Raw genomic sequence first — 144,179 nt, 5'->3', positions numbered from 1 at the left:
ATGTTAGTTGAATTTGTGAAAGTTACGGAAGAAATCAACAAATGGATTGAAGTAAAAGTCAAAGATATACAAGTTGTTAATGATTCAATTGAAAATAATGTTAATCACAATTTCGATACCATAGCCAACTAAGTGTGGGGAGAATCAAGGGGTTTATGTATTTCTGTTAGAGTTAGATTGTCTGTTTTCGTGTAGTTCTCGAAAATGGAACCCAAATGGTCTTTCCCTAGCAGACCCTAAAGAACTAGTCTTCTCCCCCCATTCTGAATTTTTATTTTTTTTTTAGGTTTTTAGGAAATGAAGACTGCCTGTGAATTAAACCATGGTCTAATGCTACACACTTTGATCACTAAACGTAATAATGACATACTACCGAGTGAATTAGTATCAGTAATCAGAGAAAGAATGGACGGAGTTAGAAAAGAATCCAGATGCGAAGATAATAAGTTACAATTTGGTAAAGGAAAATCAAAATCCGCAGCGAAAAGAAGAGCACGACACCTAGAAAGATGTCACAAATGCGGAAAATGGTCACATGGAGGTAAATGTTCAAATAATCAAACCTATTCAAACACCGAATTTGTTACTTTATGCAGAGACGGACCGTTCATATGTTTAGAAGAAAAGACACTGAATGCTCGAGGTTACGCCTATGTAGCTATGGAAAACCAATTAAACCGACTATCTTATGAATGGGATAGATCATATAACTAAGAAATCTATTTCACAGGTATGTTTGTACAGTTTTTATTTTATTTTTTTTATTTTTAACCTTTTGATAATAAACGCTAATTTGTTCGCTAAAAAGTATTAAATTGGTATTGAATAAAATTAGGTTTGGCGACCGAAATTATTGATATCATTCAAAAATTTATTACATCACTGCGAAATTTAACGTTTATTCTTAAGGTATAAATATCTTTAAACAATCAACCCAAAATATTTCAAAAATTCGTCATGAGTTAATTTAGGTCTTGGAACCGAAATTACTTTACCGAAAAGAGGGGCGCATATTTTTTATAATATTTGATTGATTAAAGTGGGATAAAAAGACCAAAAGATTTTTAATTTTATTTTTACCATGTTTTTAAAATTAATATTTAAATCTTAAATTAATATTGTAAACTTTGTAAAAACAATATTTTTAAAATTATAAATATTTGAAAAATTAATATAAGTTTGGTGTGAATTTATAATATGAATTTTTAAATTAAGTTTGGTGTGAATTTTTAATTTTTAAAATATGAAATTTTAATTTTATGCATTTCAAATTTTAAGTTTGGTGTGAATTTTTAATATTAATTTTGAATTTTATATTTAAGTTGTGTGAATTTAAAAACAAAAATTTACTTTATCTCATTAAGTTAAAAATATGATTTTTAAAATTCGTCGTAAGTTGAAGACTAGGTCTTTGAACCGAAATTGCTTTACCCGAGGGAGGGACGAGAACTTTTATTATCATTATTTTTAATCTTATTGAATTAAAGTATGCCAAAAATATTAAAAAACCCAAAAATCTTAGCTTTTAAAACAATCGCTACAAAAAGACAAATTTTAAAATTTTGTCGAGGGACGGACTAGGACATCGATCCGAAACGACCTCGTCCTAAATAACAAGGGAAAAAAATTTTAAAAATTAAGTACTTAATTGTTTTATAAGTTAATGATTATAAAAAAAAAAAAAATTTAGCAAACTCCGCGACCCGCGGAGTTTGAAGGGTTAAATGCCGCGAGTCGCGGAGGGACCAAAACCCAGAAAAAAAAATAAAACGTAAAAAAACAGATCAGTTCACTCCCCACAAAAACATACTGCGAAGAACAGCTGCGAAAACCCACGAAAAAACCCGAGAAAAAACCCCCAAAATCACAATTTTTAACCGTTAATCACCAAATCTTTTACTAAAATCATGTTGAGAAGGATGCTATCTAGGAATTACTCAAGAAAAACGGTAAATTTCTACACCTAAACACCATTTAATCCGAAATTTGGTGTTCTTGAGCCATTTTTTTCCCAATTTGATTTTGATGCTTTTTAGTGTAATTAGGCTTAAATTGTTTATGTATTATGCTTGTATAACCTAGATTGATGCTGTTTAACATGATTAGAAGCCTTAAACTTCAAATTTTGAGTAATCTAGGGTTTGTGTTCTTGAGCAAATTTGGGGCTTTTTGATATAAACAGGTTATGGCCTATTTTTGTCATGAATTGTTGCTAAATTAAGTAGTGTAACATGTCTAGGTAGTTAAATGATCCAAACTTTGAGCCTAAACATGATTTTGAGAATTAAAGTGGACTTTTTCAAAGTCTAAAATTCATGAACTTGATTTTTGAGAGATAATGCCATTTGAAACTTGTTTAATTGCTAGTACTGATTATTTTGACATGTTATTTGAGTTGAATGATTATGAACTTGGCGAACATTTTCGTATATGCTTATTTGAAAAAGTGTAGATTTGATAAAAATGTGAAAATGAGCTTAAGTTTGATATAAATAGATCATGTCATTGTAATTATTTTGATTGATGATTTTGCTGACACTAATGCATATTTGGATGCACAAAAATTGTGTTTGATGTGTTTTGCAGACTGAAAGGGGTGAATCTTCATCCCAAGCCCGTAATGCTCCTGCTGAGATTGCGGAACAACAGGAGGTGGATAACTACTACAAGCAAGATATACCTCATCCAGTCATGACCTTTTCCGATATGCACTTGGAAGAGTTGCACCCGAACCTGAGATTTGACAGACTTTGGATAGATTATCCAAAATATCAAAGGGGTTTGCATACTCTTCATTCTAAGGTTGTTGAGGTACCGAGGGTCATAGAATGGGGACCCTTAGAAGCTGTAGAATTGGCCGGGCCAATTAGGGAATTACTTGTACAGAGGTATGGTAATTCTACTTTTAATGACTGGGTACGTTTATTCACCATGCGTAGACCTGTATATAAAGTATGGTGTGAAGAATTGTTATGTAGTATAGAGTTGAATGATCGGGTAGCTAGTTTAACCGATCGTACTTTTATTAGATTTTTGTTAGGCGGTTCGATGCGCCACATGTCTTTACTGGACATGGCTTAGGCTTTACGTATATATACGCCTGAGGAGTTAGCATCTGCCGATTGTAGAGGGTTGATACTAAACGGTAGAAAGATAGATGAAAATTTTGATACACACGGTGTGTGGAGTCAAATGACAAGCCATCACCGTTTCAAAGGGGGAAATTACTCTTATTTGGATATAGATAGAGCCGAATTAAGAGTGATTCATAGGTTTTTAGCTAATTCGATTACACAAAGGGGTAAGAACAAGGAAAAAGTAAATGAACAGGATTTGTTTTACCATATGTGTATTCGAGACCCACAAAGCGCTGTAAGTATACCGTATTGTGTGGGTTATTATTTATCAGCTATGGTTTGGGGGATGCGACCGCATAGCATAATAGGAGGTGGTATTTTTATTACTTTGATTGGTGAATATCTCGGTGTGGATATAAGTCGGGGGGGATTATTAGTAGAAGAACCAGAACCCCGTGATACTATAGGTTTAAATGTATACCATGGTGCGAAAGTTTTGAAAAGGCGAAATAACGCCGCAGTACCATACCATGGTAGACATCCACAGGTTGAGAGAAACCAACAGCAAGGTAATGTAGGAGGGGGGAATGAGATGCAAGAAATGCAAAGGTTTATAGCTTCCCAGGAGTACGAAAATGCTAGACAGAGAGCATTTGAAGATTGGCAAGTTCATCAGAACCAAATCATAGCTCATTGCCAACATATAGGTAGAAACTATATTCCTACACCGAAACCCATCTTCCCTCCCTGGTCTATAGAGATGCAGCCACCATATCCTACGTATAACCCTGCCGAAGCATTCTATAGCACCTATGGTTATGCCTGGAACCCCTATTGGTATCAATATCATCCTTAGTCTACTTATTATATTTTTTTTTTTTTGTAATTTGTAATGATTTATACGTTTAATACTTTTGTTAATATTGTAATCATTTTTATAATTGTCTAAATTTTTTTTTTCTTAGATTTTAATAATTTTTGAAAGTGGGGTAATATACCAAACTTCAAAAATATGTATATATGTTTGCAGTTTATCTTATGTACACAACAGGTAAAACAACGCATTTTCAAAGACTGGCATTAAGTTCAGCAAAAGCAACTAATTTTGACGACAAGATGCAAAATATATGTGAAATAACAACAAGACGGAATGAACAAATGATGTGCACCATTTATCATTCAGCAAACAAACGCCAATATATTTGGAAACTTTGGTAAAAATTTAATCATTTTCACACAAATCACCCTCAATAATTTAAATTGTTACTGATTTCTTGCAAATGAGGGCATTGCAAGATCTTAAGTGTGGGAAGAGGTTAAATTCTTTCGGATTTTAAAATTTTTATCTTAAACACTTGGTTACCATTAAAAATACTAGTAAAGCAGTAGTTGTATTAGAATCTAGTGCTCTCTGATAAAAAAAGAACAGCCCTAGTCTTATATACTAACTACCCAATTCTAGTAAAATTTTTCAAAATTTTCAATTAAATGAACTCAAAATCATGTTTATACATATTTATGAACAATAAAACTAGGTTTTAACACCGAAATTATTGTTACCTCGGAAAGGACATAAATTGAGAAACAAACTAAAATGTTAAAATTCATTTAAAATGGAATAGAGGACGATAAAAAGGAAAATAAAAGCCAAGTGTGGAAAAATTTACCAAGTTATCTTAAACATATGTCACATATTTCTGTAACAAATAACTGAAAATACTTTTGCTTTGGACTAAACTAAACTGTTTTACCCGATGAAAGAAAGGAAAAGATGGATCAACACGATGAATCAATTCCATCATTAAAAGGAAGTAAAGTCTTCCGAAATAGACACGCGCTTCTTGATTTAGGTCATGAAGTTGTCGTCCAGACCAGCTGTAGGTTGACGAAAAATCTAGAAAAGTCATCACTAAAATCAGCAGGAAATCCACGGACCTCAGCATTAAACAGGGTCGCCAAGTGGTCAGATTTATCCTAACCATGAGAAGGATTTATCTTGTACAATGGGGGGCACCATGCAAATTAGCTGGATAAGACTAATGAATCAGATCCCCAGAAAGGATAATCTCCTTAAAAGATTAAAAATCAGCTTTTACGCCTGATATTACTCAATCCTAGAGATTGACCTTAAAGATTGAGAATTCAAACTCATGGAATTCAATGATATCTAAACTCGAGCTTGAACGAGAAAATATTTTGATAAAAATTACAAACCGATTTGTTTTCTGAAAACCCTATTTTCAATGCGTTCATTACCATTGAACGTAAAATCCTAGGAATTCACCTGGAATTCATTAGGTCACCTGAACTAAATCGGGTGTCAACCGTAAGAACGGTGGTTGCATAGTGGTCAAAGACAGGACCTTGTGCCATACCGAAAAATCATAAGGGTGAGCTTTACTATTGCTCCTACCAAGGATAGTAATTGCGTCCGACACGTTATAGACCATAATTAAAAGCATGTCAGGGGACATTGCCTTAACAGTTGCTTGTTCAACGCTTTCCTTTACAACCGGACGGTAGTTTACCGAAAGGTAATATACGGGACAAGTGAACTGAACGTGTTGCTTTCCAAATACAAGGTTAGCAAGTGGGTGACACAAAACCATAAGTTTTGAGCTAAAATTTTCAAATCTGAAACCCACCAACCCCACAAAAATATTTTGCAAACACCGGTAAAGGGTTATTCTAGAAAACTTATCTAGGGTAAAAACTAGATTTAATTTTCAAAAGATCAAATGTTTTCATAAAAGATCCAATTTCCTTAATGGATCTAAATTTTTATAGTCATGTGGGACTGTAAACCATATCGTTACTACCATTGTTTATACCGCCGTATAGAAATCACTGATGTACAAAGTGTGAAGAATAAAGAAGTGATTCTAGTATTTCAAGACGATATTGCTTGAGGACAAGCAACGCTCAAGTGTGGGAATATTTGATAATGCTAAAAACGAACATATATTTCATAGCATTATTCCTCAAGAAAGACAAGCTTTTAGTTGCAATTGTTCTATTTACAAGTAATATTCGTTTAAATAATGAACGGTGAAGACAAAAGACAGATTCGACGAATTGAAGACGCAAACGACCAAAAAGCTCAAAAGTACAAAAGATAATCAAAGAGGTTCCAATTATTGATAAGAAACGTCTCGAAATTACAAGAGTACAAGATTCAAAACGCAAAGTACAAAATATAAAATTGACAAAATATAAAATTGTAATCAAGGACGTTCGAAAATCCGGAACCGGGACCAGAGTCAACTCTCAACGCTCGACGCAACGGACTAAAAATTACAAGTCAACTATGCACATAAATATAATATAATATTTAAATAATTCTTATAATTATTTATATATTATAATAAATAATAAAAACCGTCGACAAGAAAGACTCCAAACCAGAGTGAGCTGTAATTGCAAACTCCGCGACTCGCGGAGTTTGAAGGCAAAAATGCCGCGAGTCGCGGAGCCCCAAATTCAGAAACCCCCTATAAAGCTCGCGCATTCTGATCGTAAAATATGATCTTTTTCTTCTTCTCTTATAATACTACGTAAAAATTTATATTTATAATTTTAATTTTAATTTTAATTATAATTCTAATAATAAGGGTATGTTAGCGAATGTTGTAAGGGTGTAAGTCGAAATTCTGTCCGTGTAACGCTACGCTATTTTTAATCATTGTAAGTTATGTTCAACTTTTTTATATTAATGTCTCGTAGCTAAGTTATTATTATGCTTATTTAATCCGAAGTAATCATGATGTTGGGCTAATTACTAAAATTGGGTAATTGGGCTTTGTACCATAATTGGGGTTTGGACAAAAGAACGACACTTGTAGAAATTAGACTATGAGCTATTAATGGGTTTTATATTAACTAAACAATACCTTGTTAATTTAATATACAAACTTATAATTCGACGTATTTATATATAACCACATACGCTTGACTGGGTACGGTGGGCGGGATATCTATAAATACCAATAATTATTCATTTTACCGGATACGGAACTGGATTAATAGTTAATAAACTTGTTGAAACAGGGGTGAATTACATTCAAGGGTAATTGGTGTAATTGTTAACAAAGTTGTAAAACCTTGGTTTACACGCAGTCGATAACCTGGTGTATTCATTAAACAAAGTATTAAAACCTTGTTACAATTCGAATCCCCAATTAGTTGGAATATTTGACTTCGGGAATAAGAATAATTTGACGAAGGCTTTCGCTCTTTATATTTATGACTGATGGACTATTATGGACAAATCCGTATGGACATATTAAATAATCCAGGACAAAGGACAATTGACCCATGGGCATAAAACTAAAATCAACACGTCAAACATCATGATTACTGAAGTTTAAATAAGCATAATTCTTTTATTTCATATTTAATTTCCTTTATTTTATATTTAATTGCACTTCTAATTATCGCATTTTTATTTATTGTTATTATATTTAATTGCACTTTTAATTATCGTACTTTTTAATTATCGCAAGTTTATTTTATCGCACTTTTATTATTCGCAATTTCATTATCGTTATTTACTTTATGCTTTAATTTAAGTCTTGTATTTATTTTTAATATTTTACATTTGGTTTTAACTGTGACTAAAGTTTTAAAATCGATAAACCAGTCATTAAACGGTAAAAATCCCCCTTTATAATAATAATATTACTTATATATATATATTTGTATTTTTATAAAAGTAAACTAATATAGCGTTAAGCTTTGTTTAAAAAGATTCCCTGTGGAACGAACCGGACTTACTAAAAACTACACTACTGTACGATTAGGTACACTGCCTATAAGTGTTGTAGCAAGGTTTAAGTATATCCATTCTCTAAATAAATAAATATCTTGTGTAAAAATGTATCGTATTTAATAGTATTTCCTGCTAAAATTAATAACTATTTTATATACCCCTCGCGAAACATCAAGTATTTTTGGCGCCGCTGCCGGGGACAGTCTTAAAAGCCGGAAGCGCAACGCTATATATATAAAAAAAAAAAGATTTTTAGTTTACTTTTATTAAAATTCGTTTTTATAAAAGTATTTTTTTAAATATTCGAAAATATAAAAAGAAAAAAAACGCGTAAATTTTAAACTGTTTCAGAGTTGAATTTCTGAACCCCGCGACTCGCGGGGTTTGCAGCTTAGAGAACCGCGACTCACGGAGTTTCTCTGACACCAACAGAAACCCTAAACTGCATTTATTACGGATTATTATTAATTATAATTATTATTTAACCCTAATTATTATTATTATTATAATTAGTTTTAATTTAAGTTTTATTTAATTTATATTTTAGTTAAATTAGTTTAATTAAATTGTAAAATTAGTAGTTTTATTAAATAAATAATATTTTTATAAAAATTGTACTTTTTATAACTTTTTGTATATTTTTATATTTTGTCCCTTTTTAATTGTTTTAGCGTAATATTTGTATTTTTAGCTCATATTTAGTTTTAAACTTAGTTTTTGCCATAGTTATTTTTACTTCTAGATTTTTAGGCTTTGCCGTAGAATTCCTTAAGTGCTTTTTCTTTAGACTAAAATTTAGGTGCTTTAGAATTTTGCGACGCCTTTTTAAGTTTTAGTTCCTTTTTAAGTTATTTTCATTTGGGATTTAGTTTTCCTGTAAGCTTTAATATTTTTAGACACCTTTTACTATGTACCAATTATCATTCCAATTAGTAATCTCAATTTGCGATTATAATTTTAAGTTAGTTGTAGTAATAAGGTTAGGTTAATCAAGTATTTTTAAGTCTTATAAGTTTCTTTTATTTTTCCGTCACCTTTTATTTTTCAACCATTTTTCTTTTTCGACCTTTTCCGACGAACTCTTTTTCTTTCTTATTTCTCGCTATTCTAGTTTTAGGACATAGATTTTTATTCTACTTCTTATCTAAATTTCTTAAAATTACGAAAATTTATTTTAAGTGGTTAAATTAATAGACATCAAAATTTTCTGGTTCGTAGTAATAGTTGGATTTGTACGTGGACCGGGTTATTGGAGCCAAACAGTCCTCAATTATATTGAGACCAAACGAATCCTGCCCCTCTGCTGCATCTTTTGGCTATTCGAAACGTGGGTAAAATCAGAAAAGTCTATTGATTGGATAACTTATTATAATTTTTCTTTCCTTTTAAAAACTAATAGGATATTCAGTGAATGCACCGAGCAAGACGATCACCACCTTTTGTACGTTCACCACCTGTAACTAGATCAAGACATTTAGCAAATATTACTGCCGTTGATTTTTCTTTAGAATCGTCATCCAGTCGACCAAGTACTTCAGTTCAAATTTCCGATAATCCATTTTTTGAATCCGACCTCACAATTGAGAATCCGGAGAATATTCAGGAACGGTTCGTAGATCCTGAACCACTAAACTTTCCTCCGGAGCCACCAATCATTCAAACAGAGATTATTGAGGAACGAACCATTAAATCAGAATCATCTAGTGATACCGATTCAACAAATTCAATTATGGAGAATCTGGAACCTTTAAGTATGGAAGACCGAATGAGAGCTAAACGCACTGGCCAAGGTCACGCAATTACTCATCCAGACATTAATGCGCCAGATTATGAAATCAAAGGACAAATTCTACACATGGTGACTAATCAATGCCAATTTAGTGGTGCGCTGAAGGAAGATCCAAATGAACATCTACGTACCTTTAATAGGATCTGCACACTATTTAAAATCCGAGAAGTGGAGGATGAACAGATATATCTCATGTTATTTCCCTGGACTTTAAAGGGAGAAGCCAAAGATTGGTTGGAATCGTTACCTGAAGGGGCGATTGATACATGGGATGTTTTAGTTGACAAATTTCTTAAACAATTCTTTCCTGCATCTAAAGCCGTAAGACTTCAAGCAGAAATTGTTACGTTTACACAGAAACCAAATGAAACTCTATATGAGGCATGGACAAGATATGGAAAGTTGTTAAGAGGATGTCCGCAACATGGTTTAGACACCTGTCAAATAGTACAAATATTCTACCAAGGATGTGACATCACTACAAGAAAAGACATAGATATAGCAGCTGGTGGTTCTATTATGAAGAAAACCGAAACTGATGCTTACAAAATTATTGATAACACTGCTTCCCACTCACATGAGTGGCACCAAGAAAAAGATATCGTTAGATCATCTAAAGCAGCTAGAGCCGATTCTAGCCATGACTTAGATTCCATTTCAGCAAAGATAGATGCTGTGGAGAGACGAATGGAAAAGATGACTAAAGATATTCACTCAATACGAATTAGTTGTGAGCAGTGTGGAGGACCACATTTGACAAAAGATTGTCTCAGTATTGAATTAACAATGGAACAAAGAGAGAATATTTCATACATAAACCAAAGGCCTGGAAATAATTATCAGAATAATTATCAACCGCCAAGACCGATTTACAATGAAAACCAGAATTATAACCGAAATATTCCATACAACAACCAACAAGGTCCTAGCAATCAACAAGTATCCAATAATACTTACAATCAGCAAAGACCTAATTTTCAAAACAAGCCACCACAACAAACCGATGATAAAAAGCCGAATTTAGAAGATATGATGACGAAGCTAGTTGAAACTCAAACGCAGTTTTTCACATCTCAGAAACAAACAAATGAACAAAATGCTCAAGCATTTAGAAATCAACAAGCTTCTATTCAAAATCTAGAACAAGAAGTGAGTAACCTAGCAAGGTTAATAGGTGAAAGAAAACCGGGAAGTCTACCTAGTGATACAAATGCTAACCCCCGGAATGAAACAGCTAAAGCTATTACCACATGAAGTGGTACAACACTTAAACCACCGGAAATACCTGTAACTTCTGATGAAACTATTCCTACTCCACAAGAACCACAACCTGATCAAGATAAGGAAAAAGAACCGGTAGTTGAAAAGGTTAATGAAGATAACACAGTTAAGGCTAAACCTTATGTTAAACCATACCAACCACCACTTCCTTACCCGAGTAAAATGAAGAAAGAGAAACTTGAAGCCGAGTAATCCAAATTCTTGGATATGTTTAAACAGATAAATGTAAATCTACCTTTCATTGATGTGATTTCAGGAATGCCTAGATATGCTAAATTCTTGAAAGATCTAATCTCAAATAGAAAGAAAATGGAAGAACTCTCGACTGTTACCATGAACGCTAATTGTTCGGCAGTGCTGTTGAATAAGATACCAGAAAAATTATCTGATCCAGGAAGTTTCACAGTTCCATGTTTTCTGGGTAGTCTTAGTTCAATAGAAGCATTGGCAGACTTAGGTGCTAGTATAAATTTAATGCCATATTCACTATACACTAAACTAGACCTTGGAGAATTGAAACCAACCAGAATAAGCATACAACTAGCCGATAGATCAATAAAATATCCTAGAGGGATAATGGAGAACATGCTAGTTAAAGTTGGTACTTTAGTATTTCCAGTAGATTTTGTTGTTCTGGACATGGAAGAAGATTCTCAAGTTCCTCTCATATTAGGAAGACCATTCTTAAACACGGCTAAAGCAATGATAGACGTGTTCGGTAAGAAATTGACCCTAAGTATAGAGGATGAGAGTGTTACCTTTTCAGTTGATAGAGCAATGCAACAACCACAATCTGCAGATGATACATGTTATTATATTCAAACTATAGATGCACATGCAGAATTATTAGAAGAATTTCCAGAATTACAAGGAACAGGAGAATGTTCTTTAGGAGAAGGTAATGAACCAATTGATGAAGCTGAAATGTTAGCTACACTTATAGCTAATGGATATGAACCAACAACAGAAGAAATTCAAATGCTAAAAGAAGAAGACAGATATCGATACAAATCATCGATAGAAGAACCTCCGAAATTAGAGTTAAAGCCACTTCCAAACCATTTGGAATACGCTTATTTACATGGTGAATCTGAATTACCTGTAATAATATCGTCTTCTCTTACTGAAAATGAGAAATCACAACTCATTTCTGTGTTGAAAGCTCATAAACCAGCCATTGCATGGAAGATTCATGATATTAAAGGAATAAGTCCTTCGTATTGCACACATAAAATCCTTATGGAAGAAGGTCATAAAACGTATGTGCAACGCCAACGAAGACTAAATCCTAATATGCAAGATGTAGTTAAGAAAGAGATTATCAAACTGCTAGACGCAGGTCTAATTTATCCAATCTCTGATAGTCCATGGGTAAGCCCAGTTCAATGCGTGCCTAAGAAGGGTGGCATGACTGTCATTACAAATGAGAAAAATGAGCTTATTCCTACTAGGACTGTAACAGGATGGCGTGTGTGTATTGATTATAGAAAATTAAATGACGCCACCAGAAAAGATCACTTTCCCTTACCTTTCATAGATCAAATGTTGGAAAGATTAGCCGGAAATAGTTACTATTGTTTCCTAGATGGATTTTCCGGATATTTTCAAATTCCAATAGCACCCGAGGACCAAGAGAAAACCACATTCACGTGCCCTTATGGTACTTTTACTTACAAACGCATGCCATTTGGACTTTGCAACGCCCCTGCAACCTTTCAAAGGTGTATGATGGCGATTTTTCATGACATGATAGAAGAATGCATGGAAGTATTCATGGATGACTTTTCAGTCTTCGGTGATACATTTGAATCATGTCTAGTTAATCTTGAACGAATGCTTATTAGATGCGAACAATCAAATCTAGTACTTAATTGGGAGAAATGCCATTTCATGGTTAAAGAAGGCATCGTTCTTGGACATAAAATTTCAAAAGAAGGAATTGAAGTGGATAGAGCTAAAGTAGATGTAATTGCTAAACTTCCACATCCCACCAATGTTAGAGGAGTTAGGAGTTTTCTAGGGCATGCCGGTTTTTACCGACGTTTCATAAAAGATTTTTCTAAAATTGCCACTCCTATGAATAAACTCCTAGAAAAAGATGCTCCATTCATCTTTTCAGATGAGTGTATCAAATCTTTTAATATTCTTAAAGAGAAACTCACTAATGCACCGATCATGATAACACCAAATTGGAATCTACCATTTGAACTAATGTGCGATGCAAGTGATTTTGCAATGGGAGCCGTTTTAGGACAAAGGATTGAAAAACGATTTCAACCTATATATTATGCTAGTAAGATGTTACAAGGAGCACAAACGAACTATACAACTACTGAAAAAGAACTCCTTGCTATTGTCTTTGCTTTTGACAAATTTCGATCATATCTCGTTCTAGCAAAAACGGTGGTCTATACCGACCATTCTGCTCTTAGATACCTATTTTCAAAACAAGATGCTAAACCAAGATTAATCCGTTGGATCTTACTCTTACAAGAGTTTGATATTGAAATCCGAGATAAAAGAGGAGCAGAAAATCTCGCCGCTGATCATCTTTCTCGTCTTGAAAATCCTGAGTTAGAAGTTCTAAATGAATCGGCCATACAAGACAAGTCTAAGACACGTCTTGCTGCATTGATTGCAAGAATAGTGTATAGACAAAAATTCATATCTTACCATATCTGCTAAATCATATCTTATCGTATCTGTTACTTTAAACTTTGCCTGACATATCCCGCAAAGTCCTCCGTAATCTACGAAATCTTTTGATATATATATATATATATATATATATATATATATATATATATATATATATATATATATATATATATATATATATATATTCTATGTAATTAGAATACCATCCGTTAGCCAAAATCATTTCATATCGAAAAAAAAATCCTTTATCCAATCGTACGAAATGGAATTTGTCATCAGTTCAAGTCACTCAGATTCCGAAATGGAATCCCATTCAAGCTCCGAAAGCAGTGTGACCGGAATAGATCAACCAATCAGTCATCACCTATTCTGGATGAATTGGGGATGGGTTCGTAGCCTCCTCAATCATTGGAGACAAGAAGAAGGTGATCCCTTCCATCCACCACATTGCCCTCTTGACAAAGAACCTGAAGCACTTACCGGCGAACCTGTCCGAAACACCATTTTCTCGCTCATTTCCAGAGTATCTCGTCACGATTATATATTACATCAAATTTTAGATTTTATTTATCCGCTATTCCGAACCGACAATCACCCCGGTGTAATAGAAGAAGTCAACGAGCTTCGCGCTCGGGTAGTGGCTTTGGAGAATATGGTGCAGAGATTACAAACACCAGCAGCAGCATCAGCAGCATAACCAGTACCACCATCATCAACGCCAACAGTACCACTACCACCTCCAACCACAACCGCGTCGTAAACCTCAACTTCACAATCTGTCCTACGAGCATCAACGTCATACGCACCATAGATACCAAGGAGTACCAACAACAATAACTGATGAAGTATTAATTCATAACTTCATTGGAGAAACATTCTGCGGCGATTATGTAATCTCTAAAGTCTTAGTGATTATCTAATCTAGACCTAACCATAAATCAGTTAAGCGAACCAAAATGATAGAAGGAAGAGTAGAAACCCTGACAAAAATGGTGTGTGATTAACAAGCTAAACTTTCTTTACCAACAGCATCAACAGTACCGTCAGCGTTACCAGCATCGTCAGTACAGTCAACATCCGAATCAACAACACAGATAACATCACAAACTCCGTCAGTTCAAGAATCACTGTGGACATCATTACGAATCAATAACGTGTATATTGTATCAACGAGTTATGAAGAATTAACTCATTCCATCTGAAGAAATTATATGTATATTATATATATATATATATATATATATATATATATATATATATTGAAATAAATCTTTCCGTGCTAAGCTATTGTGTGTGAATCTTAACTACTCGGTTAATTCATATTACAAATATGCAATAATGTACGTCCTTCGACCGCAACTTAACCAGCGTTAACTACAATCTCTGTCTCAATTCAACAAATTCCAATTCATAATAAATCAAGTATATATTTGATTTTACACTTTCATCATCGATGTACCCGAAACTTTTCAGATAACATCATTCGTACTTTGCGAAATTCACAAGAATTCCACGAACCGAACATCATACATCAACAAATAACGAAGTATTGATTCATAATTTCAATGTCATTAAAGAAATACAGCGTAAAAGTTATGTACTTTTTAAAGCCTTTAGGGATTATTCAATTCTAGTTTCAACTGTAAATCAAATGAGTTTAATTTAACATTAACTCATTAAATCTATGTTACATCTGAAGAAAATATACATATATATATTTTCATAAAGACTGTAATAAAATTCTTTTGTACAAAATATTAATTGTGAAATTTTTTTAACGGGTAGGTAATACCCGAGAGATATATAAATTCACAATTAATATGTTACATTCTTCGAATCTGATTCAGCAAATCATCCATTATACTCCCTACTTTCACAACAATATACATTCTTTTATAGAAATCAAAACAACCATACTCATTCAAAATTTAATTACATATTCCGATTTTGAAATCTCAAAATTCAACTTGAGATATGACCAAAATCATCAATCTTAGATCCTTACATCTTTCACAAGCTATATTTTGACTTCAAAACTGTGTTAGAACATCAAATGTATGTTAACGATTACAATCTGTGTTCAAACCCTTCGAAAATTTCTGAAGACACTTCGAATGATGAGCAATCGAGATGATGATCCAACCACATGTTACCCACAGTTATGTACCCGAAAAACTCTTGAAACCAAAGTAAAATTTTAAACAACGTATCCGCGTCAGATTCTTTGGCATTTATTAGCAAAAATAACTTTGCGACTCCTATTCAAAGTAGCCAGTTTTGTCACAGCTCCAGCAAGTCAACTTCGACTTTTCAGTCAGACTAACCTTATTATAACCTTGAGATATACACCATCGTTACCAGGGAACCTTTTACATTCCACCACATTATTAGCAGATATACCAACAACTTCATTACCCTTTGACTTTAGCCTCTCCAAAAAGTCATTATAATTATTCATTGAAACCTCATCATTTACTCATTCGCATCTTGTAATGAGAATTGCCATACGAATCATTGGGAATTAGCAATCAGTATTTTGAAATCTCGCAGGATGTCTACGCCAACAGTTATATGTGTATATATAACGTCTATCTTCTGGACTTAATTTGAATGTGAAGTTTCTGAAAAACACTCCGAACTACGAATTGGTTCTCCGAAAATGGAAAAAAAAAATGTTGATGAAGCAGCAAAAACTATAAACGAATTTAAACGGTAAAAACTGGATGATAATGATGAAGTGTGCTGGCAAAGCCCAGAAAAAGAGAAGTTTTGGAACTGAAAAATGGATTGAGCAAAGTAGGAAGGAGGCTGTGGACAAATTACAAAGACTGAACCTGACTTCAAAGGATCCAAATGATTCAGTACCTGCTGAAGTCATTAACGAATACCTTGCTCCTGACTCTAAACCCCTGCGGACAATATTCTTCATCATCCTCTGATATTATAAATTCTAAAATATCATCATATCTTTCATTATAAATATCCTCCATATTTCTGTAGATATTTTCTTAATTTTTTTTATTTGAAATCATTTACCTCTTCGCGCTATCTGTATTACATCATAAAAGAAACTATTTTAGTTTCTAAATTCTGAAACATTCAAGTTTAAAATAGAAATATTTTGAAGTAGTGTTGGGAACTGAAGCATGAATTAGTATAATATAATGACACTTGATCAATGTGATTATATTACAGTAAGTCATGCTGAGTTTCTAAATGGAACGTGATGATTCACAGATCATAACATCATCATGTGCCATGTTATACGACTCTTGTATTCTATTTAACCTCTAAAAATATCAAGAAAATATTTCTTGATGATTCGGCCTTTTCCAAGGTATTCTAGTAATTTGACAAGTCAATATCGTGCCATCACAATTTCCTTCCTAGAACATTAACAATGTTCATTCCGAAATTCATATCTGTGAATTCTGGACCATTACAAGCGGTGCTTAATCGCAAGAAGAAGAAACGAAAGGACAAAACTCCGAAATAGAAATTGGGGTATAAATTGCAGCAAATAAAAGAGAGCATTAACTGTGAATGATAATGATTATAGAAGACAGAAGCAGAGACTTTGAAATATAAGGGAACATATAAATCCCAACGACAAACTAGAAATTATAAACCATATATATCGATGCATATAGCAATATAAAGACACGGGAGAACTAGAAACACCATAAACCCAAGAGTATAGTAGAAGTAAATAGATTCTTCCAGCGGTAGATGAAAAAGAAGAATGACCGATATGAAAGTTAGAAGTATATCGAGAATCAGAACTGGATGGAGCATATTGATGAATACTTTAAAATATGAGTTGAGGGGAAAAGAATAGAAGGTGATGAAACATGACTAGGAACTTAGAAATCAACAGGTTTAACTCACACAATGGCGGAATAAGTGAATCAAACCCTCTAGTGAATAAGTTAAGTTTTTTTTTTGATTAATTTAGTCAAACCACAACTAAATCAAGTGTGATTAGATCAACACCTAGAGCTATTATTCACCACCTGGGTGATTTGGACTGAGAGATAATCGGAGGAGCTCACTAGATCTGAGTGTGTGTAACAAATGAGAGGCTTAACCTAAAATGAAGAACATAAGACTTTATATACCCCTGCTATTGACTCACCCATACGATTCATTCATCACACGTACGAGTTGGCTTCATCAGCTGTACGGGTGATCACTCACTCGTGTCTTCTCATTTAGGTTGTAATTGTGACTTAGCTCAGCATCAACCGTACGTATGAGCCTGTCAGCCGTACTAGTGAGGCTTCACTCGTACGTCTGACTAAGTCTAACATAGTCAAACATCTAAATCTCGTTCCTGCAGTTCCTGTAACCACATACAAACACGGATAGGATAATAACGAGCAATCATGGTGTCCTGTAAATTGTTGTACCTGCAATGGACATGGGTAGATATCTAGGGACTTGTATAAAATGCATCAACAGAAGGTGTGAGTTGTAAAGAAATGAAGGAGGTGAATTTATAAGAAAATCTCCGACAGAACAATTAAAATGGACGATCGCATTTAAAGTGGATCCTAATTCCCTTGATTACCGGAGAGTTAAATCTTATTAAGAAGATTTTCTTCAAATCCCTTGAAATCTGGGAATCAATCATATCTACGTCAAATGATAAGATGAATCTACACTTACTCATTTCACTCTTCTATGTTAGCTTCATTCGTACTCTTCATATAAATGGATTGTTTATCCAAATTATTCGCTGATGATAAAACTCTAATTTTCAGCCCGTATGCATCATGAAAACATACTTATTATCATTCACGACCTTTCCACTCAAATTTCGGGACGAAATTTCTTTAACGGGTAGGTACTGTGACAACCCGGAAATTTCCAACCAAATTTAAACTTTAATCTTTATATGTTTCCGACACGATAAGCAATAGTTGTTAAGTTAAATTGCAAGAATTTTAAACTATGTTCATACATTCATTCAACCTCGACCAAGTTCCAACGATTCACGAACCATTGAACGAATATGATTATATATGTATATGTGTATATATATTATAACTTGAAACGTAAACAAAATATTAGATTAAATACTTTATATGATTGTATCTGTTTTAAAATGTTTATCAATGGAATTAGAAGATAAGATCAAATGATTGAATTATCAGATATATTGAATTATGATTACAAGTCTCTGTTGAAAGGCCCACGTTGATTTGAGAAATCTTTCCATTTTAACAATATTTGGAAAATGGTAAAGTGATTTATAAATAAGAACAAATTGTCAATCATTGAGAACTAGACAAAGGATAGTGGAAGACTGAATCTCATAAAGACTCGATTGATCTATTTAGTTTCAAACGTAAAAAAAACGTTTTCAGTTTAAAAAGAACTTTATTATTAAAACGTATATAACTTTTATAAATATCTAGAACCACTTTTGACAACTCATTACTTAACTAGTATGATAAAGATAACGATATTTATATTTTATTTTATTAAATACATATAACGATTTAAATTAATATTATATATATTTATACGCGTATTATACGTACATAGTTTTATACTTTTACTATACTTAAACTTTACCTTTACTTTATTTTTACTTTAATAATTCACTTTAATAATTCACTTTAATAATTCATACTTTAATAATCCACTTTAATAATTCATACTTTAATAATTCACTTTAATAATTCATACTTTAATAATTCACTTTAATAATTCATACTTTAATAATTCACTTTAATAATTCATACTTTAATAATTCACTTTAATAATTCAAAAATCTATTATAAATAGAATTTAATAGGTTTCATTATTTCATAGAAACTTGAAAATATTTTTCTCTAAACTCTCTCAATCGATTTATATATATATATTTACTCCGTATTATTTCAAGATATTATTAGTATACATAAAATATTACGACGGAGTGCTGTCCGAGTGATTTCGAAATTGTTTTTCGAGTAGGATAGGATTAAGGAAATTATGGGTTATAGCTATGGAGGTGATTGAGTATGGTTCATGGGTATGCTCGTGAGGTCAATATAGTGTTTATCATTTCCTTTGCGTCTACGTACCTTTCCTGCAATATTGAATCTCAATATTGATACGTGAGTACTCATAATTTAACTTTTACATACTAATAGTGTATCCCTGACTAGTGCTCGAGTATTTAGGATTATGCATGCTTGTACTTTTGATATTGCCCTTAGACAGGTTAAGTTGAATCTTGAATTAGTTACACTTGCCGTTGAGATAAGGTATAAGATATGCATGTCCTTGGAAAGCTAGCGAAAAATTAAGAACTTTTCCTTTAGATATCGAATGGTTTCGATGAACGGATTAGAAGTTATAATCAATTGAATTTTCGATATTTTTATTAAAAATGATTATTATTATCGTCGTTTTTATCGTCGTTCTAGTTTTATCTTATTATTATGATTATTATTATCTTTATCAATAAAAGGGATTTATCATTAAAAATTGTTATTTTTTTTATTATTACTATCGTTATTATCGTTAAAGTTTTAATTAGTATTATTATTATTATCCAATTATTATTATTATTATTATTATTATTATTATTATTATTATTATTATTATTATTATTATTATTATTATTATTATTATTAGTATTATTATTATTATTATCATTATTAATATATATATATCATTATTTAAAAATGGTTATTGTTATTGTTATTATTATTATTACACTATTATCATTAAGATAATTATTAGTATTATCGTTAATAATGTTATAGTAACTATCATTATTAATATTAGTGTAATTAAAACAAATATTTGTAACACCTAATTATTTTGATTACTATTATTATCATTATTATGAACACGATATAAAAGACGATTAAAAGCTATTAAACAAAACGATTAGGAAATAATGAGTAAGAGTATCATGATGAAATTAAAATATTATAAGATATTGATTTAGATAAAATTATCGTTCTTATTATTTTTATCATTACTATTATTATTAAAAGTATCGTTAGTATTAAAACTATCATTTAAATAAAAATTATCATTTTAATAGAAATGTCATTGTTACTATAAAATATCATTATTATTATTATTTTAAATAGAATTATTATTTTAAAGATAATATTAAAAATTATCGTAAATATTAAAGTTATCATAATTAGAATTATCGTTTTATAATAATGGCATCTTAGTAATTATAAATATTGATATTTTTATAATAATAATTATTATTACAAAATAATACAACTTTTACTTACTATCATTATAGATATTATTTTATCAAATAAATATGTGATACAAACATATTTTACTACGTGTAATAACTTACTTTAATAATACCTATCATATTATCTTTATGATATTAAATGAACCCTATTAATTTTATTACTTAATATATATAAAAGTATATTTTATTATATAAATTTAATATAAAATTTTATTTATTAATAAATAAATTATATTATTTACTCTAATAAATCTTTTAAAAATATTTAAAAATATAAAACGACGATATTTAAACTATATATTAATCATGTATAGATTTTTGGAAATTATTTTGAGTCAAATTTACTTTTGTTGACTTTTGCATATTAGTCTCGAGCATTAGGATTGTGGTACACTATGACTTAACCTAATTTGTTAGACAAATATTGACCAACACATAAATATATATAATTAATTTAGGTTCGTGAATCCGAGGCCAACCTTGCACTTGTTCAATGACGTTATATGTATTTTTACTACGAAATACAGTATGGTGAGTTTCATTTGCTCCCTTTTTACTCATTACATTTTTGGGCTGAGAATACATGCAATGTTTTAATAACTGTTTTACAATATTTATATGCGTGAGTTCCATTTGCTCCCTTTTTAAATGCTTTTGCAATATATATTTTTGGGACTGAGAATACATGCGCTGTTTTTATAACTGCTTTACGAAATAGACACAAGTAATCAAAACTACATTATATGGTTGAATTATCGAAATTGAATATGCCCCTTTTTATTAAGTCTGGTAATCTAAGAATTAGGGAACAGACACCCTAATTGACGCGAACTCTAAAGATAGATCTATCGGGCCCAACAAGCCCCATCCAAAGTACCGGATGCTTTAGTACTTTGAAATTTATATCATGTCCGAAGGAGGATCCCGGAATGATAGGGGATATTCTTATATGTATCTAGTTAATGTCGGTTACCAGGTGTTCACCATATGAATGATTATTTTTGTCTCTATGCATGGGACGTATATTTATGAGAACTGGAAATGAAATTCTTGTAGTATATTAAAATGATGAAAATAAATGATTATGATAAACTAATGAACTCACCAACCTTTTGGTTGACACTTTAAAGCATGTTTATTCTCAGGTGTTAAAGAAATCTTTCGCTGTGCATTTGCTCATTTTAAAGATATTACTTGGAGTCTTTCATAGCATATTTCGAAGAACGTTGCATTCGAGTCATTGAGTTCATCAAAGATTATTATTAAATCAATTTGTAGTTGGATTGTGGATATTATGAAATTGTATGCATGCCTGTCAATTTTCGATGTAAAGAAAGTTTGTCTTTTAAAAACGAATGCAATATTTGTAAAATGTATCATATAGAGGTCAAATACCTCGCAATGTAATCAACTATTGTGAATCGTTTATAATGTATATGAACGGGTCCTTTCAATCATCATATTTGTTTGCTTCACTTGATTCTTTAGGATTCATCTCCTCACTCCATGCTGGTCTCATTTCTAGAATAATACTTTGTAGGCTTCTTGAAATTTCCCTAATCTCCACGCTATTCGAAAATTTGATAAAAGCTTCTTTAAGCTTTAAAATATATTTTTCAACAGGTAGATATCCCCTCTCCAATTCCCTTTTTAATTCCTGCAATTTTTTTTTAAATTTTTTGATGTATTTTAGTTAAGTTTTATTAACATAGATTTCATTTTTTATATGATACAACTGATATATGTTACATATACTTGAAAAAAATCAAACTAAATATCATATGTTTATTCAAAGTACATGAAATGTATGTTATTATTTTTAATTTCTTTATAATGGTAAGAAAGTATTTTTTTTTTTTTTTACCTCTTCTGCTGCATGCTCCTTTTCTTCCCCATCAATATTGTATTCAATCATCAAAATCTATACATATTTGTAGATATTAGAAACAATTTTTATATTAATTACTTTTAAAATATATATTATTATTCTTCATTTCTTACCTTAGCTGGTTCCTTTTTTTCTAATCCATCGTTGTTTTCACTTCTCTCTGGAATCATAATGACATTACCAAATTCAAGCTTTTTTCCTTGTCTTCTCTTTGTTTCAACATAGCTGATGTCCACTTGCTTATTGTCAAACCTTTATCAGGTACATACATTGTTTCAATTCTTGTTGATTGTACATAATGCATCTGTGATAAAAACATGTCACAACTGTAGGTGTATGAGTATATTATTATAGTATTTATTTTTCAAACTTACAATTAATGCTGATATGCTTCCAACAAACATTGTTTTTTCCTTGTAGTTCTTCACTCCTTCTCTCAATTTCTCTAAAATATATTCACACCAATTAAGCTCCTTGATTTGATTTTCATTTTGAATGTTGGACAGAAATGTTTGGTTGACATTTGTGTTTTGCTTTCCTTCAACCATTGTTGTTGTGAACAATACTAAGAAATTTAATATAAACTTCCATCCAGCTTCATTTGAGTCCTTAATCATTTCTGCTACACTCGTTGTGGTAATTTTTCCGTCTTTGTATTTATCTCTAAATATCTTAGTCATCTTCTCTCTTTTCCTTACCCTTATGGTTGTTTCTATTTTTTTTCTTCCCATGGGTACCCCAAACAGCTTGTGTAGACTATCCTCTGTTATACTTATATTTCCATTTGGCAACTCAATCTTGCTTGTTTCATAGTTAAATTTTTTTAAACAGAAATATGCTAACTTCGATGGAAATTCACAAAAATCCATTTCTAGCATTTGTCCAAAACCAATTCTTGTAACTGCTTGTCTTTGATCCTCATTCAGCACTTTTATAGTTTAGTAGAAAGATTTTGGAGATATTCTTGTTTTTAGTGTTTCTTCATTTTTAGTCTGTTTGCTTTCTTCCTTGTATGTTTCATCTCCTAATTCATCGTTATCTTCTTCTTCTTCTTCTTCTTCTTCTTCTTCTTCTTCTTCTTCTTCTTCTTCTTCTTCTTCTTCTTCTTCTTCTTCTTCTTCTTCTTATTCTTCTTCCTCCTCCTCAATCTCAATAGAATGCTCTTCTTGATTCTTCAAGCCCTTTTTGTTTGTTATTTGTTTTTCTGCAATTGTTATTTTTTTTTTAATATTTTTTCTTTGCCATATTTCAATAATATAAAAGAAATGAAAAATTCTTAATAACATACATTAAATGTATGTGTTATATAATTGAACAATGCTAAATCTATAAATAATTTAACAATTCTAAATTTTTAATTACCTTTATACTGTTTTGATCTCTTTAAATCTCTCAGTCTTGTACTCGATCTTGTTGGTAGTCTTTTCCTTGTACCTCTCTTCTCCGAGATAATCATAATATCATCTGAATCAGATACATTTTCTTATTCTTCTACATTTACATTTGTTTCTGTCATTATAAATGAATAATGAATCATTAACATACACTAAATGAGGAATTCTTAATAACATACATTAAATCTATATTTAATATAATTGAACAATTCTAAATCTATACATTTTGTGTTTATCAAAAAGATTCATATAATTTTAACAAAAATATTTTTGTATATCTAACCTTGTTCATTCACTTCTTTTGTTAGTTTCTCAGTCGTTCGTAACTGTTCTTCTTCATTTGTTTCATCCATTTGTGTCTTTTCTGCAGCTTTTTTTCTTATTCCAGATATTGCATACTTTCTTTTGCTTGATCCGGTACCTGTTTCACCAGATTTTGTATGATGTGTCCATTGTAGGGTGTTCATCTTTAATATTCATTAACGTATAATCAATACTAGTTTTTCAGTCTAATTTCATTTTTGATTCTTATAGCAGTGAATTTGATTTGTACGTTTGTTTGTATAATCTATTTGAGGTATCTTTATATATACATACATTTAATGCATCTTATATAAAATACATTTGATGTTTGATTAATTTTTGAACTTAAAGAAATTTGTATCTGTCATTTTAATTTTTGTATATGAATTGACTATCTATATTTTTGCAGAGTATAAGAAAATAAAAAACAATGAATCAAGGGAATTTTGTATTTTATACCTTCAATTTTGCTTCCGTTGTTGTTACTCGACATTGTTCTTCTTCTTTTCCAGGAGTTTGTCTGAAGTTGTTTTTTTTAGGGTTTTCTTAACTTTGAAATATTTTTCAAAGTGTTGAAATTTTGGGGAGTTTTTGGGGGTTTTTTGATTGGTTATACGGTAGTGGTTCTTCTTGCGTGAGTTTGATTTTTTTGGTGTTTTTGGGTGTTTTTTGGCTGGTTATACCGTACTTTAGTGGTGCTTGTTGTGATTTATTTTTTTACAGTTTTTTTTAAATACTATACCTTTTTTACAGCCTTTTAAACTTTTTTACCCTTTTTTAAAAAAATTTATAATTCATTTTTTTAAAACATTCGATGTACGTTAATGTTCTTTCTATAAATCTCTTTTAATTTGATTATGAATTATGAATTCAATTATGAAACTTTTAACAAACATTTGATGTATTATAATGGTTATGCTTTTTTGTACGATTATTATAATCATTCAGTTGATGTATCAAAACATTTTCTACATAGAAATATATAAAAAATACATCAAGATAGTATAGATTCATAACATAAACCAACATCAGAATTAACATAACTAAAACATCTTTCAAAGTAAGGATGCTTTGAAATACAACTTATTAAGGATGCTTTGAAATACAACTTATTCAACAACATATATTAAACTTAAAACATCCTTCAAAATACCATACACTTCAACATTAAACTTGTTTTTTTAACCATCATCTTAGTTATCAGGTCCAAAACAATCACTGACACTAGTTTCCACAATTTCTTTCAAATGGATTATATCGATTTCTTTTTCTTTGATCTCTTTCCAAAGTGCTTGCATCTTTGCAATGTTTGTGTTCACCTTCTGAAGATGTTCTTTAATGAAAACTCTGTCTTTTTCTGTTTTCCCAGGGAATGTTGCTGGATGGATGAAGTTTGGTGGTGGTATGATGCCTGAATCCATTTTGTGTTGTGTTTGACTTGTTTGTAAAATAAGGTAGGGTTTTTTTTTTAGTTGGTTTTTTTTTTTATGTAGTCTATTGAGTGAGTTTTTATGTGTGTTTTATTGTAACGACCCTGGATTTTCCAACGTTTATTTATTAATAATTGTTATTATCAATACTTGTGATTTAACGAATGTATGTTATTACATTTACTTGCTACCATGATTGATCCTACCTGACTTTAAATGCCCGAAACGTCTTTGTGACATACGTACATTACACGAATAATATTTTCAGATATTATTTACATTCATGATTAAGTTTTATTAATCATTTTGATTAACTAAGGTTATTAGTTAATTACTTAGGCTTTAATTGGATTAACTTGAGAATTACTTGAACTTGGGCCTTTATTAGTGCTAATGGACTTATGAGCCCACCCTACACCCTTAAATGGACTAGTTAGCCCATTACTCCATGTAAGTATCATTTAGGGACTTAACTAGTTAGTTTAGTTGTATGGAATCTTGTTACTAGTTAGTTACATCTACTTCCCATGCAAATGCCATCCATTAACCAACTTTAAAGACTTTTACATGCAAGTGACTAGTGTGTAATCTCCTTCCCCCCTTCCCATCCAAAACCGTCGGCATTCATCATCTAGGAGGGACCATTTTTCTTTTGATACAGATACTCTTGCATTTCAATTCCTTCTCACACACATACATACAACACATCTTTTCTCTCAATATTTTTCTCTCAAGCTAGTAAGTAACAAGCTTACTTCTCTTTCTTTTTCTTTAATAAAACCGAAGCAAACACACTCTCATCATCATCATTTGTTTGTTGTTACTTGTCTTTGATTAGTGTTTACTTACTTGTAGTTGTTACTTACTTACATGTTACAAGAATCAAACTCTCTAGTTTGATTCTTCATATTAACTTATTCTTACAAGACATACAAGAACATAAACTTTCTAGTTTATGTTCTACACCTATTGTTGTAAAGATTAAAGTTCATGAGTTAAAACCATACTTGAAGTTCATGAAGTAAACTTAAAGTTTACTTTCTAAAGATCAAGACTTAGGCTTGAATCTTTAAAAGTATGAAACCCATGAACTTATTAACTTGTTTATTTAAGTTTATTACTTCATATTATGCACTTTAATTTCATGTTTATTGGTTTAAATGGTCAAGTATTACAAGTTAGTCTTGATCTCATACTTCTTGGAACTAAAAGTTAACTTGAAAGTTCAAGAACATGGAAGTATAACTCTTTAGTTATAACTTCATACACTTGTGTTAGATTTAACTTAATAACTTTAGATCTAGACTTTTGGGTCTTGGATCTTCAAGATCTAACTAAGAACTATATCTTAAGATCTTGATTAGTTAGTTTACATTCAAGGTTGTAGTTCAATATTACTTTTATATTTCATGTATGTGTTGAATCTAAGACTTTGATGTAACTTTGGTTCATCAAAACACTTGCAACACTTAATTGAGTTGTGCTACTTATATTACACTTACACTTGGGTTATGATGGTCAAAACTTGGTAAAGATGATGTAAACACATCAACGAGTTGTACACTTGAAGCTATAAGCATCAAGGATGAGAACCGTGATAAGCATCGAGTACCAAGAAACCCCAGAACCTACTGTTTACTATTACTGGGTCTGATCAGTACGACCTGGGCTACTGTAAAGATAATTTTCCGTTATCTCTATTCGAGTAGATAACTTTTCATTTAGGACTCGTCTTAATCCGAGTTACGGTTTAGAATTTATGGCCCTCCGAGTGTCACTATGTCTTTTAACGTTGTGCTGAAAATTCTGACCTACTCGCACTTAGACCGTCGCCACGGTCAAACGAAGACGAGTTTGCTTCTGGAATTTTTACCACAACTAAAGGACTCATAAACGGAGCCATGGACACTGGTCTCACCTTATTTCAGTAGGTATAGAGGTCGTGGCAACTGACCGAAGTCAGCCTTTGTTTTAAACTTCTTTCATAAACGAAACTTACTTTACACCTTTTATTTGATGATGATTGATGATGACCTTTAAGACCTAATTTACATACATTTAAACCTTTTGTAATGATTTACTAACTTAGTACTATTTGACTTAGGTTGAGGACTTTCCGGACCTACGTACTTGCTTATTTCCCGAGTCATACTTTACCGCTATTTTATCGCTGTGAGTTATAGCATCCCTTTTTACATTAACTATTTTGGGAACTGAGAATACATGCACATTTTACATTTTACATACTAGGCACGAGTACTTAAACTTATATATGTGTGGGTTATACAACGGCATAAACATTCCCTTTAGCTCGGTAACGTTTAGTCATTGGTTTTTGAACCGGTGAACGCGAATCTTAGATATGGATCCATAGGGTTTGACATCCCCACTTGGGCTAGTAGCGCTAGCATTTAATGAGTGTTTAATACTTCGTATACATACGCACTTGCCAAGTGTACTTTCAGGGGGTATAAACGTTAAGTTAGTTACCAAGTGCCCACGGTTAAGCATATACTTTATCATACTATTTTGAAACGCTCTTTGTAGCACTGAAATCTCGTGGCCTACCTTGCATACTGTTATACTTAAACTATAGCTCACCAACCTTTGTGTTGACGTTTCTAAGCATGTTTTTCTCAGGTGCTTAAGGTTAGCTGCTTCCGCTGTGTACTAGTCTTGCCATAGACACCCGCTGCTCTAGAGTTATCACCGCATGAACTGTTTATCTTGCATTCATAACTTTACTACTTTTGAACTATGATTTGTAACGACCTAAGGGTCACGTACTATTATTACTTGCTTCCGTTCATAGAAGCATACTTTTGGATGTAAAACATTTGACGTTGTTTATGACGTCACCTTTTATCATGAATGCAACTTGTTTTGAAAACGCATATAGTATTTGACCTTGTAATGATCCTGTTGTTGATGATTCGTACACGATGGTTTTGTACGGGGCATCTCATTTATTTTGTTATGTATATGTATATGTATATGTATATGTATATGTATATGTATATGTATATGTATATGTATATGTATATGTATATGTATATGTATATGTATATGTATATATAAGCAAATGTGGTTGTTAAAAAAGACAAAAAAAATAAATATATAAAAAAAAATTGGAAATTTGTTTCGTTTTTTATTTATTTTAAAAATTAACATACATTAAATGTTTTTTATGACGTGTTGTTCGATAGTACAAGCATGCTATGAAAATATTCGCAGTCTACAGCAACTCTATCAAGCCTTTTCAGTCATATATGTAATGATAACACGTCACATTTCAAATATTTCACAAGTAAAGTTAATTAAATTAGGTAACATACATTCAATGTATATGTATATTATTTATTAACAACTTAATTATATTTAATCTTTAACAAACATTTGATGTTTTTTACATTTTATAATGCTATTAAATATTTACTTTATTTTTTTTATTACCAATATAGTACTATTTTTTTATGTAACAAAATAACAATTTTTACTACTATAATACTGAATATAACAAAAGATAACATATATTCATTCATATTTTTGTTTTTTTACAATGAACATATGTAAAATTTTGAATCCATAGATTCAATTAGCAAAAGATAATATAGAATTATGCTAAACCATATCAAAAGATAAAACCCTACAATAAAAGATCAAATACAAGCACAATCATCCAAATTTCTCGATGTATTTCTTGTAATCAACAAGGAATCGGAGTATGTGCTCGTTTTCTTCCTCGAGTTTTTTGTACTTTTGATAAAGTTTGTTGTAGGCATGCTTCTCCCTGTTCAATTTACCAACATAGTATGTGAGTCTGTCTCTCTCCGAATCTTGATCTATGTAAATCGGAAGTCGTGGGATGACAACGTAAGGTGATGGCGGGCGTGGCAGTAGCGATTCTGGTTGTGGACGTGGTGCTTGTTGCTGTGGTGGTGGCCTTGGTGATACTGATGGTTGTGGTGGTTTATATTCTGACGGTGCTGCTGTTGATGATGAGGCTCCGTTTCTCTTTCTTTTTTGTTGTTCTGAATCGTCGGATGATGTCCAGTTTACACTCATATTTTTGGGTTTTTAGGTTCTAGGGTTTTCTTTTTTGATAGAGAGAGATTGGTAAAGATAGTAATGTGTGAGTTTTAACCTTTAATCTCCTCTTTAAATAGAACTTGTTTTGGTATATTTTTTGGGATTAGTTAAAAAAATATTATAATATATATAATGCATTTCTAAATTCTATTTCTAATTCTAACCTTTTTCTTTTTTATTATTTAAATATGTTACTAGTATGTTTTTTGATATTCGTTGTTTTTAAGATAAATTGGATGTATCTTAATGTTTTGTTTAGTTATTTTAATGATATTTTTTTATAATTTTAAATAAAAAATAAAAAACGTTACACATAATTCATTACATTTAACATTAAGTTAAACAAGATTCATAACATACTAGCTTTTAATAATAAAATATGCATACATTTATTCATTGTTAAACATGTTTTTTAAGATATATTTTAAGATAGTCCAGCCCATTTACAAAGACTCAAAGGTTAAATGTTAATTTAAAATCATAAGTTTAATATTAAACAATATATGATACATTTGATGTATCATATATTCTTTTTTAAATGATCATTTTTTTTGTTTTGTTTTATTCTTAACCAAAAAGATATTATTCATACTAACCAAAAGATTAAAAACATAATATTCATAACATTGACAAATCAAGGAGTTACGAGAGTATCAGTAAAACTGCAGAAGATGTTACATCTGATGTATCATACTTTTTGCTAATAGTATTTTTTGTTTTGGAAGTAGGTATAACTCTCCGTTCTTGCGCGTTCACGAAGCAGTTCTTTTTTTTCTTCGGTGTTATGAAGATTAAAGCTCTGAATGTCTTTGAATACTTCTTCTTTAAGCAGATTTTTGTCACTAAGAATTATCTTCGTTGCATATTTCTTTCTTAGTTTTTCAACTTGAGCATCCAGTTGCAATTCATCATACATTAAATCACAATCATAATTTTCTTCCCCCATGTAGCTTTCAATAATCCTCATCATTAATACTGAATATCCCAAGTTATCTGATCTTATTCCCCATTTCATCATCTTTCGTTTCGGTTCAGAATATTTGATCAATTCAGCTTTGACATGTCCAAACTCTTTTAGATACGTTGAAAACAAAAATATCTGCACTTTGATTTTTTTCTTAGTTAATTTTCTATGATTTTTTTCCCTGCAAACAGTTTGTTTATATCAACTTAAATATTAATATAATTTCTTACCAAAACCTTTGGAGAACAGCCATATTTAAATTGAATTGAGTGTACAGCTCTGCAATGGTCTAAGATCTCAATCTTTGATGTCATCAAATTGAAACACATTATGAAATTCATTGCATTTTTCACAACGGGGATGATCACCTAGAATAATTTCAATTTTTCCAAAATGTCAGCTGTATGCGTATGTTCTCACCGTTCTTATTATTCATTAATAATAAATAATCTATATTTTAATTTTCTATATTTTATATACTGTAAAATTTGTATAAAGTTTTACCAGTTCTGTATCAGCAAATGACAAATCTTTGCCCTCCAATGTTAATTGTCGAATAACATTTTCCCTGAATTTAATATAGGTTTCATGTTTGTACCCATTCTCATTCAGCATATCTCCAGTCATCATTCAATGTATTATTTAAAAAATATATTAGAACAGCATTCATTTGATGTATGTATAAAAATAAATAACATTATATGTATCTTACCAAGATTGAAGCCTCCATCAGATGTCTTGTATGTTTTCTCGTTTTGTTCATTTTTTCTTCATGGTTTATTATCAATGTCCAGCAATCGATAATAGAGACTGAGATTCTTGTTGGGTGTAGCAAACTTCTAATCTGAATTCTGTTCAACACCTTACCTTTTTCAGATTTGAATACTTGTTTGCTGTTATTCATATCAAATTTAGTCATTTTTAAATATATAATTATAATGCATTTATATTAAACATATTGATACTATTATAATATATACTTACGTTGGTAGATCAACAAAACAGTACATGAATGTTGACAAATCATTCTCTATTATAGTTACTTCACGTTGTGCATCAACTATTTCCCATGTTTGTTCTTGCTGTGGGCTATCAACCAAATTGAAGTCGATTCCAAGGTCAAAAGATGGTATGCATGAATCTTCAATCATTTTTTATTTTCCTTTAGATTCCAAATTTGTATTGTTATCAGCATACATAAGCGTATACAAATCTGTCTTCGTAATTCCTGTAAATGGGTCAACTTCATTTTCATCTTGAATTTTAATTCCTGTAATCTTTGTTTTCCATTCAGCAATCTCTTTACTCTTTCCATACATATTATTTGCAGTTTCAAAAAACTTCTTTATTACTTCAATTTCTTCCATAATATGTTTGTATCTGAGATCCAAACATGTGATGTATTGCTGTATATTTTTTAAATTCATATTAATAATGTTATTATTGATATTCATCAACTAAATAATAAAACTATATTTTTACCTGTTCAGAATCTGGTGTTAGTAGGCATTCATAATTCAAGTTGCCCAAATCTTGCTTACAATCTTCATTCAACTTATTTTCACTCACATCATTATCATCATCGTCATCATCTATTAAACCTTCACCAAATTTGTGATGACCCGGAAATTTCTGACCAAATTTAAACTTAATCTTTGTATGATTAACATTTCCGACACGATAAGCAAAGTCTGTAAAACTGAATCTCAAAATTTTTGAACTACTTTTATATATTTAAATACCCTTCGGTTGTTTTCGACGATTCGCGAACAATTATATGTAAATAGATACATATATACTATAACTTGAAAAGGTAACAATGTATTAATTATTTGATACCGTACATTAAACTTATTGGTTTAAATATCTATTTGAATATATATGATAAGTTAAAATATTTATTATTAAAATTTATTTATAAATAACTTCCAATGTGTATTTAAAAATTGATTTATGTATATTAAAAAGATATATACATATATATAATTTCAAGTTATTTGGTAAACGATAGTAACATTCGTTTATTGATTCGATTGATATTTAGATAAGTTAACTAAAGCGTTTAAGATGAACCAGTAAAACACTAATTTACTACAGTATTTTCAAATTGCTACAGTACCCAAAATGCTACAGTGTTTTCGAAAATCACTATTTGCTACAATGAAATTGCTACAGTAAAAATTGACTTTGCTACAGTGAATTGCTACAGTAAAAATTGTCTTTGCTACAGTAACTTTGCTACAGTGGTATAGTTTATGGGTGATTTAAGACTATATTTTGACAAAGGTAAGAGTCACGAAACGAAAGAACTAGTTTTCTCAGCGTGAGAAAGGGCGTTCGAAAAACCGGAACCGGGACATAAGTCGAGTGACGACGTACGAATTTTCGGGACAAAAATTACAAATCAACTATGCACATGAATTTAATATAATATATAATTAATTATATAAATTATATACATTATATTAATATTAAAATATGTCGAAAAGCAAGAAAACAAAAGGATTGTGTGCTGGACAGCCGGCCCATGCGATCGCATGGGATATAGTCTTCCCAGCCATGCGATCGCATGGCCACCAGGGACAGGCCACAACTATAAATACCCGATCATTTCTGTTTCTGATCTCATTTTTAATTACACCGTAGATATTTATTATTATTATTATTATTATTATTATTATTATTATTATTATTATTATTATTATTATTATTATTATTATTATTATTATTATTATTAATATTAAGATTAATATTATTATTATTAATCTTATTATAATATTATTATTAGTAGTATATATACATAAAATACTACGACGAGGTTATGAGCGTGTCACCTTCAAAATAGTTTTATGAGCGGGATAAAGCTAAGTAAATTATGGGTTATTGCCAAGGAGGTTATGGGTAATATTCATGGGTATTATTTGCAAGTCAAACCTAGTGTTATCATCTCCGATACGTCTACGTACTTTTCTACAATATTGAATCTCAATATTGATATGTTGAGATTTACGGTTATTTGGTAATCCGTGTTTCGATCACATTTTGGTGAACGGCTTTATATGCTGCTAAGGTGAGTTTCATATGATCCCTTTTACCCTTTACATTTTTGGGCTGAGAATACATGCAAATGATTTATTAACTGATTTACAATATTTATATGCGTGAGTTTCATTGCTCCCTTTTTAATTGCTTTTGCAATATATATTTTTGGGCTGAGAATACATGCAATTTATTTTAAACGCAATGGATACAAGTACATACTTAATTCTACACTGAGTTTGAACTGAAAATCCCTTAGCTTTGGTAACTAGTAACTGCCGGTTATAAGAACTGGTGGGCGCGAGTAGTAGTATATGGATCCATAGGGCTTGATATCCCCGTCCGAGCTAGAGCACTAGCCTTTTAACGGACGTATGCTATTTGAGAAGCGTACACGTTGGTTTGCGTGTATTTTTAAGATGATTATACAAAGGGTACAAATTATATATACGTTAAGTTTAGTTACCAGGGTGCTCAATTTCGTAGAATATTTTGATAAACGTTTCTGGATGAAACAACTGAAATCTTGTGATCCACCTTTATATACAGATTATGCGCAACATTAAAACTATGAACTCACCAACTTTTGTGTTGACACTTGTTAGCATGTTTATTCTCAGGTTTCCTAGAAGTCTTCCGCTGTTTGCTTAGATGTTAGACAAGCTATGTGCATGGAGTCTTACATGACATATTTTTCAAGGAAACGTTGCATTCACCAAATCATCACTATGTATCTTATTTTGACTGCATTGTCAACGGAAATACTGTTGTAAACTATTATTTATGGTGATTGTCTATATGTAGAAATCATCAGATGTCGAAAACCTTTGATTTAAATATTCATTTATGGTGTGCCTTTTCAAAAGAATGCAATGTTAACTAAAGCGTATCATATAGAGGTCAAATACCTCGCAATGAAATCAATGAATGACGTGTTCGTCCATATGGATTTGGAGCGATCGTCACAGTTGGTATCAGAGCGTTGGTCCTAGCGAACCAGGTCTTGCATAAGTGTGTCTAACTAATAGTTGTTAAGATGCATTAGTAAGTCTGGACTTCGACCGTGTTTGCATGTTAAAAGTTTTGCTTATCATTTCTTGTCGGAAATTACATGTTTATCATTCTTAAGTCTAGACACGTTTTCCTGAATTTATTGCATAAATAGTATATAGACAAAAATTCATATCTTAGCGTATCTGTTACTGTAAACTTTTCCTGACATCTTCCAAAAATTCCTCCGTGATTTATGGAATTTTGGTATTATATATACATATGTAAATTATGTATTGAAGAGTACCAATCTAAATTCTATAATCTATTTCATATCAAAAATCATCTCTCTAATTATACAAGATGGATCCAGTATCTAGTTCAAATTCCTTAAACTCTGACAGCTATTCCGATATGGATATTCACCTGAATTCAGAAGACAGTGTAACTGGAATGGATCAACCAATTAGCCATCATCTATTCTGGATGAATTGGGGATGGGTTCGTAGCCTACTTAATTATTGGAGACAAGAAGAAGGCGATCCCTTCCATCCACCACATTGCCCTCTTGGCGAAGAACCTGAAGCACTTACCGGCGAACCAGTTCGTAATACCGTTTTCTCTCTCATCTCCAGAATATCTCGTCATGATCATATACTCTCTCAAATTCTGGATCTTATTCATCCGCTCATCCGAACCGCCAATCATCCCGGTGTAGTAGAAGAAGTCAACGAGCTTCGCGCTCGGGTAATGGCTTTAGAGAATATGGTGCAAAGGTTACAAGCACCAGCAGAATCATCGGCATCAACAGTACCACCGACAACAACACCAACAGTACCATTACCACCACCAACAACATCCGCACCGCAAGCCTCAACATCACAATATGTACCTTGAACATTAACGTCATACGCATCGTAGTTACCAAGAAATACCAGCAACAATAACCGATGAAGTATTAACTTATTTCCCCTGAAGAAATTTTATGTATATTTAATATATATGAATTTTGAAATCAAAATAAATCTTTTCGTACCAAGTTATTACGTGTGAATCTTAACTGGTAGGTACTACTCGGTTAATTCATATTACTAATATGCTATGATGTACATCCTTCGTTAATGACTTAACCATCGTTAACTACAATCTCTGTTTCCAACTCAATGAATTCCAGTTCATAATAAACTAAGTATATTATTCAATTATATGGTTGATTTTATACTTTCATCTTCGATGTATTCGAAACTTTCTAGAAAACATCATTCGTACCTTGCGAAGTTAGCAAGAGTTCCATGAGCACCAACATGATTCACTGAGAAAATATCAATAAAACCGAGTATTGATTACATTAGTGAAATACTCCGTAAAGATTATTAAATCTTTAATGTTTTAGAGATTATTCATTTCTAATTCAAGTCAAAAATCAAATGAGCTTAATATGATATTAACTCATCAAATCTGTATTACATCTGAAGAAAATATACATACATATATTTTTATAAAGACGGTAATAAAAATTCTTTTGTACAAAATATTACTTGTGAAATCTTTAACGGGTAGGTAATTCCCGGGAAATATATAAGTTCACAATTAATATGTTATACTGTACATTCTTCAACTTTGATTCAAAAATTATTAACTATGCTCACAGCGATATACAATCGTATCCATACAAATTCAATTACATATTCTGATATTGACGGATCAGAATCCAAGTCAAGATTTAACGGGTGACATCATTCTTAGATCTCTACATCTTTCAAAGCTATACTTTGACCTCAAAAATGTGAAAGATCCTTTAGCATTGCTATTACTGAAAATAACCTTGCAATTTCTTTTCAAAGTATCCAGTATTATCAACCGTTTAACCAGTCAACGGCGACCTTTCAGACTTGTAACTTTGGCATATATTTTTTTGTTATCGGGGAATCTTTCATGTTCCACCACATTAGCAGTAAATTTACCAACAACTTCATTGATCTTTGACCTTCCGAAAAATCCTTATACTCATTGAAACCGTATCATGTACTCATCCACATCTTGTAACAGCAATTGCCATACCAACTATCGGGAATTAGAAAGCAGTATTTTGAAATCTTGCAGCACGTATAGGCCAACAGTTATATGTGTTCATATAACATCTACCTCCTGGACTTACATACTTCGAATGTGAAATTTCCGAAAAACACCCCAAACTACGAAACTAGTTCTCCGAATTTCAGAAAAATGTTGATGAAGCAGAAAAAAAAAACTGTAAACGACCTTAACAGTCAAAAGTTTGATGATAAAGAATAGTATGGTGGTAAAGCTGAGAAAAATAGAAGGTTTAGAACTAGAAAACGGATTGAGAAAAGTATGAAGGAGGCTGTGGATAAATCACAAAGAATAAACCTGCCTTCAAAGAATCCAAATGATTCAATATCTGCTAAAGCCATTAACGAATACCTTGCTTCCGAATCTAAACCCTTGCGGATAATATTCTTCATCATCCTCTGATATTAGAAATTAGAAATTCTAAGATATCATCGTATCTTTCATTATAAATATCCTCGATATTTCTGAAGATATCTTCATACCTATTCTTATCTGAAATCATTCATCTCTTCACACTATCTGTGTTACATCATAAAAGAAACTATTTTAGTTTCTAAAATCTGGAAAAAAAATGGATGTTTTGAAGTAATATTGGGAACTGAAGCATGAGTTAGTATAATATAATGACACTTGATCAACGTGATTATATTACAGTAAATCATGCTGAGTTTCTAATGGAACGTGATAAAGGTTCATAGATCATACCCTCATCATAAACCATGTTACATAACTCTTTCATTCTATATAATCTCTAAATATATCAAGAAAATATATTTCTTGATGATTCGGTCTTTTTCAGATATTCTGGTAATTTGACAAATCAAGATCGTGCCATTACAATTTATTTCTTAGAACATTAATTATGTTCATCCGAAATTCATACCTACAAATTCTGAACCATTATCCGCTTGACTTAAGGTCGGGAAGAGAAATCGAAACCATGTAGCTCCGAAATATAAAGGAGAATATAGGCCCGATAACAACCCCGAAATTTACAAACCATGTATATCAATACGTACAGCAATGTAAAGATACGGGAGAATGAAAAACACTATAACCTCAAGGTAATGGTAGAAGAAAAAAACTTCCTCTGGTGGTAGATGAAAAAGAAGAATGACAGATATGAAAGTTAGGAGTATATCAAGAATCAGAACTGGATGAAGCATTTTTACAATCTTTTGAAAGTATGAAATAAGGAAGAAGTTTATAGGAGTGGTGAAAACAAATGAAACGAAAGAGGTCAATTTATAGCGAAATATCAGACATAGCAATCGAGGCAGATTACGCATTTAATCAAAGGAAATTGTAATTTCCTTAATTCCTGAAGAATCAAATTCTATTTAAATTATGAAGATCTTCTATTCCTTAAATTTCGAAAATCAATCTTTACTACGTCAAGAGATAAAGACGCATCTCTATTTTGTATTTCACTTTATTACGATAACTTCCCTCATACGCTTCGAGTAATTGGATTGTTTTATCCATATTATTTAACGGTGATAAAACTCTATTATCAACTCATATTCGTCATTAAAACATTTTTATTGTTAGCCATAACGATCTCACTCAAATTTCGGGACGAAATTTCTTTAACGGGTAGGTACTGTGATGACCCGGAAATTTCTGACCAAATTTAAACTTAATCTTTGTATGATTAACATTTCCGACACGATAAGCAAAGTCTGTAAAACTGAATCTCAAAATTTTTGAACTACTTTTATATATTTAAATACCCTTCGGTTGTTTTCGACGATTCGCGAACAATTATATGTAAATAGATACATATATACTATAAATTGAAAAGGTAACAATGTATTAATTATTTGATACCGTACATTAAACTTATTGGTTTAAATATCTATTTGAATATATATGATAAGTTGAAATATTTATTATTAAAATTTATTTATAAATAACTTCCAATGTGTATTTAAAAATTGATTTATGTATATTAAAAAGATATATACATATATATAATTTCAAGTTATTTGGTAAACGATAGTAACATTCGTTTATTGATTCGATTGATATTTAGATAAGTTAACTAAAGCGTTTAAGATGAACCAGTAAAACACTAATTTACTACAGTATTTTCAAATTGCTACAGTACCCAAAATGCTACAGTGTTTTCGAAAATCACTATTTGCTACAATGAAATTGCTACAGTAAAAATTGACTTGCTACAGTGAATTGCTACAGTAAAAATTGTCTTTGCTACAGTGGTATAGTTTATGGATGATTTAAGACTATATTTTGACAAAGGTAAGAGTCACGAAACGAAAAGAACTAGTTTTCTCAGCGTGAGAAAGGGCGTTCGAAAAACCGGAACCGGGACATAAGTCGAGTGACGACGTACGACTTTTCGGGACAAAAATTACAAATCAACTATGCACATGAATTTAATATAATATATAATTAATTATATAAATTATATATATTATATTAATATTAAAATATGTCGACAAGCAAGAAAACAAAAGGATTGTGTGCTGGACAGCCGGCCCATGCGATCACATGGGATATAGCCTTCCCAGCCATGTGATCGCATGGCCACCAGGGACAGGCCACAACTATAAATACCCGATCATTTCTGTTTCTGATCTCATTTTTAATTACTCCGTAGATATTTATTATTATTATTATTATTATTATTATTATTATTATTATTAATATTAAGATTAATATTATTATTATTAATCTTATTATAATATTATTATTAGTAGTATATATACATAAAATACTACGACGAGGTTATGAGCGTGTCACCTTCAAAATAGTTTTATGAGCGGGATAAAGCTAAGTAAATTATGGGTTATTGCCAAGGAGGTTATGGGTAATATTCATGGGTATTATTTGCAAGTCAAACCTAGTGTTATCATCTCCGATACGTCTACGTACTTTTCTACAATATTGAATCTCAATATTGATATGTTGAGATTTACGGTTATTTGGTAATCCGTGTTTCGATCACATTTTGGTGAACGACTTTATATGCTGCTAAGGTGAGTTTCATATGATCCCTTTTACCCTTTACATTTTTGGGCTGAGAATACATGCAAATGCTTTATTAACTGATTTACAATATTTATATGCGCGAGTTTCATTGCTCCCTTTTTAATTGCTTTTGCAATATATATTTTTGGGCTGAGAATACATGCAATTTATTTTAAACGCAATGGATACAAGTACATACTTAATTCTACACTGAGTTTAAACCGAAAATCCCTTAGCTTTGGTAACTAGTAACTGCCGGTTATAAGAACTGGTGGGCGCGAGTAGTAGTATATGGATCCATAGGGCTTGATATCCCCGTCCGAGCTAGAGCACTAGCCTTTTAACGTACGTATGCTATTTGAGAAGCGTACACGTTGGTTTGCGTGTATTTTTAAGATAATTATACAAAGGGTACAAATTATATATACGTTAAGTTTAGTTACCAGGGTGCTCAATTTCGTAGAATATTTTGATAAACGTTTCTGGATGAAACAACTGAAATCTTGTGATCCACCTTTATATACAGATTATGCGCAACATTAAAACTATGAACTCACCAACTTTTGTGTTGACACTTGTTAGCATGTTTATTCTCAGGTTTCCTAGAAGTCTTCCACTGTTTGCTTAGATGTTAGACAAGCTATGTGCATGGAGTCTTACATGACATATTTTTCAAGGAAACGTTGCATTCACCAAATCATCACCATGTATCTTATTTTGACTGAATTGTCAACGGAAATACTGTTGTAAACTATTATTTATGGTGATTGTCTATATGTAGAAATCATCAGATGTCGAAAACCTTTGATTTGAATATTCATTTATGGTGTGCCTTTTCAAAAGAATGCAATGTTAACTAAAGCGTATCATATAGAGGTCAAATACCTCGCAATGAAATCAATGAATGACATGTTCGTCCATATGGATTTGGAGCGATCGTCACAAAATTCACCATTTTCCATCTCCATTTCAAGTCTTTTTTTTATGTCTTCAGATGACCATCTTTCAATCACTGCCACCTTACGTTTATATTCAAATCCTGTACATTTGACTCTGTCCAAATATAGCATCTGTCATCCAAAAACTAATTTGTCAGTTTCACATTTTTATGTATCATATAATTACACAATCATATTCAACAATTTTTTATGAATATTTACTTACAATAAGAAACGTTAATGGCCCGTTATAAAACTGTTCTCTGCCCCATCCATCCTTGCTCTGAAGTAGAGATTGGTAGATATATTCACACCAATCTAGTTTTGATACATCTGTTTCACTTTTGATACATGGTAAGAATTTTGTGTTGCATATTCCAAGCTGCGTCCCTTCAGCCATTGTAGTTACAAAAACAACAAGAAAATTTAACCCAAACATTCTGTCAGCTTCTGCGTGTTCTTTCATATATTCAACCACTTCTCCTGATCGGATCCCTTGTTTCTTTTTTGTAAACTGATTTTTCCAGGAAATTGTTATTGGATCGTCTGGTCACTTCGATCCAATCTTTGAATCTTTGATCCACCAATCGGAACACCAAGCACAACATGAATTGTTTTCTTTAAAATTTTTATTGATCCGTTTTTCAGGTTCAGTGTTGATGACTTTTCATCAAACTTATCTACAAGATAGTAACCAAGCTTCAACTTATTTTCAGAAAACTTCAACGCTAAGATCCACCCAAATCCAATTTCTTTCACTTTTCTCTTTTGTTCATCATTCATCTGTTGTATTGCTGTGTATACACACTTTGGTGATGATCTTGAGGTTATGCTATCTTTATATCTAAATTTGTTATCATTTTGTTAGTTGAAGCACTTTTTTACAAACTAATAACTGTTAAAGATGAATCTTACCGGTTTCTTTTTTGTTTTTTACTTGAGGTTGTTTTGAGTCTTCACTTGAACTTGCTTTCTTTTTCTCTTCATCTTCCTTCTTCTCATTACTTGCACGTTTGTCTGTCTTATCAACTTTCTTTTGATAAGTCATCACTTGAACTTTCTTTTGTTCACTTCTACGTATTTCAGTAATTTTTATATACATTCTGTAATTTAAGTTATCAAATTAAGAGATAAAAACAGTAACATGTGTTCATTTCAAAGTCATCATTATCAAATAATTAATACCTTGTTCCACTATTTTCTTCATATGTGGTCTTTCAAAGTCATCATCTGAATCAACCTTGCTTTCTTCTTCCTTTTCCTTCTTATTATTTTCACCCTCAACTTCTTTATCTTTTTTTTTCTTTCTATAATTTCTTTTTTTCTTCTTTGTTCCACTAGTTCCTTCTCCAAAATTATTATTATTCATAATAGATTGTGGATTTTTATTTGGTATTATGTTGAATTTCTTTTTAAGTATTTCAAACATTATTTTCTCCAGTATCTTAATGTCTTCTTTAGTAAAAGTAGTTAGTTTTTGTCTCTTACTTACTAAAAGTTGTTTCAAACCTGCAACAATTTAGAAGAAAACATAGTTCATTAAAGTTCATAACAGTTTTTAAATCATATATTCATACATTATATTACAAATTCTTAATAACATACATTAAATGCATTAAATGTATGTTAGTACGATTCAAAAAAATTTATTCTATACATACTGTTTTATTAACATACATCATTTGTATATTATGAAAATACTAATTTTCATATCCCAAACTGAATGTTTTTATATCTGGATCTATCACTTAATTAACTTACATATGATGTATGTTATCCTTTTTTTCTTTTTAACATACATATAACGTATGATTATTAACATACGTCAACTGTATGTTATATAATCAATACATTCATATAGTCCAATTTAATGATCTTATATATGAATCTATCAGCTACTTTAACATATATCTAACGTATGTTATTATTTTTTATTTTTCGAGTTTCAATACATTTTTCATAAAAAAAGTACGATGTATTCAGATCAATACAAATATACAATTCAATATGAATACACAGTTTTATGATTTTTATTAACACACATCGATTGTATGTTAGATAATAAATACATTAGTAGGTCCAGCTGAATGTTTTTATATCTGAATCTATCACCTACTTAACAAAAATTCACAGTGTGATGCATTCAATTTAATATGAATATACAATTCAATATGAATATCAAAACATATTCGTACCTATTTTTTGAATTATTTTTGCGTTACCTTTCCCTTTATCTGCTGGTTTTTTTCCATTTCTATCTTCTTCGCCAGTCATCTGCAGTTTTTTTTCATATGTATTTTTTTATAAGATGAATCAATATGAATTAATATGAATCTTAAATGTTTCACATATTCAGAATATATTTCTTAGCGATGCTGAATATACCTTGTCGCGATTCAATTTACGTTCAATGTTATTTTTCGATTTTTATGACTTGAATTTCTCAATTCGTATCGCGATCGATGTTTCTGATGTTGAATGTAACAATGAATGAATACTTTGATCTGCAGAGAAAACCCTAATTTCATGTTTTTTGTTATTTTTTATTTTATTTTAATAATAATTAATATTTTGTGTTTGGACGAAAATGCCCTTCTGTGATGACCCGGAAATTTCTGACCAAATTTAAACTTAATCTTTGTATGATTAACATTTCCGACACGATAAGCAAAGTCTATGAAGATGAATCTCAAAATTTTAAACTATTCAAATACTCTTCGATTGTTCTCAACGATTCGCGAACCATTATATGTAAATAGATACATATATATACTATAACTTGAAAACGTAACAAAGTTTTAATTGCATGATACCGTACATTAAACTTATTGGTTTATATATCTATTTGAATATATATGATTTCAAGTTATTTAGTAAACGATAGTAACATTCGTTTATTGATTCGATTGATATTTAGATAAGTTAACTAAAGCGTTTAAGATGAACCAGTAAAACACTAATTTGCTACAGTGTTTTCAATTTGCCACATTACTCAAAATGCTACAGTGTTTTCGAAAATCACTATTTGCTACAGTGAAATTGACTTTGCTACAGTGAATTGCTACAGTAAAAATTGACTTTGCTATAGTAACTTTGCTACAGTAAAACACTATTTTAAAATGTATTTTAACAAATAGTGAGACGATGATTTATAAAAGCAAATGACCACGATACTTAAATGTATAAGTTATATTTCATAGAATATAATTTAGTGAAGAATAAGCCTAATTATTGACAAAGGTATAGGCGGTAAAACGTAAAATGGTAGTTTTCTCAGTGTACGAAACCACGTTCGAAAAACCGGAACCGGGACATAAGTCGAGTGACGACATACGACTTATCGGAACAAAAATTACAAGTTAACTATGCACGTGAATTTAATATAATATATAATTAATTATATAAATTAAATATATTATATTATTATATATAATATAAAATTATGTCGACAAACAAGAAGTTAAAAATTTGTGAGCTGTCCCAGGGTGCCATGCGATCGCATGGCCTTGAAGCACAAATCCCATGCGATCGCATGGGGTGCTTTTTCAGAAAAAGTTCTATAAATTGATCGAGTTTCTGGCTATATTTTCACTCACACATATACAAATATAGATATACTCCGTAATATTATTTATTATTATTATTATTATTATTATTATTATTATTATTATTATTATTATTATTATTATTATTATTATTATTATTAAGATTATTATTAATCTTATTATTTTTATTATTAGTGTTATTATTTTTGCGATACAAAAATAATAATGTACATAAAATATTACGACGGAGTGCTGTCCAAATAATTTTCAAAACAAGTTTTCGAGCAAGCTAGAGCTAAGGAAATTATGGGTTATTGCCAAGAAGGTTATGGGTAATTTTCGGGGGTATTTTTGGGAATCAAACCTCGTGTTTATCATCTCCGATGCATCTACATGCTTTCCTGCAATATTGTATATCAATATTAAAAGTGAGTTATAGATCCCTTTTTAAATACTTTAAATATTTTTGGGCTGAGAATATATGCAATTTATTTTAAACGCGATAAGACACAAGTACATACTAAATTCTACACTGAGTTAAACCGAAAATCCCTTAGCTTTGGTAACTAGTAGCTGCCAGTACATAGGATATGGACTGGTGGGCGCGAATAATTGTATATGGATCCATAGGGCTTGACATCCCCGTCTGTTCCAGGTATAGAAAGAAACTCTAGCCTGAACTATAAAACAGACGTATGCTATTTGAAGTTAGTACACGTTGGATTGCGTGTATTGTACATGTTGGTTGCATGTTAAACGAGGGGTACTTATTATAAACGTTAAGGCTTGGTTACCAGGGTGCTCAACTTTGTAGAACTGATTGATAAACGTTTCTGGATGAAACAACTGAAATCTTGTGGTCCACCTTTTATGTAAAACCTATTAATAAACATTTCGGATGAAACAACTGGAACATTATGGTTTACTTTTATATACAGATGATGTGAAACATTAACTCACAAACCTGATAAACGTTTTGGATAAAACAACTGAACTTTTGTAATCCACATTGATATACGGATTATGTTTAATATTAAAACTATGAACTCACCAACCTTTGTGTTGACACTTGAAGCATGTTTATTCTCAGGTTTCTAGAAGTCTTCCGCTGTTTACTCATACGTGATATAAGTTATGTGCTTGGAGTCATACATGCTATATACAAGAAACTTGCATTCATCAAACCATTACCATGTATCTTATTTTGACTGTATTGTCAACAGATGTATTATTGTAAACCATTTAAATGGTGATTGTCTATACGTAGGAATCATCAGATGTAAAAAAACCTGGAATTTATATATTCATTTATGAAATACCTTTTCAAACGAATGCAATGTTACAAAACGTATCACATAGAGGTCAAATACCTCGCAATGAAATCAATGAATGACGTGTTCGTCCATATGGATTTGGAGCGATCGTCACAGTTGGTATCAGAGCGTTGGTCTTAGCGAACCAGAATTTGCATTAGTGTGTCTAACCGGTTATTGTTAGGATACATTAGTGAGTCTGGACTTCGACCATGTCTGCATGATAAAAGTTGTTGCTTATAATTTTTTTGTTAGAAATTACCTGCTTATCATTCCTTGTGTGGAAAATTACCTGCTTATCATTTGTAGTCTAGACACACCTTATTGCATGGATTGCATGACTAGTGTATAGACAAAATGAATATCTTAGCGTATATGTTACTGTTACCTTTACTTGACAGTTTCCGAAAGTTTCTCCATAATTTACGGATCCTTTGTACTATATAAAGGTATTCTATGTAATTAAAATATCATCCGATATCCGAAAATCATTTCACATCGAAAATTATTTATCTAACCGTGTAAGATGAATTCTGCAAGTAATTCGAGTTCTTCGGATTCCGATATGAATTTCCACCTGAGTTCCGAAAGCAGTGTAACCGGAATGAATCAACCAATCAGTCATCACCAATTCTGGATGAATTGGGGATGGGTTCGTAATCAACTTAATCAATGGAGACAAGAGGAAGGCGATCCTTTCCACCAACCGAATTCACCTCTTGGTGAGGAACCTGAGGCACTTACCGGCGAACCCGTTCGAAACACTATCTTTACCCTAATTTCCAGGATATTTCGCAACGATTATATGATAACTAGAATTTTAAACTTTATTCATCCTCTCGTACCAACCGCCAATCATCCCGGAATAATAGAAGAAGTTAACGAGCTTCGCGCTCGAGTTGTGGCTTTGGAGAATATGATGCACAATTTGCAGGCATCACAGGCAGCACCGGTAGCACCACCAGAACCAGCAGCACAACCAATAATAGTACCAGCACCACCAACAACAACATCTGCACCGTAAACCTTAACCTCACAATCTGTCCCACGAGTATCAACCTCATACGCACCGTAGGCACCGAAGAATACTAATAACCATAAACGATGAAGTATTAATTCATAACTTCATTGGAGAAATATCCTGCGACGATTATGTAATCTTTAATATAGAAGAGATTATTCGTTTCTAGTTCCAACCGAAAATCAAATAAGTTTAATAACTCATTAAATCTATATTACATCTGAAGGAAATATACATACATATATTTTCATAAAGATTGTAATTGAAAATCCTTTTGTACAAACTGTTAATGATGAGAATATTTTAATGGGTAGGTAATACCCTAGAAATATATAAATTCCACATTAATATGTTACACTATACATTCTTCAATTCTGATTCAGCAATCATTAACTATACTGCTCAAACATATAGATATACGTATCTGTTCATCGCAGAATAACCATTTTCATTCAATTTCATATTCTAATTTCGATAGATCAGAATCCAAGTCAAGATTAAACGAAAAACATCACTCTTAGATTCCTACATCTTTCAAAACCATGCTTCGAAACCCATGCTTTGAATTTAGAACAGTACTAGAACATCATATGATTATATTTTGCGTTCAAACCCATCGAAATTCTTGGAAACACTTCAACTAATGAACAAACGAGAAGACAAACCAACTACACGATATATACGAGAAGAAAGATTTGTACTTATAATCATATATCTGGAAAGCTCTCGAAACCTAAGTAAAACTTTAACACGTATCTGTGATAAATCATTCGGCATTATTATTACTGAAAGTAACCTTGCAATTCCTTTTTAAAAGTATCCAGTATTATCACCCATTCAACTAGTCAACGATGACCTTTCAGACTTATAACTTTGGCATATACGTTTTTGTTACTGGGGAACCTTTTATGTTCCACCATATTAGCAGTAAATGTACCAGCGACTCCGTCACTCTGCTATTTGAAACTCTCCAGAAATCACTATATATACATTGAAACCCTATCATGTACTCATCCACATCTTGTAACAATAGTTTCCATTCCAACTATCGAGAATTTGCAATCAGTATTTTGAAATCTTGCAGCACGTCTACGCCAACAGTTATATGTGTACATATAACGTCTACCTCCTCGAATTACATACTTCGAATGTGAAGTTTTTGAAAAACACCCCAAACTATGAAACTAGTTCTCTGAAATTGGAACAATGCTGATGAAGCAGCAAAAACTGTAAACGACCTTAACAGACAAAAGTTTGATGATAAAGAATAATATGGTGGTAAAGCTGAGAAAAAGAGAAGGTTTGAAACTGGAAAACGGATTGAGCAAAGTATGAAGGAGGGTTGTGGATAAATCACAAAGACTAAACCTGCCTTCAAAGAATACAAATGATTCAGTATCTGCTGAAGTCATTAACGAATACCTTGCTCCTGATACTAAACCCCTACGGACAATATTCTTCATCATCCTTCGATATTAGAAATTCTAAGATATTATCATATCTTTCATTATAAATATCTTCGATATTTCTGAAGATATCTTCATAACTATTATCATCCGAAATTATTTATCTCTTCACGCTATATGTGTTACATCATAAAAGAAACTATTTTAGTTTCTAATTTCTGAAAATTTTGAAAAATGGATGTTTTTGAAGTAGTGTTGGGAATTGAAGCATGAGTTAGTATAATATAATGACACTTGATCAACGTGATTATATTACAGTAAGTCATGCTGAGTTTCTAATGGAACGTGATAAAGGTTCACAGATCCCACCCTCATAATGAACCATGTTACATAACTCTTTTACTCTATTTAACCTCTAAACATATCAAGAAAATATTTTCTTGATGATTCGGTCTTTTCCGGATATTCTGGTAATTTGACAAATCAAGATCGTACCATTACGATTACCTTCTTAGAACATTAACTATGTTCATTCTGAAATGTATAGCTACGAATTCTGGACCAGTATCCGCTTGACTTAAGGTCGGGAAAAGAAAACGAAAGCATGAAGCTCCGAAATATAATGAAAAATAAAAGCCAGATAAAAACACATAAATTTACAAACCGTGTATATCAATGCGTATAGCAATATAAAGACACGGGAGAATGATAAATACAACTATCCCTAGAGCATAATAGAAATAAACAGATTCTTCTGGTGGGAGCTGGAAAAGAAGGATGATTGTGGCAAACGTTAATATTAGGTCAAGAACTAGAACTGGATTGAGCATTTTCACAATCTTTTGAATGTATTAATTGGGGAAGAAAGTAGGGATGGTGAAAATAATGAGACGGAAGAGGTCAATTTATAGCGAAATATCAGACATAGCAATCGAGGCAGATTACACATTTAATCATAGAAAATCCTAATTTCCGCAAATTCCGAAGAATCAAATCTTATTTAGAATATGAAGATTTTCTATTCCTTAAATTCCGAAAATCAAACGTTACTACGTCAAGAGATAAGACGAATCTCTATTCTCCATTTCACTCTATTACGATAACTTCTCTTACTCTTCGAGTAATTGGATTGTTTTATCCATATTATTCAACGCTAATAAAATTCTATTTATCAACACATATTCGTCATGAAAACATTTTTATTGTTAGCCATGACGACCTCACTCAAATTTTTGGACGAAATTTCTTTAACGGGTAGGTACTGTGATGACCCGGAAATTTCTGACCAAATTTAAACTTAATCTTTGTATGATTAACATTTCCGACACGATAAGCAAAGTCTATGAAGTTGAATCTCAAAATTTTAAACTATTCAAATACTCTTCGATTGTTCTCAACGATTCGCGAACCATTATATGTAAATAGATACATATATATACTATAACTTGAAAACGTAACAAAGTTTTAATTGCATGATACCGTACATTAAACTTATTGGTTTATATATCTATTTGAATATATATGATTTCAAGTTATTTAGTAAACGATAGTAACATTCGTTTATTGATTCGATTGATATTTAGATAAGTTAACTAAAGCGTTTAAGATGAACCAGTAAAACACTAATTTGCTACAGTGTTTTCAATTTGCCACATTACTCAAAATGCTACAGTGTTTTCGAAAATCACTATTTGCTACAGTGAAATTGACTTTGCTACAGTGAATTGCTACAGTAAAAATTGACTTTGCTATAGTAACTTTGCTACAGTAAAACACTATTTTAAAATGTATTTTAACAAATAGTGAGACGATGATTTATAAAAGCAAATGACCACGATACTTAAATGTATAAGTTATATTTCATAGAATATAATTTAGTGAAGAATAAGCCTAATTATTGACAAAGGTATAGGCGGTAAAACGTAAAATGCTAGTTTTCTCAGTGTACGAAACCACGTTCGAAAAACCGGAACCGGGACAGAAGTCGAGTGACGACATACGACTTATCGGAACAAAAATTACAAGTTAACTATGCACGTGAATTTAATATAATATATAATTAATTATATAAATTAAATATATTATATTATTATATATAATATAAAATTATGTCGACAAACAAGAAGTTAAAAATTTGTGAGCTGTCCCAGGGTGCCATGCGATCGCATGGCCTTGAAGCACAAATCCCATGCGATCGCATGGGGTGCTTTTTCAGAAAAAGTTCTATAAATTGATCGAGTTTCTGGCTATATTTTCACTCACACATATACAAATATAGATATACTCCGTAATATTATTTATTATTATTATTATTATTATTATTATTATTATTATTATTATTATTATTATTATTATTATTATTATTATTATTATTATTATTAAGATTATTATTAATCTTATTATTTTTATTATTAGTGTTATTATTTTTGCGATACAAAAATAATAATGTACATAAAATATTACGACGGAGTGCTGTCCAAATAATTTTCAAAACAAGTTTTCGAGCAAGCTAGAGCTAAGGAAATTATGGGTTATTGCCAAGAAGGTTATGGGTAATTTTCGGGGGTATTTTTGGGAATCAAACCTCGTGTTTATCATCTCCGATGCATCTACATGCTTTCCTGCAATATTGTATATCAATATTAAACAGTGAGTTATAGATCCCTTTTTAAATACTTTAAATATTTTTGGGCTGAGAATATATGCAATTTATTTTAAACGCGATAAGACACAAGTACATACTAAATTCTACACTGAGTTAAACCAAAAATCCCTTAGCTTTGGTAACTAGTAGCTGCCAGTACATAGGATATGGACTGGTGGGCGCGAATAATTGTATATGGATCCATAGGGCTTGACATCCCCGTCTGTTCCAGGTATAGAAAGAAACTCTAGCCTGAACTATAAAACAGACGTATGCTATTTGAAGTTAGTACACGTTGGATTGCGTGTATTGTACATGTTGGTTGCATGTTAAACGAGGGGTACTTATTATAAACGTTAAGGCTTGGTTACCAGGGTGCTCAACTTTGTAGAACTGATTGATAAACGTTTCTGGATGAAACAACTGAAATCTTGTGGTCCACCTTTTATGTAAAACCTATTAATAAACATTTCGGATGAAACAACTGGAACATTATGGTTTACTTTTATATACAGATGATGTGAAACATTAACTCACAAACCTGATAAACGTTTTGGATAAAACAACTGAACTTTTGTAATCCACATTGATATACGGATTATGTTTAATATTAAAACTATGAACTCACCAACCTTTGTGTTGACACTTGAAGCATGTTTATTCTCAGGTTTCTAGAAGTCTTCCGCTGTTTACTCATACGTGATACAAGTTATGTGCTTGGAGTCATACATGCTATATACAAGAAACTTGCATTCATCAAACCATTACCATGTATCTTATTTTGACTGTATTGTCAACAGATGTATTATTGTAAACCATTTAAATGGTGATTGTCTATACGTAGGAATCATCAGATGTAAAAAAACCTGGAATTTATATATTCATTTATGAAATACCTTTTCAAACGAATGCAATGTTACAAAACGTATCACATAGAGGTCAAATACCTCGCAATGAAATCAATGAATGACGTGTTCGTCCATATGGATTTGGAGCGATCGTCACACCTTCCACGTTATTTTTTAGTCAGATTAGATCTGCGGCCAGGATTCACTTATCCCCTTATCCCCAATTTGGTGCTTATCCCTTGATCTCCCCCTATATATATATATATATATATATATATATATATATATATATATATATATATATATATATATATATATATAGGGGCATGATCAATGGGGAAGTAACCAATCGGGGGGAAGCGGTGGGAAGCAAAAAATTTTTTTTGTTTTTTTTTTTGGGTTTTTTTTTCCGGCATCAAGATCACACGAAAATATGAACATTTAGAAAAGACACTTCGTGATGAATGTTATTATTTAGGCGGGAAAACGATCGACAAAAATAACATTCAAGATAATATTGTTCGTGAAGAATATGAACGCTTTTTTTCTTCATGTTTTGTGAAGTAAAATTTAGCCCGATTTAGAGTTTAGGGTTTAGGGTTTGGTGTTTTGGGTTTATTCCATAAACCCAAAACACCAAACTCTAAACCCTAAACCCTAAACTCTAAACCGTTCGTGTTAAAAACTCAATCTAAATCCTAAATCTAAACCCTAAACCCTAAATTTCTAAACTCTAATATCTAAACCCTATAAACCCTAATATCTAAACCCTAATAGCTAAAACCTCAACATACGCTCGAAAAACACGATAATTGTTATATATTACTTCTTCGAGCGTTTTCCCGCCAAAATAAAAACATTTATCACAAAGTGTCTTTATCAAATGTTCATATTTTCATCCCATTTATAATGTTCGTGAACAAAGTTTTTTCAAAAAATGAAAAAAAAATTTTTTGCTTCCCCCGCTTCCCCCCGATTGGTTACTTCCCTCTTATATATATATTATATATATAAGAGGGAAGTAACCAATCGGGGGGAAGCGGGGGAAGCGGGGGAAGCAATTTTTTTTTTTTTTCGTTTTTTGAAAAAACTTTGTTCACGAACATTATAGATGGGTATATACACCAATACATAATTATTACAAGTTATGATGTTCGTGAATCGTCGGACAAACTGGGTGGTCAAACGTTTGTATAAAACCCTTTTCAATTACTCAAGACTTAACAAGTTTGATTGCTTAACATGTTGAAAACATTTATTTATGTAAATATGAATCTCATATATATCTAGGAAAAATCCGGGTCGTCACATAAGATGACCAAGAATGTGGATAAAGTGTCAAAGTTGTGGATATATGTTGGAGTAAGGTTTAGGTGTCATTAGTGCCTGTATGGTTTTGTTATTTTATATTTGTATATTCCCTATCTTGTTTTGTTTTGGTTTATTAATATATCTTTTTTCTCCATTAAAAAAAAGATAATAACATAATAAGTCGCCGGTGTTATTATTCACAATTGCCACCATCGCTTACACTGCAACCTCCTACAAAGGTTTTACGGCGAATGCGTCTTCTCTATTCTCACAAGTATATATCTTCTTATTTAAAAATGACAGGTAATTGTTTGTTTTCATTCGAGGTTTAACTTCTCGAGTTTTTTCTCGGCAGAAAGGAGTGGAAAATAAAGGAGATGATAGTGTTTTACTATCCTTCCTAATCCGTCCAAATATGGGCGGAGAGTGCTGTTAACAAAATATAACTATACTATCCTTTCCAATCCTCTCATTTCTTCTCCTTTCCTCTTAAAATTAAAACTCGAGAATCACTAATAATTTTTAATCTTTCTGTTTCCTTTCCTTTCTGTTATAAAAAAAACTCGAGAATGCATTAGAGTTCTAGAAAAACACTAGCTATACAAAATAAAAACAAACAATTTAATATCCACCGATTGAAAAGCCCAAGTTACTTGAACGACAGCCCATGGACCATGGCCCAAATGAACACCGTCTAAGCCCACACACCTTAGCGCCTTTTCCACTCTATAACCTCTTCTGCAACCGACCGGCTCTTGTCCTGGCCACCGCCGACGCTCGCCTGAACGACGCCGTCTTTGCGTCTACACCTCTTTCAGTAAGCATATTTTGTTCTATACCTATTCGTTTGACCACACCTTAAACCCTAAGTTACAACTATGTACTGTTTTATGCTGTACACACATTTATATCCATTTCAATTAGAATCAAATTAGTATTCATTCATGTATTTACAAGTAATTATATACTCCGTATTATATATTCATAACATGATATCTGACGAAATAATTTTGTTTTTTTCTCCGTATTTCAAGTATGTAATTTTTATTGTTAGTGTTCTCTTTTTTTTTTTTGTCGATAATATGCATATGCATTATCCTTTCAAAGTTTGAGAATTTAAAAAACTATTCTCATACTGTTAATTCAATATAACATGTAGCTATATATTTTGATTAATTGAATTTTATTTACAGATAAATCAGCATTCTTGATTTATGACTCTGCAACAGCAATGGTGAGTCCTCAGTCATTAGCTTTTTTCTTTTATTTTAAAAGAATCTGTTTCGAGAAGCGAATGAAGAGGATAGTGAAAATCTATGCAAAAAAGTTAGGTCTTTTAGTGAACTATAATTGCAGTTTACATTATGAGTTGTGTTGTGAACAAGTTTATCTTCATTTTCATTAAGATTTTGTTGATACGGAGTTAAGTTTTGGTTCGTGATACATGTTGTCAAATGATTTAACCAAAATTTTCTTAAAGTTTCAGAAACGTTTGTTCACCTACAATTAAAAAAAACCACTTTCACCTCTTTAGGCTGTTAATATTGCTTTAACAATTCTTTTACCACTTCATCTTTTAAGGTGATCATGGTGATTTTTCTGTTTTCTTTTTCTGTCATGTGCTGCTGCATTTGTTTATTAGTTTGTTTTAATATCTGCAAGAAGAGAATGTATACGGGTAAGTATATACGGTATACCTACCCGTATAATGGGTATTCACTAAAAATATGGACATTATGCATGCTATTGATATGACAAATAAATAATAATTAGATTCCTGTTACCCCAACTCTTAGCAACTGCGCTTTTAGTACTACGTATTATGTTATTTTGGGAATTTATATGTCATTTCATTATACCTAATTTGTCACATATTTCGATGTTTAGAGCAGGGCATTGCATAGTTTCTCAGGCACTTGTACATTTGAGAGACTATTTGAAGGTGATCTGAGAAGGGTTACAGTATCTTGCATTTTCAACAGCAGCCGAATTAAAGCTTCTTGCTTGAAGCCTCAAAAAAGATTTTTACATATTAGAAATCACATTAATCGCTCTTATTCTCCATTCCCCTATCAACCGTTATTAAGAAGTGATTCCCCAAATTGCACTCAACCGATGAATGCTATCAATCATGGTCTAATAAATGGGAGCTTTGGATTCTGTGCGCCAAATAAAGTTGCTTTTTTTACGAGGCATTTTTCTCAGGCTTCGAGAGCAGTAGTACCCAAGAACGTTGGATCATCTGGTTTAGAAAAAAGAAAGAAAAGTGCATCCTTTCTTTCTTTTAACAAACATCGGAAACAATCTAACAAATTGACTCACAAAAAGCCTTTAGAAGTTGAAGGGAGAACGTGTGCTAAATCAAGTATAAAGGATGATGTAGTTGCATTGAATGATTCGCCTGTTGAAGATGGCAAGAAAGAAGCGAATATTTTAGTCAACAAAAGTCAATTGCCGAACACTAAAGCGAGAAGAAAGCCGAAACCTAAAGTAGAAAAAGTCAACGAGAAGGCCGCTGCCACTTCTGAGGAACCGGTCCCACAAAAAAGTTCCAAAAAAGCTTCTAAACCGAAGAAGTCCAAACAATTCAATAGTGTGTTGCCGACTCCTGCTTTAGAGGTTGGCGGAGCATATTTGACCCGTTTGACATATTTGACCCGTTTTCTTTTGATGCTATTTTGTCAGTTTACGTGTTTGACCCCTTTAAGATAAAATATATCTTGAATTGACTTTCTCATAGAGTCAAAATTTCAACCCTTAGTTACAAGTTGTTATACAATGATGCTAACGAACGCCAACTTTTTTCAGGTCTGCTCAAATGGAAAACCTCCTATTGATGTGACTGTACAAGTGGAACAAGCTAAAGTGACGATCAATACCAAACGTAGGAGAAAACCTAAAACACAGGTCAAACCATCAGTGCAATCTGATGTGGCACTCGAAAAGTCAAATGTCAGTGAGTTGCCTTCAAAGTCAAAGTTGCAGACAAGTGTGAGTAAAAAGACAATAAGGCCCTTATATCCTCCCTCTGGTAAATCTGTTGTGGTGGTTGAGTCTGTTACAAAGGCTAAAGTAATTCAGGGGTATCTTGGGGATATGTTTGAAGTTCTTCCTAGTTATGGTCATGTAAGGGACTTGGCTGCACGGTCAGGTTCGGTGCGGCCCGAGGATGACTTCAGCATGGTTTGGGAGGTTCCTTCTGCTGCATGGACCCATCTTAAAAGCATCAAAGTCGCATTAACTGAGTATGACATATTAACCTTTTACTAATTTTTGAATTTATTGTTTGCATACATTATAGATCAATTTTGACTCATTAACATATGAATGGTTTGGTTTGTGTTAGATTCTAGTGATGATGTATATTATTCAATTCTTATGTTTTGGTGCCATGATGAAAACATAAGGGAAAAAAGAGAAAAAGAAAGAAAAAAAATGTTGACTTTTTTATGACTCATCTTTTTCTCTGAACCATAGATTCTAGTGATGTATATTGACTCATTTTTTTATGTTTTTGTTCAATACTTCAGTTTACATTTTGTCTTTGGTTTATTTTTTTTATTACAGTTGTAACTATGGATTATTCAATAGTGTCATGCATTGTCACCGAACTCGTCCATCAAGCCACTTTTACTATTTGCTAAATTTGCTATCTCTGAAATCTTTTCATGACATTAATTTTTCGGTTGTTTCTTTTGTGTTTAACTTTTTTGTCACCTGTCTTTTTTATTTCTTCCAATTTATTATATATTGTCTTTCAGGACCGAAAATCTCATTCTTGCATCAGATCCCGATCGAGAGGGGGAGGCTATTGCATGGCACATAATTGAGATGCTACAACAACAAAACGCTTTACCTGAGAATATCAACGTAGCTCGAGTTGTATTTAATGAAATAACTGAAGCCTCTATTAAAGAAGCCTTACAAGCTCCAAGGGACATTGATTATAACTTGGTCCATGCTTATCTTGCACGGCGTGCACTAGATTATTTAATCGGATTCAACATTTCTCCATTGTTATGGAGAAAATTACCCGGTTGCCAGTCCGCGGGTCGGGTCCAATCCGTTGCTTTAGCTCTTATATGTGATCGCGAAACAGAAATTGATCAATTTAAACCACAAGAGTATTGGACAATCAAAGGTGAATTTATACAAGAAAAGGGTTTGAAAAAATTTTCTTGCTTGTCACACTTAACACATTATGATTCCAAAAAGTTAACCCAAATGTCGATTTCTTCACATTTGGAGGCTAAAGATATCGAGAACATGGTCAAATCTTTAGAGTTTAAAATTATTGGGTCGAGTAAAAAGAAGTACAAGAAAACGTCATTACCTCCATATATAACATCTACCCTTCAACAAGATTCTGCAAGTAAACTACAATTTCCGTCATCATACACCATGAAACTTGCACAAAAGCTATACGAGGGGGTTAAATTGCCAGATGGTAATTCAGCTGGGTTGATTACGTACATGAGAACTGATGGGTTACATATGTCTGATGCAGCTGTTGAGGAAATTAGGTCATTCGTTACGAATAGATACGGGCAAAATTACATCCCGAATAACGCTCGCAAATTTTTTAAAAAAGTGAAAAACGCTCAAGAGGCACATGAAGCTATTCGGCCTACAGATATAAGAAGGCTTCCTTCGATGCTTTCTGGAATTCTTGATGAAGATAGCTTGAAGTTGTATACTTTAATATGGGCCCGTGCAATTTCATGTCAAATGGAACCTTCTGTTACCGAACAGATACAAGTTGATATAGGAAACGGTAACGGGTCGGTTATTTTTCGATCCACGGGTTCACGAAAGGATTTTCTTGGTTTCCAGGCTGTATACAAGGATGTTGAGAGTAAGATAATTCGAAACGATGAAGACAATGAAGACGAGCATAATGTGTCTTTTGAGGCTCTTAATGATTTAAAACTCGGGGACTTAATGAGTCTCGGGAACTTAGATTTAAAAGAACATCATACGCAACATCCGCCACGTTATTCAGAGGGTTCGTTGGTAAAGAAAATGGAAGAGTTAGGGATTGGTAGACCATCTACATATGCAACCACAATTAAAGTGTTGAAAGATAGAAATTATGTGACGGTAAAAAGTCGAACACTTTATCCCGAGTTCCGTGGGCGAATGGTTTCGGCTTTTCTGTTTCATCATTTTTCAGAGGTTACTGATTATAGTTTTACAGCTGATATGGAGACTGAACTTGATAATGTTTCGGGTGGTTTGACTGAATGGAAAGGTTTGCTTAGAGATTATTGGACAAGATTTAGTAAGTATTGTGAAAAGGCGGGTAATGTTCATATTCATCAAGTCGAAAAGATGTTGGAGAAAACTTTTGGCGATTTTTTGTTTGCTTCTCTTCCTGACCAAAGTAGAACGTGCCCGAGTTGTAAGGAGGGTACTTTGAACTTTAAAGTTAGTCGATTCGGTCAAGGTTATTTCATTGGTTGTGATAAGCATCCTCAGTGCAAGTAAGTCTTCAGTTCTATAAATAATATCGCAGTGTTTAATTATATTAAAGTAATCTTTTTTCAATGATTGTGTGAAAAAAATTACAATTTTTTTTTTTTCTGTACCTAATTTTAAAAGTTACTGAAGTTATGCTGGTAGATAACCTTGAGAATCAAGAACCTATTCTACTCTCAATAAAAGGTGGTTAAATGGACGACTTGGGATAGGTTGGTTAATGGGTCAAATGGGTGATTTTTTAAGGTCGACTTTGAACACTTGTCCTCTTAAAGTAATTTTTCTTTTACACCGTTAGTGTGTCAAATATAGCAATAGAAATAATTTTGTACTACCTTTCTTTAGATGCGATGAGTAAACGCTTTGACCCTTTTGATCCATATTCTTTTAAGCTTTTCTTTTATTTTTTAATTTTTTTAATTTCGGTGATTAGAGATGAAATGTAACCTAAATCGAGTGATTCATCAAATAGTGGAATTTTCCACCTTTACTTTCGATCTTGATTGTTAACATTTTTACATTTTTTGTTTTAAAGGTATATCGCTAAAACCCTATATGGTGATGATGATGATGATTCAAGCACAGATAGCAGCCGGGCTGTAGAGGAGCCAATTGTTCTTGGTCTGAATCCGGGCTCGAACGAAAAGGTTCATATGTCCCCTCATAAACTAGTCTTTTGACAGTATATTTATCTTTATATATATATATATATATATATATATATATATATATATATATATATATATATATATATATTTACTAAATGGTTATGTTACATATATTTTTTTAAATACTTCTGACCCTTCAATGTTGGTTTGTCTTATATCTCTACAGATTTTATTGAAGGATGGTCCATATGGTCACTATGTGCAACTTGGTGAAGACAAGAAGGGACATTTGCCTAAGCGAGCTTCTGTTTCCCAGGTATTACTAATTAATTTATTTTCAAGAAAATATTGTATTTTTTTTAAATGCAATAAATATATTGTATTGAGTCTTGTTTAACTGTAATGTGTACACAGATTTCAGATATTAGCTCGATTACCTTGGAAGATGCTCTTCAGTTACTGCGTTATCCTATTACTCTGGTACGTTCTTATCTATATATGGTTGTTTTAGATCCACATTTTCTTATTCAAGTTCATATTGCTATTTCTGACTCGAAGTGGCAATTTCAACTCATTATATGGTTGAGATGGGTGGTAAAAATGACAATCCCCTAAAATAGGAAATAAGTTAAATGGGTCAAAAAGCCCTTTTTCTTGAGTGTCTACAATATTAAGTCGTTTTAATAGGCAAAATAGATTACTATTTAGATTATATGGCTTTTGTAATATACAACACAAGTCACTAAAACAGCACAAATGTGCTGTAAAAAAGTGTTCTGCTTGTAACAAAGTGACCCATACCAAAGTGACCCATTTTGACCCGAACCTGATACAATCCACTACCTATACTCTTGATATTTACTTTCTATTTTGAACCTATATTAAGGGAAAACATCCGGATGATGGTCAACCCGTGGTGCTGAAACTCGCAAGACATGGATTGTCGGTAAAACATAGACGTACACAGGCGCCAGTACCAAAGGTATATCTGCTCATTAAAGTTCTCATATAACTATTGTTTTGTGAATTCACTCAATATAGAATACTTCCTTATTTGTGTCCGCAGTATAATACAATTTTCACAATCATGCAACTTGTTACATAAGGCCACACGACACCAAGATTTTTAACATTCCACAATATGTGACATTGCCCAAATTCCCAAAATGTATTTTCAAACCCGAAAATCTACTTAATTTCACCATTAAAAAATTGGAAAAATTATTGTGAAATATATAGTTATTATATAAACAATGTTTGCATGTCAATCTTGCTCTTTTAAACCTGGATCCATTACCCAACTTAAGTGAATGATTTATATTGCCACCTTTATTCTCAAATGATGAGTAATTTGATAAATTTCACAAAAGACACGTAAACAGGCAACTTCGATCAGGTGATCTGTTTTACTTGTATGTTACTCTAATTGATGGCGTTAACATGTTGTAATAGGATACTCTGAAATTTTATTTCTTTAAATTTGAATGTTAATGCAGAACACGAATCCAAATGACATAACCCTCGAGAAAGCTTTAAAGTTTTTGATGGGTAAAGATGCAAAGCAAACTGGGCGGCCGAAGAAGAACAAAGATAAAGAAGCAGTTGAGGTTTTGTAGTTTTTTTAGTTATATAAATTAATAATGGTTACTAAAACAAAGGTTTTTGTTCTGTTAGTTATAATTCATTTATACGTTGTATTCATTACATCTTGTCTTTTGACACATGAAGAACTTAAAGCAATTAGGAGGCGTCTAGGGATATAAATTTTATTTTTTAGCGACTAATTTCACATTGCATTAGGTCAGTTTATTGTTTGCTAGTACGCGAACTCAAGTGTACCTTTCTAAAGTTATATAAGGTGACAGAATGCTATTTACATGATTTTGGTTAAGAGTGGTAATTTACATGTTTCCTGTAGGCTGTAAGCTGTAAGCTTAGGTGCCATCAGTTGGTATATTTGGTATATTAAGGTTTAATTATTTTCTAATAAACAGGAAAATATAGTAAAACTAAGATAATAAAGAAGAAATAAACAAGAAAATGAAATAAAATTTATCCTCTAAAGAGACATGATTGCCATTTAAGCATATAAAGTCCATTATAAATTTTTGAGGATGACAAGTATTTGATAAGAGATTAAAACATTAATAACATATCTTTTATACAAGTAAATAACTTGTAGTTTAACATGCCTCCGGGGATTGAACTCTAGTTTATTTTAAATCTAAATGATCGAACTTCAAACTTGAGACCTCCCATAATTTTGGTGGGAAAGCCTGTAACGCTTCGTGGTAAATACGATGCATTGGGATATCATAAGTATAATTTATTTGTGTATTACTTATTAATTTTTTCAAGATGCTTTCATTAAGAGTAATATAGCCTTTTCTTATTAAAGATTCTTGATTTCTGGAGTAGGAAAATCACATCTGAAATGTATGGTGTTGTAATGAGGTACCCTTGCAAAACTCAGGAAAATTTAAAAATAATCACAAATAGGCAGTAAACTTCAAAACTACTGAAAACTGACGAATATTATAACTCCGACGACATACCAAAACTAAGGTATAACAGTCATAACAGGCATGGATACAATAAATTCAAGTTTTCTACACTAAAAACTCTGTTTTCAGTACCTAATTCCTTTAGCAACCTCAAAAAAATGGGCAACATTTTCCTCTGGTGTACCTACAACAATGCCATGACCAAGATTCAGAATATGCAATATGCGTACTTTTCCCCGCTTTATTCACGGTATCATTTATCCTATTAGTGATAAATTCTTTTGACCCGAACAGTACACCGGGGTCCACATTCCCCTGGACTGCTATATCAGTCCCTAATTGTTTCCCGCCTTCAGCCACATCCACAGTCCAATCCAAACTCATCACATCAACCCCAGTCAATGGTAGTCTCTCGAGCAACCCACCTGACCCGCGTGCATAAAGTATCAAAGGGAGATTTGGGTGGTTTGTTTTACCTTGTCCACAATTTGCTTTAAGTAAGGGAAGACTGAATTCTTCGAAGTCAGCTGGGCTAAGCTCAGTTGCCCATGAGTCGAAGATTTGGACAGCGTGTGCACCATTGTCGGCTTGGTATTGAATGTACTTGGCCATTGAGGTTGTGAACTTTTGAAGCAATGCATGAAGAACCTGCAGCGAGATTATAAACTGATTTAGGACGTTTTAAGCATTTTGAACACATTAGGTGACTTTCAACATGATTGGCCTGGTTAATTGTTTCCATTTGACCTATTAGAGAGAAATTGTAACCCAAATCTACTTGTTTATCAATAAATGTGTCAATTTCCACGTATATACAGCTTTCTAAACAAAGTTTGCAAACACGTTTCATACTTACGAAGGATCTGCAGTGTGATTCTAAACTCATGCATGGCACAAAATATGCTACATGCGCAATGAAATTCTGAACTAATAGACAATGTTAGTATAAATTTACCTTAGGCTGTGAAAAAGCTAGCCTCTTTATTTTGGAGAAGTGCTTCGATGATCCACCTTCAACCACATAAGATGCCAGAGTAAAAGGCGCTCCAACAAAACCAAGAACCGCAGCTTCATTATTTACCTGATTACAAGACATGAATAATATCACCCAGTGTCTATATTATTATATGAAACGAAAAAATGGGCAAAAGTTTACCCGAACCACCTTTTTGCCCAAACATACAGAACCTCGGCATAGTCGAAACGGGAGATGATCGCAACAGGTGGTTTAGTCCCCTCGGGTGATCCCAATCGCTGTTAATAAAAAAAATAAACTAACTGTCAGGATTGAATAACGACAGGTGAGAAATACCTCTTTTCTTAAAATTGTCAAAGCTTTCCCAACATATGGGACCCACTCTTCAGGAGTAAATTCCCTCACTTTATCCACATCAGCAGCAGAGGTTATTGGATCGAATATGATGGGACCTTTTCCTTAAACAATGTCAAAAGCTATGTTCATTCCGGGTAGAGGTGTAAGTATGTCTGAAAATAAGATAACCTGTAAAACATAGTCAACCAAACATATTTTACAAAAACTGTTGTCTTTATATTAAACATAAAACATGATTAACAGTAGACTACAGCATGAATCTTACCCCGTCGGGCTTGAATACTTTCCATGGCTGTAGAGAAATCTCCACCACAAGATCAACATTCTCTGATCTTTCACGAAAAGATGGATGCTTCTCACATAGGATCGGATTTGATAACTCTGCAACATGAAACCATTAAAAGACGCTAAGTACAACTTAAAATAGTATGTATGAAAGCCTTCTAATATTACAAAATAACCATACCGTGAGAAGCTACGGGGCGTTTGAGATTGCACGGTTTAGAGTGATTGTCTTGCTTATTTGATTATCAGATATCAACTTACATATTTAAAAGTGTTTATTTCTTCTAAATTAAGTAGATAATCAATTTTCAACAGTGCTTGGATCAGTGTTGTAAAATTCGGAATTACTCGGGGATTACTTAATTATTGGAGAGGTCCGAACCGACTAATCAAAATCAGCCAACGGGATTAATCGGTTAGTCAAACTTAGTCAACATCCGATTATGCCAATTACTCCCTCCAAGGTCCTGACCGATTACTCTAAATCAGTGTTTATTGCAACGTTGGTTTGTATATGATAGTTGATATAATTGATAGTTGATATAATTCTGTGTGTTTCATTCATCATGTACGATTACATTAAATAGAGCAAAAGGTTGGCCTTTGATGAAAATATCCGCAACTTGGTAAGTAGAAGGCACGTGGAAGATACGAACGTGACCACGAGCAACTTGTTCTCTAACAAAGTGAATATCAAGTTCGACGTGTTTGGTCCGTTGATGTTGTATAGGATTACTTGATAAGTAGATTGCACTCACATTATCACAGTACACGATTGTATCCTTGTGAATCGGGTGATGTAACTCGAGAAGAAGATTGCGTAACCAGCAGGATTCGAAAACAACATTGACAACACCCCGATACTCGGCTTCGGCACTTGAACGGGACAACGTAGGTTGTCATTTGGACGACCAAGAAATCAAATTACTTCCCAAATATACACAATAACCGGATGTAGATCGTCGAGTGTCGGGACACCCGGCCCAATCGGCGTCGGTGTAAGAAATTAAATTGTTGCTGGATGATTTATTTAAATGAAGACCATGATCTATCGTCCCTTTGATATATCGTAAAATTCGTTTCAAAGCACCTACGTGTCCCTCATGTGGAGAATGCATGTGTAAGCATATTTGTTGAACAACATAGGAAATATCGGGACGCGTAAAAGTAAGATATTGCAAAGCACCGGCCATGCTTCTAAAATAAGATGGATCGTGATATATTTTTCCAGCATGTGCACCGAGTTTGGAGTTCGTATCTACTGGTGTTCTAGCAGGTTTACAATGTAACATGTCAGCCCGAGATAAAATATCTGTTGCATAGCTAGTTTGGTTGGGGAATAGACCATGAGATGTATGAGTGACAGCAACACCGAGAAATGAGCTAAGCTTGCGAAGATCAGTCATAGAAAATTCCAAGTCGAGAAGCCGCATGATTGAATCTTTAAGTTTAGTAGACGAAGCGTTTAAGATAATATCATCGACATAGAGAAGAAGATAAGCAATATCTTTACCATTCTTGTAGATAAATAAAGAGTGGTCACATTTACTATGACAAAAACCAAGTCGGGACACATACGCGGCAAGACGTTGATACCAAGCCCGTGGTGCCTTTTTAAGTTCGTATAAAAATTTCTTTAGGTGACATACGTGAGTAGGAGAAGTGACATCTCGAAAACCTGCCGGTTGATGCATGTAGACCGTTTCACTAAGTTTTCCGTGTAAAAATGCATTTTTAACATCCAGTTGGTGAATCGGCCATGAGTGTTGTAAAGCGAGACATAAGACAAAGCGAATCGTTGCCGGTTTCACCACCGGACTGAAAGTTTCCGTGCAATCGATACCAACCTGCTGAGACCTGCCATCACTAACCAAACGAGCTTTATATCGCTCAAAAGAACCGTTAGCACGAAATTTATGTTTAAATACCCACATAGAACTAATAATATGCATGTTAGGTGTTCGAGGGACTAGTTCCCAAGTCCCATTTTTAATATGAAGCATTAAACTAATCTGTCATGGCACGCTTCCAGTGAGGATCATTTAGAGCCTCTGCCGGATTTCGAGGTATATGATAAGGTGGAGAGATAGCGGAAAGGTTAAAGGGAATTTTTGGCCTGTGAATACCGGACATAGCACGAGTTTGGATGGTACGAGTGGGTTGATTTGGGTCGATAGTGGAAGTAGAATTAAGATGTGAATGGTTATTGTCTGGTTGAGAGGAATGTGAGTCAATAGAAGGTTGTGCATTATGAGTAGACGAAATAGGTGGTGGTATAAGTTAGTATTAACAGGTGATAATGGGGGTGATTGTAATGGGCTTGTGGATGTGGAGGATGGGTTCGGAATTGGTAGTGGACCGGTAGGCGTGTGAGGTGGACTATTATTGGTGGGCTGTGAGATATCAGAGACTGGGCCGCTAGAAATAGGTGAGGGTGGTGGGCTGTGAGGTGTAGTAGTAGTGGGCTGTTCATTGGTGTACGAGAAAGCAGAATGGTGTAAGGAGTGAATATTTTGATGTAAGAAATGGTAAGAGTCTGAGTGTTGCGAGTAATTAGACGAGAAGGGAAAAATGTTTTCATCAAACAAAACATGTCGGGAGAGAAGAATACGTCAAGTTGAAGGGTCGTAACATTTATAACCACGATGAGAGGTGGGATAACTGTAACGACCCGGATTTTTCCGACCGTTTTATACATACGAGATTAATATCTACATAAATTAAATATTACCAACATGATAAGCAATCCAAATTGTTGAGTCTTGTGTTTTTGAAAAGAGTTTTACACAACGTTTGATCGTCCAATTTGACCGATGATATCACGAACTATATAACATACGATAATTATACGATTGTGTACATATACGTATTTATACATATTTAACATGATCTAAGGAAGGTTTAACATATCATTGTGTACTAATAACAATGAGTTATAAATATACTTTGAGACTACTAACTTAAGTTTTCAAAACGATAACTATATGTAACGTTCTTTGACATATATACCTATAACTTATAATGCTTATACAAGTATCGTATAAATATGTATTTAATCACTTTTAAAGGGCTTATATACATAAAACAATATAAGTATATTTACAAAAGATAGCTATATTTGAATTCTCGTTCCGTTTCCTCAAGATTTCTACACGTATACCTAGGGTATATGTAACCGTATTGTACGCAACTTCTAGATGTATATACTATTGGTATATACACATAAATTATCATCCTTAGCAGCCTTAAATGATTAAGGAACATATGGAACCAACCATTTGTCAAGTAGCATGAATTATTTAGCAAGAAAATAAAATTAGGAATCTTTTCTTTCTTTATAAACTAAAAACGTTTTTATGCATGAACACCATTTCTTCATTCCATTTTCTCATACTTACACTCCCATTTCTCTCTCAAAACACTCCTAACTTCATACTTGATCATCTCCGAGCATTTTCCCCATCATTTAGCTTCAATTACAAGCTTTAATCATCATAAAAACAACCTAGAATCAAGAAGTTGCAATATTACTTCCAATCTTTCAATCCAACTTCACCACTCTTTAGGATCAAGAGTTATACTTCCTTTCCAGTAGCTTTATCCAAGTAACTTGAGATAGTAACCTTATTCATAATCTTATTTGATTCATATTCATATAGCTATCTTATTTTGGGTTACAAATTATAACAACAAGAACATAGTTTGAATGATTTCAAACTTGTTCGCAAACTAAATAGATCCTTCTAACTTGACTTTTAAAACACTTCAAGACCTGTAATATATCATAATGATATGCTAACTTAACAAGATACAACTTGATTTTACAAAGAATACCTTAAAACTGAATTTACGTCGTCGGAGTGCAACCGGGGGCTGTTTTGGGTTGGATAACTAAAAACCATCTTAAACTTTGAATTGGAAGTTTATATTCTGGAAAAATGATATTTCTTATGAATATGTTAATATATAAAAATCTCATGGTGTAACTCAAAGTGTAAGTATTTTTGTAAAAATGATCATCTAGATGTTGTTTTTACGACGGAAATGATCACTTTCATAAGATTCACCAAAGTTTGACCTATAACCTGTGATTTCGAATACAAACTAAGGTATTTACTATTCATATTCATAAATAATGGCTCGATCCAAGGAAGTGGCAAGTTGAACCAACAAAAACGGAGTTGTATTGAAGAAACTACGGCTAAAACAAAATTGGGTATCCGAAGCTAGTTTAGCTACGAAATTAATTGGAGTAAAACTAAATTAATCATATCTTTGCTAATTAATATGATATTTTATATATATTTACTTATGATTTGATTTTATATATTTCAGTACCACCCGTAAACAACACGAGAGGATTAATTATAAGACCTCATGATTGTACGCAACACGTCATTTGACAACACGGTACTTTATGTACGCAACACGTCATTTGACAACACGGTACCATGTGTCGAGATTAATTCCGATCAATACGAATATGATGTGGTCTTTATTTATTTTATTGAACAACTAATTGTGGACTACTAACATCGGACTGCTAACTACGGACTATTAGATATTAAAAGTATTATAAGTATACATGTAACGATTATTTGAAAAGAAAATATGTTGATATATTATATATGGTTAGGTTCGTGATATCTATCGGAGACCAGGTCGTGTTATATATCTTCAAGGCAAAAGTGAGTATATAGTCCCACTTTTAAACTCTAAATATTTCAGGATGAGAATACATGCATTTTATGATTTACGTTATGGACACAAGTGATTAAAAATATATATTCTACGTTGAGTTGTACCACTGGCGTACTTCCCTGTAACTTGGTAACTACTATTTACATGAGGTATTGTAAACGCGAATCCTGTTGATAGATCTATCGGGCCTGACAACCCCAACCGGACTGGACGACCAGTATTCAACGGTTGCACAGTACTTTGTTTCGGTGACTACACTTGGTACGGTGTAGTGAGATTTCATAATAAAGGGAATATGCGACGTTGATTAAATGTTAAGTATGGTTATCAAGTGCTCAACCACTTAGAATATTTTTATTAAAACGTTTATGCATATTAAATCTTGTGGTCTATATTTATAACGCTGCTAGCATTAAACCTATATCTCACCAACTTTATATTGACGTTTTAAGCATGTTTATTCTCAGGTGATAATTAAAAGCTTCCGCTGCATTATGCCGAATTTAAGCAGGATTTGGAGTATGCATATTTGTGTCAAAAATAAAACTGCATATCGGAAGATTTGTAATGTGAAATATGTTGGAAATCGTATTGTTATTATCAAATGTAAAGTTTGTAAAACTAAGATTATCGATAAACGATAATCATTATTATGCTGTTTGAACCTTTGATTATAATAAAGGTTATGGTTTGTATTATAAAAACGTATACAGATTTTGAAAAATGTCACATTTAGAGGTCAATACCTCGCAATGACACCAATGAGTACGTGACATTTATATTCGATATGAACGGGACGCTTCAGGTGGTATCAGAGCATTGGTCTTAGAGAACCAGAAAATTTGCATTAGTGTGTCGTATCGAGTTTCTTAGGATGCATTAGTGAGTCTGGACTTTGACCGTGTTTGATTTTGAAAACTATTTCTTATCCTTGTTGGTTAAAAATTAATATGTAAATATTATGTGGTACTAACGTACTAGTTGTTGTGTGATAGATGTCTGGTTCAAAATTTGTTATCACGTTCAGCGACTCCGAACCAGAATCCTCAGATAATGTTCCAGTCATTAACCTATCCGATGATGAAAACGACACCTTTGGGGAAGACTCACAATTTCCGGATGAATCAATTGAAGAGGAACCGGAAAGTGATCCTGAGGAGGAAGAAATACAGGAAATTACGAAAGACAAGTTTGAACGAGGAAAGAAACGTAAGGCTACTGAATTGGAAAATCCAAATCCCGAGTTTAGTGAGGATGTTGTGGCACCAACTCCACCAGACACTACCACCCCTATTCTCGTTATTCCTATTAGTTCTATCCCGACATCCAGTTCTTTGGCCCCTCAGCCAAAACGCAGGGAGACAGTCAGGATAAGCGTTAAGCGATTTTTTTGAACACAAACGTTTTGGGTTAAATGATGCGCTGTTGTTTTAAACCATGGGATCATATAACGTGTTGTATAATATTACTAGTGTGGTTTGCTTAATGTTTGATGTAAGATAAGCATATGTAAAAATTAGTGAAGTGTGAAATGCAATAATTTTCCATGGTGGAGTATTATTTGGATGGTAGTAATTAATTTCTGTACTAAGCTATTAAGTATGAACTTTAACGGGTAGGTACTACCCTAGTGATAAGGCTAAAAAGGAACATATATTTCATAGCAATATCCCTCCTAAATAATAGGTTTTCATATGTAATTGTATTATATTTTCATTGTAATTGTTTAAATAAATAAGTGCGAAGACAAAAGGCGAAAATGAAGATTTGAAGACAAAAACGTCCAAAAAGCTCAAATGTACAAGATACAATCCAAGTGGTTCAATTTATTGATGAGAAACGTCTCAAAATGACAAGAGTACAAGTTACAAAACGCAAAGTACATGATATTAAATTGTACACAAGGACGTTCGAAAATCCGGAACCGGGACATGAGTCAACTATCAACGCCCGATGCAACGGACCAAAAATTACAAGTCAACTATGCACATAAATAAAATATAATATATAAATAATTCTTAAAAATTATATATATATTATATTATTATTTAATAACGTCGACAAGCAAGGTTCCAAAATTGTGTGAGCTGGATTTTCAAACTCCACGACTCGCGGAGTTTGCAGGCTTAAAACTCCACGACTCGCGGAGCTGCAAAAATCAGAAATGCCTATAAAAGGCCATGCATTCTGCCGAGTTTAAAAATATAATAAATAATAATAATACTCTGTAATAAATAATAAATATATATATATAGTATAGGTTAGTTTTATATTAGATTAGTTTGGGTTAATGTAAAGGTTATTTTACTGGTTTTAAAGTTGGAGCTCTATCCGTGTAACACTACGCGATAAATAATCAATGTAAGCTATGTTCTCCTTTTTAAATTAATGTCTCGTACTTAAGTTATTATTATGCTTATTTAAGCCAAAGTAATCATGATGTTGGACTAAATATTAAAGACGGGGTAATTGGGCTTTGTACCATAATTGGGGTTTGGACAAAAGAACGACACTTGTGTAAATTAGACTATGGGCTATTAATGAGCTTTATATTTGTTTAACTAAATGATAGTTTGTTAATTTTAATATAAAGATTTACAATTGAACGTACCTATAAATAATCATATACACTCGATCGGACAAGATGGGCGGGATATTTATATGTACGAATAATCGTTCATTTAACCGGACACGGGAATGGATTAATAGTCTATGGAATTATTAAAACAGGGGTGAAATTATGTACAAGGACACTTGGCATAATTGATAACAAAGTATTAAAACCTTGGGTTACACGCAGTCGATATCCTGGTGTAATTATTAAACAAAGTATTAAAACCTTGTTACAGTTTAAGTCCCCAATTAGTTGGAATATTTGACTTGGGTATAAGAATAATTTGACGAGGACACTCGCACTTTAAATTTATGACCGATGGACTGTTATGGACAAAAACCAGACGGACATATTAAATAATCCAGGACAAAGGACAATTAACCCATGGGCATAAAACTAAAATCAACACGTCAAACATCATGATTACGGAAGTTTAATTAAGCATAATATATTTTATTTCATATTTCCTCGTACTTTTATTTATTGTCATTTTAATTATTGTTATTTATTTTATATTGTTGGTTAAATATCGTCATTTACTTTACGCTTCGCTTAAAATATAAAATCGACAAACCGGTCATTAAACGGTAAAACCCCCTTTTATATATTATTATATATATATTTATATATTTTTTGTACAAATGTAATTATATAAAAATATAGTGTAACAGTCTCCCTGTGGAATGAACCGGACTTACTAAAAACTATACTACTCTACGATTAGGTACACTGCCTATAGTGTTGTAGCAAGGTTTAGGTATATCAATTCTATAAATAAATAAATATCTTGTGTAAAATTGTATCGTATTTAATAGTATTTCCTAGTAAAATATAAACTATTTCGTACCCCCACGCTACGACATCAAGTTTTTGGCGCCGCTGCCGGGGAAATCGGCGAAACGCTATATTTTTAATTTATTTTTGTATAAATATATTTATATATTATTTTAGAAAAATAATATAAAATTAAAAAAAAAACGTTTTTCAACCTTCGTGACTTGCGGAGTTTTGATGGTACGTGGAACCGCGACTCGCGGAGCCGCCCTGACCAGCCTGACCAGAAACCCTATTTCGCATTAATTACGGAATATTATTAATTATTATTATTTATAAACCCTATTTAAATTATTATTATTAATATTTAGTTTTAGTTTTTAAATTAATTTGTATTTTGTATTTTAATTAGTTTTATTATAAATAAAAAATTAATAATTTTATAAAATAATAAAGATAAAAATAATATTTTTATAAAAATTGTACTTTTTACAACTTTAAGTTTATTTTTATTTTTTTGTTTATTTTTATTTGTTTTTAGCATAATATTTGTATTTTTATTGTTCGTAGCTAGTTTTAAGTTTTAGTTTTTGCCGTAGCTTATTTTTTTTTCTAGATTTTTAGGCTTTGCCATAAAATCCCTTAAGTGCTTTTTCTTTAGATTAAGATTTAGGCGCTTTAGAATTTTACGACGCCGTTTTAAATTTTAGTGCCTTTTAAGTTATTGCCGTTTTGGATATAGAATTCCTTTAAGATTTAATACCTTTAGGCGTAACTTTTTAGATTTAATTTTTAGACTTTTAAGTTTCGACGTTTTTCTTTCTTATTTTTATTTTTCGACGTTTTTCGAAGCGCATTTTTTTTCTTTCTTATTTCTCGACACGCTAGTTTTTAGGACTTAGAAATTTTCTCTACTTCTTCTCTAATAATTCCAAATGAAAAATTATTTTAAGCGGTTAAATTGATAGACATCCAAATTTTCTGCTTTGTAGTAATAGTTGAATTTGTTAGTGGCTGAGTTGTGAGCTTCCGATTTAAAGGGTTCTGGCTCCCTGCTGCATCTATTGGCTATTCGAAACGTGGGCAAAAGCAGAAAAGTCTATTAATTTGATAACTTATATAATTTTTATATTTATAACTAATAGGATATTTAAAATTTGGTAATAAGCGCATTATGAAAAGTCTCGAAGATATTTTGGAAACTTTTTACGACATACGAAATCAATACTCACAACCGAGTGTTGATGACAATTCGTTCGGTCAATCTTGGATCACGAATGACGAAACAATAACTGGTTGTAAAATATGTGGAGATTATCACTCGACATGGGAATGTTATTATTACATTCCTATAGAAAATTATGCACCCATGGAACCTGAATGGAATGATTATGAAGAATACAATTCAAATTGGGATTATTCCCAAGAATATTTCCAAACTCAACAACCAGTAGACGAGGAAAATTACGTGTCTGAAAATTTTTTAGACAATATGAAAATCAAACTCGAAGAACTCAATGCTCAAAATGAACAAATGAGAGAGTTTGTAAACCGGCAAGCTGAAACTCTATCAGACTACACACCTGTTGATCTGAGGAGTATTGTGCAAGAAAATCTCATATCATCGAATTTTGATGAATTCGAGAGCTCCGAAATCACCAACTATCCCGATGATACTTTTTATTTAGTTTTACCAATTTCACAACATATCGACACATTAGCCTCTACCGACGAAATCATCAATCCATCAATGGATGATGAAGAAGAAGTAAGGGTGACAAATTGGTACTCTTGGGAAAACGATAACGTTGAAAATTTTACCCCCGAGGCCAAACCGAACTTCACCATTACACAACCTTCCAACCCAATATTCTCAATAGACGAGTCATCTACCGAAGATGAACTACGAGCTATAATAGATAATGACACCTCGGATTTCACCCAATCGGGTAATAGAGGTGAAAACTTTGATCACGAGAATAAAAGGAAGGAAATATTAGGAATTGTCCACCCTATAGAAATAAGTATGTCGGTGTATATCGATCCATTTGACCAAGAACCAGAAAAGAGACATATCCATTTACTAAAAGCTACACTTAAAAAAGAATTAAGTAGTGATATTCGGGTGGGTCTAAACTTTAAACCCATTGATATATTTTATACCACCCAAGATGTAAATAAGTGGCTCACTATTTTAATTCGTGGAACTTATTCTACCGACTTCACATGTCGTAAGCTAAGTGTGGGGAAGTCTAACCCCACTTAACGTTAAATTTGGGGTTCGGGTTAGTGCATAACTCGTTAAATAAACATGCATAATAAGTAAGGGTAAAAGACGCATTTTCAAATATTAGCAAACAGTTCAGAAAAGCAACCGTTTTTGAAGAAAAACATGTGTGATAAAACAAGAAGGAATGAACGATGAGGCGCGCCATCTATCATTCGACGAGCTTTGTAATTACAAACTGGGTATTTTCAATCACTTTTCTACACTAATCACCCTCATGAATTTATAATTAGAGTCTGATTTCATGCAAATGAGGGCATTGCATGATCTCAAGTGTGGCGAAGGGTTATAAATTCTCTCGGGTTTATACTTGGTTTATTTGCCAAATTTTATGAAAATTTGAAAAAATTTCAACTAAATGAATTTAAAATCATGTTTATATATATTTATGAACGGTGAAAACTAGGTGTTAATACCGAAATTATCGTTACCTCGGAAAGGACATAAATTGAGAAACACCCTAAAACGCTCGAATTCATTTAAAATGGAATAAAGGAGAATAAAAAGGCAAAGAAAGAAACTAAGTGTAGGGAGAATGTACCTAGTTATTCAATTAAAAACTATCTAGCACATGTTTCTGTAAAGTTTATTGCAGGTGCTTTTGTTTTGGACTAAATTAACTATTTTACCCGATGAAAGAAAAGAAAAGATGGATCTACACGATGAATCAATTCCATCATTAAAAGGAAGTAAAGTCTTTCGAAAAAGACACGCGCTTCTTGATTTAGATCGGGAAGTTGTCGTCCAGACCAGCTGTAGGTTGACGAAAAATCTTTAAAAGTCATCTCTAAAATCAGCAGGAAATCCACGGACCTCAGCATCAAACAGGGTCGCCAAGTGGTCAGACTTATCCTAACCATGAGAGGATCTGTCTCGTAAAATGGGGAGGGCACCGTGCAAATTAGCTTGATAAGACTAATGAATCAGACCTCCAGAAAGGATAATCTCCTTAAAGATTAAAAATCAGCTTCTAAGACTGATATTACTCAATCCTTGAGATTGACCTTAAAGATTGAGAATTCAAACTCATGGAATTCAATGATATCTAAACTCGAGCTTGAACGAGAAAATATTTTGATCAAATTACAAACCGATTTGTTTTCTGAAAACCTATTTTCAATGCGTTCATTACCATTGAACATAAAATCCTAGGAATTCACCTGGAATTCACTAGGTCACCTGAACCAAATCGGGTGTCAACTGTAAGAACGGTAGTTGCATAGCATGGTCGAAGACAGGACCTTGTGCCAGACCGAAAAAATTATAGGATGATCTTTACTATTGCTCCTACAAAGGATAGTACTAGCATCCGACACGTTTGTGGACCATAATCAAATGCATGTCATTAGACATTGCCTTAACAGTTTCTTGTTCATCGCTTTCCTTTACAACCGGACGGTAGTTTACCGAAAGGTAATATACGGAGCAAGTATACTGGACGTGTTGCTTTCCTAATACAAGGTTAGCAAGTGGGTGACACAAAACCATAAGTTTTGAGCTAAAATTTTCAAATCTGAAACCCACAAAACCCACAAAAATATTTTGCAACACCGGTGAAGGGTTATTCCGGAAAACTTATCTAGGGTAAAAGCTAGATTGAATTTTCAAAGATCAAATGTTTTCATAAAGATCCAATTTCCTTAAGGATCTACATTTTCATAGTCATGTGGGACTGTAAACCGCCTTTCAAATGTGCACTTTGCTTTGGAAACCGTAAGTAAATCGGCTATTTGATTGCAAGTGTCGTTGAACTAAACCCGAGGCAACTGTGGATGACACACCCACCTTTAACCATGGTTCTATCATTACTATCATTGTTTATACCACCATATCAAAATCACTAATGTACAAAGTGTGATGAATAAAAAAGTGATTCATGTATGTTTTTATTTCAACTTCTGTATTGCTTGAGGACAAGCAACGCTCAAGTGTGGGGATATTTGATAAGGCTAAAAAGGAACATATATTTCATAGCAATATCCCTCCTAAATAATAGGTTTTCATATGTAATTATATTATATTTTCATTGTAATTGTTTAAATAAATAAGTGCGAAGACAAAAGGCGAAAACGAAGATTTGAAGACAAAAACGTCCAAAAAGCTCAAATGTACAAGATACAATCCAAGTGGTTCAATTTATTGATGAGAAACGTCTCAAAATGACAAGAGTACAAGTTACAAAATGCAAAGTACATGATATTAAATTGTACGCAAGGACGTTCGAAAATCCGGAACCGGGACATGAGTCAACTATCAACGCCCGACGCAACGGACCAAAAATTACAAGTCAACTATGCACATAAATAAAATATAATATATAAACAATTCTTAAAAATTATATATATATATTATATTATTATTTAATAACGTCGACAAGCAAGGTTCCAAAATTGTGTGAGCTGGATTTTCAAACTCCACGACTCGCGGAGTTTGCAGGCTTAAAACTCCACGACTCGCGGAGCTGCAAAAATCAGAAATGCCTATAAAAGGCCATGCATTTTGCCGAGTTTAAAAATATAATAAATAATAATAATACTCTGTAATAAATAATAAATATATATATATATATATATATATATATATATATATATATATATATATATATATATATATATATATATATATATATATATATATATAGTATAGGTTAGTTTTATATTAGATTAGTTTGGGTTAATGTAAAGGTTATTTTACGGGTTTTAAAGTTGGAGCTCTGTCCGTGTAATACTACGCGATAAATAATCAATGTAAGCTATGTTCTCCTTTTTAAATTAATGTCTCGTACTTAAGTTATTATTATGCTTATTTGAGCCAAAGTAATCATGATGTTGGACTAAATATTAAAGACGGGGTAATTGGGCTTTGTACCATAATTGGGGTTTGGACAAAAGAACGACACTTGTGGAAATTAGACTATGGGCTACTAATGGGCTTTATATTTGTTTAACTAAATGATAGTTTGTTAATTTTAATATAAAGATTTACAATTGAACGTACCTATAAATAACCATATACACTCGATCGGACACGATGGGCGGGATATTTATATGTACGAATAATCGTTCATTTAACCGGACACGTGAATGGATTAATAGTCTATGGAATTATTAAAACAAGGGTGAAATTATGTACAAGGACACTTGGCATAATTGATAACAAAATATTAAAACCTTGGGTTACACGCAGTCGATATCCTGGTGTAATTATTAAACAAAGTATTAAAACCTTGTTACAGTTTAAGTCCCCAATTAGTTGGAATATTTGACTTCGGGTATAAGAATAATTTGACGAGGACACTCGCACTTTAAATTTATGACCGATGGACTGTTATGGACAAAAACCAGACGGACATATTAAATAATCCAGGACAAAGGACAATTAACCCATGGGCATAAAACTAAAATCAACACGTCAAACATCATGATTACGGAAGTTTAAATAAGCATAATATATTTTATTTCATATTTCCTCGTACTTTTATTTATTGTCATTTAATTATTGTTATTTATTTTATATTGTTAGTTAAATATCGTCATTTACTTTACGCTTCGCTTAAAATATAAAATCGACAAACCGGTCATTAAACGGTAAAACCCCCTTTTATATATTATTATATATATATTTATATATTTTTGTACAAATGTAATTATATAAAAATATAGTGTAACAGTCTCCCTGTGGAACGAACCGGACTTACTAAAAACTATACTACTCTACGATTAGGTACACTGCCTATAGTGTTGTAGCAAGGTTTAGGTATATCCATTCTATAAATAAATAAATATCTTGTGTAAAATTGTATCGTATTTAATAGTATTTCCTAGTAAAATATAAACTATTTCGTACCCCCACGCTACGACATCACCTAGATATAATTATAAAACGCTAATAAGAAGAAATGGCTTTTATAATAATAACTGGTTCATATTATTAATAAGCTACGATGTACTGTAAATACACACTACATCTATAATATTCCATGTGAATAATTATTTTTTTTTCATTCTTATTGAAGAATATGGCGCGATTGAACCGAATGACGGAACAAGAAATCGAGGAACTCATCAATCAGCGAGTGAACGACAGAATGTTATGGGTCGAGGCTGCAAGAGGTGCTGCAGTTAACCCAAATACTCGTGTGGGATGCACCTACAAAACTTTTCAAGGTTGCAAGCCCTCATCATTCAGTGGAACAGAAGGACCGGTTGGTTTAACCCGGTGGATCGAAAAGATTGAGTCTGTGTTTAAAATCAGTGGTTGTATTGAGAAGGACATGACCAAGTATGCATCGTGCACCTTACAAGATAGTGCACTCACGTGGTGGAAAAACTATGTGAAGGCCGTAGGAGGGGATGTAGCTTATGATACTCCATGGGAAGAATTCAAAACAATGCTAATCAACGAGTATTGTCCAAGGAACGAGGTTAGGAAGTTGGAAGCTGAATTACGAAGCCTGAAAGTTGTTGGTACTGAACTCACCAACTACAATTAGCGATTCATGGAATTAGCTTTGCTATGTTCCGAATTGGTACCAACCGAAGAACGGAAGATAGAACTGTACAAAGATGGTTTGCCTAAAAATGTCAAGGCAAATGTTACAGCATCGAAACCCAAGACTATTCATGAAGCCATCACCATGGCAAACGAGTTGATGGACCAGATTATTCTGGATAAGAACACCGATGTCAAGACATCAGAAAACAAAAGAAAGTGGGATGGTAATCATCAACAATCCAACAAGAAACAAGAAACCACGCAAGGTGCGGGTAGTGGTTCAAGCTCAGGTTACAAAGGACGAAATCCTTTATGTAACAGATGCCACAAACATCACTCTGGTTATTGTAACGTGGTGTGCAATAATTGTAATCGAAGGGGTCATCTTGCTGAAGATTGTAAGATTCCCTTTACAAATATAAATGGCACCAAGACTCCTGCCACCAATGCAAATAGAACTGCCTTGGCCACTGTTACTTGTTATAGGTGTGGGAAACAGGGTCATTATAAGAGCCAGTGCCCGAATCCAGAGAAGAATAACGGATCTGCACGTGGAAGAGCATTTATTATTAATGCTAGAGAGGCATGTGAAGACCCGAAGCTTGTTACGGGTACGTTTACCATTAATAACTTATCAGCATCTATTATATTTGATACTGGTGCCGATAGAAGTTATATGTGTAGAGACTTTTACGCTAAATTGAATTGTTCATCATTACCTCTAGATGCTAAGTACATGATTGAGTTAGCTAATGGTAAACTAATTAAAGCCGATAAAATCTGCCGTGATTGTAAAATAAATCTAGCCGGAGAAACGTTTAAAATTGATTTGATACCCGTAGAATTAGGAAGTTTTGATGTAATAGTCGGCATGGACTGGATGTCCAAAATAGGAGCTGAAGTTGTGTGTGCCAAGAAGGCCATTCGCATTTCTCGTAAGGATAAAATGCCAGTAATGATTTATGGAGAGAAGGGTAACTCAAAGCTAAAACTCATTAGCTGTTTGAAAGTCCAAAAGTGCTTGAAGAAAGGGTGCTATGCTATCCTAGTACATGTTAATAAAGTCGAAACGAAAGAAAAAGATAAGTGCATCAATGACGTGCCTGTGGCAAGAGATTTTCCTGAAATCTTTCCGGAAGAGTTGCCGGGATTACCTCCATTTAGATCTGTAGAATTTCAAATAGATCTAGTACCAGGAGCTGCACCAGTGGCTCGTGCTCCATACAGACTTGCACCATCTGAGATGAAAGAGTTACAAAGCCAGTTACAAGAATTACTGGACCGTGGTTTCATTCGACCGAGCACTTCACCTTGGGGAGCTCCGATTTTATTTGTCAAGAAGAAAGATGGATCTTTCCGAATGTGTATAGATTACCGTGAATTAAATAAGTTAACTATCAAGAATCGGTATCCACTATCGAGAATTAATGACTTATTTGATCAACTGCAAGGATCATGTGTTTATTCGAAAATTGACCTAAGATCGGGCTATCATCAACTACGCGTCAAAGAAGAAGATATTTCGAAAACTGCTTTCCGAACACGCTATGGTCATTACGAATTTTTGGTCATGCCGTTTGGATTGACGAATGCGCCAGCTGTATTCATGGACCTTATGAATCGAGTTTGTAGTCCGTATCTAGATAAGTTTGTTATCGTTTTCATTGACGATATTCTTATCTATTCCAAAAATGAGCAAGAGCATGAGCAGCATTTAAGGTTGGTATTAGAATTGTTAAGAAAAGAACAGTTATACGCCAAATTTTCTAAGTGTGCATTTTGGTTGAAAGAAGTGCAATTTCTTGGCCACGTTGTTAGTAGCAAAGGAATTCAGGTTGATCCAACTAAAATTGAGGCCATTGAAAAATGGGAGACTCCTAAGACACCAACACAAATACGTCAAATTTTGGGCTTAGCCGGTTATTATAGAAGGTTTATTCAAGATTTTTCCCGAATAGCTAAACCATTAACAGCGTTAACGCAAAAAGGGAAGAAGTACGAATGGACTTCTGAGCAGGAGAGTGCATTTTAATTACTAAAGAAGAAGTTGACTACGACGCCTATTTTATCGTTACCTGAAGGGAACGATGATTTTGAGATATATTGTGACGCTTCGCGACAAGGTTTTGGTTGCATCCTTATGCAACGAAAGAAAGTTATTGCGTACGCATCCGACAATTGAAGATTCACGAGCGAAATTATACGACACATGATCTAGAACTGGGAGCAGTAGTGTTTGCATTGAAGATATGGAGACACTACTTATATGGGGTTAAATGCACTGTGTTTACCGATCATAAAAGCCTTCAACATATTTTCGATCAAAAACAGCTGAACATGAGGCAACGTAGGTGGGTCGAGCTGATAAAAGACTATGATTGTGAGATTCGCTATCATCCCGGGAAAGCGAATGTAGTGGCTGACGCTCTAAGCAGAAAGGAACGAGAGCCAATTCAAGTACGAGCGATGAACATAAAAATTCGCATGAATCTCAACTCACAAATCAAATAGGCTCAACGAGAAGCTCTTACTAAGGAAAACATAGGAAATGAAACAATGAAGAAGTATGAGAAGCAACTCATTATACGGGGAGATGGAATTCGATATTTTGCAAAACGTATATAGGTACTAAAGTTGGGTGGATTAAGGAAGTTGATATTGAACGAGGCACATAAGACAAGATACTCGATACATCCTGGAGTTGGAAAGATGTATCAAGATCTTAAGACGCATTATTGGTGGCCTAATTTAAAGACAGATGTTGCAACATATGTCGGGGAATGTTTAACTTGTTCCAAAGTCAAAGCAGAACACCAGAAGCCGTCAGGGTTACTTCAACAACCAGAAATCCCATAATGGAAGTGGGACGGTATTACCATGGATTTAATCACAAAGTTACCCAAGACTGCATGGGGTTATGACACCATTTGGGTAATAGTTGATCGTCTCACCAAATCTGCACATTTCTTGCTTATTAAGGAAACGGATAGAATGGAGAAACTATTACGATTATACATAAAGGATTCATATCTTATGTTATATTAGTTTATTTGGTATATGTATATAAAAATAATTATTATCAATACATTTCGTTATATTACTATATCTATATCTATCTATGTATTTAGTATTAGATTTAAAGTTTACTAATTTGATATATATAAGTATTCATATAAAAATGTTATTATGTTTGATATATGATTATAAAGCTAGGATCTATATATATAATAAGTATATTCTATGTACATTATTTATCGATTAAAATGATAGTTATGATTATATTAATAATAATACATGTGATAATATTAATGGACAATGTTAATAATAATACCTATGTTATTAATTATAATAATAATAATAATACCAATAATATTTATCGATATTTCCTATTAATAACTAAAATAATAATAATAATAATAATAATAGTCTTATTATAAATTTTTTTTTACATAATAATAACCACAATTACTAATAACAATAATAGTAATAATAATAATAATAACGATAATGATAATAGTTTGTCTAACTGATCTACCTTTAGGATTCGCGTGAATTAGGGGTCATTTTCCTAATTCTTAGGTTACCAAGTTAAGGGGCAATATTCGGTATAGTAATCCAACCATAGAATGTAGTTTCAATTTACTTGTGTTTATTTCGTAAAATAGTTATAAAAGCAGCGCATGTATTCTCAGTCCCAAAAATATATATTGTAAAAGCATTTAAAAAGAGGGCAAATGAAAACTCACGATACAATATTTTTAGTAAAAATATTCATATGACGGAACTGAAAAATGCAGGGTTGGCCTTGAATTCACGAACCTATATCATTCATATATATATATTAAAACATATACTCGTAATCGATCAATTTCATATATTATAACTTTATATATTATATATTTAATTTATATATATATATATATATATATATATATATATATATATATATATATTGTTATTAATAATATACTTATTATACTATATGTTATTTAGATGAATTTAATATGTTTAATTCATATGTTTTGTATAACTATTATTTATCATAAATGATAAAACTGTATTTTAAAGTTTAATATATAACTATATATTAGTTGATATCTTTTACATATAGCTTAATTAATATCTTTTTAATATTAAAAATATAGTGTAGTGTATATTAATATATCTTAATATGATATATATACATTTAAATGTCGTTACAACGATAATCATTACATATATGTCTCGTTTCGAAATCCTTAAGTTAGTAGTCTTGTTTTTACATATGTAGTTCATTGTTAATATACTTAATGATATGTTTACTTATCATTTATCATGTTTATATATAGTGTATCAATATCTTAAAATGATTCATATGTAATTAGTAAGACATTGTTATAACGATAATCGTTATATATACCTTTAATAATATTATTATTAATGATAATGATAATAATAGCTATAATATTTATAACAATCATATTATTAATAATAATAATATTCATTATAATAATACTAATATTACTAATGATAATAATAATATTAGTAATAATAATACTATAACAATTTGTATATATCAAACTTCATATCTATCTTAATATTAACAATACTGATTTTTAATATTAGTATTAATATGGATAATAACAATAAAAGTAATAATAATATTCTTAGTATAACAAGTATATTTTAATTTTGTAATTACATTTAATATATTAATATTATAATTTATTAATTATATTATTATAATATATATATATATATATATATATATATATATATATATATATATATATATATATATATATATATATATATATATATATATACCATCCGTTAGCCAAAATCATTTCATATCAAAAAAAAAAAAAATCCTTTATCCAATCGTACGAAATGGAATTCGTCATCAGTTCAAGTCACTCAGATTCCGAAATGGAATCCCATTCAAGCTCCGAAAGCAGTGTGACCAGAATAGATCAACCAATCAGTCATCACCTATTCTGGATGAATTATTAAATATATATATTAGTAATTATATTAATGATAATGATAATTATTAATAATAATAATTATAATACTGATAATAATCTTAATGATTATACATACTTCGACTGACTTTAACCACCTTTGACCGACTTTTTCCGACATTGACAGACATTAAAATTAACTAATGCATCCTATCGACTTATCAGTTAGACACACTAATGCAGACCTGGTTCGCTAAGACCACCGCTCTGATACCAGCTGAAATGACCCGTTTATATACATTATAAACGATTCACAATAGTTGATTACATTGCTAGGTATTTGACCTATATATGATACATTTTACAAACATTGAATTCGTTTTTAAAAGACAAACTTTCTTTACATCGAAAATTGACAAGCATGCATACCATTTCATAATATCCACTATCCAACTATAAATTGATTTAATAATAATCTTTGATGAACTCAATGACTCGAATGCAACGTTCTTCGAAATATGCTATGAAAGACTCCAAGTAATATCTTTAAAATGAGCAAATGCACAGCGGAAGATTTTTTTAATACCTGAGAATAAACATGATTTAAAGTGTCAACTAAAAGGTTGGTGAGTTCATTAGTTTATCATAATCATTTATTTCCATCATTTGATCTTCTCACCAAATCTGCACATTTCTTGCCTATTAAGGAAACGGATAGAATGGAGAAACTATTACGATTATACATAAAGGAAATTGTTTCAAGGCATGGAATACCTATTTCCATTATATCCGATCGTGATAGTAGATTTACATCAAAGTTCTGGCAATCACTACAGGAGGCCCTGGGAACTCGTTTGGATATGAGCACCGCATATCATCCGCAAACTGATGGGCAGAGCGAAAGAACAATTCAGACTCTTGAAGACATGCTCAGGGCATGTGTGATCGATTTTGGAAATGGATGGGATAAATATCTACCATTAGCAAAATTCTTGTATAATAATAGTTATCATGCGAGCATTAAAGCTGCACCATTCGAAGCACTGTATGGAAGAAAGTGTAGATACCCTATCTGTTGGAATGAAGTAGGAGATCGACGTTTAACTGGTCCCGAGATCATACACGAAACTACTGAGAAGATAGTACAAATCAAGGAGAGATTGAAAACAGCCCGTAGTCGCCAAAAGAGCTACGCCGATGTCCGAAGGAAACCATTAGAGTTTCAGATCGGTGACATGGTTATACTAAAGGTGTCACCTTGGAAAGGTGTAATACATTTCGGCAAAAGGGGTAAACTGAACCCAAGGTATGTAGGCCCGTTCAAGATCATCGAACGCATTTTATCGACTCGAGTTACCACAACAACTCGCCGGATTACATAATACATTTCACGTTTCAAACCTTAAGAAGTGTCTTGCAAAGGAAGACCTCACCATTTCCCTTGAAGAAATCCAAGTCGACGAGAAACTACAATTCATAGAAGAACCAGTCGAAATCATGGACCGTGAAGTTAAACAGCTCAAGCAGAGCAACATACCAATCGTTAAGGTTCGTTGGAATGCTCGAAGGGGTCCCGAGTTTACTTGGGAACGAGAGGATTAGATGAAACAAAAGTAACCACATTTGTTTCCTGAGAACGCAAAATAGGTACAACTTTAAAATTTCGGGACGAAATTTATTTAACGGGTAGGTACTGTAACGACCCGGATTTTTCCGACCTTTTTATACATACGAGATTAATATCTACATAAATTAAATATTACCAACATGATAAGCAATCTAAATTGTTGAGTCTTGTGTTTTGAAAAGAGTTTTACACAACGTTTGACCGTCCAATTTGACCGATGATATCACGAACTATATAACATACGATAATTATACGATTGTGTACATATACATATTTATACATATTTAACATGATCTAAGGATGGTTTAACATATCATTGTGTACTAATAACAATGAGTTATAAATATACTTTGAGACTACTAACTTAAGTTTTCAAAACGATAACTATATGTAACGTTCTTTGACATATATACCTATAACTTATAATGCTTATACAAGTATCGTATAAATATGTATTTAATCACTTTTAAAGGGCTTATATACATAAAACAATATAAGTATATTTACATAAAACAATATAAGGAACATGTGGAACCAACCATTTGTCAAGTAGCATGAATTATTTAGCAAGAAAATAAAATTAGGAATCTTTTCTTTCTTTATAAACTAAAAACATTTTTATGCATGAACACCATTTCTTCATTCCATTTTCTCATACTTACACTCCCATTTCTCTCTCAAAACACTCCTAACTTCATACTTGATCATCTCCGAGCATTTTCCCCATCATTTAGCTTCAATTACAAGCTTTAATCATCATAAAAACAACCTAGAATCAAGAAGTTGCAATATTACTTCCAATCTTTCAATCCAACTTCACCACTCTTTAGGATCAAGAGTTATACTTCCTTTCCAGTAGCTTTATCCAAGTAACTTGAGATAGTAATCTTATTCATAATCTTATTCGATTCATATTCATAGAGCTATCTTATTTTGGGTTACAAATTATAACAACAAGAACATAGTTTGAATGATTTCAAACTTGTTCGCAAACTAAATAGATCCTTCTAACTTGACTTTTAAAACACTTCAAGACCTGTAATATATCATAATGATATGCTAACTTAACAAGATACAACTTGATTTTACAAAGAACACCTTAAAACTGAATTTACGTCGTCGGAGTGCAACCGGGGGCTGTTTTGGGTTGGATAATTAAAAACCATCTTAAACTTTGAATTGGAAGTTTATATTCTGGAAAAATGATATTTCTTATGAATATGTTAATATATAAAAATCTCATGGTGTAACTCAAAGTGTAAGTATTTTTGTAAAAATGATCATCTAGATGTTGTTTTTACGACGAAAATGATCACTTTCATAAGATTCACCAAAGTTTGACCTATAACCTGTGATTTCAAATACAAACTAAGGTATTTACTGTTAATATTCATAAATGATGGCTCGATCCAAGGAAGTGGCAAGTTGAACCAACAAAAACGGAGTTGTATTGAAGAAACTACGGCTAAAACAAAATTGGGTATCCGAAGCTAGTTTAGCTACGAAATTAATTGGAGTAAAACTAAATTAATCATATCTTTGCTAATTAATATGATATTTTATATATATTTACTTATGATTTGATTTTATATATTTCAGGACCACCCGTAAACAACACGAGAGGATTAATTATAAGACCTCATGATTGTACGCAACACGTCATTTGACAACAAGGTACTTTATGTACGCAACACGTTATTTGACAACACGGTACCATGGGTCGAGATTAATTCCGATCAATACGAATATGATGGGGTCTTTATTTATTTTATTGAACAACTAATTGTGGACTACTAACATCGGACTGCTAACTACGGACTATTAGATATTAAAAGTATTATAAGTATACATGTAACGATTATTTGAAAAGAAAATATGTTGATATACTATATATGGTTAGGTTCGTGATATCTATCGGAGACCAGGTCGTGTTATATATCTTCAAGGAAAAAGATAGTATATAGTCCCACTTTTAAACTCTAAATATTTTGGGATGCGAATACATGCATTTTATGATTTACGTTATGGACACAAGTGATTAAAAATATATATTCTACGTTGAGTTGTACCACTGGCGTACTTCCCTGTAACTTGGTAACTACTATTTACATGAGGTATTGTAAATGCGAATCCTGTTGATAGATCTATCGGGCCTGACAACCCCAACCAGACTGAACGACCAGTATTCAACAGTTGCACATTACTTCATTTCGGTGACTACACTTGGTACGGTGTAGTGAGATTTCATAATAAAGGGAATATGCAACGTTGATTAAATGTTAAGTATGGTTATCAAGTGCTCAACCACTTAGAATATTTTTATTAAAACGTTTATGTATATTAAATCTTGTGGTCTATATTTATAACGGTGCTAGCATTAAACCTATATCTCACCAACTTTATGTTGACGTTTTAAGCATGTTTATTCTCAGATGATAATTAAAAGCTTCCGCTGCATTATGCCGAATTTAAGCAGGATTTGGAGTATGCATATTTGTGTCAAAAATAAAACTGCATATCGGAAGATTTGTAATGTGAAATATGTTGGAAATCGTATTGTTATTATCAAATGTAAAGTTTGTAAAACTAAGATTATCGCTAAACGATAATCATTATTATGCTGTTTAAACCTTTGATTATAATAAAGGTTATGGTTTGTGTTATAAAAACGTATGCAGATTTTGAAAAATGTCACATTTAGAGGTCAATACCTCGCAATGACACCAATGAGTACGTGACGTTTATATTCGATATGAATGGGACGATTCAATAACCGAGAAAGATGCATGGTGAAAGGACCCATCCTAATCCATCCGGACGAAGTTCATATCGATTATAAACGATTCAAAACAGTTGATTACATCGCGAGGTACTTGACCTCTATATGATACATTTTACAAACATTGCATTCGTTTTGAAAAGACAATCTTTCATTACATCAAAAGTTGACAGCATGCATACCATTTCGTAATATATCTTACTATAATTGACTTAATAATAATAATCTTGATGAACTCAACGACTCGAATGCAACGTCTTTTGAAATATGTCATGAATGACTCCAATTAATATCTCTAAAATGAGCAAATGCACAGCGGAAGATTTCTTTCATACCTGAGAATACACATGCTTTAAAGTGTCAACCAAAAGGTTGGTGAGTTCATTAGTTTAACATAAATAATCATTTCATAATTTTAATAGACCACAAGATTTCATATTTCCATTTCTCATAAACATACGTCCCATGCATAGAGACAAAAATATCATTCATATGGATTGAACACCTGGTAACCGACATTCACAATATGCATATAAGAATATCCCCATCATTCCGGGATCCTCCTTCGGACATGATATAAATTTCGAAGTACTAAAGCATCCGGTACTTTGGATGGGGCTTGTTGGGCCCGATAGATCTATCTTTAGAGTTCGCGTCAATTAGGGTGTCTGTTCCCTAATTCTTAGATTACCAGACTTAATAAAAAGGGGCATATTCGATTTCGATAATTCAACCATATAATGTAATTTCGATTACTTGTGTCTATTTAGTAAAACAGTTATAAAAGTTGCGCATGTATTCTTAGTCCATAAATATAAAGGGTAAAAAGGCAAATGAAACTCACGCATATAAATATTGTAAAACAGTTAATAAAGCATTTGCATGTATTCTCAGCCCAAAAACGTAAAGAGTAAAAAAGGGCAAATGAAACTCACCTAATGTATTTTGTAGTAAAAATACATATGACGATATTGAACAACTGAACAATGCAGGGTTGGCCTCGGATTCACGAACTTATATCATTTGTATATATATATTAAATATATATATAATCGTAATCGAACAAGTTTATATATATACTTTGTAAATATATTTTAGATTAATATTTATATAAAGTTTAATTAATACTTATAATATATTATATTACTTATTTGATATATATAAATCAATTAAAGTTATATCAACATAAATGATATTATATTAGTTATACACAATATTAAGTAATATTAGTATACTTATGTAATAATTATATTTTTGTACAAATTTCTTTTGTTTGCAATTTAATAGTTTCTAAAATAAAAATAATAATAATTGTTATAATACTAATATTAATGATGATGGTAATAATAATATCTTTAATAAAAATGATAATAATGATAAGACAAAAATGAAATTTTTTATTGAATACTATCTTTGACAATAACGATAATTTTAATAATAATAATAGTTTTTAATAGTAATTTTAGTAATCATACTAATACCTATTTTAATGTTTAATTGATAATTCTAATGATGGTACTTTGTAATATTAGTAGTGATAATGATAATACCTATTTTAAATTAAAAAAATGACAGATTTCATATATTGATATCTTTAATACAGGTATTACTAACTATACAAATAACACTAATAATAGTAATTATAATTCTTGTGATAATAATAATAACTAACAATGACAATCATACCAATAATTCTAAGGTTCACCATACTTAATAATAATACTAGCAAGTATTAATTATAATACCGATAATAACAATAATAATAATAGTAATAAAAATAAATTTTAAAATGAAGAACTACCTCTTAAAAGCTTAAAAAGAAATAACTCATCCAAGCCGGGACTCGAACCCACGACCTCCCGTATACTCACAAACACCCAACACCACCTGACCAGTTCATATTTTTTGTAATGATACCCAAACCACATATATTTAACCGTTGAATATCTTTGTTCTATCTTCTCCTTCATCTTCAAAAGTTCAGTCGATCCAACCAACATAAAAAAATAAATTAATCAAATTTAAAGGGTTGTTTGTGACTGTTAAATGACCATAAATTGTAAAGTTGAGTTATAAAAAAAAATATATCGAAGAAGGGAACCCATACCTGCTGTCGCGAAACAAATAAAAAAATAAATATTGATTCAAGTTTTGAAAACGTTTTAGACATAAATTATTACATGAATTTAGTTTTAAATCACTCCTAGAATCTTTTGTAATCATCAATTGAACTGGAAATCCAAACACGAACTCGAATTTTCACGAAGAACACGGGTTTTGACTTTTTGAAATTAAGGTTTGACTTGAAAATTTGAATTCGTTTAAAGGAATTGGAACCTGAGAATTTGAGGAAACACTCATGACGTGATTTACAACACTTCTGCATTTTTAGAATGTTAAAATGGATTCGATTTCGAGTTTTGATCAAAAAGTGGAACGTACAGGGCAGCTCCTCCATTCTATTGGGTTTTTAAATCCAGTTTGCTGTAATAATAATAATTAGCAGTATGTAATAATGATATAGGTGATGGAAAATCGATTAGTTGATTGCAGGAGACAAGATATTATCATTTTATGTTTGCTAGTGAGATATTGGAAGACAGGAAATCACAAGTATACCTAATATCAGAGAAAAAGTAAAAAAAAAAAATGAAACAGATAAGAATATTGATGCTTCATATATCTGTATCTATATGCAACCTATACGAATTAATTCATATTAATTTATAATTATAATACTATTAACAATTAATAATAATAATAATAATAATAATAATAATAATAATAATAATAATAATAATAATAACACTAATACTAATAATAATATTAGTAAGAGTAATAACAATAATAATATTGATAATGTTATTAATAAATAAAATAGGATTAATATTTATATTCATAATATCAAAATAATACTTAATAATATTATGTATAGAGATGAGTATAATAAAGATAATAATAATAATAATATTAAGATTTATAATGCTAATATTGATAACAGTAATAATATAACAAATTAAATGTATCAAATTTATATTTATATGTTATTTAGTAATATTAATTAATACTGATATTAATATTAATATTAATATTTATTTTTAATCATAAGGAAAGTAATAATAGTAATATCAATAACTATATTTTAGCTTGTAATTTCTTTTCATATATTAGTGTTACAATTTATTACTTATGTAATGTAACTACATAATGTATATTATATAACTAGTGTTTAATACTAAATTTATACATTTTAACATATATATATATATATATATATATATATATATATATATATATATATATATATATATATATATATATATATATATATATATATATATATATATATATATATATATATAATAATTATAGAATTCATATATATATGTATACGTTCATTTTAATTATTTTATATCTAAATTCACAAATTAAATTTTAAAGTTTAAATTACATTTTATTATTTCCAATTATTATTATATATACTTACATTTATTTATATAACTATATTTATTTAAAACATTTGTTCGTGAATCGTTGGGCATAGTCAAAGGTTAATGCATTCATGTAAACTGTTTCAAAATTTTTGAGACTCAACATACAGACTTTGCTTATCTTGTCGAAATCATATAAGGTTTAAGTTTAAATTTGGTCGGAAATTCCCGGGTCATCACAGTACCTACCCGTTAAAGAAATTTCGTCCCGAAATTTGAGTGAGGTGGTCATGGTTAACAATAAAAATGGTTTCATGACGAATATGAGTTGATAAATAGAGTTCTATCATCATTGAATAATATCGATAAAATGATTCAATTAATCGAAGCGTATGAATGAAGCTATCACAAAAGATCGAGATGAAGAAATGGAGATTTTTCCATAACTTTTGACGTAGTCGCGATTGAGTTCCGGAATTCAAGGAATTTAAAAGAAAATCTTGGAAATCTATAAGATCCGATTCTTCGGCGAGTAAGGAAATTAAGATCTCTATAATTAAATACGGTGATCTGCCTCGATTATCCTGTCTGATATTTCCTTTATAAATTAAACTCCTCCGTTTCATTATTCTCACCATTCCTATACTTTCTTTCTTAGTTCATACATCCAAAAGATTGTGAAAATGCTTCATCCAGTACTAATTCTTGATATTTTTTCTAATTATCATTTCTGTCCTCCTCCTTTTCAATCTTCCACCAGAAGGATCTGTTTACTTCTACTATTACCTTGGGATGATACTATTCTTAATTATACCGTGTCTTTATATTGCTATTCGTATTAATATCCATGGCTTGTAATTTCTGCGTTGTTGTTAGATTGTATATCTTACCTTATATTTCAATGTCCCTGCTTCTGTCTCCTATAATTATTATCATCCACAGTTATGCTCTCTCCTATTTTGCTGCAATTTATACTCCAATTTTCTATTTCTTTTGGAGCTTTGTCCCTTCGTTTCTTCTTTTTATGATTGGGCATCTCTGGTAATGGTCCAGAATTCGTAGATATAGAGTTTCGAATGAATTTAATGTTCTAAACAAGAAAGAACGTTATAGCACGATTTGATTTGTTAAATTACCAGAATCACTGAGAATAGAACTATCAAGAATATATTTTCTTGATATGTTCAGAAGTTAATAAGAATGAAAGAGGTATATAACATGACACATGATGACGTTATAATATGTGAATCATCATGTTCCATTTAGAAACTCAGCATGACTTACTATAATATAATCACGTTGATCAAGTGTCATTATATTATACTAACTCATGCATCAGTTCCCAACACTACTTCAAAAACATTCATATTTTAAGCTCGAAAGTTTACAGAATATAGAAACTAATAGTTTCTATATGATGTAACACTGATAGCACGAAGAGATTATTGATTTCAGATAAGAATAGTTATGAAAATATCTTTAGAAATATGGAGGATATTTATAATGAAAGATACGATGATATCTTGGAATTTCTAATATCGATGGATGATGAAGAAGATTTATCCATAAGGGTTTAGATTCGGAATCAAGGTATTCGCTAAAGATTTCATCAGAAACAGAATCATTTGGATTCTTTGAAGTCAAACTTATTCTTTGTGATTTGTCCACGGCTTTCTTCATAGTTTCGCATAATCTGCTTTTTGGTACTAAATTTTCTATTGAATGTTTCCAATATAATGATACACAGGAAGCACGAGGAGGTATATAATTTCGGAAGAGAATATTTATGAAAATATCCTCAGAAATATCGAAGATATTGATGATGATATTTTGAAATTTCTAAGTTCGATGGTTGATGGAGAAAGATTTTCCGCAAAATTTTAACATGACATCGGAGCAAGATATTCTTTGAAGGTTTCATCGGATCCAGAATCACCTGGATTCTTTGAATATATGGTATGGTCCTTGTATTTATCCTCGGTCTCCTTCGTGGTTAGCTCAATCCGTTTTCCAGTTCCACTTTTTTGGAGCTTTTCCAACATACTATTCTTTATCAACAAACTTTCGATGATTAAGGTCGTTTTACGGTTGTCTATGGTTTCTGCTGCTTCATTCAGCTTTTTCAACATTCAGAGTATTGATTTGTGACTGAATGCTTTTCAGAATTTCAGAATGAGAGATCATAATTCTAAGAGATAAATGTCATATATATAACTGTTGATGTAGATATGCTGTGAGTTTTCAAAGTACTGATTGCTGATTCCCGGTCATTGTTATGGCAGTTCTCGTTATAAGATACGGATGAGTATATGATAGGGTTTCAATGAATAAATATAATGATTTATCAGAGAGATTTAAGCCAAAAAGCAACGAGGTTGCTGGTAATATGGTGGAATATAAAAAAATTCTCCGGTATCAAAAGGGTAATTGTATATATCAGGATTATAGTAAGGCTAATTCGAATGAAAAGTCGAAGTTGACTTACTGGAGCTGTGACAAAATTGGCTACTTTAAAAAAAAAAGGATCGCAAAGTTATTTTTGCTAATAAATGTCAAAGGATCTGACGCGGCTACGTGTTAAACTTTTACTCAGTTGCCGAGAGTTTCTCAGGTGCATAACTATATGCATAAATCTTTCCTTCCGTAGATGAAGTGCGGTTGGTTCATCCTATCGATTGAGGTGTTTTCAAGAATTATAAAAGGTTTGAATGCAGATTGTAATCGACGAGATACAAATGAGGTTTAAGATGAAATCAAGTGGCAAACTTGAAGAATTGTTTAGTTTCATATGTTATAATCAATATTTTAATTCATTTTAATTGTCCAATGTTGATAGTCCACAGTTACTAGTCCACAGTTAGCATTTCAATAATTCATATATAATATTCGAATTAATTAATACGTGTCGTGACCCGTATACGTCTCAGACTCGATCACAACTCAAATTATATATATTATTGTAAAATCAACCTCAACCCTGTATAGAGAACTCTATCATTACTGCATATAGAGTGTCTATGGTTATTCCAAATAATATATATAAATGCGTCGATATGATATGTCAAAACCTTGTATACGTGTCCCGATATTTAAGGTGCGAAAAATAAATACAGAAATTAAATGACAATAAATAAAGTGCGTAAAGTAAATAACAGAAATTAAATGACGATAAATAAAATTGCGAGAATATAAATTGCGATAATTAAACTGCGATAAATAAATTAAATGGTAATAAGGAAATAACAGTTAGCTAGGAACAGTTAGCTAAGATTTTGTTAGCGTGAATTCTTAATAGAATTTCATGTTGTTAATTAGTCTGTTTCTAATCAATTTTTATTGTGTTTATTATTTCTTCATTATGCCACTTGTTGGATTCTGGTAAGTCAAAATCCAAATATGAAATTGAATTTGAATGAAAATGGTTATTCTGTGGTGAACGGATTCGTATATCGGTAGATGTAAATAGGATAGTAAATGACTGTTGAATCAGATTCGAAGAATGTACAGTGTAACTTATTAATGCAAAATCTAAATATTCCTCGGGTATTACCTACCCGTTAAAATATTTTCACCATTAACAGTTTGTACAATAAAAATTTTAATTACAATCTTTATGAAAACATATATACATATATATTTTCTTCAGACGTAATTATGGATTTAATGAGTTAATATGATATTAAACTCATTTGCTTTTCGGCTGGAACTAGAATAATTAATCTCTAAAACTTTAGAGATTACATATTCGCCATGTCGAACGAAGATAATTTGAGGTAGAATGATACGTAGAACGAAGATCATACTCAAAGTACAGATGATGATATTGAAGCATGGATTGTTGATGGTACTGGTGCCGTTATTGATGGTACTGTTGGTGCCAGTGATGTTGCTGAAGCTGGTACATTTTGCACCATATTCTCTGAATTGATTATTCAAGCGCGAAGTTCGTTGACTTATTACTCCAGGATGATTGTCGGTCGGAACGAGCATATGAATAAGGTTCAGAATTGTGGATAGAATATAATCTTGTCAAGTTACCCTAGAAATGAGACTGAAAATGGTGTCTTGAACAGGGTCGCCGGTAAACGCTTCAGGTTCATTGTCAAGAGGTGAATTCGGTTGGTGGAAGGGATTGCCTTCTGCGCGTTTCCCTTAATTAAGTTGACTACGAACCCATCAGATGAATTGATAATGGCTGATTGGTTGATTCATGCCGATGATGCTGTTTTCGGAGCTTAAGTGAACATCATATCAGAATAGCTGTCGGAATCCGAGGAATTTGAACTGGTTGAGGGATTCATCTCGTACAATCAGATGAAGGATTTTTCGATAAGAAATGGATTATAGAATGTAGATTAATACCCTGCAATACATAATTTACATATGCATATATAATACTAAAATCCCATAATTTACTGAGGAATCTACGGAAGTTGTCAGACAAAGTTACAGTAACAGATACGCTAAGATATGAAGTAACAGATACGCTAAGATATGAATTTTGTCTATACACTATTCATGCAGTCAATGCAATAAGATATGTCTAGACTAAGAATAATAAGCAGGTAATTTACTAAGGATGATAAGCAAATGATTTCCGACAAAAATGATAAGCAAAACTTTTGACATGCAGACACGGTCGAAGTCCAGACTCACTAATGCATCTTAACGACTTATCAGTTAGACACACTAATGCAGACCCGGTTCACTAAGACCACCGCTCTAATACCAACTGTGAGGACCCATCCTAATCCATCCGGACGAAGTTCATATCGATTATAAACGATTCAAAACAGTTGATTACATCGCGAGGTACTTGACCTCTATATGATACATTTTACAAACATTGCATTCGTTTTGAAAAGACAATCTTTCATTACATCGAAAGTTGACAGCATGCATACCATTTCGTAATATATCTTACTATAATTGACTTAATAATAATAATCTTGATGAACTCAACGACTCGAATGCAACGTCTTTTGAAATATGTCATGAATGACTCCAATTAATATCTCTAAAATGAGCAAATGCACAGCGGAAGATTTCTTTCATACCTGAGAATACACATGCTTTAAAGTGTCAACCAAAAGGTTGGTGAGTTCATTAGTTTAACATAAATAATTATTTCATAATTTTAATAGACCACAAGATTTCATATTTCCATTTCTCATAAACATACGTCCCATGCATAGAGACAAAAATATCATTCATATGGATTGAACACCTGGTAACCGACATTCACAATATGCATATAAGAATATCCCCATCATTCCGGGATCCTCCTTCGAACATGATATAAATTTCGAAGTACTAAAGCATCCGGTACTTTGGATGGGGCTTGTTGGGCCCGATAGATCTATCTTTAGAGTTCGCTTCAATTATGGTGTCTGTTCCCTAATTCTTAGATTACCAGACTTAATAAAAAGGGGCATATTCGATTTCGATAATTCAACCATATAATGTAATTTCGATTACTTGTGTCTATTTCGTAAAACAGTTATAAAAGTTGCGCATGTATTCTCAGTCCATAAATATAAAGGGTAAAAAGGCAAATGAAACTCACGCATATAAATATTGTAAAACAGTTAATAAAGCATTTGCATGTATTCTCAGCCCAAAAACGTAAAGAGTAAAAAAGGGCAAATGAAAATCACCTAATGTATTTTGTAGTAAAAATACATATGACGATATTGAACAACTGAACAATGCAGGGTTGGCCTCGGATTCACGAACCTATATCATTTGTATATATATATTAAATATATATATAATCGTAATCGAACAAGTTTATATATATACTTTGTAAATATATTTTAGATTAATATTTATATAAAGTTTAATTAATACTTATAATATATTATATTACTTATTTGATATATATAAATCAATTAAAGTTATATCAACATAAATGATATTATATTAGTTATACACAATATTAAGTAATATTAGTATACTTATGTAATAATTATATTTTTGTACAAATTTCTTTTGTTTGAAATTTAATAGTTTCTAAAATAAAAATAATAATAATTGTTATAATACTAATATTAATGATGATGGTAATAATAATATCTTTAATAAAAATGATAATAATGATAAGACAAAAATGAAATTTTTTATTGAATACTATCTTTGACAATAACGATAATTTTAATAATAATAATAGTTTTTAATAGTAATTTTAGTAATCATACTAATACCTATTTTAATGTTTAATTGATAATTCTAATGATGGTACTTTGTAATATTAGTAGTGATAATGATAATACCTATTTTAAATAAATAAAAAAATGACAGATTTCATATATTGATATCTTTAATACAGGTATTACTAACTATACAAATAACACTAATAATAGTAATTATAATTCTTGTGATAATAATAATAACTAACAATGACAATCATACCAATAATTCTAAGGTTCACCATACTTAATAATAATACTAGCAAGTATTAATTATAATACTGATAATAACAATAATAATAATAGTAATAAAAATAAATTTTAAAATGAAGAACTACCTCTTAAAAGCTTAAAAAGAAATAACTCATCCAAGCCGGGACTCGAACCCACGACCTCCCGTATACTCACAAACACCCAACACCACCTGACCAGTTCATATTTTCTGTAATGATACCTAAACCACATATATTTAACCGTTGAATATCTTTGTTCTATCTTCTCCTTCATCTTCAAAAGTTCAGTCGATCCAACCAACATAAAAAAATAAATTAATCGAATTTAAAGGGTTGTTTGTGACTGTTAAACGACCATAAATTGTAAAGTTGAGTTATAAAAAAAAAATATATCGAAGAAGGGAACCCATACCTGCTGTCGCGAAACAAATAAAAAAATAAATATTGATTCAAGTTTTGAAAACGTTTTAGACATAAATTATTACACGAATTTAGTTTTAAATCACTCCGAGAATATTTTGTAATCATCAATTGAACTGGAAATCCAAACACGAACTCGAATTTTCACGAAGAACACGGGTTTTGACTTTTTGAAATTAAGGTTTGACTTGAAAATTTGAATTCATTTAAAGGAATTGGAACCTGAGAATTTGAGGAAACACTCATGACGTGATTTACAACACTTCTGCATTTTTAGAATGTTAAAATGGATTCTATTTCGAGTTTTGATCAAAAAGTGGAACGTACAGGGTAGCTCCTCCATTCTTTTGGGTTTTTAAATCCAGTTTGCTGTAATAATAATAATTAGCAGTATGTAATAATGATATAGTGATGGAAAATCGATTAGTTGATTACAGGAGACAAGATATTATCATTTTATGTTTGCTAGTGAGATATTGGAAGACAGGAAATCACAAGTATACCTAATATCAGAGAAAAAGTAAAAATAAAATAAAATGAAACAGATAAGAATATTGATGCTTCATATATCTGTATCTATATGCAACCTATACGAATTAATTCATATTAATTTATAATTATAATACTATTAACAATTAATAATAATAATAATAATAATAATAATAATAATAATAATAATAATAATAATAATAATAATAATAATAACACTAATACTAATAATAATATTAGTAAGAGTAATAACAATAATAATATTGATAATGTTATTAATAATAAAATAGGATTATATTTATATTCATAATATCAAAATAATACTTAATAATATTATGTATAGAGATGAGTATAATAAAGATAATAATAATAATAATATTAAGATTTATAATGCTAATATTGATAACAGTAATAATATAACAAATTAAATGTATCAAATTTATATTTATATGTTATTTAGTAATATTAATTAATACTGATATTAATATTAATATTAATATTAATATTTATTTTTAATCATAAGGAAAGTAATAATAGTAATATCAATAACTATATTTTAGCTTGTAATTTCTTTTCATATATTAGTGTTATAATTTATTACTTATGTAATGTAACTACATAATGTATATTATATAACTAGTGTTTAATACTAAATTTATACATTTTAACACACACACACACACACACACACACACATATATATATATATATATATATATATATATATATATATATATATATATATATATAATAATAATAATAATAATTATAGAATTCATATATATATGTATACGTTCATTTTAATTATTTTATATCTAAATTCACATATTAAATTTTAAAGTTTAAATTACATTTTATTATTTCCAATTATTATTATATATACTTACATTTATTTATATAACTATATTTATTTAAAACATTTGTTCGTGAATCGTTGGGCATAGTCAAAGGTTAATGCATTCATGTAAACTGTTTCAAAATTTTTGAGACTCAACATACAGACGTTGCTTATCTTGTCGAAATCATATAAGGTTTAAGTTTAAATTTGGTCGGAAATTCCCGGGTCATCACACATGGCATGGAACGAGGTTGTAATTTGTTGATGGTAGTGGAGGGGATGAGAGGGTAGCAACGACACCCAAATAATCGTAAATGCTTATATGTAGGTTGGCGATTGTAAATACGATGTGTAGGTGTTAAATTGTTGAGAAGTTTAGTAGGTAGAATATTAAGTAGATAGGTAGCCATATCTAAGGCGTGATGCCAAAAATTGGGTGGTGCGGAGCTATGGGCGAGAAGTGTCCGTACTATGTTGTTAATGGCCCGAATCTTTCTTTCGGCTTTACCATTTTGAGATGAAGTATGAGGACAAGAGAAACAAAATATCATGCTATTTTCTTTGCAAAAGTTATGAAATGCGTTGTTGTTGTATTCGGTGCCGTTGTCACATTGTAACGATTTTATTTTTAAGGAAAATTGTGTTTGTATGAGTTTATAAAAATGTAAGAAGGTGGGGTAAACTTGGGATTTATTTCCAATGGGAAAGGTCCAAAGGTAATTAGTATAATCATCAAGAAATAAAACATAATATTTATGGCCCGAGGAGCTAACTAATGGTGAGGTCCAAACATCACTATGTACGATTTCAAAAGGAGATGTAGTAATAGATGTAGAATCAATATATGGCATTTTTATATGTTTGCCTAAAAAAGAAGACTCACATAATCCGGATTTTTTATTACTAGAACAAGAAATAGACTTTTTATTAATAAGGAAACTAAGAATATTGGCACCGGGATGTCCTAAGCGGTGATGCCTAATGTCTTGAGATAAAGCAATAAACGAAGCTGGAGAAAAAAGTTGTTGAGCAACCATATTGGGTAAGTGGGTAGAGGTCACCAGTGCTATCACATCTCATAAGAGTGATTCATGTCTTGAGATCCTTCACAGTAAAACCAAAAGGGTCAAAGGTAAGTGATATATTATTGTCAGTGGACAAACGTCTTACGGAGAGTAAATTTTTAATTATATTAGGAACGTGAAGAATATTGTTAAGTAAAAAAGGGGGGTACGGATAAGGTAAGCGGGTGTTCCCTATACCCCGAATGGGAAGTGTATTGCCATTACCAACAAGAATGTGTTTGGGTATGCTCAAATTAAAATAGGGAGAGAGACTACCTCATTGAAATGTCCCGTTCTTATTGATTAAAAACGTGCCATATTAATTGATTTCGTTGCGAGGTTTTGACCTCTATATGAGACGTTTTTCAAAGACTGCATTCATTTTAAAACAAACCATAACCTTTATTTCATCAATAAAGGTTTAAAAAGCTTTACGTAGATTATCAAATAATGATAATCTAAAATATCATGTTTACACACGACCATTACATAATGGTTTACAATACAAATATGTTACAGCAAAATAAGTTTCTTGAATGCAGTTTTTACACAATATCATACAAGCATGGACTCCAAATCTCGTCCTTATTTAAGTATGCGACACCGGAAGCTCTTAATAATCACCTGAGAATAAACATGTTTAAAACGTCAACAAAAATGTTGGTGAGTTATAGGTTTAACCTATATATATCAAATCATAATAATAGACCACAAGATTTCATATTTCAATACACATCCCATACATAGAGATAAAAATCATTCATATGGTGAACACCTGGTAACCGACATTAACAAGATGCATATATAAGAATATCCCCATCATTCCAGGACACCCTTCGGATATGATATAAATTTCGAAGTACTAAAGCATCCGGTACTTTGGATGGGGTTTGTTAGGCCCAATAGATCTATCTTTAGGATTCGCGTCAATTAGGGTGTCTGTTCCCTAATTCTTAGATTACCAGACTTAATAAAAAGGGGCATATTCGATTTCGATAATTCAACCATAGAATATAGTTTCACGTACTTGTGTCTATTTTGTAAATCATTTATAAAACCTGCATGTATTCTCATTCCAAAAATATTAGATTTTAAAAGTGGGACTATAACTCACCTTCACAGATTTTTACTTCGTCGGGAAGTAAGACTTGGCCACTGGTTGATTCACGAACCTATAACAATATATACATATATATCAAAGTATGTTCAAAATATATTTACAACACTTTTAATATATTTTGATGTTTTAAGTTTATTAAGTCAGCTGTCCACGTTAGTAACCTACAACTAGTTGTCCACAGTTAGATGTACAGAAATAAATCGATAAATATTATCTTGAATCAATCCACGACCCAGTGTATACGTATCTCAGTATTGATCATGTGACGCCCCATACTAAATCATCACGTACGGACCATCATCAACAGGATCATTACAAGGTTAAGTACTATATGCGTTTTCAAAACAGAGTTTGCATTCATTAATAAAAGTGACGTCATAACAAACGTCGAATGTTTTACAATCCAAAAGTAAGCTTCACTAAGTAGAAGCATTAAATAAGTGTACGTGACCACAAAGGTCGTTACATAACATAGTTCCAAAAGTATATAAGTTTGAATGCAAGATAAGTAGTCATGCGATAACAACTCTAAGCAGCGGGTTCTACAGCACGACTAGTATGATAGCGGAAGCGACTTCAAGCACCTGAGAAATACACGCTTAAAAAGGTCAACACAAAGGTTGGTGAGCTATAGTTTAAGTATAACAGTAATGTAAGTAGGCCACGAGATTTCGGTGCTACAACGAGCGTTTCAAAAGTATGTAAAAGTATATGCTTAACCGCGGGCACCCGGTAACTAACTTAACGTTTATGTACCCCCTGAAAGTGCACTTGGCAAGTGCGTATAACCTCGAAGTATTAAACACTCGTTAAATGCTAGTGCGACTAGCCCAAGTGGGAATGTCACACCCTATGGATCCATATCTAAGATTCGCGTTCACGGTTCAAAAACCAATGACTAAACGTTACCGAGCTAAAGGGAATGTTTCTGCCGTTATATAACCCACACATATATAAAGTTTAAGTACTCGTGCCTATTATGTAAAACATAAAATGCGCATGTATTCTCAGTTCCCAAAATAAGTTAAAGTAAAAAAGGGAAAGCTATAACTCACAATGATAAGTAGCGGTAAAATAGTAGTAATGTAGAGTCGGGAAAGTGTGCAAGTAATCGGTCCAAAAGTCCTCAACCTAAGTCAAATAGTACTAAGTCAGTAGCTTGTCTTAAAAGGTTTATAAGTATGTAAATAAGGTCATAAGGGTCATCATCAAACATCATCAAACGAAAGGTATAAGTATGTTTTGTTCATAAAGGAAGTTTTAAAACGAAGGCTGAATTCGGTCAGTCACCACGGTCTCTATACCTACTGAAATAAGGTGAGACCAGTGGCCATGGCTCCGTATATGAGTCCCTTAAGTGTGGTAAAAATCTCAGAAGTAAACTCGTCTTAGTTTGACCGTGGCGACGGTTTAAGTGCGAGTAGGTCAGAATTTTCTGCACAACGTTAGAGGACCTAGTGACGATCGGAGGGCCATAAATCCTAAACCGTAACTCGTATTAAGATGAGTCCTAAATGAAAAATTATCTACTCGAAAAGAGCTAACTGAATATCACAGTTACAGTAGCCCAGGTGTTTAGGTCTGACTCAGAAAAAAGTAAACAGAAAACAGAAACAGAAAACTAGAAAAGTAAATGGACTTAGTGACGCTCGGAGGGCCATAGACTCTAAACCGTAACTCGTATGAAGACGAGTCTTATATGAAAAGTTATCTACTCGAAAAGTTCTATCCAAAAATCAAGGTTAGATCAGCCCAGACCTACTGGTCTGTTACGGGTTCAGCTGATCAGAAAGTTTGGACAGAACAGTAAGTTTAAGGGAGTTCCGGTGGTTTTGGTGCTTGATGTTCATCATGGTTCTCATCCTTGATGCATATGGCTTCAAGTGTACAACTCATGGATGTGTTTACATCATTTTAACCAAGTCTTGACCATCATAACCCAAGTGAAAGTCTAAGTAAAGTCATTAAGTTAAATCATAATTACCATCCCTTGAATCTTTACTTTAGTGAAACCATAGGTTACAAAACTTTGATTATCAACTAGTAGAGTGTAATTTGAGTGCAAGAATGAAAGTGATAAACTAAATAAACAAGTAACAAGTTCATGAGTTTCATACTTTTAAAGATTCAAGCCTAGGTCTTGATCTTTAGAAAGTAAACTTCAAGTTTACTAACATGAATGCATGTATGATTTTTACAACCACGAACTTACAATCTTTTATAACAATAGAGGTAGAACATAAACTAGAGAGTTTTGTTCTTGCATGTTCTTGTTAGCACAAGATAAATGAAGAATCAAACTAGAAAGTTTGCTCCTTAGTAATTAGTATGTAACAACAAGAAACTAGTAATTAAAACAACTACAAGTAAGTAAGCTATAACAAGATTAAGTAACAATTTAACAACAAAAGAAATGATGATGAAGATGATTGTTGGGGGCTGTTTTAGATGAAGAAAAAGAAGAGTAAATAAGCCTTGTTACTTACCAAGTAGAGAGAAAAATGAGATCAATTGAAAGTGTGCAAGTATGTGTAAGTATAAGTGAGATAATACTAGAGAATATGTAGTCAAAATTTAAAAACAATCCCACCCTCCAAGACCCCCATGGTGGACGGTTTTTAGGCCATCCATGGAGTGGTCAACATGCATTATTCTTGCATTGAAGTGTGGTGTTTGTGTGGAATGGGAAAAGCTAAGAGCATGAGGGAATATTGCTAGCATGCTTGTAAGAAATTGTCTTCCACTTAATTTATTTATTCCATGTTTATTATTAATTAGCCATTAGCATAATATGGGCTCCTAGTAGTCCATTAAGGGAGGTAGAGTGGGCCTATAAGTCCATAACCATGAGTCCATAACATTTAACAAGCCCAAGTTCAAGTAATTTACAAATTATTCCAACTAAAGCCCAAGTAACTAACTAATCACCATAGTTAATTAAAATGATTAATAAAATTAATCATGAATGTAAATAATACTTGAAATTATTATTCGTGTAAGTTCCGGGTGTCACAAAGACGTTTCGGGCATTAAAGAATCAAGTACGGTTAATCATGGCAACAAGTAAATGTAATAACATACATTCGTTTAATCACACGTATTAATAATAATAATTATTAATAAAATAATGTTGGAAAAACCAGGGTCGTTACAGATCACAACTCAAACTATATATATTTTGGAATCAACCTCAACCCTGTATAGCTAACTCCAACATTCACATATAGAGTGTCTATGGTTGTTCCGAAATATATATAGATGTGTCGACATGATAGGTCGAAACATTGTATACGTGTCTATGGTATCTCAAGATTATATTATACAATACAAGTTGATTAAGTTATGGTTGGAATATATTTGTTACCAATTTTCACGTAGCTAAAATGAGAAAAATTATCCAATCTTGTTTTACCCATAACTTCTTCATTTTAAATCCGTTTTGAGTGAATCAAATTGCTATGGTTTCATATTGAACTCTATTTTATGAATCTAAATAGAATAAGTATAGGTTTATAGTCGTAAAAATAAGTTACAAGTCGTTTTTGTAAAGGTAGTCATTTCAGTCGAAATAACGACGTCTAGATGACCATTTTAGAAAACATACTTCCACTTTGAGTTTAACCATAATTTTTGGATATAGTTTCATGTTCATAATAAAAATCATTTTCTCAGAATAACAACTTTTAAATCAAAGTTTATCATAGTTTTTAATTAACTAACCCAAAACAGCCTGCGGTGTTACTACGACGGCGTAAATACGGTTTTACGGTGTTTTTCGTGTTTCCAGGTTTTAAATCATTAAGTTAGCATATCATATAGATATAGAACATGTGTTTAGTTGATTTTAAAAGTCAAGTTAGAAGGATTAACTTTTGTTTGCGAACAAGTTTAGAATTAACTAAACTATGTTCTAGTGATTACAAGCTTAAACCTTCGAATAAGATAGCTTTATATGTATGAATCGAATGATGTTATGAACATCATTACTACCTTAAGTTCCTTGGATAAACCTACTGGAAAAGATAGGATGAACTGAGCTCAATTGTGCTGGAAGATCAAGGCGATAAGCAACGGGTCCAACGCGCTCCAAAATTTCAAATGGACCAATGTACCGCGGGTTTAACTTTCCGCGCTTTCCAAAACGAATCACACCCTTCCAAGGTGCAACCTTCAACATAACGCGGTCACCAACGTTGAATTCAAAGTCTTTACGTTTACTATCAGCATAACTCTTTTGGCGATCACGAGCTACCTTGAGTCTGTTTTGAATTTGGGCAATCTTCTCTGATGTTTCGTGGACTATCTCGGGCCCGGTGAGTTGCACTTCACCTAGCTCGGCCCAACAAAGAGGAGAACGGCACTTGCGGCCATACAATGCTTCAAAAGGTGCAGCTTTAATGCTCGAGTGGTAACTGTTGTTGTAAGAGAATTCGGCGAGTGGCAAATGCCTTTCCCAGGCCTTTCCAAAATCAATAACACATGCACGTAGCATGTCCTCCAAGGTTTGAATTGTTCGTTCACTTTGCCCGTCAGTCTGAGGGTGATATGCAGTGCTCATGTCGAGGCGAGTTCCCATGGCTTCTTGCAAAGAACGCCAAAATCTAGAAGCAAATCGAGGATCGCGATCGGAGATGATCGATAAGGGTATACCGTGTCGTGATACAACCTCTTTAATATAAAGTTGAGCAAGTCTCTCCATTGTATCGGTTTCTTTCATTGCTAAGAAATGTGCAGTGTTGGTAAGACGGTCAACAATAACCCAAATGGTATCGTATCCGCCCACTGTCTTTGGTAGTTTGGTGATAAAGTCCATAGTTATCATCTCCCACTTCCATTGTGGGATTTCCGGCTGTTGAAGTAACCCAGAAAGTTTTTGATGCTCGGCTTTAACCTTTGAGCAAGTCAAACACTTACTAACATAAGCTACAACGTCTTTCTTGAGATTCGGCCACCAATATTGTTCTTTAATATCATGGTACATCTTGCCCGCTCCGGGATGAATCAAATATCTTGACTTGTGAGCTTCATCCAATATGAGGCTCCGTAAGTCTCCATAGCGTGGTACCCAAATTCTTCCGGCATAACATCGGAGTCCGGATTCTCTAACCTCGAATTTAGAGACGAGAATGTTCAAATATTCATATCGTAAGTGCTTCTCTATGACAGCCTATTCTTGGGCTGCTCGGATTTGGTTCTGGAGGTTGGAATGAATCGTGATGTTCAATGCTCGAACGCGAAGAGGTGCCGACCTCTCCTTTCGGCTTAAGGCGTCAGCAACAACGTTGGCCTTACCCGGATGATAGCGAAGTTCATACTTGTAATCATTTAGCGTCTCAATCCACCTTCGTTGTCTCATATTCAAATGTTTCTGATCGAATATATGCTGGAGACTCTTGTGATCGGTGAAGATAGTGCATTTAGTTTCATAAAGGTAGTGCCTCCACAATTTGAGCGCGAAGACAACGGCTCCAAGTTCAAGATCGTGTGTAGTATAGTTTCGTTCGTGGATCTTAAGTTGACGAGAAGCAGAGGCGATGACCTTCGTGCGTTGCATAAGCACACAACCATAACCAGTTTTCGAGGCGTCGCAGTAAACAACAAAATCGTCATTACCCTCAGGAAGTGATAGGATAGGCGCGGTGGTTAACTTCCGTTTCAAGAATTGAAACGCTTTCTCTTGCTCGTCTCCCCAAACGAATTTCTTTCCTTTGTGAGTGAGTGCGGTTAGCGGACGTGAAATCAGAGAGAAACCTTCGATAAACCTTCGGTAATAACCGGCAAGACCCAAAAATTGGCAGATGTGAGTCGGAGTAGTGGGGGTCTCCCACTTGATGATAGCTTCGATCTTGGCGGGATCAACTTTGATGCCCTGGTCACTCACAACATGACCCAAAAACTGAACTTCCTTCAACCAGAATTCACACTTGGAAAACTTTGCGTAAAGTTGCTCACGTCTCAAAAGTTCAAGTACTAGTCGGAGATGATGCTCGTGTTCTTCTTCGCTCTTAGAGTAGATGAGGATATCATCTATGAAGACTATAACAAATTTGTCCAAGTACGGCTTGCAAACACGATTCATAAGGTCCATAAATACAGCAGGTGCATTGGTCAGACCGAATGGCATTACAAGAAACTCATAATGTCCGTAGCGGGTTCTAAATGCAGTTTTCATCACGTCACTTTCCTTCACCCTCAACTGGTGATAGCCGGATCGTAAATCGATCTTTGAGTAAACACACGATCCTTGCAGTTGGTCAAAAAGATCGTCAATTCGTGGGAGAGGATATCGATTCTTGATTGTTAATTTGTTGAGCTCACGGTAGTCGATACACATTCGGAAAGATCCATCCTTCTTCTTTACAAACAACACAGGCGCGCCCCACGGCGAAGAACTCGGTTGAATAAACCCTCGATCAAGTAACTCTTGTAGCTGGCTTTGCAATTCTTGCATCTCGGAAGGTGCAAGTCTATAGGGTGCGCGAGCTACAGGTGCAGCTCCTGGCACTAAGTCGATTTGAAATTCTACTGCCCTCGGTGGCGGTAATCCAGGCAATTCTTCGGGAAAGACATCGGAGAACTCGTTCACAATACGCACATCTTCCACTTTCTTCTCCTCGGTTCCTACGGTTTTCACATGAGCTAGGACAGCAAGGCGTCCTTTCTTCATTATTTTCTGTGCTTTAATGCAACTGATGAGGTTCAATTGAGAGCTACATCTCTCTCCATAAATGATCAATGGCTCGCCATCTCCTTGCGGTATACGAAGAGCTTTGTCTCCACAAATAATCTCGGCTCTTATCTTAGTCAACCAATCCATGCCAACAATAACATCAAAACTTCCCAACTTAATGGGTATCAAGTCTATCTCAAAGTCTACACCGGCTATGTTGATAATAGCCCCTCGGCCAATTTGGTCCACTTTTTCAAGTTTTCCGTTGGCTACCTCGACAAGCATACTTTCCTTTAAAGGAACTAACGACCAATCTAACTTATCACAAAAATGTCTACACACATAGCTCCTATCGGCACCAGTATCAAATAGGACAGAAGCTAAAAGATTGTTGATTTTGAATATACCTGTCACCAAGTCGGGGTTGTCGCGGGCGTCCCTTGCATTAACATTGAAGGCTCTAGCACGTGGTGGTCCGCCATCCTTACGCTTGTTTGGGCATTCGTTCCTGAAATGGCCCATCTTTCCACACTCATAACATTTCCTAGGCCCATTGTTGTTGTGGTTTGGCTTCACGTTCAAAGTAGTAACCTTACAATCCTTACCAACATGCCCAGTCCGTTGGCATTTCTCACAGACAACATTGCAATACCCGGTGTGGTGCTTATAACACCTCTTGCATTGTGGTAAAGTTCCTTTGTAGTTCGGGTTGGAGCTGTTGTTGTTGTTGGGGTTGGTGTTGTTGTTGTTTTGCCTGAAACCTTCATGTCGCTTTGCCGGGTTTTGATCATAGTTTCTACCTCGGTTGTTGTTGTTGTGGTTGTTGTCCCATTTCCTCTTGTGATGACCCGAAAATTTTTGACTTATTTAAGCCAATTCTCTATACGATTTATTATTTTAACACGCTAAACAAAGTCTGTTAGATTGAGTCTCAAAATTTTAGAACTGTTTCATATATACAATTACCTTTGATTACTCTCGACGATTCATGAACAATTATATGTAAGTATATATATATGTACAAGTAAAAACGACTTTCCTACAGTAAAACCCTATTTGCTACAGTAAAAATTACTTTGCTACAGTAAAACACAATTTGCTACAGTAAAACACTATTTGCTACAGTGAAACCGTATTTTGCTACAGTGCTACAGTGAAAACGAGTTGCTACAGTGAAACACTATTTGCTACAGTAAACACTATTTGCTACAGTAAAACACTATTTGCTACAGTAAACCACTATTTGCTACAGTAAACACTATTTGCTACAGTACACTATTTGATGTCGACGAACTAGCAAACAAAAACAGAAAAGGCGGCCATGCGATCGCATGGCAAAAACACTGAAAACTCATGCGATCGCATGAGCTACAGTAAATCGAAAAGTACTATAAAAGGTCAGTTTTGCTCGACGATATTTTTCATAAATATATCTGTAATAAGTTTTAATTTATAATTATAATTATAATTTAAGTTTAATAATAATAAAGTATATTCGAGGGTGTTTTAATTCGGGTTTCAAACCGCTTTAAGCTAAGGAAATATTGGGTATTGTTCGGGGTATTGTTCTTGAATCCAAGGCCAACCATACAGTCGTCTACCATCATTACGTCTACGCAATTTGCCAACAATATTGAGTCTCAATATTGAACTGTGAGTTATAGATCCCTTTTTAAATACTTTAAATATTTTTGGGCTGGGAATACATGCAATTTATTTTAAACGCGATAAGACACAAGTACATACTAAATTCTACACTGAGTTAAACCGGAAATCCCTTAGCTTTGGTAACTAGTAGCTGCCAGTACATAGGATATGGACTGGTGGGCGCGAATAATTGTATATGGATCCATAGGGCTTGACATCCCCGTCCGAGCTAGAGCACTAGCCTTTTAACGGACGTATGTTATTTGAGTTTAAGACACGTTGGTTTGCGTGTATTAAAACGAATGGGGTAATTATCACTATAGCGTTAAGTTTAGTTACCAGGGTGCTCTGTTACGTAGAATCTATTGATAAACTTTTGATGAAATCTTGTGGTCTATCTTTATATATGTTTATGACTCGAGCAATTAAACCTATAACTCACCAACATTCGTGTTGACTTTTTAGCATGTTTTATTCTCAGGTCCTTAGAATGCTTCCGCTGTGATGTGCTTGTTGCCTGCATGGAGTCTCTCATGCTTTGTACAAAGTTTATTGCATTCAAAATAAAACTGCGTTGTGTAATAAATAATTGGACTGTGATGTCAACCTGTAAATTAAAGACTTATGTATTTCGGGGTTTTGCTTATACCTAAGCACTCACCCACATGTTTATAACTTTCTATGTTTAGAAAGTCACTTATTTTAATGAATGCAATATTTTATCAAAACGTATCATATAGAGGTCAAAACCTCACTGTGGAATCAATGATTAACGTGCCGCGTCAATAGCGATTTTGACGGGTCGTTACACCTCTTCTCGCCACTACCAGTTTCAAACTTAGCCTTCTCCGGCTCGTCAAGGATGATTTGATTCAAGAGAGTATGCGCCATGCGCATTGCTTCGGGGACACTTGGTGGCTTGGATGAGGTAACATTGCCCTTGATGGACTTAGGAAGTCCCGAGAAGTATTTTTCCAAGCGCTTAAATTCGGGGGTGACCATGGTCGGGCACATAAGAGCCAACTCCAAAAACCTACGATTGTAACTGTTAAGGTCGTTCCCTACGGTCTTCAATTGCATAAATTCAATTTCCTCGGGGGTCTGGAAGAAGACGCTGGGGCAGGTGCACTAGAGCTAGCTCCGGAAGTGGAAGCGCCGGGATCGCCAGTGGGTGTCGGGGCCGAAATATCGGCAGCAGCAGCAGGTATAGCAGTAGGTGGGACAACGGGGTCTGAGCCTGTACTGCCCGGAATGCCAGCAGGTGGAACGTCCGACATCTGAACAAGGAAAAATAAATTTTTCCATGTCAGTAAGTCATAAAGCACGCAAATAATTGGCCAATAGTTTAAATCATGTATAACAGTAACTAGCATGGCAATAACAGCAAATCGTATGAAAGTAGCATGCAATCGAAAGCAAATAATAGCATGCAGTAGTGAAAACATGTAGTAACATACGGCATATAGCAGTAAAGGTAAGCAGCAACATGTAGTAAACACAGTGGAAACAAGTAAACTAGCAAGTTGTAGATTAGTCCTATTAGTGAATCCTACTCGGGTCGGTCTTAGACTCACCAATGCATCCTAATTCCCTAAAACCAAGGCTCTGATACCAAATGTGACGCCCCGTACTAAATCATCACGTACGGACCATCATCAACATGATCATTACAAGGTTAAGTACTATATGCGTTTTCAAAACAGAGTTTGCATTCATTAATAAAAGTGACGTCATAACAAACGTCGAATGTTTTACAATCCAAAAGTAAGCTTCACTAAGTAGAAGCATTAAATAAGTGTACGTGACCACAAAGGTCGTTACATAACATAGTTCCAAAAGTATATAAGTTTGAATGCAAGATAAGTAGTCATGCGATAACAACTCTAAGCAGCGGGTTCTACAGCACGACTAGTATGATAGCGGAAGCGACTTCAAGCACCTGAGAAATACACGCTTAAAAAGGTCAACACAAAGGTTGGTGAGCTATAGTTTAAGTATAACAGTAATGTAAGTAGGCCACGAGATTTCGGTGCTACAACGAGCGTTTCAAAAGTATGTAAAAGTATATGCTTAACCGCGGGCACCCGGTAACTAACTTAACGTTTATGTACCCCCTGAAAGTGCACTTGGCAAGTGCGTATAACCTCGAAGTATTAAACACTCATTAAATGCTAGCGCGACTAGCCCGAGTGGGGATGTCACACCCTATGGATCCATATCTAAGATTCGCGTTCACGGTTCAAAAACCAATGACTAAACGTTACCGAGCTAAAGGGAATGTTTCTGCCGTTATATAACCCACACATATATAAAGTTTAAGTACTCGTGCCTATTATGTAAAACATAAAATGCGCATGTATTCTCAGTTCCCAAAATAAGTTAAAGTAAAAAAGGGAAAGCTATAACTCACAATGATAAGTAGCGGTAAAATAGTAGTAATGTAGAGTCGGGAAAGTGTGCAAGTAATCGGTCCAAAAGTCCTCAACCTAAGTCAAATAGTACTAAGTCAGTAGATTGTCTTAAAAGGTTTATAATTATGTAAATAAGGTCATAAGGGCCATCATCAAACATCATCAAACGAAAGGTATAAGTATGTTTTGTTCATAAAGGAAGTTTTAAAACGAAGGCTGACTTCGGTCAGTCACCACGGTCTCTATACCTACTGAAATAAGGTGAGACCAGTGGCCATGGCTCCGTATATGAGTCCCTTAAGTGTGGTAAAAATCTCAGAAGCAAACTCGTCTTAGTTTGACCGTGGCGACGGTTTAAGTGTGAGTAGGTCAGAATTTTCTGCACAACGTTAGAGGACCTAGTGACGATCGGAGGGCCATAAATCCTAAACCGTAACTCGTATTAAGACGAGTCCTAAACGAAAAATTATATACTCGAACAGAGCTAACTGAATATCACAGTTACAGTAGCCCAGGTGTTTAGGTCTGACTCAGAAAACAGTAAACAGAAAACAGAAACAGAAAACTAGAAAAGTAAATGGACTTAGTGACGCTCGGAGGGCCATAGACTCTAAACCGTAACTCGTATGAAGACGAGTCTTATATGAAAAGTTATCTACTCGAACATTTCTATCCAAAAATCAAGGTTAGATCAGCCCAGACCTACTGGTCTGTTACGGGTTCAGCTGATCAGAAAGTTTGGACAGAACAGTAAGTTTAAGGGAGTTCCGGTGGTTTTGGTCCTTGATGTTCATCATGGTTCTCATCCTTGATGCATATGGCTTCAAGTGTACAACTCATGGATGTGTTTACATCATTTTAACCAAGTCTTGACCATCATAACCCAAGTGAAAGTCTAAGTAAAGTCATTAAGTTAAATCATAATTACCATCCCTTGAATCTTTACTTTAGTGAAACCATAGGTTACAAAACTTTGATTATCAACTAGTAGAGTGTAATTTGAGTGCAAGAATGAAAGTGATAAACTAAATAAACAAGTAACAAGTTCATGAGTTTCATACTTTTAAAGATTCAAGCCTAGGTCTTGATCTTTAGAAAGTAAACTTCAAGTTTACTAACATGAATGCATGTATGATTTTTACAACCACGAACTTACAATCTTTTATAACAATAGAGGTAGAACATAAACTAGAGAGTTTTGTTCTTGCATGTTCTTGTTAGCACAAGATAAATGAAGAATCAAACTAGAAAGTTTGCTCCTTAGTAATTAGTATGTAACAACAAGAAACTAGTAATTAAAACAACTACAAGTAAGTAAGCTATAACAAGATTAAGTAACAATTTAACAACAAAAGAAATGATGATGAAGATGATTGTTGGGGGCTGTTTTAGATGAAGAAAAAGAAGAGTAAATAAGCCTTGTTACTTACCAAGTAGAGAGAAAAATGAGATCAATTGAAAGTGTGCAAGTATGTGTAAGTATAAGTGAGATAATACTAGAGAATATGTAGTCAAAATTTAAAAACAATCCCACCCTCCAAGACCCCCATGGTGGACGGTTTTTAGGCCATCCATGGAGTGGTCAACATGCATTATTCTTGCATTGAAGTGTGGTGTTTGTGTGGAATGGGAAAAGCTAAGAGCATGAGGGAATATTGCTAGCATGCTTGTAAGAAATTGTCTTCCACTTAATTTATTTATTCCATGTTTATTATTAATTAGCCATTAGCATAATATGGGCTCCTAGTAGTCCATTAAGGGAGGTAGAGTGGGCCTATAAGTCCATAACCATGAGTCCATAACATTTAACAAGCCCAAGTTCAAGTAATTTACAAATTATTCCAACTAAAGCCCAAGTAACTAACTAATCACCATAGTTAATTAAAATGATTAATAAAATTAATCATGAATGTAAATAATACTTGAAATTATTATTCGTGTAAGTTCCGGGTGTCACAAAGACGTTTCGGGCATTAAAGAATCAAGTACGGTTAATCATGGCAACAAGTAAATGTAATAACATACATTCGTTTAATCACACGTATTAATAATAATAATTATTAATAAAATAATGTTGGAAAAACCAGGGTCGTTACAGATCACAACTCAAACTATATATATTTTGGAATCAACCTCAACCCTGTATAGCTAACTCCAACATTCACATATAGAGTGTCTATGGTTGTTCCGAAATATATATAGATGTGTCGACATGATAGGTCGAAACATTGTATACGTGTCTATGGTATCTCAAGATTATATAATATACAATACAAGTTGATTAAGTTATGGTTGGAATAGATTTGTTACCAATTTTCACGTAGCTAAAATGAGAAAAATTATCCAATCTTGTTTTACCCATAACTTCTTCATTTTAAATCCGTTTTGAGTGAATCAAATTGCTATGGTTTCATATTGAACTCTATTTTATGAATCTAAACAGAATAAGTATAGGTTTATAGTCGGAAAAATAAGTTACAAGTCGTTTTTGTAAAGGTAGTCATTTCAGTCGAAATAACGACGTCTAGATGACCATTTTAGAAAACATACTTCCACTTTGAGTTTAACCATAATTTTTGGATATAGTTTCATGTTCATAATAAAAATCATTTTCTCAGAATAACAACTTTTAAATCAAAGTTTATCATAGTTTTTAATTAACTAACCCAAAACAGCCTGCGGTGTTACTACGACGGCGTAAATACGGTTTTACGGTGTTTTTCGTGTTTCCAGGTTTTAAATCATTAAGTTAGCATATCATATAGATATATAACATGTGTTTAGTTGATTTTAAAAGTCAAGTTAGAAGGATTAACTTTTGTTTGCGAACAAGTTTAGAATTAACTAAACTATGTTCTAGTGATTACAAGCTTAAACCTTCGAATAAGATAGCTTTATATGTATGAATCGAATGATGTTATGAACATCATTACTACCTTAAGTTCCTTGGATAAACCTACTGGAAAAGAGAAAAATGGATCTAGCTTCAACGGATCCTTGGATGGCTCGAAGTTCTTGAAGCAGAATCATGACACGAAAACAAGTTCAAGTAAGATCATCACTTGAAATAAGATTGTTATAGTTATAGAAATTGAACCAAAGTTTAAATATGATTATTACCTTGTATTAGAATGATAACCTACTGTAAGAAACAAAGATTTCTTGAGGTTGGATGATCACCTTACAAGATTGGAAGTGAGCTAGCAAACTTGAAAGTATTCTTGATTTTATGTTACTAGAACTTGTAGAATATATGAAGAACACTTAGAACTTGAAGATAGAACTTAAGAGAGATCAATTAGATGAAGAAAATTGAAGAATGAAAGTGTTTGTAGGTGTTTTTGGTCATTGGTGTATGGATTAGATATAAAGGATATGTAATTTTGTTTTCATGTAAATAAGTCATGAATGATTACTCATATTTTTGTAATTTTATGAGATATTTCATGCTAGTTGCCAAATGATGGTTCCCACATGTGTTAGGTGACTCACATGGGCTGCTAAGAGCTGATCATTGGAGTGTATATACCAATAGTACATACATCTAAAAGCTGTGTATTGTACGAGTACGAATACGGGTGCATACGAGTAGAATTGTTGATGAAACTGAACGAGGATGTAATTGTAAGCATTTTTGTTAAGTAGAAGTATTTTGATAAGTGTATTGAAGTCTTTTAAAAGTGTATAAATACATATTAAAACAATACATGTATATACATTTTAACTGAGTCGTTAAGTCATCGTTAGTCGTTACATGTAAGTGTTGTTTTGAAACCTTTAGGTTAACGATCTTGTTAAATGTTGTTAACCCAATGTTTATAATATCAAATGAGATTTTAAATTATTATATTATCATGATATTATCATGTATGAATATCTCTTAATATGATATATATACATTAAATGTCTTTACAACGATAATCGTTACATATATGTCTCGTTTAAAAATCATTAAGTTAGTAGTCTTGTTTTTACATATGTAGTTCATTGTTAATATACTTAATGATATGTTTACTTATCATAGTATCATGTTAACTGTATATATATATATCCATATATATGTCATCATATAGTTTTTACAAGTTTTAACGTTCGTGAATCACCGGTCAACTTGGGTGGTCAATTGTCTATATGAAACATATTTCAATTAATCAAGTCTTAACAAGTTTAATTGCTTAACATGTTGGAAACATTTAATCATGTAAATATCAATCTCAATTAATATATATAAACATGGAAAAGTTCGGGTCACTACAGTACCTACCCGTTAAATAAATTTCGTCCCGAAATTTTAAGCTGTTGAAGGTGTTGACGAATCTTCTGGAAATAGATGCGGGTATTTCTTCTTCATCTGATCTTCACGCTCCCAGGTGAACTCGGGTCCTCTACGAGCATTCCATCGAACCTTAACAATTGGTATCTTGTTTTGCTTAAGTCTTTTAACCTCATGATCCATTATTTCGACGGGTTCTTCGATGAATTGGAGTTTTTCGTTGATTTGGATTTCATCTAACGGAATAGTGAGATCTTCTTTAGCAAAACATTTCTTCAAATTCGAGACGTGGAAAGTGTTATGTACAGCCGCGAGTTGTTGAGGTAACTCAAGTCGGTAAGCTACTGGTCCGACACGATCAATAATCTTGAATGGTCCAATATACCTTGGATTTAATTTCCCTCGTTTACCAAATCGAACAACGCCTTTCCAAGGTGCAACTTTAAGCATGACCATCTCTCCTATTTCAAATTCTATATCTTTTCTTTTAATGTCAGCGTAGCTCTTTTGTCGACTTTGGGCGGTTTTCAACCATTGTTGAATTTGGATGATCTTCTCGGTAGTTTCTTGTATAATCTCCGGACCCGTAATCTGTCTATCCCCCACTTCACTCCAACAAATCGGAGACCTGCACTTTCTACCATAAAGTGCTTCAAACGGCGCCATCTCAATGCTTGAATGGTAGCTGTTGTTGTAGGAAAATTCTGCTAACGGTAGATGTCGATCCCAACTGTTTCCGAAATCAATAACACATGCTCGTAGCATGTCTTCAAGCATTTGTATCGTCCTTTCACTCTGCCCATCAGTTTGTGGATGATAGGCAGTACTCATGTCTAGACGAGTTCCTAATGCTTGCTGTAATGTCTGCCAGAATCTTGAAATAAATCTGCCATCCCTATCAGAGATAATAGAGATTGGTATTCCATGTCTGGAGATGACTTCCTTCAAATACAGTCGTGCTAACTTCTCCATCTTGTCATCTTCTCTTATTGGCAGGAAGTGTGCTGATTTGGTGAGACGATCAACTATTACCCAAATAGTATCAAAACCACTTGCAGTCCTTGGCAATTTAGTGATGAAATCTATGGTAATGTTTTCCCATTTCCATTCCGAGATTTCGGGTTGTTGAAGTAGACCTGATGGTTTCTGATGCTCAGCTTTGACCTTAGAACACGTCAAACATTCTCCTACGTATTTAACAACATCAGCTTTCATACCCGGCTACCAAAAATGTTTCTTGAGATCCTTGTACATCTTCCCCGTTCCAGGATGTATTGAGTATCTGGTTTTATGAGCTTCTCTAAGTACCATTTCTCTCATATCTCCAAATTTTGGTACCCAAATCCTTTCAGCCCTATACCGGGTTCCGTCTTCCCGAATATTAAGATGCTTCTCCGATCCTTTGGGTATTTCATCCTTTAAATTTCCCTCTTTTAAAACTCCTTGTTGCGCCTCCTTTATTTGAGTAGTAAGGTTATTATGAATCATTATATTCATAGATTTTACTCGAATGGGTTCTCTGTCCTTCCTGCTCAAGGCATCGGCTACCACATTTGCCTTCCCCGGGTGGTAACGAATCTCAAAGTCGTAATCATTCAATAATTCAATCCACCTACGCTGCCTCATATTCAGTTGTTTCTGATTAAATATGTGTTGAAGACTTTTGTGGTCGGTATATATAATACTTTTGACCCCATATAAGTAGTGCCTCCAAGTCTTTAATGCAAAAACAACCGCGCCTAATTCCAAATCATGCGTCGTATAATTTTGTTCGTGAATCTTCAATTATCTAGACGCATAAGCAATCACCTTCGTTCGTTGCATTAATACACAACCGAGACCTTGCTTTGATGCGTCACAATAAATCACAAAATCATCATTCCCTTCAGGCAATGACAATATAGGTACCGTAATTAGCTTTTTCTTCAATAACTGAAACGCTTTCTCTTGTTCATCATTCCATTCAAATTTCTTCCCTTTATGCGTTAATGCAGTCAAGGGTTTTGCTGTTCTGGAAAAGTCTTGGATGAACCTTCTGTAGTAACTAGCTAGTCCTAAAAACTGGCGTATGTGTTTCGGAGTTTTTGGGGTTTCCCACTTTTCAACAGTTTCTATCTTTGCCGGATCCACCTTAATACCTTCTTTGTTCACTATGTGACCGAGGAATTGAACTTCTTCCAACCAAAATGCACACTTTGAAAACTTAGCGTACAATTCTTCCTTCCTCAATACTTCTAACACCTTTCTCAAATGTTCACCGTGTTCTTGGTCATTCTTTGAGTAAATAAGTATGTCATCAATGAAAACAATGACAAACTTGTCAAGGTATGGTCCACACACTCGGTTCATAAGGTCCATGAACACAGCTGGTGCATTAGTTAAACCAAACGGCATGACCATAAACTCGTAATGACCGTAACGTGTTTTGAAAGCAGTCTTTGGAATATCATCTTCTTTCACCCGCATTTGATGATACCCGGAACGTAAGTCAATCTTTGAATAAACAGACGAGCCTTGTAGTTGATCAAATAAGTCGTCGATTCTTGGTAGTGGGTAACGGTTCTTGATGGTAAGTTTGTTCAACTCTCGGTAGTCGATACACAACCTGAATGTACCATCTTTCTTCTTGACAAATAAAACAGGAGCTCCCCACGGTGATGTGCTTGGTCGAATGAAACCACGCTCTAAAAGTTCTTGTAATTGGCTTTGCAGTTCTTTCATCTCGCTAGGTGCGAGTCTGTAAGGAGCACGAGCTATTGGTGCAGCTCCTGGTACAAGATCTATTTGAAATTCAACGGATCGATGTGGGGGTAATCCCGGTAATTCTTTCGGAAATACATCGGGAAATTCTTTTGCAATGGGAACATCATTGATGCTCTTTTCTTCAGTTTGTACTTTCTCGACGTGTGCTAGAATAGCATAGCAACCTTTTCTTATTAGTTTTTGTGCCTTCAAATTACTAATAAGATGTAGCTTCGTGTTGCCCTTTTCTCCGTACACCATTAAGGGTTTTCCTTTTTCTCGTATAATGCGAATTGCATTTTTGTAACAAACAATCTCTGCTTTCACTTCTTTCAACCAGTCAATACCGATTATCACATCAAAACTCCCTAACTCTACTGGTATCAAAACAATCTTAAATGTTTCGCTAACCAGTTTAATTTCTCGATTCCGACATATATTATCTGCTGAAATTAATTTACCATTTGCTAATTCGAGTAAAAATTTACTATCCAAAGGCGTCAATGGACAACTTAATTTAGCACAAAAATCTCTACTCATATAGCTTCTATCCGCACCCGAATCAAATAAAACGTAAGCAGATTTATTGTCAATAAGAAACGTACCCGTAACAAGCTCCGGGTCTTCCTATGCCTCTGCCGCATTAATATTGAAAACTCTTCCGCGGCCTTGTCCATTCGTGTTATCCTGGTTCAGGCAATTTCTAATAATGTGGCCCAGTTTTCCACATTTATAACAAACTACATTGGCATAACTTGCTCCGACACTACTTGCTCCGCCATTACTCGTTCCGACACCATTTGTTCCTTTCGTTCTATTAACCCCTGGTCCGTAGACCTCACACTTCGCCGCACTATGACCATTTCTTTTACACTTGTTGCAAAATTTGGTGCAGAACCCCGAGTGATACTTTTCACACCTTTGGCATAGCTGCTTCTGATTGTTGTTGTTGTTGCGATTATTATTATTGTTGGGATGATTATTGTAGTTGCTGCTGTTGTTGTTGTTGTTGTTGTTGGGCCGTTTGTTGTAGTTGCGATTGATGTTGCGATTGTTGGGATAATTGTTGCGATTATTGTTGTAATTGCTGTTGTTGTTGTATTGGTGATTCTTATCACCGTATTCCTCCCACTTTCTTTTGACTTGCTTCACATTGGCCTCTTCAGCAGTCTGTTCTTTAATTCTTTCTTCAATCTGGTTCACTAGTTTGTGAGCCATTCTACATGCCTGTTGTATGGAGGCGGGCTCGTGTGAACTTATATCTTCTTGGATTCTTTCCGGTAATCCTTTCACAAACGCGTCGATCTTCTCTTCCTCATCTTCGAATGCTCCCGGACACAATAGGCACAATTCTGTGAATCGTCTTTCGTACGTGGTAATATCAAATCCTTGGGTTCGTAACCCTCTAAGTTCTGTCTTGAGCTTATTGACCTCGGTTCTGGGACGGTACTTCTCGTTCATCAAGTGCTTGAATGCTGACCACGGTAGTGCGTACGCATCGTCTTGTCCCACTTGCTCTAGATAGGTATTCCACCATGTTAACGCAGAACCTGTAAAGGTATGCGTAGCGTACTTCACTTTGTCCTCTTCAGTACACTTACTTATGGCAAACACCGATTCGACCTTCTCGGTCCACCGTTTCAATTCGATCGGTCCTTCGGTTCCATCAAATTCCAAAGGTTTGCAGGCAGTGAATTCTTTGTAGGTGCATCCTACACGATTTCCTGTACTGCTAGATCCAATGTTATTGTTGGTATGTAGCGCAGCCTGTACTGCGGCTATGTTTGAAGCTAGAAAAGTACGGAATTCCTCTTCATTCATATTCACGGTGTGTCGAGTAGTCGGTGCCATTTCCTTCAAAATAGTCAAATGGAACAAGTTAATCATACAGAATATTAAGAGTAGTTAATAGTATTTCGTAGCATAATATGAACTCATTTATAAAAGCTTTTTCTTCATATTAGCGTTTTATAAGTTTAAATTCAGGTAGTACCTACCCGTTAAGTTCATACTTAGTAGCTAATATACAATTCAACTACTACAATTCTATATGAAAAACTGATTATAATAATATTTCGCGTTCAAACTTTTACACAATATTTTACAAACTTACAATACCGCTTATTTTACATATAGCATGAAATATAGCACACAATAAATTTGATACAAGATGGTTGTGAAGATAATTCTAGCTAGTACACAAGTCGTTCAGCAAAGGCAATAAAGACACGTAATTCATATGTCCAGAAACAAGTCATGCATTCTGGTTTTACTAGGATTACTTCCCATCCTTGGTCTTGTGGAACATAACCGTTATGGCAGTTGATAAGACAGCGTGTTGTAACGTCGTCAAAGGGACGAGGGTTACGTAATGTCCAACAGTCCCGTAACAATCTAAAAACCTCATTTCTTACCCCAATTACCGACTCCGTTACTTGTGGGAACGTTTTGTTTAATAGTTGTATCCCGATGTTCTTGTTCTCACTTTGGTGAGAAGCGAACATTACTAATCCGTAAGCATAACATGCTTCTTTATGTTGCATGTTAGCCGCTTTTTCTAAATCACGAAGTCCAATATTCGGATATATTGAGTCAAAATAATTTCTTAACCCATTGCGTAAAATAGCATTTGGGTTCCCCGCAATATATGCGTCAAAGTAAACACATCGTAACTTATGGATTTCCCAATGTGATATCCCCCATCTTTCGAACGAAAGCCTTTTATAAACCAAGGCATTCTTGGAACGTTCTTCGAATGTCTTACAAACTGATCTCGCCTTAAATAGTTGTGCCGAAGAATTCTGACCGACTCTAGACAAGATTTCATCAATCATGTCTCCGGGTAGGTCTCTTAAAATATTGGGTTGTCTATCCATTTTGTGTTTTTATACTATAAAATAGACAAGAGTTAGATTCATAAAAAAAAAATACTTATTAATACAAGTAATTTTTACATATATCATAAAGCATAAGCACACTATATTACATATATTACACCACACGAATACAACTATCTTATTCCGACTCGCTTGTTTCTTCTTCTTCGGTTTTGGTTCATTTTGCCAAGTTTCTAGGGATATATGATGTTCCCCTAATACGAGCCGTCGTTTTCCACATTGGTTTAGAAAAACCTGGTGGTTTAGAGGTTCCCGGGTCATTGTTACAACTTAAGGACTTCGGGAGTTGACGATACATATAAAGTTCATCGGGGTTGGAATTAGATTTCTCTATTTTTATGCCCTTTCCCTTATTATTTTCTTTGGCCTTTTTAAATTCAGTTGGGGAAATTTCTATAACATCATCGGAATTCTCGTCGGAATCCGATTCATCGGAGAATTGGTAATCCTCCCAATATTTTGCTTCCTTGGCGGAAACACCATTGACCATAATTAACCTTGGTCGGTTGGTTGAGGATTTTCTTTTACTTAACCGTTTTATTATTTCCCCCACCGGTTCTATTTCTTCATCCGGTTCCGATTCTTCTTCCGGTTCCGACTCTTCTTCCGGTTCCTCTTCGGGAACTTGTGAATCAGTCCACGAATCATTTCAATTTACATTTGACTCTTCATTATTATTAGGTGAGTCAATGGGACTTGTTCTAGAGGTAGACATCTATCACATAATATCAAACGCGTTAAGAGATTAATATATCACATAATATTCACATGTTAAAAATATATAGTTTCCAACAAAATTTGTTAAGCAATCATTTTTCAAGTAAACACGGTCGAAGTCCAGACTCACTAATGCATCCTAAAAAACTCAATATGTCACACTAATGCAAAATTCTGGTTCTCTAAGACCAACGCTCGGATACCAACTGAATTGTCCCGTTCTTATTGATTAAAAACGTGCCATATTAATTGATTTCGTTGCGAGGTTTTGACCTCTATATGAGACGTTTTTCAAAGACTGCATTCATTTTAAAACAAACCATAACCTTTATTTCATCAATAAAGGTTTAAAAAGCTTTACGTAGATTATCAAATAATGATAATCTAAAATATCCTGTTTACACACGACCATTACATAATGGTTTACAATACAAATATGTTACAACAAAATAAGTTTCTTGAATGCAGTTTTTACACAATATCATACAAGCATGGACTCCAAATCTCGTCCTTATTTAAGTATGCGACATCGGAAGCTCTTAATAATCACCTGAGAATAAACATGCTTAAAACGTCAACAAAAATGTTGGTGAGTTATAGGTTTAACCTATATATATCAAATCATAATAATAGACCACAAGATTTCATATTTCAATACACATCCCATACATAGAGATAAAAATCATTCATATGGTGAACACCTGGTAACCGACATTAACAAGATGCATATATAAGAATATCCCCATCATTCCAGGACACCCTTCGGATATGATATAAATTTCGAAGTACTAAAGCATCCGGTACTTTGGATGGGGTTTGTTAGGCCCAATAGATCTATCTTTAGGATTCGCGTCAATTAGGGTGTCTGTTCCCTAATTCTTAGATTACCAGACTTAATAAAAAGGGGCATATTCGATTTCGATAATTCAACCATAGAATGTAGTTTCACGTACTTGTATCTATTTTGTAAATCATTTATAAAATCTGCATGTATTCTCATCCCAAAAATATTAGATTTTAAAAGTGGGACTATAACTCACCTTCACAGATTTTTACTTCGTCGGGAAGTAAGACTTGGCCACTGGTTGATTCACGAACCTATAACAATATATACATATATATCAAAGTATGTTCAAAATATATTTACAACACTTTTAATATATTTTGATGTTTTAAGTTTATTAAGTCAGCTGTCCTCGTTAGTAACCTACAACTAGTTGTCCACAGTTAGATGTACAGAAATAAATCGATAAATATTATCTTGAATCAATCCACGACCCAGTGTATACGTATCTCAGTATTGATCACAACTCAAACTATATATATTTTGGAATCAACCTCAACCCTGTATAGCTAACTCCAACATTCACATATAGAGTGTCTATGGTTGTTCCGAAATATATATAGATGTGTCGACATGATAGGTCGAAACATTGTATACGTGTCTATGGTATCTCAAGATTATATAATATACAATACAAGTTGATTAAGTTATGGTTGGAATAGATTTGTTACCAATTTTCACGTAGCTAAAATGAGAAAAATTATCCAATCTTGTTTTACCCATAACTTCTTCATTTTAAATCCGTTTTGAGTGAATCAAATTGCTATGGTTTCATATTGAACTCTATTTTATGAATCTAAACAGAATAAGTATAGGTTTATAGTCGGAAAAATAAGTTACAAGTCGTTTTTGTAAAGGTAGTCATTTCAGTCGAAATAACGACGTCTAGATGACCATTTTAGAAAACATACTTCCACTTTGAGTTTAACCATAATTTTTGGATATAGTTTCATGTTCATAATAAAAATCATTTTCTCAGAATAACAACTTTTAAATCAAAGTTTATCATAGTTTTTAATTAACTAACCCAAAACAGCCTGCGGTGTTACTACGACGGCGTAAATACGGTTTTACGGTGTTTTTCGTGTTTCCAGGTTTTAAATCATTAAGTTAGCATATCATATAGATATAGAACATGTGTTTAGTTGATTTTAAAAGTCAAGTTAGAAGGATTAACTTTTGTTTGCGAACAAGTTTAGAATTAACTAAACTATGTTCTAGTGATTACAATCTTAAACCTTCGAATAAGATAACTTTATATGTATGAATTGAATGATGTTATGAACATCATTACTACCTTAAGTTCCTTGGATAAACCTACTGGAAAATATAAAAATGGATCTAGCTTCAACGGATCCTTGGATGGCTCGAAGTTCTTGAAGCAGAATCATGACACGAAAACAAGTTCAAGTAAGATCATCACTTGAAATAAGATTGTTATAGTTATAGAAATTGAACCAAAGTTTGAATATGATTATTACCTTGTATTAGAATGATAACCTACTGTAAGAAACAAAGATTTCTTGAGGTTGGATGATCACCTTACAAGATTGGAAGTGAGCTAGCAAACTTGAAAGTATTCTTGATTTTATGTAACTAGAACTTGTAGAATATATGAAGAACACTTAGAACTTGAAGATAGAACTTAAGAGAGATTAATTAGATAAATAAAATTGAAGAATGAAAGTGTTTGTAGGTGTTTTTGGTCGTTGGTGTATGGATTAGATATAAAGGATATGTAATTTTGTTTTCATGTAAATAAGTCATGAATGATTACTCATATTTTTGTAATTTTATGAGATATTTCATGCTAGTTGCCACATGATGGTTCCCACATGTGTTAGGTGACTCACATGGGCTGCTAAGAGCTGATCATTGGAGTGTATATACCAATAGTACATACATCTAAAAGCTGTGTATTGTACGAGTACGAATACGGGTGCATACGAGTAGAATTGTTGATGAAACTGAACGATGACGTAATTGTAAGCATTTTTGTTAAGTAGAAGTATTTTGATAAGTGTATTGAAGTCTTTCAAAAGTGTATAAATACATATTAAAACACTACATGTATATACATTTTAACTGAGTCGTTAAGTCATCGTTAGTCGTTACATGTAAGTGTTGTTTTGAAACCTTTAGGTTAACGATCTTGTTAAATGTTGTTAACCCAATGTTTATAATATCAAATGAGATTTTAAATTATTATATTATCATGATATTATCATGTATGAATATCTCTTAATATGATATATATACATTAAATGTCTTTACAACGATAATCGTTACATATATGTCTCGTTTAAAAATCATTAAGTTAGTAGTCTTGTTTTTACATATGTAGTTCATTGTTAATATACTCAATGATATGTTTACTTATCATAGTATCATGTTAACTGTATATATATATATATCCATAAATATGTCATCATATAGTTTTTACAAGTTTTAACGTTCGTGAATCACCGGTCAACTTGGGTGGTCAATTGTCTATATGAAACATATTTCAATTAATCAAGTCTTAACAAGTTTGATTGCTTAACATGTTAGAAACATTTAATCATGTAAATATCAATCTCAATTAATATATATAAACATGGAAAAGTTCGGGTCACTACACTCGTTTAACTGACATGTGTGAAGATGCACATGTATCCATGTACCAATAATTGTCGGGAGGATTGAGAGACATAGTGTACATAGATTGATCAATATCCGTAGGTGCATACGAAGAAACAGAGCCATTCGATGCATAATGAGCTTGCGGACGTGGGCCTAAAATACCATTACTGTTACTGTTGTTAGGTCGAGCCCAGTTTGTAGACGGGTGAGGACAAGTCGAAGTTCCTGAAGCCCAAGTGTTGAATGATGGGCCGTTTGGATGGTTATAAGAGGGAGCCCAGTTTGGTGGTCCTGTGGGTCGGGTCCAAGTCTGCGGGTTGTACCCATTTCCATTCCATGTTTGAGAATTATTGTACCAGGATTGCTGATTCCAACCATTGCCATTGAAATTGCCTCGTCCCCTACCCCTGCCGGATCCACGTCCACCTTGATTGCTTCGATTACCTCGCGCACGAGAAGAATTAGATAAGCAAAAAAAGTTGTTGTTGTTGTCCCTGTTACCGGTGATAGTCGATGTATCCTTGGATTCGGTGGTGGCAAGAAGGGCGGTGTTAGGGTTGTTGGAGTTCGTCATAGCAGCTTGACGATTCTTCATTGATTCTTCAAGAATCAATTTTGATCTTGCTTCGTAAAAGGAAGGTAATTTTTCCATTTGATTGATATGAGTGGCGATGGGTTGTAGTTCTCATTTAACCCTGCAACTAATTGAAGAACAAGGTTATTAGGCTTAATTGTGGTTCCGACATCGGCAAGCTGGTCGGATAGGGATTTCAATTCCTGACAATAGGCGGAGATATTAGGATAATTATCAAGCTTGCAATTGGTGAATTGATTCATTAAGGCTAAGGCTCGTGAGTGTTGGTTATCATGGAACAAGCTTTTTAGTCGATCCCAGGCTTTCTTTGCAGTGAAATCTTTTTCTAGAATTGTTTTGAGTAATTCGGTTTAGAGAGCGGCGTAAATCCATTGAAGAACAATGGCATCATGACGATCCCATGTTTCTTGTGTGATCTCGGCTGCTTTGGAGGAAGAAGAGACAGGAATGGTTTCAGAGGTGAGGTGAGCAAGAACATCGTGTGCTTTACCGTGGGTGCGAAATAATTCGATCCATGAATTGTATTGACTTGTTTCTAGTTCTAATTTGATAGGGACAGAGTGAAGAATGTGATTGATGGGCTGAAGTTTGGTTAAATCGGATGCCATTTGATGGAGAAGAACATATCGTAATAAGAAGGGCAGAGAAGAAAAGAAGAATCAGGTTTGATGGATCTGTAATTTAGGCTGATACCATGAGAGTTGATATAATTATGTGTGTTTCATTCATCATGTACGATTACATTATATACACAAACAAGACTTTGGCCCCAAGATACTAACAACCATTCCTATATATTTGGGATACCAAATCACTAATTGATTAGACAATATTGACTAAATCGTTGCCAAATATAAACAAACTATATTGGTATATAGTTGACTTATAGTATCTGCTTTAATTAATCAATAACCACTTGATCCCTTCGTGGTATAAAGGGAACTCATCAACCTTGAGGTTGTGAGTTCGACCCCGTCGTTGACAAAAAGGATGTGTATGTTTGTTGTTCCAAAAAATAAATAAATAACCACTTGATCAATCCCAAACACATCTTAAATACCCGTTAGCTATTAATTCACCAAATTTGTTGCAACTTCGACACACGATTATGTATATCTATGAGATGACAATGATAAAAAAGGATCGGATCTTCACAAGTGACCTAAAGTCTTGTGGCACATATATAGCTTCCCATTTGATGGCTAAAATCTAGTGGTAGTATATAAGTTTATAACATTAACATTAGAACAATAAAACACTGTAGGTAATGTGGTTAGAGCTCCCGGAGTGGATCTCCGTCCCCCCTCCGTCCCACACCCTTTCAGTTAAATTGCCACTCCCCAAGTCCGTCTCACACATCCGTCTCACTTCGGTCAGTCACGTACGCGACGGATGTTACCCACTTTTTTTTTTTTTTTTTTGCTTTTTTTTTTCCAAAGGGATAATTTATTAAATATAATAAAATATTATTATAACACACTAACTGACATAGGTCACCACTCCCCACTTTTTCTAACTCATCAAGTCACGCCTGACATGTCAAGTGACCTCAGTCACCACTCCCAGTGCTCTTATATGTATAGACCTGCCTTCATGTACCTCCCAACTTGTCTCATAAGCCAAAGTGGAGGTCTTTCAACATCTTCACCTCTAACCGCATTAATCAACAACGGTTCACATGTATTAACCGCTTTCGTTCAGTAACACTAGCTGGATATCATCAGTTTGAAACTAAGATACATACACTAATAAACATTAACCATCAATTTGATCACATAGACCTTAATCTACTCTGCCAAATTGAAAATCATTCCTATATATGACTTCAAAAAATTCAAATACTCATAGACATAACTTAAAAATAACCTAATTCTTATTCAAAATTAGGATAAAAATGGAAATTACCTCCAGCAGAAGAGCATATGATTCAACCCGGATTTGTATTTTCGGTTTGGGTACACAAAATCTAAACAGTATGGTTTAGTTAAACAAAGAATACAGTATGTACATTGAGGAATGTGGGTTTGATAATTATTTGTAATGGGAATGTCCATTATCTTAACCCAGTTAACAAGATGATTATGATTATTCTGAATTATGTTCTAAATGGTTATTGATTTTGTTATCATAAATATTTGATTTGATTTATGATCATCTTATCTACATATGATGAGCATGCATTAACATTTTCTTTCCTTTGAAGCGTAAAATAGAAAGACACGTAGATAGTGAGCTTAAATGTATCTAGCATATATGACCACTTGTATCGGGCCTTACCAACGCCCGTTGGTTTATTATGTGTCAAAAGCCGCAAAAGCAACGGGTAATTTATTCGTAGTGGGCATTGCTTTGGAGCGTTTAGGGAGCATTGGTTGAAATCCAACACGAAAAGCAGCGGGTGTTGCTTTTAATATATTAATTTTATGATTGTTTATATATCCATTCAAGATTTTGATAAATCCACTCAAATCTATGCAGTAACAGTTTATACAATATAAATAATAATGCATTAATTAAATGGATTTATCAAAAGTTTAAGTGGAAATATTTATAGGAGTATTAATATTAATTTTAATATATTATATTTGTCATTTTTAATAATTACCCAATTATACTTTATCACATCATCACAATACTCATAACTCACATCACCAATAGTCTACAAAAAAAAAAAAAAAATCCACACATCTTATTCATCAAAAAAGTACAAAAAGCAACTCACATCACCAACTCATGCCATCTTCCACTACAAATGATCTAATACATACTCCGTAATCCGCAATAAACTCGTAATATAAGGTATGCTGATGCATATACGATGGATGGTTCTAGAAGGTTCAAAAAGTGTGTAGGATAAATTTGACTTGGAGAACAAGCCATCGAAGGAAGAGTTTGATTTAGTTTCCAATTTGTTTCCTAGTTATTATAGAATAAGGATTTTATCCATTATTTGTTTCCTTTTTTATGTTTGTCTTGTTTTCAAATTTAGGGTTTTAGTCCTCTATATAAAGGACCATAGATTTCATTATTCATTCAGTTTTTGATTTTGAATATTAATAAAAGTTAAAGGCCGTACCCTATTATAGAGAAATTGAGTAGGTTTTCTTAATTATCCATCTTCTGTTTAAGCCATCGATCCTTAATATTCATTATGTGGTATCAGATTCCAGACATGGCTAAACAAGAACATGGTGATCGGTATTATAGGAGATGAAATCACAGAGTCTGTAACGACCCAAAAATGTAACACGAGAAAACAACACATTTTTTTTATAAACAGTCCAGAATCAGGCCAACTTGCGGGGCGCGCCTTATAAAGGAATTTCAAATCAGTAACATTTTAAGGTAAACGCCAATTTTCCAACAAAGCAAGTTTCTTATACCAAAACCTGTTTAACGGCGTAAAAAGTCAACGTACAACAAATGTATATAAGTTTACAAACCGTTACAACAACCCATACAACCAAACGGTGTAATTTCGACCCAAATACACATTTAGACGAGTTAGGACTCTATGACCCAACTCGATACCAAGAGCATAATCCCGGAGATTTACCAAGTCCCCAATCTACAACCGAATATCCAAAGCTACCCCCTCATGAGCTCAATCACCCAAAAGCAAGTAGTCTAGCAACTAGAAGTCTTCTCCTTAACAAATGGTACCGATATAAAGGTAACAACAATGAGGGGTAAGCTTACGCTTTCTGAATGGAATAATTATACATATACGTATATAATCTACTTACTTGCAAACACTTACACAAATACCGCATACGAGCTAGCATATCCAATTAGCATATAATTACAATGTATAATGCTAAATAATCACAATTCACAACAAGCTAGCATCACCAAAAGCATATATTCATCACAACATAATATGCTAAATACAACAAACCCACAACTATGGTTAACCATAAACGCACACAAGGGAACGGTACTCGCATAATGACTGTTGGTACTCGCACAATGACCGATATCATAGGCCTTGTAACACTAACCCCCAAAGTGGTCGTTCGCACTTGCCGTGAAGCAACCGATTAATCTGTCACACCCACCCATCACATACACACAAGGGAACGGTACTCGCACAATGACCGTTGGTACTCGCACAGTGACCGTTAGTGTAAACTAACCCCCAAGATGGATGTCCGCACTTACCGAAACACCTTTCACGCACATGTGGTCTCTATCGCACAAAAGAGTAGTGAATTCACACGCACGGATAATACTATAGTGAATCCTCGCGCACGGATAACACTAACCACAAGCCCACAAGCAAATAAACTATATACACATACATATAATTATTCCACTCACCTTAGAATGCCCGCAAAGTCATGTAATATGATCTTTGTCCTCATATCCGAGAAAGCAACCACCTATATCACACATAGGCACAATATACACATAAACATACATTTTCTAAAATAGAATCTGACACAATCATCCCTTAGCCGAGGGATCACACCTTGCTCACCAAAACCCGCCCATTTAACATCTAACAGACACAATCCAATTACCATTCCAGGTGGTAATTCAAACCCACTCAACAAAGTACAATTTAACCCAAATTATACTTGACACCAATTAGACCTATCTAGGTCCCGACACTAGATTACTACTTTGGTAGTGATCATTTCAAAATGCCATTTACACCAAACCACAACACGTGCAATATTGAATCCATATCACACTTGACCTCCTTTGACTTATGTCAAATTCAACCCAAAATCACTAATGGCTAGTGATTAGGCCATAAACCACCAATTAACAACATAAACCAAGTACTTAAGTGATTAGCCTCAAATCTAAGTTTAACACCGAATCGAGGTCAACACCCATTTTGACCAACAAACATGTTCTTAAGAACACCAAAATCACTAACACACATACAACCTAGTGATTAACACCCAAACCATGATAAATATTTCCAAATTCATCATCTAACCCTAAACCCACAATAATCGAGTTTACTTACACAATACATACAACAAAACCCTCAATTTCATAAGAAATGGGGTTTATAACCCAACACTAAATCAAACCCTAACTAGAAATGGAAATTAAGCAACAAAATTTGGATTAGGGTTTACCTCAAGCATCAATGAGAAGCCTAGAGGCTAGACACACCAAGATGAACTTCAATTTGGGTAGAAATCACCACCATCTTCATCCATTCAAGCTTTCTCTCACTAAACCCTTCTCTCTCTCTCTAAGATGTTTGGTTGGAGAAAATGAAGATAAGAATGAGTTTTAGATCAGTTCTCCAGCCATATACATGTTCATAATTGAAAAGACCACTTTACCCTTTTAAAAACCCCAAAAAATACGTTCAAAAAGCCCCTGCCAGACCCCGCATCGCGACCGCGATCAGCCTCCAGAACTAGTAAACTTGTTTTGGTCGTAACTTTCAGACCGTAATTCTGTTTTTGATGAATCAAATATCGTTGGAAACGTAATAAGGTCTACTTTCCAATGGTAAGTTTTTAAAACATTAACTCAAGCTTTATTTGGGGTCAAAAGATATGATTACATATCTTGTAACTCAAATGACGTCCAAAATAACATGTAACAGAAAAATGGGGTGTTACAGAATCGCCGAGAGAGGCAGTAGTAATGACCCTCGTGATGCTGAGATTGCTCGTTTGCAGCAACGAGTTAGGGAGTTAGAGATTGAGCTTTTGTGATGAAGGATAGCAATATTAGAGTTGGGCAAACATCATAAATATGATGAACGCTATGCTTTGGACCAAACAAAAGACCAGTGGGAAGATATGAATCCATTCGATGATGCGCCGAGAGGATTCAGATAGAACCATCATGATGATCCCGTACGGATCATTGGTATGAAGTTTGAGGAAATTTTTAATATAGAGTATATTCCCGAACCTATCATTGATGGAGATTCAGAACCCATCTATGACACGGATGGTGAGGATGAAGAATCCATTTATGATACGGATAAGGAGGAGGATTATGAGTGTAAGGTTGTGGAGGATACTGGAATTGTGGAATTCGTGGTTTCAGTTACTAATAAAAGCACCAATCAGATGGCTGATTTGGTGCAAAAGGATAGCAATACTGATAGTAGGATTGCTGTCAATGTTGATGCTGCCATCGTTAAAGAAGCATCAGAAGGAAAATATGGTTATGAATTCAGGGGGGACGAGAAGGTTGCAAATCAGGTTGCACCCTTAATTGCAAATACCGATCTTAATGCACAGAACATGATCTACAATGGTATATTTGGTGAAGATTTTGTCATATCTAGAGTATATGGTGAAGTCAATCTGGTTTCATTCCAAATGACTCAACTCAATGTCGATATTATCCCTGCAAATAACTTGCTTGATGTCATTGAAGACTCGAGGACGAGTCTTTTTGAAAAAGGGGAGAATGATGATATACGATGCATGGTTCTAGAAGGTTCAAAAAGGGTGTAGGATAAGTTCGACTTGGAGAACAAGCCATCGAAGGAAGAGTTTGATTTATTTTCCAAATTGTTTCCTAGTTATTTTTGAATAAGGGTTTTATCCATTATTTGTTTCTTTTTCTATGTTTGTCTTGTTTTCAAAGTTCGGGTTTTAGTCCTCTATATAAAGGACCATAGATTTCATTATTCATTCAGTTTTTGATTTTGAATATTAATAAAGTTAAAGGCTGTAGCTTATTTTAGAGAAGCCGAGAAGGTTTTCTTGATTATCTATCTTCTGTTTAAGTCATCGATCTTTAATCTCCATTATGAAATGCTGGAGAAAAGGATCGTTGGCCAAACAAGAAACAAATTGATTTTGAATAAAACTTAAAACCAAGACAAATAAATGCAAGTTAACAAAAAAACTTGCCGGGACAAACAAAAAGGCTACGGCCTTTGTTCTTTTCTTTCTTTATTATCAATTATCAAAAATCTAAATGAAACTAATACATCCATAAGTTTAAATAATTATTGAAAACAAATCTTTACTATAATTAAATAAATCCATACGAATTATAATAAAAGTCAAACTCCTTATTTTCTTGCTCTATACTCCAAACCAGCTTATCAAATTCTTGGCTACTACCCTTGAACACTACGTACAAAAACATGCCAATTTAATCGATGACCAGGCCCAAGATTCTGATCCACAAGCCCAACCCAATATATTTGGAGCCCAAACTGTGTAAACCCCATATGTTTACTCATTAGTGCATCATATGCATTATAGTAAGTGCAATAGTACAATAAGTGCACTAATAATATTAACAGTATTGGTAACGAAGTAATATAAGAAGTAAATGATGCTTGCATATTCTTATACTTATGTATGGTGTATATGTTTTACTTGTGTATTAATACGATCAACTACTTATGGTTTTCATAAAAAATGTGGTGATTAAATTGATTATATGACATAGTAGGAACCAAACAACAATAATACAATGGAAATAGTCATTACATTCCTATTATCATTCCTTTCCTATTGTCATTATTATTCCCCCTTTTGAACCAAACACACCTATTTTTTTATTTATAAAGGCAAAAGATCCAGCGCTAAGTAGGTACTTTGGGGCTAAGCAGATAAGTAATCATTTCACTGCTCATCTCAGCTCGTCAACCCCTGGTACACCTTCTTCCTATGTTTTGCACTCCATCATGTTTACACGAAAGAAGGGTATTATTGTCATTGAAGTCATTTATCTGATTAATTACAGATTAATCGACTCATGTATGCATATACGATCTTCAGATTCATCATTCTACTATTAAATCGCGATATGCAAAATCGAGTCATATAAGCACATTATTCACAAAATTAAGCATCAATGATGATTCCAAGTTTATAGGATTCGCTAATTGCGAGTTTACTATTTTTGTTTATTCAATTTAATCATAAATTTTTGAAATGTTTTGGGGAGATTCAGTTCACAAATTTTAGTATGGTGTCCTAATTTCATGAAATTGATTATTCAAATTATTATTCGAAACCCTAGCTGCAAGTTAGGTATTTGAGCTTGACCAGGAGCATCTGGTTTCGATGAGTGTTAAGATTGCTGACGAGATTATGAAGCTTGATGAAAAGTAAGTTTATATTTGTTGTTATTTTGTATATGTAGATGTAATGAATTTTGATTGTATGTTTATAGTTGTTTATTGTAATCATAATTTACAACTTTCTTCATTCTGGTTTATATGAATGAGGCTCTAGTTATTATATATTTATAGGAGAGTGATATTAAGGTCATGCTTAGCTCTTTTGTTAACCTTGGGCGCTATCTCTTTTGGTAACCTTGTGCGGTGGTGGTGGAAAGGAGGGAACGACAGCGGTTCGCAGGTTTACAGGTCTCCGGCCACCTTGCATGTAGGTTCTGTCGGTGGCAGATTGCAAGTTTATTTACTCGATTGTTGTGCAGTTTCTCCGATCTGAATCTAGATTTGGTTGTTTTTTACTTTGGTTAGCATATGAACAAAGCCATGTGATTTTCAAAAAGTTAGTTTCGTTTTTCGTGCAACGAGGTTGATAGGAGTCTCAAATGAGTGACTAAGTGAATTTTTATTCCTAAGTGCGGGACCTAAATTTTCTATTTATTTCTAAGGGTAGAAAGAGTAAGTGACCTAGGGCCGTGTTTTTTAAATGGTTTAACGAATTGAAATTAAACGAATAATTGTCTTTGATTAAATTTGACTCGATAAAAAGGATAGTTGTTTGGTTTCGATTAAAGGTGCTAAATGCGGAAAAGTAAAAGGGTGGAGAGATATCTGGAGTATGCAGATCGGGGAAATGTAACTATGATATACGTTTAGGCTAGGGAAAGGTTATTATGTTATTAAAGCTTTGATTGGGATAATATAGATTTTAATCGGATGAGCCAATCGTACAAGCCTATCGGTCTTTGATTCTAGAGTTGTCTAAAGGAAAAGGCAGATATGTCACTAAAGTTGCATTATTGAGTGTATGTATACCTCGGAGGTTATCATAAGTAAAGGCACTAGGTCTGGTCAGTAGTTATGTTCTAAATTTAACCCTCGTTATCAATCTTTCGATTGATTAACGACATGCCTTGTTGAGTAAACATGATCACAAACGGGAGGAGCCTGTCGGGTTAAATTGACATAATCGTTCAGGTTGCTAACAAACCTATCATCATTCTAAGGGAAATCAAATTATTCTAATCATCATACAACATTGAAGTGTTAGGCTGACAGTAAAACAGATAAAAACTCATATATCACATACAATAATAGTAGAAACGTTCCTAAGGCAACAATCAAACATGAACATGCAATAGAAATTAATCATATATTTGGATGCAGATATATTTTACGTAAAAGGTCCTAAGAGGTCTCTCGAGAATAATTACCGAGTACGTTAGGGTTTTCTCATCTCAATTCCTAGGTTCCGTGCCTCGAAATCGCAAAAGTTGCCTTCCGGGGACACCGGCCATACTGAGTTCATAAATGCTTCAAGGATAGTATAATCGAGGGTCTTGGATCCTATGAAGTAGCTAAGTTTATATAATTGGACAAGTCTCAACCACAACCTAAGTTGGATAGTCCTTAAAATCTAGGCATACAAGTTTATCAGAGTCACAGTTTCAACATAACAACAACAATCTTACTAAATTTACATAATTACGCTAGCCCAATTCGTAACATAAAATCTAGGCATACAAGTTGGATAGTCCTTAAAATGTAGGCATACAAGTTGCCTTCCGGGATCTCGCGAGTCGCGAGCTACCTCTCGCCAATTGTGAGATGTGATGTTATGGTCATGAGGTGCTGTTTTGTGAATCTCGGAAATTGCGAGACTTGCATCGCGGACCACGAGGCGAGGTTGGTGTTGAATTTGTGTTAATTAAGGAAACGATTTGCGTAATCCCTATATAATGTAATTCTAAACTCCTGGAACATTGTGCACCAAAATTAATACACGCAATTTTTTAGTTTGCGTCCAGAACTAAACTCTTCTCCACGCCAATGGATTTTGGATAAACCATGTAAAATCCTTGTGTCGTTTATTGTTTATTTATTGTTTTGCTTTATTCATTTGTTGTATGTAGGTGTAATTCGATTACACAAGTCTTGTGTGTATTGGATTTTTTCTAATCAGGGTATCGTTAGTTTGAGATTTCCGCTACCAAATTGTAGCATAAATTTATTTTCAGGCTCTCATAAAGTGTAGAAAAACCGTGAACAAATCTTTGGTCGTAGCTTAGTGCGTTGCTATCATACGTTAGTGCGGATGTTGCTAAATTTATTGTTGAATATTAAACAAAACAAAACCGTTGAATTATGAAAAGTGGTGCAATCTTATCCATATGTTTGTGTTTATGTTCTAATTTGAGTTGGTTAAGTGAAGATTGGTAGTTGGCATTGTGTGGTGTGTTGGTATGCTAACCTGGAAGAAGATTTATGTAGGCAAAGCTCATTAAGAAAACTTGTGTGCAAGGTTGAGAAGTTTTGAGGTTTAAGAGCCCAAGTGAAACTTTATATAAATATAAATAGTGTTTTTAGTTTATTTTCTTATCATTATTATTATTTATATATTATTATTTATATGTATTTGTTAAAAAAAGCTCTCTTTTCTCTTTTATTTTTGCTTCTTGGATAATCTATTTATCTATACTTTCTAATAAATCTCTATCATGATGATGTAATAAATTAGGAATTTATAAGCTTAAAAAAATTTAAAAATAAAAATAAAAATTTTAAACTTTTCATGATGATGTCATTAATATAATTAATTATTTATTTATTAAATATATTAATGTTAATTGTACAATATGAAAAGTATTACGTACAAACTTATCATAAAATACCTTCATGATCATATGTACAATATTTGAAGCATTATGTACAACCTAATGGTAAAACAACCCATGATCATATGTATAATATTTGAAGCATTATGTACAATTTAATGGTAAAACACCTTCATGACTATATATACAATATTTGAAGCATTATGTACAACCTTATAATTTCAATGACCATATATACAATCTTTAAAATAAAATTGTACAAAATTTTACAATATACCTCATGAACACATGTACACACTTTGAAGCATATTGTACAACCTTCACAAAATAATTGTATTTTATTTTATTTTAAAAAAATCTGTAGTCATTTGTTATTACTAATAATAATTATTAAAAATATAAATATTTAATTCTGAAACAAACTTTATTATTATTATTTTTATTATTATTATAATTACAATTATAATTATAATTACTTTTTTATTGTTATTCATCTATAGGTTCTTGATATCACCGAAATGGACGGCTTGTTTTTATGCGGTGTCGAGGTCACAAGACGTCAGAATCAGCTACCAAGAGAGGAAGCAATAGTTTTAAATTTATATTTAGCGGGGCCTAAATCGTAGTACTCCTTATTATGGTGAGTAAGGAAAGTATGACCTAGGGTCGAATTTTTAAGAGATCAGTAGAATCGAACATATATTTATAACTTATGATAATCCTAAAGTGAATGAGTAGTTGTATATTACCTAATTTTCGGTTTTCTAGCTTATAAGATAAAATAAAGTAAATGCGTAAAATTTGTAATTCATATAAGGTTAAAGCAAGTGCATACTTTGATTTCGTTAGTTACTTTGCTGAGATTATGGAATGCTGACTCATGAATATGTAGTGACCTTGTATTCACTACACTGTGCCTACCGCCCTTGTCGTAAGACATGCCACTGGGTAATGTGTTAGTCTTGAAGATTCTGAATAGACAGCAACGTCTCATACCCCCGACGCCCGTGCAGTCTGACTACAAGCATACACGTTCAAACAGCTCATCCAATTGAGCGACTCGGTTAGGTGACGTATTAACGTTTCAAAAGGTCTAAACTTTCTTAAGCACAATGAAGTACAAGGTATGCCATATCCGAGAGACGTGATGTGTTTCGATGCTTTCATTAATGATTGGGTTTTAAAAGATAGTTAGGCCCATTAAAAAGAGTTTAACCATAATGAACACCATGGCCAAGTCGGTGTGACTTCCATGAACACGTTCGGTTATCCGAACGGTCCAATCCTTTATGTGTTTAAACACACAGTTCCTTAATTAAGTAAGAATCCCTCAAGCGGGGTGTAATGTTTAAGACAGCGTTATGGTGAAGTGTACTAATCAGCACTGACCGGGTTCCATGGCCTTACTTAGCAGAGGTATAACTTACAACAACCGTTGTGCTTCAGCGTGCACGTACGAAGTTTATATGCTTGGTGACTACACTAGTATGGTCTAGGACTGACAATGTACTATGGGCCTTGTTTGATGTTTCACTACGAAAGAGTCCTCAGTCGGAATCCAAAGCTCGGTGGACTTACTACAACCGGTGTGCCTCAGTCAAACTTTCGTTATATCCGATAGACTTCTCTTACCAAGGGGTGACACAGATAGTGTACTCTGAATCGGGGTTCACGACTTCCCAATAACAGAGCTGATAACTACGTTTTATTAGTTGGAAAAGCGATTGAGTTTAAAGCATAATCGGAATGCATCTCAACAACATACACAAACCATAACATTATTTTGGCATTATAACTAACTACATCATATCATACACTAAAGATAACTACTCGCTAATTATGATAACAATATCATAAATCATAATAATGGAAGACAATATATAAAGACAAAGGATATAAGTACCAGTAGATTAAACGAGTTACGAAAATACAAAAGTGACAACTTCAAACTCCATACCGCTCTTAATACAATCTTCGGCGTTCTTCTCCCGTTACTAAATTTTCCGTATGGAGTTGAAGACCTTGAAAGTATGACTAATTATTGTAGAAAGAGAGAGAAAGAAGTGAATTGAAGTGTGTGAAAAATGGATGACAAATGGTCTCCTTAAATACTTGAAATTTGGCTGGGGCCGGCTGGCAGGCCGGCGTCAAGGGCCGGTGCCAGAGGCCGGTGCCTGGGCAAGCCGTTTTGTGTGGTCGTTTTGTGTAGCCGGTACCAAGCCAATTGGCAAGCCAGCGTGGCATGGCAGGCCGGTGGGCAGGCTGGCGTGGCAGGCCGGTTCTTGCCCCTGGTCTTACTGTTTCCTTGGATCGTTTTGCTCGTTTCCGGGATCGTTTTTCTCGTTCCTTGGATCGTTTAGCTCTGATTCTCTTGATTCTTTTTGCACCGTCTTTGTAATTACTTGATCTTCATTTTTAACCTATAAAGCAAGTATTTTGGGGATAAAGTTTGGAACTTTATTGTTTTTGGGCCTCAATACCGGAGTGAAAATGTGACTTTTTAGCCGATATCAGTTCTCTTTACGGGAATAAATATGTTACATATGTATGCGAAATACATATCTTAATAAAAGGTTGTAATGTTGACTTTTATGACAAGGAACATAGTATGTGATGATAATTAGAAGCGGGTGGTGGGAACGAAGGTAGTTCATTTATTATGTTAAATATATTTGTAGTTTATCTTTGATTATTTCGGATACATATGTTACGGACAAAATATTTGTGGCACGCTTTCGTTGTAATTATTTGTTATATGCATTTTGTAAGTTTCAATGATATAGTTATGTTTCTTAATGGTTTGGTAATTATTTTCGATAATAGTATGTTTAAACTTGAATTATTTAATAAACCCGTGATTTCACGGATCTTTGTACTAGTTGTTCTTGTAATCATATTATTTGTTTAGTTTAAATGATCCTTACCTATTGGTTATTGAAAAGTTGTGTGTTTTGATCATCTTTACGTCATGCAATTCGAACATAGATTTAGAATACAACCTTCGGTTTCCTCCTCGTTTAGAAAATTGAGTATATTATTTTTGTTATTTTTAATTTGGACTTTCCACGGTTAACTGAGTTCATGTTCTTGTTTCCATTGTAGATCTGTTCAAAACAGTAATATAACTTACGTGTTTAGAAAAGGAAAACACGTTTTTGTCTACAAAATATTTCTATAAATTTTATTTATTCGTCATGGTTTTGGCATATGCAACGTTACATGGTATGCATCCCACATTTTGCATGTGATTTGTTAGTAGTTTGCTATATACTTGTGGATTTAAGTGACTCTTTTTGGATAGTTCCACATGAAAAAAACCAATAATAATTTTAGAAAAGTGCAAGGAGTTCCACATGCCCTCTTGCACTTTTAGCATATGACCATTTAAACATATGGCTAGTTATCAGTCTTGTTAGTAAATTTATTTATATTATTTATATATTTATTTATTTATGCACAGTATACAAGCATTGCTATAAGATGTACCTTTTATACATAGTATTGCATACTTAGCTTTTAATTTAATTACAAAATTAAATGACAACCACAAATTCATGGAGCATTTAACTCGTGATCCCCCTTAACAAAGTAGGTATGTACATGTGACTTGTTATTAGTTTTGTAGCAAATTAAAACCACAAGTTTTTCTATATTCTCCTTTGTTTACCAAAAAGTGCACTTGGATGTGATGGATACTAGGAACTAGTCACCAATTGTTGGGTTTTCTACAAGTTATGTTGAGTGACCAGAGGTTCTATGATGGCGTGACCGTTGAAGTTAGTGTCTTATTGCGGCTAATCCGTTGATTTCATCATTGATGGGACATATTGCTAGGGAGATAACTTATTCGGGAGTGGTTAATAGATCATTTCAGGAGTTTTCTAATTATAGCGTTAAGTTTTAAGAATTTTTTTTGTGAAGCCTCGCCCGATAAGCCTTCAGCTCGTACGATAAGCCATAAGTTCATTTGATACCCTTAAGCTCGTCCGATAAACTTTCTCGCCCATAACACTCAAAAATGGTTTGACGGCATAAAAACTGATTCTATAACCTCGTGGAATGAAATGGCAAACAAATTTCTCATGAAATAAATAGCAATACATCAAGGTAGATATATTAATAAGTTGATGAATGATTATCATCAAAGTACAAGTGATTAATGTATGTCTGAAATCTTAAACATAGCCCTTAGGACTATGTTTAGAAAATTCCTTCTCAAAAGTATGCAAAGGGATATTCGTGAGTGTATGGGATGATTGCGGAAAGTTAAAGATCTCGTAAAACATACCTAGGTTTGTTTTTAAAAGGAAACCGGACCTTTTAGAAACTCGATTTCAGTTTCATTTTCTAGGGCACATTGATGGTGGACACCCACTTTGATTATCGGGATGGTCTCCTTAGAGCTGACATATTAGGGCATACGTTTTAAAACTGATTGATAAATGTAAGTATTCTAGCAAATATCTGCACTAAAAAATGTTACATTCTGAGTGCATCATCCAATCTTAAGGATGTTACAGTTGTTAATGTGTAACTAAGCGGAATTGTCATTTCAGAGTATAATGCCTTATTGGTTGTTTTGGAATAGTGAAGTTCGAGAACTCCAAGCTAAGCAAGTCAAACAGGGTCTGACATTGAGAGAAGTTTTGGATGAGTATGATCCAATGGACATCAATAATCATGTACTCTCAAAATAGCACCTAAACAACTAAGCAATCTTTGGTTTGTAGCAGTGTTATAAATGGTGGTCGTGTCGGCCGACTAGTTGGTTTGGTGACTAGCCGGTCCCGTTTCACCCAAAAACATCCAATTAAGCCGGTTACGTTAAAAAGTAAGTCAAAGTCGGTCAAATTCGGTCCCAGTCTGTCCGAGTCGGTCAAAGTCAAGGTTGGTCAAAGCTAAGTCAAAATTTAATACTTTTATACTCGGATTTGACGCCATATACATATGTATAATATATTTACGCTTGAAATATTCATGTTTGAAATATTCATGTTTGGTTACTTCCCTCTTGATCCTACCACTATATATATATATATATATATATATATATATATATATATATATATATATATATATATATATATATATATATATATATATATATATATCATGCATTACTAAAAGTCAAAGTTAGTCAATGTTTGACTCGATCGACTCGCCTTTGTCTCGCAACGTTTCCAACCTTGGTCTGTAGGCATCAAGCTTATAAAACTCATAGGCAATATGCAAGCGTGGAAGGGGTGACAAAAAAACAATTAACCTACTTCGATCTCTCTTTCATTCTAGTTAATCAATCATAAAACTGGTCTCGATTATATTATTATGTTTAGTAAAAAATAAAAATCGTCTAATAGTTAAAGAAACTACAAGTAAACTTCTATTTATATGAGCAACAAATAAAGTAGTATATGCTTATAAAATGACACGAATCATACGCATATCAGCGCATTCGAATTTCCGCAGTTAATTGCGCTAATAAGCATTCTGCAAGGAAAGACAATGTGCATTCGTTGCGCAATCATTGATCAAATATATATCTGCACGTGTAGCTATCACGCGCGTGTAGTTATCACGCGGTATGTGCAACACGCACGCATCCCCTAAAGTCAGTTATCAGATCTTATATATTTACGGTTCAGATTCTCTCTATAATTATAGGCGATATCATTGGAAGTCGGTTATGGAAAGGATTAACACAAGATTCTAGATTTAGGGTTTGTCTATAAATACAAACCGTAGACATACATAAACACACAACACGTTACGTAGTTCATACTCTGTCGAATCGATAGTCGAGTTATGTAAATCATCATCATCGTTCAAGGTTAACTGGTCAGTCATTATCGTCGGTAACCTCAACCTTCATGGGGTCATCAATCAACGAAAGTTATAGGTGGTGGAATTAACATTTAACCACCTAATCGATAACATCATACCGATCTGGGTAATTTACGAAAACCGGACCGAAGAGTGAAATATTAAGACCTTAAACCCCACTTTATTTGTAAATCATGGATATTATTCGTTACGGAAAATCTACGCATGATCAGACACTTATCAAAAGTATCTTGGCAATATGTCCAAAACACTATGCTTAATTATATGATACTAGTCATTTATAGTCGAAGATACTTTTACCTTTAGTCAATAATTGGCTACTATGCAATCTCTCTATCCAACAACACTCATTGTAAAATTCTCTGGGTTAATCAATTATATATTCTTAACAAAGTCATCGGATTGGAATTTAAGCAAATTAAGAAATACTACTACGGAGTAGCATTTTACTCCATGCGTGGATATTTCTAAGTTGCTAATGCCTGAAATACTTCAATTTATTACACATAATTTCAAAAACGTAAAACTGTGATAATATTGCCCAACTCACTAACGAATGTTAGTCAAATTACGTTAAATGCTCACATGTGTTTGGCATGTGAGGGAGAAAATTAGATGACTGGTTCATGAACTTTGTTTAATCATGTGCTTTACACACGAGGGGTAAAAATGGTCATGTTGTTGTTGTTGTTGTTGTTGTTGTTGTTGTTGTTGTTGTGGTGGTGGTGGTGGTGCTGCTGCTGCTGCTGCTGTGCTGCTGCTCTGCTGCTGCTGTTGCTGTTGCTGTTTATGTTTATTTCAGGGACCAACCGTGTAACAAAATTTGAGCACTTAACGAAATTTGACTAATGGTCGTTAATAAGTTGGACAATCTTACCCCGATTTCGCACTTTTTGAAATCATAGTTCTTTTCAGTGACAGATTGAACTATAAAGTCCTTTTTAGGGATCAACAATATCCA

General features: G+C 33.0%; 1 protein-coding gene and 1 pseudogene across 1 annotated transcript; one reads left to right on the top strand and one right to left on the bottom strand.

The window, feature by feature from the left end:
- The first annotated feature begins 53,302 nt into the window (after positions 1-53,302).
- Positions 53,303-60,786, top strand: LOC139864324 (uncharacterized). The gene is made up of 10 exons (XM_071852903.1): positions 53,303-53,309; positions 54,200-54,240; positions 54,894-55,625; positions 55,815-56,251; positions 56,768-58,489; positions 59,020-59,131; positions 59,319-59,408; positions 59,507-59,572; positions 59,979-60,074; positions 60,589-60,786. The coding sequence occupies exons 1-10, from the start codon at positions 53,303-53,305 to the stop codon at positions 60,706-60,708; spliced, it is 3,423 nt and encodes a 1,140-aa protein (XP_071709004.1). The 3' UTR covers positions 60,709-60,786.
- Positions 60,787-61,721: 935 nt separating this feature from the next.
- LOC139864323 (uroporphyrinogen decarboxylase-like) lies at positions 61,722-131,135 on the bottom strand (annotated as a pseudogene).
- Between the last annotated feature and the right edge of the window lie 13,044 nt (positions 131,136-144,179).

Source organism: Rutidosis leptorrhynchoides, chromosome 8, assembly GCF_046630445.1.
Source record: "Rutidosis leptorrhynchoides isolate AG116_Rl617_1_P2 chromosome 8, CSIRO_AGI_Rlap_v1, whole genome shotgun sequence".
Taxonomy (NCBI): Eukaryota; Viridiplantae; Streptophyta; class Magnoliopsida; order Asterales; family Asteraceae; genus Rutidosis; species Rutidosis leptorrhynchoides.
Note: the sequence above shows the minus strand (reverse complement) of the source record. Positions and strands in the feature narration are given on the sequence as shown.

Excerpts from the sequence above, each read along its gene's own strand:
- LOC139864324 (XM_071852903.1), top strand. Across the intron at positions 55,626-55,814 it reads TGCCGACTCCTGCTTTAGAG|GTCTGCTCAAATGGAAAACC; the intron begins GTTGGCGGAGCA and ends AACTTTTTTCAG. Across the intron at positions 59,409-59,506 it reads AGCGAGCTTCTGTTTCCCAG|ATTTCAGATATTAGCTCGAT; the intron begins GTATTACTAATT and ends ATGTGTACACAG.